The sequence below is a fragment of the Xenia sp. Carnegie-2017 genome, unplaced genomic scaffold, assembly GCF_021976095.1.
Source record: "Xenia sp. Carnegie-2017 unplaced genomic scaffold, XeniaSp_v1 HiC_scaffold_23, whole genome shotgun sequence".
NCBI lineage: Eukaryota > Metazoa > Cnidaria > Anthozoa > Malacalcyonacea > Xeniidae > Xenia > Xenia sp. Carnegie-2017.
In genome coordinates this window covers 14,406,139-14,550,317 of record NW_025813486.1, presented here as the reverse complement: position 1 = coordinate 14,550,317, position 144,179 = coordinate 14,406,139, and the positions used below count along the sequence as shown (strand labels likewise).

At 35.2% G+C, this 144,179-nt stretch overlaps 11 protein-coding genes, 3 long non-coding RNA genes and 1 pseudogene across 15 annotated transcripts; 8 read left to right on the top strand and 7 right to left on the bottom strand.

Annotated features, from left to right (window-relative positions):
* The first annotated feature begins 93 nt into the window (after positions 1-93).
* Positions 94-1,171, top strand: LOC124449200. Its single transcript, XM_047000143.1, has 3 exons — positions 94-209; positions 281-572; positions 1,145-1,171. Exons 1-3 carry the CDS (start codon positions 94-96, stop codon positions 1,169-1,171), a joined length of 435 nt encoding a protein of 144 aa, XP_046856099.1.
* A 230-nt stretch (positions 1,172-1,401) lies between these two features.
* Positions 1,402-2,871, top strand: LOC124449782. The gene is made up of 3 exons (XR_006949594.1): positions 1,402-2,129; positions 2,501-2,528; positions 2,767-2,871. It is a non-coding gene; the product is annotated as an uncharacterized LOC124449782 (long non-coding RNA).
* A 4,222-nt stretch (positions 2,872-7,093) lies between these two features.
* Positions 7,094-9,861, top strand: LOC124449527 (G2/M phase-specific E3 ubiquitin-protein ligase-like). Of its 2 annotated transcripts, XM_047000471.1 has the most exons (5): positions 7,094-7,910; positions 8,142-8,374; positions 8,509-8,642; positions 8,733-9,007; positions 9,216-9,861. In XM_047000471.1, exons 2-5 carry the CDS (start codon positions 8,144-8,146, stop codon positions 9,458-9,460), a joined length of 885 nt encoding a protein of 294 aa, XP_046856427.1. In that variant the 5' UTR covers positions 7,094-7,910; positions 8,142-8,143; the 3' UTR covers positions 9,461-9,861. The 2 variants fall into 2 exon arrangements, with proteins under 2 accessions (XP_046856427.1, XP_046856426.1); XM_047000470.1 differs by lacking the exon at positions 7,094-7,910 and having other exon boundaries at positions 8,076-8,374.
* On the bottom strand, positions 9,699-11,082 carry LOC124449199. The gene is made up of 3 exons (XM_047000142.1): positions 11,068-11,082; positions 10,594-10,873; positions 9,699-10,509 (listed from the first exon to the last, which is right to left on the bottom strand). Exons 1-3 carry the CDS (start codon positions 11,080-11,082, stop codon positions 9,743-9,745), a joined length of 1,062 nt encoding a protein of 353 aa, XP_046856098.1. The 3' UTR covers positions 9,699-9,742.
* Positions 11,083-21,110: 10,028 nt separating this feature from the next.
* On the top strand, positions 21,111-25,965 carry LOC124449198 (uncharacterized protein K02A2.6-like). The gene is made up of 4 exons (XM_047000141.1): positions 21,111-21,640; positions 21,706-22,036; positions 22,129-23,830; positions 25,700-25,965. The coding sequence occupies exons 1-4, from the start codon at positions 21,111-21,113 to the stop codon at positions 25,963-25,965; spliced, it is 2,829 nt and encodes a 942-aa protein (XP_046856097.1).
* Positions 25,966-27,845: 1,880 nt separating this feature from the next.
* Positions 27,846-28,826, top strand: LOC124448351. The gene is made up of 5 exons (XM_046999362.1): positions 27,846-28,057; positions 28,258-28,296; positions 28,366-28,440; positions 28,510-28,581; positions 28,664-28,826. Exons 1-5 carry the CDS (start codon positions 27,922-27,924, stop codon positions 28,801-28,803), a joined length of 462 nt encoding a protein of 153 aa, XP_046855318.1. The 5' UTR covers positions 27,846-27,921; the 3' UTR covers positions 28,804-28,826.
* Positions 28,827-54,574: 25,748 nt separating this feature from the next.
* LOC124449197 (G2/M phase-specific E3 ubiquitin-protein ligase-like) lies at positions 54,575-56,295 on the bottom strand. The gene is made up of 5 exons (XM_047000140.1): positions 56,121-56,295; positions 55,766-55,986; positions 55,444-55,641; positions 55,001-55,190; positions 54,575-54,879 (listed from the first exon to the last, which is right to left on the bottom strand). The coding sequence occupies exons 1-5, from the start codon at positions 56,293-56,295 to the stop codon at positions 54,575-54,577; spliced, it is 1,089 nt and encodes a 362-aa protein (XP_046856096.1).
* Positions 56,296-74,899: 18,604 nt separating this feature from the next.
* Positions 74,900-75,385, bottom strand: LOC124449195 (annotated as a pseudogene).
* Positions 75,386-75,821: 436 nt separating this feature from the next.
* Positions 75,822-97,296, top strand: LOC124448415. The gene is made up of 4 exons (XR_006949052.1): positions 75,822-75,833; positions 79,662-79,666; positions 86,065-86,072; positions 97,228-97,296. It is a non-coding gene; the product is annotated as an uncharacterized LOC124448415 (long non-coding RNA).
* A 481-nt stretch (positions 97,297-97,777) lies between these two features.
* On the top strand, positions 97,778-100,581 carry LOC124449194 (uncharacterized protein K02A2.6-like). The gene is made up of 2 exons (XM_047000139.1): positions 97,778-98,992; positions 99,073-100,581. Exons 1-2 carry the CDS (start codon positions 97,778-97,780, stop codon positions 100,579-100,581), a joined length of 2,724 nt encoding a protein of 907 aa, XP_046856095.1.
* An 8,438-nt stretch (positions 100,582-109,019) lies between these two features.
* Positions 109,020-109,652, top strand: LOC124448416. Its single transcript, XR_006949053.1, has 2 exons — positions 109,020-109,177; positions 109,372-109,652. It is a non-coding gene; the product is annotated as an uncharacterized LOC124448416 (long non-coding RNA).
* Positions 109,653-109,877: 225 nt separating this feature from the next.
* Positions 109,878-110,580, bottom strand: LOC124449193. The gene is made up of 3 exons (XM_047000138.1): positions 110,444-110,580; positions 110,142-110,339; positions 109,878-110,011 (listed from the first exon to the last, which is right to left on the bottom strand). The coding sequence occupies exons 1-3, from the start codon at positions 110,517-110,519 to the stop codon at positions 109,878-109,880; spliced, it is 408 nt and encodes a 135-aa protein (XP_046856094.1). The 5' UTR covers positions 110,520-110,580.
* On the bottom strand, positions 110,574-112,302 carry LOC124448414. The gene is given in 6 exon segments (XM_046999432.1): positions 110,574-110,828; positions 110,945-111,193; positions 111,310-111,496; positions 111,582-111,776; positions 111,855-111,973; positions 111,976-112,302. Coding segments are annotated over 6 exon segments (1,158 nt in total). The 5' UTR covers positions 112,223-112,302; the 3' UTR covers positions 110,574-110,667.
* Positions 112,303-122,109: 9,807 nt separating this feature from the next.
* On the bottom strand, positions 122,110-123,466 carry LOC124449192 (protein ZBED8-like). The gene is made up of 2 exons (XM_047000137.1): positions 123,189-123,466; positions 122,110-122,959 (listed from the first exon to the last, which is right to left on the bottom strand). Exons 1-2 carry the CDS (start codon positions 123,464-123,466, stop codon positions 122,110-122,112), a joined length of 1,128 nt encoding a protein of 375 aa, XP_046856093.1.
* A 16,811-nt stretch (positions 123,467-140,277) lies between these two features.
* LOC124449190 lies at positions 140,278-141,162 on the bottom strand. Its single transcript, XM_047000136.1, has one exon. The coding sequence runs from the start codon at positions 141,160-141,162 to the stop codon at positions 140,278-140,280; it is 885 nt and encodes a 294-aa protein (XP_046856092.1).
* Between the last annotated feature and the right edge of the window lie 3,017 nt (positions 141,163-144,179).

Below are 144,179 nucleotides of genomic sequence, written 5' to 3'. Positions count from 1 at the left end.
AAAAAGACCCAGAAGTTGCAAAATGAATATCGAAGCGAAATCAGGGAAAATCGTAATACATCCGTGGTGACCAGCATTAATATAGACGATGAAATGCAGGGAAGTGCTGAAGAGCTTTTCGAAGGAGAATCATATATGGACTACTCCTCTTTCAAAGAGTCTAGTCAGAGTGAAGATTTAGATAAAGATACCACAAGTAATACAGTCAGGTATTTTATCTTATAAAGAATTAGATCTCTGTTGTATTTCATAATAATGAATTTTCTTAATCGTGTTACAGAATTGATGAAGGAGCAAGCTCGCATGAACAACCTATGTTCATGGTATTTTACATCTCATTGGTTAAGTTATTTGAAAAATTTTGCTTTAACTGCAAGGCTGAAAATCCAAAAGTGCACATTAAAAACATTGGTTCGATGGCCATTGTAGAGCAAAATTGTGGTAAATGTGTTGAAAAGAACTTTATGTGGAGAAGCCAACCTATGGTTTTGGGAAGATATCCAGCTGGAAACGTTATGACTAGTTTTGGTATATTGATGTCTGGTGTCAGTATAAGTCAGGCCATGCTCTCAGTAGTTGAAAAAAATTTGTTTTTATTGTTTACTCTTGTTTCAAACCATTAAACTGCATGTCAACTTATATAGTGCATCCATGTATCTCCTATTTGGTTTTCATCTAGGCATATTTCCTGACCATTCTAAACTCAGCAAAGAAGGTCAACAGTCTCTACAGTGCACAAGTTAAAAGACCTTTCCATCATCGCCCCTCTGATGGTATGTAAGTATGTAACCTGTTGTGTTACCACTTGGATATGCTTTCCGAATAAAGTGGTAAACACAAGCAGTTAAAGGCCGAGTATTCTCCCATCCCATAGACCCACAAAACCATCGCATCAACCATCTGTATGCCACAGCTCTCAAGTACCTGAAGTAAACAAAAAGGTTGGACTATTTATTGTTGATGAAAAAATGTTGATGACAACATTGTTTCTCATACAATTTACAATCTTACATATTTAATGATTGTGACGCTTTGCGGTGATAAGCACGTCCATTCCTATCTCTCAATAGTGGCCCAACGTTGGCATGCTGTGTTATGCATGATATTTTCTCAATGCTGCCATCGAATGTCATTTTCTGCAAAGCTGGTCCTATTTTACGGTGGCCCATAAGGGCCATCACTTAAAAAATCACAACACAAGTAAATGTAATCACAACACAAGTAAAATAATCACAACGCAAGTAAAATAATCACAACGCAAGTAAATAAAGTCACAACGCAAGTAAATAAAGTCACAACGCAAGTAAATAAAATCACAACACAAGTAAAATAATCACAACGCAAGTAAATAAAGTCACAACACAATTAAATATAGTCACAACACAAGTAAATATAATCACAACACAAGTAAATATAATCACAACGCAAGTAAAATATGAAATACTGGAAATTCTTTTTGTGAAGTGGAAACATTGTTGTGATATTTTGCAAAATGGCGCTTGTTTAAATTTGTTCCACGAAAAACCAGACTTATTATAAATTATATTCAATATATTGCTTGATGGATAGCAAAAAAAATGTTTTGTTCAAACTGTGGTATAGAAAGTGTGGAAAATGCGAATTACTGTTATAAATGTGGCAACTCCTTCGAACCGATGCGCGAAAAACTTGAAGAATCTGCAAACCAGACTGGAAAGTATGCCTTGCGCAACCTAGATCTAGCTTGCGCAATTTCGGGAGAAATGCGCGTCCTGACGCGCAGATTTTAAAAAATTTCTTGTTCGCCGCGCATTTGTGAAATTTGCCGCGCAGCGCGAGAAATTATTGCGCAATATCAGCACATGTGCGCTGCAGCGCTGTTGTTTCCGTTGAAAAAAATTGTTGCCTGTTGAATGTCAATCTTACAAGCTGTTTTGACAGGCAAGTTCCGTTAATTGGTTGGTAAGCCAATAAGCGTTTGATGACTAGAAATATGATATCTGAGCAGATTAACTACACATTCTTTGCTTTCGTTTTTCGAGCTTTCTCTTTTTAAGTGACTTCAAGGCAAACCATATCGATTCTTCGGTGTATTCTACGGTGATACGTGATATTTAATTAAACCAACTTGGGGTGTTCAAATTTGTAAGGTGAGTACACGTAATGGTTTAGTAAAATCAAAAGTACTGATACAAAATTACAAATGATAAAAATTCTGAAAGCATTAACGCTTCTAACACTAAACGCCCGGGAAACAAGTTATTATTTAACAGTTATGTTTTTGTGTAACCTAAAAGTAGTGGTACGAAAGGATTTCTTGTATTACAAACTACAAAGCATGTTTTAATACATTTAAGGCAAATAAAATTCACAATCCTTACATAAAACATATTGATAAATGAAGCAATTTATAATTAAAACCGGTTTGCTAACGAACTAACAGGGCTTAGCTCGCTATTGTTTGGTGATAAAGCGAGATTTTTGACAAACTTTTTATCTAATTGTTTATTTATTTTACTAGATGGCTGAGATTCAAGCAGTTAAATCAGGTAAATTCACGCGTTACAATAGCCGAAAATTTTCCTAACAACAATATACACAATATATATCAGCCATTGGTTGATTGCAGGAGCTGATTCGGTGATTCCTCGACAATATTCACTTCTCACTAAGAGTACCAAACCAACATTTGTGTGTTGCTAAAACTAGTGCTGCTTGCCTTTGATACCAAAAACGTTCATTACATTATCTTAACTTATGTTTTCATTGTTGTTGCCTAATTACTAGTTTGCGTTTCATGCAAGAAGGAATGTGGAAGCCATTTTTGCAAAGTTTGCAAAAAAACGTGCCACGCAATTCCGCCTTGCTCAACATCAGCAGGTGATGATGAAGCTTTTGGTGCCCAGGTCTTGTGTAGTGGCTGTGCAAAACTGAGACAGCAGCAGTGGCTAAAATAAGCAGCAAACACTGTCTAAGGAAGGTAACAGAACAATTATCTAGTGTTAGAATGTTAGTCGTGTGTAAGAGTGATCGTGTTTGCGTCACAAAGAAAAGTGGCATGACATTGTCAGTGGGTTTTATAAAAACAATAGTAAACAAACAAGATTGGCTATCGACACATTTGTAACCATAAAAATTGTGTGTTATAGAGTTTCAGTTTGCCAACATGTTTAAAAGGCATAGCAAGCAGCAGAAAACAGGACCAGAAGCAAAGCGAGCAAAGAGTGGACACGAGAAAACCCCAATGGGCTTTTGCTTACTTTGTTTTAGGCAAGGCAAACGCAAATTTTGGCTTGCTAGAGGGAACAAGTCCTCTCTAGCAAACCATTTAAAAACTCACAGCGACAAGGGCGAAAAGACCTTAGCAAATGACGCTATTAGAGAAGATTCCCCTCTTCCTAAATCTGCGCTACAGGCGTACAAAATGCTTAAATCGGCTAGGTAAATGAAAATCAAGTTCCCAATTCCCAAATTGAGAACTGCACTTACATTGTGTATGTTTTCTATGTTAATTGTATTTTCAGTACAAGCCAAGTGCAGCAAAAGTGTGGTGGCGACGGAATGGGAGAACGGATAGAAATTATGGAAGTCGATGAAAGGTAGCTAAATTGCTCATTCCCCTGCGTGAACCATAAAATAACCGAATATCACAAACTGCATACATGTTTTATAATACATTTCTTTTACATATACAGTGATAGCTTTTTAAAATTATGAATATTAAATTGTTTCAGAGAGCTTGGTAAGGATACGGCTGGACATGCAACTGACGAACTTTCGTGCAAAATCGTTTCTGGTGTCAGTGAATCTGAAAGTTGGGAGGAAACCGATGAAAAAGATGAGAGGTTTGTTAGTGAAATACGGCATTTTTCTTGCATTATAGTATCAGATTTTACGACATTTTGTCACGATATTTTGTGAAATTTATGCCATAGTGGTTGAAAGTGTTGACTTTTTAGTTCAAGGCTTCCAATAATTCACTTGTTCGGATAGGTAATTTCTACATTACAAATTTCTTAAGTCGTTTAATATTAACGATGAAATCATTAAGTATTTCAACGTCTTCTGTTGAATTTCTTAGTACATATACTTTTAACACAGTTTGCAAGAAAATTTTAATGTTGGCTTTTTAACACTTTCATTGTTACAGCGAAGAGATTGTGAGAGTTAATGCAGTAAGTAAGACGAGAAAGGCTGCCTCTATTTCAAACACCAGCCGTCTTAGCTATCAAAGCTCGCTTGGAAGTTTTCTTCCTTCAATTTTATCAAGTGAGCAAGGCGACCTGCCATTTGGTGTGGACGAACTTGCGGAAAAAATTGCTACTAAGGTGGCACAAAAGTTGAGTGGTAACCCTAAATCAGCCCAATCAACAAGTTCAACAACTACATACAATCCCACATCGAGTACCGCACTTCGATCTTCCAATTTGATTGAGCTTGTGGATGAAGTGGAAAATTTTGAAATACTAAAAGAAGAGAACAGCTGGGTGCTGCAGTGTCGAACGTGTGTCGAATTTTTAAACTCTTCCCGTGTTTCCTTTTCGTCATCTTTTAATCGACCTACTGGCAAAGCAGACGGATCTTTGGCATCTGGTTTACATATGTCAGATGCCTTGTATGAACAGCTAATTGCAGGCAAGTGTGAAAAATGGTACAGCCTAAAGCAAGCGTGTCATCGACATCAAGCGTGTCATGTCAGCGGTTTTTGAGCTCCAGCTATCTATCTTTAAAGAATCTTGCAGATAGTTTGGAAGTGTACATCGAGACTTTCAAGGACCACGACAATAGAGAAGAGATGGGTTACAAGTTATGTGGTCAAGACTTTGTCCATGATTTGCTTGGTGTACTCGATTTGTTGTGGCCCTTGGTCGTCCTGATGCTGCAAGCGCAGGCTGAGTGGTATCCTGGTTGGAAGTTGTGCTCTCATGTTCCTTTGGTAAAACGACAGATGCAACGTTACATCGAGGAAGTATCTAAAATTGATCCTGATGACTTTGTTTGCCCAAGATTAAGCCAGCGAGTTCATGAAATTCGAGATTACCGCTTTGGGCAAAGTGAGTTGGAAACTGGTTGGTTTGTCGTTAGAGAAGGCGACGGTAAAGTGCCAGTGGATTGGGTAGCAAGAGAAATGCAGGACAGTGTTCATGATCTAGAGAAGCTGGCTGCGGATGTCATTAGTCAGATTGATGTTCGCTACACCAATAGCTTTTCCGACCTCAACAGAATGCTATCAAAGTGTTTTGACTTTGGACGACTTTTCGTGGTTTATGCGGTTTTCGTTCGGAAGAAAAAAGTCCAGTAAACAACAGGGAGTTTTCTGAACTTGGAGCTAATGAGTTTAGACGATGTGTAAACTTTTCCTCACAGATGCCACATGTTTCTGAAAAGAACTTTGAGCTTTGTAGCGAGCTATCATCCACAGTGTTTTGGCGTCTAAAGAAAACACTCATTGCCGTTGTTTGGGGTGATATGCTACACACTCACTTCCCTATTTTTTTCAAGAAGATCTCTCTCGATGACGAAGGAATTTTTTCCTTGCAGGATGTGGTTTTCGAGGAAGGAGTCTTTGTGACTAGGTTCCAAGAAGGTACACCAAGGCAGTTCACCCTTTCTGAGGTCTTCGAAGTGACGCTCAACAATGGTAAAATGATTGACGTTCTTTTTAAAGAAGAGGCCGTTATTGAATCTTTATATAACGATTCCTCATTTTATTCAGCTGTCGGCCAAGAGTTTTGTCTCGTCTTTGACATATTTTATGCGAAATGCGGAACTGAGGCTGTTGCCGAATCTTTTTACCGGGTGGTGGATAAGCAAGAAATGGATGGTGGGCAAAGCATAAAAGTGCTAATGAATCGTGCTAAAGTTGATTGGAGTTTACCATCTGTACTTTAATGCGACGCAGCACTGAACGAAATGGCTAAACTTTACATCAATGGGGACAAGGAACGTGGTTTGTCCAGACATATGATTCCTGTTTTTAGAGACCGACGAGCATGGCAAAAACACGAAGGAGAGATGTCCAAGGTTTTGCAACGCATCATAACATCACGACCTAAGCTACCTTTCCTCTTGTAACCTTAGTCAAGCGTCAACCAGTATGCTTCGTGCAGTTATAATCAAAAAGTTTTCAATCGAAATCTGGCAGCAGATCATAATTGTTTATCAATTGAAAAAGCTCCCTTGCTTACCATCTGCCTGCTGATTATAAACAATTATTAACTGAAAACCTTTTTTGTCCACCATCTGCCTGCTGATTATAAACAATTATTAACTGAAAAACCTTCTACTCCACAATCTGGCTGCTGATTATACAAAAGATGGTTCCTGATTGATTTGTTTTTTTTTGACGACGTATTTGACGACGTCAGTAAATCAAATTTATTTGGTGCCTACCTTTTATCGTATCATACGCTGTGATGAAACGATGAAACAGATGAATGATAAACATACGTGGTACGTTGGTCGTATGACTCGTTACATAATACCTAAGGTAAAGTGGCATTTTTTTGTGATTACACATGACACATCCTCACGTTGTAAAAGGAGAGTTGCAAGCTCCAACTTAAGGTAAGCTACAGCTATACACATGTATCATCTTTTATGTTATGTTTCATAATTATTTGCAATTGCAAACTATCAAAAATGGAGTGTGATACAGAAAAAATAAAACTGGCATCTCGCGAATATTTTATGGCTTCGCAGCGCAAAGTCGAAAATCCGCCGCGCAAAATTTCTAAAAAAAATTGATCTAGCTTGCGCAGTTTGCATACTTTCCAGTCTGGTCTGCAAACACATGTTCTACGTCGAATTCTATAACTAGTGGGATCTCAGTATTATGTGCTAGCGGTACCCTTACTGGTACAACCCAGCCGCCTAAAACGTTAAGTTTTTACGATTTCAAGCGCCAGAAGGAAAGCGATAGGCGCAGCAGATTCGAGCCAAAGACCAAGAAACTCAAAGCAAATTCTGGTAAAGGAAAAGATAAGGAGCATGAAGTAAGCATAAATATTGGTTACATGAAGGTCGATAATGACGGAAATTTGAAAAGATGTCGGGGTAAAACTCTCCTGTAAAAGTTTTGCCAAGTGCGAAAAGAGAGAAATCTTAGAAAAGCAGTTAGAAAACATGCTAACCACGACAATAACATCCATGGCGAGTTGGAGCACGTCCTTTTGAATGTAAACGGGAAGGAAATCACAAATTTGCCGGGAACTGAAAAAGAGTTTGTGTTAAGCGAATACAGGGAAGATATAGGGAAGAATTATAATCGCTCAACACTTTTCATTGCACTAAAATCTGCATATATGTACACAGAGATTTCAAAATTAAAAAGAAGTTGTGATGATAGTGAACCAGAGACAATCGCAGATCTTTCTGATGAGATGTTTTTAGAAACTGATGATACAATTGGTATTGAACTCTCACCTTGTCCATCTTCAAGTCCATGTGAGCCATTAACTAGCTTGCATATTGCTACAAATCTCCCAATGAATACACCTCCCATATATAACTCCCCAAAGTGCAAGTAACTATGTATCACGTAGCAAGGAGCTCAAATGTGAGTGCCCAACATGTCAACAATACTTTTCAATAGATGAAATAGCAGAGCATGCAGATATATGTTGTGACATATGGGTGGGAGTACTTCAATCTCAAAACACGGATAGTGAAAAGAACATTCCCGAAAAAAATCCTGATGTGGTGATAAACCAAGATAACACTACAAATGTGAAAGATAAGTTATTGGATATTAAAGCTGTAACATTGTCACCAAAGGCAGTAAGATTAAATGTTCGTAGAAAACATATATATGGTGTGACTTCATTGAGTATAGATCAAGTGGTAAAGTGTCACCAACTGACAGTGTAAAGATAGTGTTTGTTGGAGAGTGTGCAATTGATGACAGGGGGCCAAAGAGAGAGTTTTTTCAGGTACTAATATTGTAAGACATTAGTACCTTAGACATTAGACATATGTTTCTGGGTTAATATGAGCACCCTGTTGATTTAAAATAAATATATTGTTCTGCTACACTTCAATTCCCTTTGCAGCTTATTTCCCATAGTTTGTCTATCTTGCATCAATCAATGTTGACAAGTTTGGTTTAAATATAGGATGGGGACAATTGAAAAAATATGATTAGATGTTAATTCTTTCATCAGAAATGTTGGAGCATATGGAAAGAAGACTGTTCTGTGATGGAAAACCTATTAATTCAACTGTCGCCATCATGAATGGAGATTTTCGTTTTGCTGGCGAGGTCATGGTGATGTCATTACTTCAAGGCGGACCAGCTCCATCTTTTATAAGTCCAGATGTTTACAAGTACATCACCAAACAGGCACTCACAACAGAAGGAATGCCCGACTCCAAGTACAAAGAAGCTGTTAAAAAGGTATGCTGCAACAAGATGGAGATTACCATATGCTTGATTATTACTCGTTGCTGTGGCATGATTTTGAAATAAGTCTATTTTTATTATATTCTCTGATGTCAGTAATGATTCCTGTACACTTCTCCTTTTCAAAGATAAAGCAAGCTTGTGACGATGAAATGTTGAGGGAGATACTTGTCAGCGATGATATGATTGAAATGCTATCAGAGGCTGGATACACTGGTGTACCACATAAAGAGACAGTGCATACTGTTTCCAAAATTGCTCGGTAAGTACATTTTGAAAGTTAATGGAGATTAAAAAAACTATTCTTGTGCTGCTGGTTTATAAAGTCTAAGATTTATTTCTATTTTTAAAGGTCAATTTGCGTAATGGGCCACTTTTCATCAGTTCTTCCTCAAATTATGCAAGTGGTTGAAGGCCTCAGCAGTTGTGGTCTTATAAATTATATGATAGAAAATCCAGAGTTGTGGAAGCCATTGTTCGATCCTTATAACGATTCGTTTAAACTTTCTGCTGATACTTTCCTCAATGAAATTATTCCAACATTCAGCAGTTCGCAGATTCACAAGGAAAAGGAGATTGACGTGTACAAGATATTTTGCGACTATGTGCAAACCCTAGATACTGAAGGTTAGTTTGAATATATATGTTGTAAATTGGGTGCCAAATTGTATTATTGTATTTACGATGGAATTTTTTGAAAGTATCAAATAACGCGTAAAATTTATTGAAGTCATGTTTTCTAATCTGAAGTTGTGGTATAAACACAAAAAATGGATACCTTGATTAGTTTGTTTATTCATTTTTCAGTCTTAAATGTTTAAAACGTTTTTAACAGGAGACGTATCCATATCAGCGTTTCTGAAGTGGTTATCGGGATGTAAGACTATTCCAGTTCTAGGTTTTCCAAAAAAATTTTCCGTAACGTTTGTACATGATTGCAAAGAAAATTGTAAATGTCGCCCCACAACATCAACATGCGATCTTCTGCTGAGAATTCCAGTTCATATAAGTAACATTAGCGAGATGGAGGAAATGATGACATCAGCACTTAATGACTTCGCTGGTTTTGGATGTATCTGAATCAATGTCCATACAATGGTAGCTTGGGAACATTTTATATTTATGTTGTCATTGAAATATTTTGTTTGTTCCGTTCTAATTTGCCAGTTTGAAAGAACGTTTCAAGGGACAAGTCTTTATTGAAATTTGACTTTTGGTGCAGAATTTATATCAATAAGAAAGATGCCTGATTTTGCTTGCATCGGTACGCTGCGCAATAAAAAAAAAATATAGAAAACATACAATCATCATGTATAGAAATACAAGAAACATCTATACCATGCAATATAATAGGCAGAAAATTCAGTTCTCAGAACTTGCAAATTCAATAAGTTTCAGATACAATTCAAATGCATCGGCTGCATTTGCTGGCAGATTAAGATCTTCTTTATCCAGTACGTAATTAAAATATTCTTTGTATATTTCTAATGTATCAAACTCCTCGTCGCCTATTGCGTGTTGCTCCATTTCATGAATTCGTTCATTTGCTACTGCACGCTTACATTCGGCAGCACCAAAATTCCCTGGGAGATAATACAGAACATCTGGAATACCTGCTACTGTACCGTAATTTCTTGTTGGACGAATGCGATGTGTGTTCCATTGCATTTTGACAGCTTCTAGCTCACATGATAGGACAGGAGAAAAACAAAACCATAGACACTCCATTTGCAGTGTATTCCCTATTTCTAACTGACCAGAAGAAACCATGTCTTTGAAAAAGTCCATCCACCATCCTGTTCTGGCTCGGCGAAAGTAAGACCACCAGCCCTCTATTCGCTGGTTAGCAGACGAAGTTCCATATTTATGGGCGTTGTGGCCAGCGAATAAGTCATTTCCATCCTTTCGAAAATAACACTGCATGGCCGCAAGTACTCCATTTTCCGTACCACAATCACTTCTAACAACAAGGGGGCAGCCTTCGATGTTTTTTACACAGTCCAAATAAAATCTGGCTGGAACTTCGGGTTTATTGTTTGATCGCACAACTTCTAGCCATAAAATTTTGCGGCTGTATCCGTCTATTGCTCCGTGGATAGGAAACCCGTACGGCTTTAATTTGTCATATCCTGCATAATACCACATCAGAAAATGTATGCTTTCATGCTTTTATGCTATAGAGAGTCGACTAAGTGCAGAAAAAGTACACTCACCATCGACATGCCAGCAAAAGTTTGGACCAAAACTTGTATACCTGCGTCTTGATAGCCTTCTTCGACGTCTTTGCTGAACACCTTCGGGATCGATTTCCTGAAGAACCTGTGCAACCACTTGACGAGGCACGTGAATGTGGTATTGTAAACGAAGAACATGCCATATTGATCTGTAGCCCAAAGACGCACCAGATCCATTTGAGATTTCGTTTTCAATGACTTCCCTTATTCTCAATTCGTCATTTTCGTTGACATTGGAGTTTCGTCTCAAGCCTGCAATCTACGTTTTAAAGTCCTTAAACTCATTTCTATGCCGTGATAGTTCGATAAGAAGTCTTTTATGATGCTATTTGAATAACCCAAATGAAAATATTGTGTTATTATCTCTCTTTCAGCCATCTTGTTTATGGCATATAGGAATATAATAGAATGGCTTATATCCGGTGATTTTTCTTGCGTTTCGACTACATTTACGTGTGTTGTGACCATATTTACTTGCGTTGTTTTTATTTTACTTGCGTTATGATTATTTTATCTGTGTTGCTACTTTATTAACTTGTGTTGTGATTATATTTACTTGCGTTGTGATTATTTTACTTGTGTTGTGATTATATTTACTTGTGTTGTGACTATATTTAATTGTGTTGTGACTTTATTTACTTGCGTTGTGATTATTTTACTTGTGTTGTGATTTTATTTACTTGCGTTGTGACTTTATTTACTTGCGTTGTGACTTTATTTACTTGCGTTGTGATTATTTTACTTGCGTTGTGATTATTTTACTTGTGTTGTGATTACATTTACTTGTGTTGTGACTTTTTTTAAGTGATGGCCCTTATGGGCCACCGTACTATTTCCTTACAGCATCTATACTCTAATGCGCCTTCTAACAAATCGGTATGACAGCATTGACAATTACACCTGAAACGTGGGAGCATTGTGGTTTATAAAGTAACTTTATGTATATTACAAACAGGAGAAAACAACAACTTACCATTCATCGAGTGGAATTACGCCATCACTTCGTTGTTCTAATGTCGTAGGGAGAATTCCATCGGGATCATCTGGAGTATGCACTTCATCACCATCTCCTGCGAGCGGTTCATCGTCATATGCGAAGTCGTTTTAATGCTCGACATAACCCAGCTCGAATCAGATACGCATTCAGACATCGAATTCGAATTATCTGAGCACTGATTTGAGGCCATACTTTTCGGAAAACTTGTTTTTTAATATTTTATTGAAAATACTGTCATTATTTGTTTTTAAAACAAGAAAAACGACAACAAAATCACTTCCTATATTATAATATTATATTGACGGAAACAGACGTGTTCAACTATCTGCGTCACAAGTATCAAAATGGCGTCGTAAAAAATTCGCAAATAGTACCCGACTTTGGAGGCAAAATTAAGGAACTTATATTCATCTGTTTAAGTCTAGCGACATGTCATAGTCTTCAAATAATCCAAATTTTCAATTAAGCTCATAAAAAAGGGGGGCTAAAATTCGTAATATAAGCACTTTAAGAAAAAATAAGTATTTTGTGTATAGCTGTGAATATAACATGTCACAAGCCAAGAAAAGACAGTTGCTGGATTACATGGCTACTAACTATGAGGACTCAAAGAAATGTTTTCTAATAATAAAAAAGTCCATTACTGTCATCTTTTACAAATATGTGTGACTTATGTCTGTACAAACACATTTCTTTCAAGCATTTTACTCAAAAAAACCGAAACGACCTTTCCTTTGTTACCTTCAATCTCTCAGATTTAAATTCTGTAAAAGCAAGGCCATTCAAATATTCAAATCCTTGCACGTAGAACACAATATGAATCAATTTGAGAAGAGTTCATTGTTTCGTTTGCCAAAGTCCATTATATATAATTGGCAAATGAAATAAAGCAGTATTTGCCGAGACTCATAATCATTTATCAACATCGCACTGTATTACACAGAAGATAAGGGTCGATTTTCTTGAGAAAAGTCCAAAGTATATGCTACAATTTAATCCGGTTACCATGTCACCGTGAATCGTTTATTAAATTTTCTTTTCGCATCATCAGCATCCGTAGAAACGACAATAGTTTGCCATATTTTAAGATTTTTACATAAGCCAAGAGATTTTTCTTGATTTTGAAGTCATTTTATAGTTCACTTGCCCACCATTACAAAGCATAAATTGATTAAACTTTCTGTCATTTAACGTAAACAACACTCCACGAAATTTCCTTGCAAGTTAACTACGCAGCTACTTAACTATCCGACAAACTACGTTATGTGCAACGCAGTTAAGTCGAGCAGTTAAGTTACTATAGTTAAGGAGTTAACTACGGTAGTTAGCGTTAACTATAATTAAAGTTAACTACATTTTTATACAACCGGCCCCAGCTCTTCAAAAGTATCATTGTACAAAAATGATTTTTCAAGAGATGTAGCACTCATTGCATATCTTTATTATTTCTACATTTAGGCCGTATTCTGTGGCATGGAAAGTCACTTTGAAAACGTTCGTTGCCCCAAAACAGGCAATATATTTCCATTGACAATTCAATAATTTAATGTCTTTCGCAATCACTAGCAGCTAAATTCTGACCTGTGAACTCTATAATAACTGAAAGGCTAACTAAGCCACCATCTTCGAAGCCTCACTTGAAGCCTGCATGATCGTAGCCATTGAAGGTACGAAGGTGAAATATATCACTTTGAAATTGCCCGATTTTTTTAACAAAACAGTTCTCTTTGAGCAAGCATAATGGCTAAAAACCTTAAAGAATGTTTGGACTTTAATATAAAACAAGATTGAAATGCATTTGTACATGTAAATGCTGTTTTTTACACGGATAAAAAGCGAACTTTGTTTTGGCACGTTAAAACATGCCTCCTAACTTTAATACAAAACAGACACCCCTTTGTTTTTATATTAAAAGGATATAAAATACACTTTTCTACCCTTATAACATTGTTTGAATCTTAAAAAATGAAGCTGTAAGGGCAAAAAATGTTTTTGGTAATTTTTGTGTTTCCAAGCAAAATTAGCTTGTCCCTGTCCTTTTTGAAGGTTCAGAGCTCAGACAAAATGAAAAACACATTGCAAAATATTCCAAAAAGTTGGCGAAAAAAATACATATGGAGTTTGTTTTTAAAAACTGTTATGCCATATTATTTTGCGATTATTAGTTGCATCATTAAAGAGACAATATTAAAAAAGGGTCAATGCCCACCAAAAAAAAACACAAAAGCACAAATGACACTCCACAATAATTACTTTTTATACACTTAAGCAAGCTTAATGAAGCTTTAGAGCAAAATCTTATAGCAATTCTTACAGCACATGTTTTCAACCACATATTTGCTATAAGCAATCCCACCTCTCTTTACCTTTAGTCAGAGAAATTTGATTTGCTGACAGCCGTCCACCTGGTTGAAGGACCAGAATATCAGCTTGATCAGCTCCGTGTTGAATTTAAGAATGTTTATACTCTTAAGCCTGAAATTGCACGTAGTAGTTTTGCCAACTTGCACCCCACACATGGCAAGCAATCACAATAGGGAAAGTTCTGTAAATGCAACGCTGAGGGACTTTTTTCCAACTGACCACTCCCCATTGAACCATTCGCCATTTAGGAATGCACCGTATCCCAAACTACCCGATGCATCTGTCGATAAACAAACGTCTGGAATTGGTACCTACCCCCGTAAATCAAGAAATGTACCCAATTCCACGTCTTCAAAATGGAGTGCCACCACGCAATATCCAACATGCAATCCTTATTCAATCCAATAAAATGCAATTTTTTATGATTCCAGCCTTTCAACAGATGCAATAAACGACGGAGAAATGTACGACCATGGAGGACAACTGCACACGCATGACTTAGCTTTGTTACCAATGACTGAAGGTCTTTTAGCCGGCAAGAGCTTTTGGAACTCCAGGCCTGGACCAATTGCATCAACTCCTCCAGATTCTCTGATTGCACTCAAGCAATCATTTAAACTGAATCCAACATGATTCCAAGAAACGTCAAGCAGGTAGACGGGCTGACACATTTTTCAGGGGCCAATGGAATGCCTAACACACGAGCTACTTTATCAATTGCTTTTAAATGTAATGCACAAATTTTGGATTCAGGTGGTCCCAGAGTAAAGTAATCATCAAGATAATGCAAAAGATCACCAACATCAAAATAATATCCTAAGCACCAATGAAATTAGTCTGCTAAACTGTCAAAAATAGCTGGAGTTGAGCGTAAACCGAACGGCAAAGTCAAATCAACATAATACTTTCTTTTCCAGAACATTCCTAAAAGGTAGCGATCTGAGGGGTGTATGGAAATAATGCGATTAGCGTGATATCCACTTTACCCATCAATGCACATCTGAGGATTTCAAAACGTAAGGATTTTTTTATCATATTCACTTGTCAAAATTTAAATTACTGAAATACAAAATTAAGAACAGGTAGAACAAATAGTCTATACATCATTGTATTCAATAATGTAGGAGATAATAGAAATTTAAAAACATTATTGTTTAATACAGGATTATCAAAAAATTTTATGGAATGTTTAATAGATGACATGAATGAGAATGATCATGGTTATATTGTTTTCAACAATCATATAAAAAGTAAACATAATGTAAGAATCAGAAAAGACATTTTTCCCGAATGAATTGACAACAATATATGATGTAAATATTTAATTTTATTTCTGAAATATACTTTTTATTAAATAAATGAAATTCTTTTCTTTACGAATAAATGACTTATATAAATAGAGAGTAAATTTTAAAATTTGGTATAACACGTCTATCGAAAACAAAAAAAAATTGCAACTTTCTTTGAATGTAACAATCTCAATTTTTTTAATGTTGGTGTAAATTTGATGTATTTAAAGACAAAGTAAATAAAATAAGAAATGAAAAAGTAGACGTACCATTTATTAATGAAAAAAACGAAGAGATATATCTTGACGAAAATTTTGTTATAAAAGTTTGGAACCACTTTCTTGATAATTCATTAATTCCTGAAGATCTAATCGAGGGTGATTTACGAAATAATGAAATTTGTATTTCATATAAAGAAGATTTTGTAGGAAAAGAAAAATGATTGTAAGTTTTTTTGAATGTAACAATTCCATTCCAATTTTTTAATGTTGCTGTGAGTTTGATATGTTTAAAGACATAGTAAATTAAATAGGGAAAAAATTAGAAGTACCATTTGTTAATGAAAAGGATGAAGAGATATTCATTGATGAAACTTTTTTCATGAAAGTTTGGAACCATTTCTCAACTATTCATTTTTTTCTGAAGTTCTAATCAAGCATGATAAACGAGTTGCTGAGTTTCGTGTCTCATATATAGACTTTGAAGAAGAAGAAAAAGAAAAGACATGTATAAGCATATGAAAAAGCATATTTTACTTTGGATCTAAACATGTTCTTAAATATGAAGGACATGGTTGATCCTAAATTCAATGATTATACCTACGATGAACATGAATATTCTCATTTAAAAAATATAATGAATTATATACTAATAGAGAATTTCTTGAAGAATTTTGGAAAATATGAGTCAAATATGAATACATAACCAAAAATATTGATAAATATCCTGATAGGATGTTTGCATATCATAGATAATTATTACTTCAATATATTTTTATAACTACAACATATTTGAGTATTTTTCTTTTCATTCTTATATTTTTGTTCATAAACTTTTTCAATTCTTGGAAAAAACATTTTAGATAAACTTAATTTTTTATCATTTTTGCAACAAAAACAAAACCAAACATCACAAGTAGTTGTACTATTATTTCATGTCTTTTATAAGAAAATATATCAAAATTTAATTTTTCATCACTTGCAATTTTTTTCATTTTTATTTTTATAATGTTCTGTAGTTAAACCAAAACTATCAAAAAAATATAAATTTTCCCTATTTTTCCACGCTGCTACCCAATGTTGACCTGGTTTATCACTAGTAGTTGTATTCCATATCCACCCACCTTCCCTAAAATTTATTTTCGGGTAATAATCAGCTGGAAAAACACCTTTGAATTTTTTTTATAATGTTATTATTATTTCCCAAATAAATTAAATTATCAGATGTTAAAAACGTTTCTAACATATAATTTATATCCATTTTTTATTTCACTTTCTCAATGATTTTCGTCGAGCAAATAAAGATGATGAACGATATGGGCTAGTACTTCAATTTAAGTACGATGTAGGAGTTGACAGTCTAGATGTACGTGTAGTTGATAATGATGGAGTAGATAATTTTGGGATTTGTGTGGTTAATGATAACAAGGGTGTACATAAAATAGGTGTGTATAAACCTCTCCTTCTATGACTACCAGTTGTGTTGCTTCCATTAGAATTTATATACATTTCATTAATTTTATTATTATTATATTATGAAATTGGCATTCCCTTTCTTTTTAACTCAGGTAAAATAGATCTTAATTCATGTTCTTTGATATTTAACGTTATATTAGATATTAAATCATTTACTAAATAAAAGTAGGTAAAATTCAATTTTTCCCCATTTATTTCTAAATCCTTTTTGTTTATACCATGATTAGGTATTTTAAATCCATAACTCCTTTGATTTCTAAATTCTCCGAAAAATATAAGCGTATGTGATGCAGTTATTGCTGTTTTAAATTAATATCAATTCCAAAATCACCTGTATTTTGACCCGATAAAACTTTAGTAAAACTAACTTGATTAGACGATAAATCAAACAAAATAATTCTACTTTCAGCCTTAAATGAGGGATAATATAAATTTATTTTTTTATTTTTTTATTTAAAATTTTCTTTAAATTTTAATATGCTTCTTTTCGTTTATAATACTCATATGTTACAGCACGATTGGTACGTGCACAACAATAAGTGAAATTTAATAATTTATATAAGTGACAATTTTCCTGATATGAAATTTAAATCTTGCTGTATCTTGAAAAACTATAAAAATTCTTGATGGTAGTCTGCCTGTGAATACATCAAAAGAGTTAATTGCTTTGGATTCAAAAGGAAGGGTTTTTGTAACAACTCTCGTATTATTTACAAAATATTGACACTCTATTTTTTTGTATAGTTTATTACTTATTGCTTTACTCAATTGATCATTTGGTTTAAACATTCTAGTTATAATCTTAAAATCACTAAGATGGATATCGTAATTTTGAGGATTATCAGCAGCTAAAAAACCACGAAACAATGTTTTTCTGTTCTTGCAAATTGAAATTTCAAATCACTAGCTGATGTAATCCAACTTGTTTTACCATAACCATTTATTAAAGTCGTAACAAGCTGATCTATAATTTTACAACTTTTATTATTTGTAAGCTTTACACATACATTTTCCCTTTTAAATCAGCTTCTTTATTCGTATTTATATTTCAAGCAATTTTATGTACAGTATTCAGTTTTTCAAATCCATCCAATATATTTAAGTTCACACTGGCTAAATTGTCATGTGATTTGTATGGTGTGCATAAAATACTTTTTAAATATAAAATCCTATCATATTGATTAGTAATATTATTTACTAAAACACCATTAATAAATAAATTTACATTACACAACATGGTAGTTAAAGGTCTTGGATAAATGTATATGTTCAAATTATTAAATATAGTGGAACCGGTCATTAATTTTGTTCTACCAGTCATATTGAAGTCACCAGTTCTCATTAAACCATATTCAGACATATTGACATTCAAATTTCTTTGCATATGCTTCATCAGGTTTGGGATTTAAATTAATAGGTCCAAATTTGAAAAATGTGAAATTTCGAGTAAATGGTTGAAACATATTTAAATTATTACTTACAACATGATCATTTTTATATCTTTTATTTTCACTAACAATCGCCATAATTTATTAGTGAGAAGTTTACACAAATAAAAAAATATAAATAAAATCATAAATTTTTTTTCACAACTTATAAATATATATTATTTACAAGAAATTAAATTCATTTCTACAAAAAAATTCATTAAATCATCATCTATTCTCCTTCTTTTTTCTTTGGAAATCTTTTTTATTTTATTTTTCTTTCTCTTTTACAACACATTCTGATAATTATTTTTTAATAAAAAATTAAGTGCAGTATCAGTTACACCCGTAGGTGGACAAATTCCATTTTTTCAGTGATAGATTAGATTTAAATTTTATATAATTCTAATATGGATTACAATATTTGATTCCATTTTCCTGTAATACAACTCCATACTCTTTATACAAATTGTTTTCACTTTCTTCATTGAAATTCATTATTTTCTTAAAATTTTAAGTGAAGAAGCATATCTAGTTCTTCGTTAGTAATGTAGTTATTACCTGAATCATCAACTCCAATTTAAATATTATATATTTTGAAAATAGAATCGAAGGAGCTTTTTCATATTTCATTATTCATATTGATTGTAAATTAAATTTAGATAATCCACCATTTAAATAAAAAAAGTTTTTTATCTAATAATAAAAAAATGAAATATTATTTGGTTTGCCATCGGAATTTCCAATACTGTTTGGTAAACAATTATGCACATTAGTTAGATCACCAAGTTCTGGGATTTTTTGTACATTTCCACTTGTAAAATGAGTAAAATTATCTGAAATATATTTTGTAAAATTCATCTGACCAATCAATCATTGGTACATCATTTAAATCAGCGGGTTTCAAACAATCTTCATTATCATCATCATCATCATCATCATCTTTAACACTTTCATCTATCATTTCCACTTATATCCACAACATGGGATGATTTTTGTATTTTTAAACTAATTTATTATCTATATTTATGAAAACAAAACTTCATACAAAATTTCGCTTTAATATTTTTTTGCAATCCTATTCAACACATTTTCCAATCTTTCACATGCTTGCAAATTCATTTGCAATTTATCTTTACAACAGATTCCATAGTTGTATAGAGAGTAAACAGATTTTGAAATAAAACATATTTTACAATAGCGATTAAAACTGCATACTTTATTTGAAAACGATTGCTTTTCCATTAGAAAGCTGTGTAAAACTGTTAACAAATCTCCAAAACTGTTTTTGTAAATGGTATACTCTTGAGCAGTTTCTTTTATCTTTTCTTTAAAAACTTATACTAATATGGTGTCTGAAAGTATATGATAGCAAATGATGCAAAGCATAAAACATAAGATGAATATATACCCTACAATTTTTTATTTTTACAAAAGAAATTTTCTTATTATTCCTATTCCATTTTTTTATATTAATAAATGGTGCTTTAAAGAAAGATAATTTTTACAATTATTCTATACATTTTTGTTCATTTATATTTATTTTATGGTTTTTAAGGTATGATTTATATTTTAAAATAAATTTGTAAATTTTTTTTGATGAGTAATTGTCAACTCGTTACTCTGATAAAAAGTCGACAATATAATTTTTAGAAAACGTTCTTTTAAAACTTTTTCATGAAGTTGAAACAAATACACTCTATTAAAATAACAATGAATTGTGTCACACCCATTCATCATCACCCTCATTGCCGATCAGTAAGTCACCACAACAAAAACAGTCCTTCTCAGGACTATACCAACCTGGATGATCTACATTTACAAACAAGTAACACTACTCCCGGGTTCAAACCATTTACTTCTTTAGACTTCCTTAAATCATTGATATTTTCTTCTAACATTGCTACCCTGGACTTTAAAATTTGAACTTTAATATTCGCTGTATCTGAATGTATTTCACTTTCTTTAATGAGAAAACAAACAGATAAGAATAAAAGACAAAAATAACAATCATACATTTTTCTTTTATTGTTCAGAATCATCAATATAAATACTCTTTACAAAAAAATTAAAATAATAAAAATAGTAACTAATGCACACACAATAAACTACAAATAGCATCAACATTAGCATACTTACCTTGATGGGTAGTAAGATGTATGCGTTGTTAAGATCAATTACAGCACCCAGAAGACCAAAAGAACTTACATATAACCAAATTGTAGAAACTTTAACACAACATCTTGAGCCAAAACCAATAGTTATTGCTGAACGATATAAGTTCCACAAGGCTGAGCAAGGACAAGAGGAATCGATTAGGGAATATGTTGCCAAATTGCAGAGATTAGCAGAAACATGTGAATTTGGGAGTTATCGAGACGAAGCAATTCGAGATCGATTTGTTTGTGGATTGCGAGATCGATCGATTCAACGTAAGCTACTAGGCGAAGTTGATTTGACTTTAAGTCTGCGGTAGAAAAAGCTTGTGCGGCTGAATTAACGGAGAGAGAAACATCAGCGTTACACAGAGAATTACTGAACCAAGTGCAAATAGCATCCCTCGAGTGTTTTCGCTGTGGTAAGAAAAATCATTCTCCCGATAAGTGTTATTTTCGGAAGTCCAAATGTCACGGTTGTCAAAATTATGGACATATATTAAAGAAGTGTCCCAGGAGAGATGGCAACAACATGAAGAATACAAAAAGTGAAAAGTCGAGAAGGGAAGATGCTAAGAAAAGAAAAAAAATCCAGCGAAATTCACAACGTTAAAACACATAGCAACGTTGACAGTGACAGCGAAAGCCAAGAAGAAGATATGAAAACATGGCCGGTGTTCACATTAACTGATTCGAGAAAGAAATGTAAAGAGATGGAAGTATTAGTCCTAATGGATGGAAAGTCAGTAAAGATGGAAGTGGACACGGGAGCTGTGGTATCAATTATGCCAGAAAATGTGTGGAGAAATGTGTTGTCTGCAAAATTCATACGCAAGTCCAACGTTAGACTGCAAAGTTATTCTGGGCATGAAGTTCCAGTGAGGGGAGAAGTAGACGTTTGCGTTGAACATGGAAAACAAAAAGCTAAGTTACCAATTGTAATAACTCAAAATAAAGGTCCTGTGTTGTTGGGACGAAATTGGCTGACAGTTTTAAAGCTTAACTGGAGTCAAATAAAACAAGTAGTGGCAAAACCTGTCAAAAATGTGGAGCAATTAATAATTCAATATGCGTCCTTATTTGACAATTCGTTGGGACAGTAAAAGGAGTTAAGGCACATTTATACATGAAACCAAACTCAAATCCAAAGTTTTTTAAACCTAGATCAGTCCCGTTTGCGCTGAAAGACAAGGTAAAGGAAGAAATCTACCGTTTAGAGAAACTTGGGGTCCTGGAAAAGGTAGAGTTTTCAGATTGGGCGACGCCAATCGTGCCAGTGTTGAAACCTGATGGTAGTGTACGGATTTGTGGCGATTATAAAGTGACCATTAACCAAAGTCTAGACATTCAAGAATATCCAATGCCGACAGCTGAAGAACTATTTCCAAAGCTACGAGGAGGCGAGAAATTTTCAAAGATAGATCTGTCGGCAGCATATCAGCAAGTTGTTTTGGACGAAGAATCACAACGTTATGTTACAATTAACACACATTTGGTTTGTATAGGTATACAAGACTGCCATTTGGAGTTGCAGCTAGCCCAGCTATTTTTCAAAGAACGATGGATATGGTTTTGAATGGTTTACAGGGAGTAGGAGGTATACTTGATGATTTGATAATTACGGGTAAAAATGATGAAGAACATTTGCGGAATCTTGAGAGAGCACTGAAACGTCTTCAAAATATGGGAATCAAATTGACGAAATCAAAGTGCGTTTTTTGGCAACCTTCAGTGGAATATTTCGCATTTGTCGTGGATCGACAAGGAATCCATCCATCGCCTCGTAAAGTTCAAGCTATAAGGGAGGTACCAACTCCGGAAAATCCAACAGAATTGAAGTCATTTCTGGGGCTAGTGAACTATTATCGTAAGTTTATTCCAAATATGGCAAAGTTGTTTAATCCTCTGAATTGTTTACTGTCACAAGAAGTTACTTGGAAATGGTCGGAAGAATGTCAGAAATCCTTTGAGACTTTAAAAGTCCTATTGGAAACGGCACCAGTATTAACACATTACGACCCCAAGAAACCCGTGAGATTAGCGACAGATGCCTCATCGTGTGGAATAGGTGCTGTTCTATCAAATGTATCGGACGAAGGAGAAGAACAACCAATAGCTTATGCCTCGAGAACACTTTCTTCTAGTGAGCAAAACTATTCTATGATCGAGAAAGAGGCCCTTGCAATTATTTTTGGATTGAAGAAGTTTCATCAGTATGTGTATGGAAGACGTTTTTCTTTAATCACAGATCATAAGCCGCTTACTATGATACTGGGACCTAAACGGGGTGTTCCTGTCTTGGCAGTCTCCCGCTTGCAGAGATGGGCGATTCAACTGGGTGCATATCAGTATGATATTGAATACCGAACTTCAAAGAACAATGCGAATGTTGATGCGTTGTCCCGGTTACCTAGGAAAAGTGTTGAAGAACCGGACGAATGGGAGGAAGAGGCAGCGGCAGTAAACAGCGTTCAACTGAAGCGGTCACCTGTTTCAGTAAGTATGATTAGAGAAGCTACGCAAAAAGACTCAGTATGGTCTCGTGTAGTATACTATCTGTTACATGGTCGGCCAGAAGGAAAGTTACCAGAGGAACTACAATATTTCTTTACAAAGCAAGACGAGTTTACTGTAGAAGAAGGATGCCTATTGAGAGGAACCCGAGTGGTAATTCCAACCAAATATCAAGGAGTGGTGTTGTCGGAGCTGCATATAAATCATCCAGGAATGGTGCGGATGAAATCTTTAGCACGTTTACATGTGTGGTGGTCAACATTAGACCAAGACATTGAACAGACGGTGAGAGATTGCACCAGTTGTCAATTTAATCGCTGTAAATCTCCACTTAAAGTAAATTATCCATGGATAATTTACTTTAATAAAAAAGTCAATCCAAAAGATATTTCCTGGATAATGTGTAATTATTGTGGGTTTGAGCAAGGATTTCAACAGCATTGTATCAAGTGTAAGAAAAAGTTGGCTGACTATTTTTGTGGCGAATGTAGGGTTTACGATAATTATTCGAAAGATCCTTATCATTGTGTAAAATGTGGTGTTTGTAGAACTAAATTACATAAATCATTTCATTGTGATACTTGTGGAATGTGCTTCGAAAAGGAAAAAGGAAAAAATCAATATCATATATGCAAAAAAGATAGTGTACATGATCAATGTATGATATGTTTTGAAGATACATTAACTGAATTTGGAATGTTAAAATGTGAACACAAAATACATCTTGATTGTTTGAGACAATTATTATTAAAAGGATTTTCTAATTGTCCGATAGGTAGAGCTGATTTAATAACACCAACTCCCATCCCATCAATTAAACGAGCATCTTTAAAATTGTGTCTGGTACAATCTGATATTATCCTCAATAAAATACAAAAACATGAATTTTTTTATTATATGAAGTATTATATGAAGTATTAGAAGTATTTACAAATTGATATATATATAAGCGAATTTTAAGACATTTTTCTAAAAAATACACCATTGTGTTGTTTAAATTAGTTTCCTGGATGAGTTCTTTTAATTGATCAAGTAATTTTTTTCTTTTCTCAAATAGATCAATTAAAAAATTTGCTTCTTCCTCATTTTTACATATGATATTTCCTTTTATAAGTGAAAAAATTGTCTATCAACACAATTTTGTTCGGTGTTTAAAGATAACATATTACAAGAGTATTCAGGATTTTTAGCGATTTCATTGTTGTATTCTTCAAGTTTTTTTTTCGGTTGGACGTCCTCTCTTTTTTTTATACTTTCAGTAGCATCCATTAATTGTCTTTTTTTTCCAAACCATTCATTAACATTATGAGGAGGACTTGTAAATACTAAATTGGGATGAGCAAATACTTGATCTTGATTCACAGTATTATTAGGTGTTGCAAATTCTTGATCTTGGTTCATTTGTTCAGGAGGAGGAGATGTATTTCCTTGATTTTGATTCACAGTATTATTATTATTAGGAGGAGTTGTAAATCCTTGATCTTGATTAAATTCAACGTCTTCAAGTTCTCTTAAAATAGTGTGCGGTGTGGGGATATTGTAATTTAAGAAAGAATATGTGCTTGGTGACATCATACTTGTAGTTGAGATTGGAGACATGATATTCATAAGAGTTGCATTTTTTTAGTAGGAGAATTTTTTGATGAATATACATTATTAATTATGGGTAAAGGAGATGATTTTGGAATATCATCATGATAAGTATTCAAACGAGTTTTACCATCATTTCCCTCTGTATCTTCATCCATTTGCTGTGGAGAATCTGGAGATGATGATGCACGATTTTGATTTTCGATGTCGTTTGTCTCAGAATTTGTCTCAGTATTTGTCTCAGTATTTGTCCAATTCGGTATTGGTTTTTGTAGTGAAACATATTCATTATTCTCTTGAAATTTATTTTCTTCTTGAAACTGATTTTCTTCTTGATTTTGCTTTTAAATTTTTTTATTTTTCTTTATAAACATATCAAAACGATCTTTGTTTCTTTTATCTTTCAAACAAAGTAAAAACTTTTCATAAGACACGTTTGATGCCATTTTTTCTTTATAATAAAGAAATTTTTAACGAGTATGATCTTATATACTACTCGAATTTGATATAAAAATTGTATTTCCTTTCATTTCATCTATTTATGGTATGATTACCCTATTGAACTTGCTATATACCGTTGGTTGTACTTGGTACAATCTGATACTATTTTTTGCTTAAATTTAGAATATAACCTTGACTTTTCACTTTGATTGACATTACTGAGTGTCTAGAAGTTACTAATTAGGATGCTTTGCATTTTTTTGACGTCAATGAAAAATTACTACATGTTTTTATTACTATATATGGCTAATATATGCATGATAACCTTGAACGCTCTATATTTGCATGCTTAAATTTATGTTTGGTTTTTAATACAAAATTTGCAAGAAATTTGTTTTTTTGCAGAAAAATCATTTGTTGCCCATATATAAGACTCGTTGTTTGAAATTGTATGCATTGAAGAACTAATGTGTCATATATTTGTTAAGTTTGTTTTATAAGATGGAATCATAAGGATCAACTGCAAACACATCAGACAATTAAAGTCCAAATACATCAGAAAATTCAAGTCCAAACACATTAAATTGGCTTGAAAGAAAATTTTATTATATAGCTGATGATGATGATGTAAACATCGAACTTAGCGAAAATTATAAAGAAATTCGCGAATTAACAAAACAAATACTTGACGTGCAGATTGAATTAGAAGAATTGAAAGAGAAGCTAACGCAAAATGAAGCAAAAACTAATGAATATTCAAAAGAAATTCAAGCTTTGAAAGATGAATTGAAAGAGAAGCAAGCGCGAAATGAAGCAAGTCATATTGAATATTTAAAAGATATTCAAGGTTTGCAAGATGAATGCAATTGTTTAAACTAAACAATTCGTTAACTGATTATGAAAAAATAAAATAAAATACTCAAGTAAAGTTCAAATTAGCACAAGCTAAGTTAGATGAAGAACTTCAAAATTGAAGTGAGTGTGATATCAAAAAACGATGATAGACAAAGTGAAATATAGTTCATATATAAAATTTAATAAAGTTAATCAAAAATTTTGTTTAAACGATTAATATGCAGTTGTTTTTCATCTTCGGATATATTAACATCTAAAAAAATAAATTCTAAATAATCTTTACATTTTCTAATTACATTTTCCTTTTTTCTTTTCTTTTCTTCTTTTTTTTTGTTTTTTCTTTAGTTCATTTAATTTCATGTTGTGTTCCAATTGTCTTTTTCTTGATTTGGTGGCTTCTTCAAAATTTAATTGTTTCTTTTTCAATAAAGTATATCATTTCATCGCAAACTTCTTTTGCTATGTGATTGTATATTTTATTATTTCTTTTATTCTTTTGTTGAACTTTTGCTTGATGTCTTCTGTATCGTAATATTCTTTCTCTTTGACATTTTCCCATTTTTTCTTTGTTTGCTTTCACCGTTTGTTTCTCACTGCTTTGGCGATAAATGTATGGTTGCAAGTGAAGTAGATGAAATAAATGCTTGAATTTTATAGATCAAATTTTTTGCGCAAATATAACCTTGTGACCCCACAAACATACTGTTTTTGCGTTTACTTGTTTCACATATGTTAAAACTTGCGATTTTTGTCATGACACAAACCGCATTGAGTATTCAATACGTTAAAGTAGTGAAAAAAAAAAATTTGCATCTAGATTTTATAATAAAACAAGTTTATATTTTTCGATTTTTTTGAAGTTAGTAGTATCAGATTCAGATTCTATCATCACCCATAAGATAATTGAAGATAATTGTTTAATACATGTGATGACAGCAAACGGATTTTGTTTGAGTTATTATTAGTGTTGTCTAAAATTTACACAATTCTGTTTTGAATTTATTTGGAAAAAAAAATTGTTTCTATATATTAAAACTTGCGTTTTCTTGTAACAACACAAACTGCATTGATTGTTAGTAGTTGAAGGTCAAGGTGTGTTTTGTAACTCGTGTATCACAATGACTTCGACGCCAAACAGGAAATTTCTCTACAATATAATAGATGATATGGTGGCTAAATGTGAATATCGCATCGATACACGCATGGAATTTATAGAAGACATATTAGAGTTGGCGCGCTCTGAATTAAAAAAACAAAATTACGATCAAGTTCAAATTCATCAATTTTTTCATGTGTGTAAAGTTGAAATCAAAGAAATCAAAGAATTACAAAAAGAACGCGAAAAACTGAAAAAGTTATACAGTAAGTAAAAAGTTTCTGTCTGAGGATGACTTTGAAATAAATCGAAAATTTACAGTTCTCGTCATGTTTTGATTCATATTTTGCAATCTCAAGATGTCTTGTTTCTTCGGAATTTCTTTTATATTATACTTCTTTAAATTGTCGGCTGGTCATGGTTTTTATACAGTAAATGTTAGAATTTTACTAAATATTAATACAAATCTTATATTTCGATTTTGTTGAAGATAATAGTTTAATAAATGTGATGACAGCGATGGAAGATAATCTTTTAATAAATGTGATGACAGCGATGGAAGATAATTTTTTAATAAATGTGATGACAGCAAACAGATTTTGTTTGAGATATTATTAGTATTCTCTCAAATTTACACAATTCTGTTTTGAATTTAGGTATGATTCTATGTATTAAAACTTCTGAATTTTGTCATAAGACAAACTGCTTTGATTATTAAATACATTCTCTCGGGCAGTCAGTCGGTACGACTAGGACTGTTTACGGTTTGGGCACAGAATAGATACATACAGAAGAGCCACTCATCGAAAAATCTGTCCCTTACTTGTAGTGCAGAATATCTTTACAAGAATTGTAAACTGTGTGCAGATCATTTTGAGGACTGCATGTTCACCAGCATGGAAAAGAAGAGATTAAATCCTCAGAGTAAGCCAACTCTATTCAAAATTCCAAATCCTCCACCCCAAATTGGGAAAAAACGAAGCGCAATTGAAAGAAAAGAAATTCAATATGTTCCATCAGGTAAATAAGTAATTTTTCACATTTTATTTTCCAATAGATTTCAAGTAAGTTTAAATAAAACAATGAAACACTATTTTTACAAAAAATGAGGAAAAGAATTCTTAAAAATTATACACATAATTCACTTGGCCAGCTACATAGAATGAAGTAGATAAAGAAACAGGGAGAACTGAATGATTACAAAAAAAATTTGATTACAGCAAAGAAATCTCAACATGAAGAAATAGCCAATGTTACAGGTTAGTTGGTGGCATGCAATAACATGTACATAAAGTTGTTGATACTGACTTAATTAAAACACTTTGAAGGAATAAGGGAAGAGCAACTTAGCAAAGAGTGCAACAATAAGCATGGTGAAAGTTTTAACATTGATGAGATGGAAGGTTGGAGAGTGCAACTTTTCCAGTTTTTATATGTGGCATCTAACCCTGTAGTTGCACATTTCTTTATAGAAGAAAATAAAACAATGGAAGGCAACCAAGTTTATGATGTTCCAACGAATCAATCAAACGAAAATGAAGAAGATAAAATGTAATGGTTTTGCAACAGCTAGATTACATTAAGATTTTTTAACAAAGTTTTTCAATGACCACAAATTTTCATTAGACAATCCACCTGAGTGTTCAAAACGAGATTTCAGTGGTCAAACAAACCAATCTCTCTCAAATAACACCCCTAGGAAGAGAAAACAAAAAACAAGAATTCAAACTAAGAAAAAAAATACGAAGGCTGAGCAGAAAGATTAAAAATCTGGTGAAAGAGGATATCGAATGCACATTAGAAGCTGCACTAAAAAACCTGCCTGAGCATCTAGCCAGCTTTATAAGGTTACAAATGAAGCTCCACTCAAAAAAGAAACATGGTCGAAGATACTCACCAGAATTACAATCATTAGCTGTCTCTTCATGCCATGCTAGTGGAAAAGCATACAGGATTCTATAAAAGCTTTTTATTCTGCCATCAATGACATCAATAAGATTTGTTTCAAGAATTCCTATGAAAACAGGCATACTTAAATTAAATGAAGATATGATCATCGCACTTTGCTGGACAATTTAAGCAATCGTCTCAGGAACCTGAAAAAATCAGGTGACTCAACGGGATTTGAACCCATGACCTCTGCGGTGCCGGTGCAGTGCTCTGACCAACTGAGCTATGAAGTTACAGTGGTGAGCAGGTCAATATTGTTGGGCTCATGTTTTCTCGTGAAAGGAATGTCGTATGAATGTTTTATGCAGTGCGGTGTTTGAAATTAAATGAAGATATGATCTTCGCAAATTAAATGAAGATATGATCTTCACCTGATTTTTTCAGGTTCCTGAGACGATTGCTTAAATTGTCCAGCAAAGTGCGAAGATCATATCTTCATTTAATTTCAAACACCACACAGCATAAAACATTCATACGACATTCCTTTCACAAGAAAACATGAGCCCAACAATATTGACCTGCTCACCACTGTGTCATTGGTCAGAGCACTGCACCGGCACCGCAGAGGTCATGGGTTCGAATCCCGTTGAGTCACCTGATTTTTTCAAGTTCCTGAGACGATTGCTTAAATTGTCCAGCAAAGTGCGAAGATCATATCTTCATTTAATTTCAAACACCGCACTGCATAAAACATTCATAAAACAGGCATACCACAAGCAACATTAAACCTATTAAAAGAGAAAGTGCTACGTATGAGTGAAATGGAAAAGACATGTACATTATGTGTTCATGAGCTATCTTTAAAGACCCACCTTTACTACAAAATTACAGATGACAACATAGTAGGTGTGGAAGACTTTGGTGGTGGGAGCAGAATAAACAAAGTTGCAACATCTGGTCTTGTGCTAATGTTAAGAAGTGTTTCTGGGGGGTGGAATTAACCATTGGGTTATGTACTTGTCAACGAGTCCTGTCCTGTTGATGTTTTGGAAGAAATAATCAAAAAAGTCATTAATAAATTGAAGGGAATTGGATTGAATGTCCTGGTCATTACATCAGACATGGAGTCCAACTTCTATAGCTTATCTCTTCGCCTAAATGTAAATTGTGACCAACCATGGTTTCTGCACAATAACAAAAAAGTTTGCCTCATGTTTGATCCACCACATCTAATAAAGTGCACAAGAAACAATTTGATAAACTACAATTTCCAATTTGGACAACATGTTGCCAGTTGGAAGGACATACAGAACTTCTATGTAAAAGACAAAATGCTATCCATCAGAACTGCTCCAAAGTTGAGAGATAAACACATCCATCCAACTAACTTCTAGAAAATGAAAGTCAAATATGCTACACAGATTTTTAGTCATACCATTGCAGCAGCTAATTGCACATATGTCAGCTTGGGAGGATTATCATCTTGTGCCAGTGGAACTGCAGAGTTTCTCTTGAAGTTTGATTCCCTCTTTGATTGTGTAAATAGCTCCAAGCTAAAAGCAATGAAAGAGTTGAGAAGACCAATCACAACAAAGAGTTCACACATCACATTTTTGCAAGAATCCTTACAATTTATTAAAAAACTAAGGTTTTCAATGGCAATGAGGATGTAACAGACAGGATAAAATCCCTAAAAGGTTGGTTGGTTGCAATTAGTGCAATTATAAACATCTGGAGTACATTGCAAACCGCCCACAACTTTACTTACCTACTTACCAGAAGGCTGAACACCGACCCACTTCAAAACTTTTTTGGAAGCATACGACAACAAGGGGGGAATTGCGACAACCTCAAACCAATACAGAGCATTTCGAAAGTTGTTCTTTAGTGCCCTTCTTACATCATCAAAAGGCAACTGTATGCCCTCTTGGTTCAATGCACAACAGCGAATATATCAAAGCCAAAACATGTAGACAACATGCCACAATCCCATCCAAGCATTCTTTAAATTGGACCAGCAGATTATAGAGAACAGAATGTGACTTCTAACATCATTCAAGATAATGCTGTAGCTTATGTTGCTGGCTACTTGCTGAAAAAATCATTCAAGATACACAGCTGTCATGAATGCAAGAGAATTTTGACATCAAATGATTTTGACAGTGATCAACAGCTTTTCTGCTATTTCAAAGCATATGATAGTAAGAATTTTGGTGAGTTGAATGTCCCATCTAGAAGATACCTGGAATACATAAAGACACTGGAAGATACTTTCGTCAATTGCTTTTCTGCTACAACAAAAAATTGAAGAATTTAATGCAGAGCAGGTTATTCACAGTCCAAGAAAAAACATAGACAAATAAACCGACCCTTACCTCTAGAACTTTGATGAACAGCCAGGACAGATGACATGTCGTCCGTAATCAAGTTCTACTTTGAATGTTTCTACAAACACTTATTTTTCAATTACGATATCGAATTGACTGATGAGACATAGAAAACTCGCTGCGATTTACTGTCTCTACTCGAAAAACGAAAAAAACTGCCAATGTGCCGAACTATTTTAGTTTTTGGTTAAAAACTTGTCCATAGCACTATAAATTACATTGCGATCTGGCTGCATTCATCTGGCTGGAAACATGGCCGCCGTGTAAAGTTCCCGGATTAACTTAACCGAAAACTGGGGACACGAACATCAAAGGTTCCGACATTGAGTGGCGCTTCTGTATGTATCTATTCTGTGGTTTGGGTTTGCTTTTGATGGCCGATCTCCAAGCCGCTCTGTTGTTGCGGCCGTCTCCCAGTTGTTAGGTGGGATCTGTCTCACTTTCATGTCTCGTTTTACGACGTCTTTGTATCTGAGTCTTCCTTGGTTTCTCTTCCCTTTGCATAGTTGTGAGAACAGCAGTTGTCTTGGGAGTCTTTCCTGATCCATCCTGTGTACATGCCCCAGCCAACGAAGGCTTCTTTCTATCAGAATATCTGCAATCGAGGGGATGTTAGCACGTTTCAGGATTTCAACATTCGTGATCTTGTCCTGCCATTTGATGCTCATGATATCTCTCAGCTGTCTCATCATAAAAGCATGTAGTTTCTTTACCTGAGTTCTGTAGATGGTCCAGGTTTCTGGTCCATAAAGGAGGGTTGACAACACCACAGCTCTGTAGACTTTGCATTTTATCCTGACTGTCACATGCCTATTGTTCCACAATCTTTCCTGGAGCTTGCCAAATGCTGTACTTGCCTTCCCAATCCTGGCCTTCAGCTCTTTCTCTATTTTTGAAGAGCTGGAAACAGTGCTTCCAAGATATGTGAAGTCCGTGGCTTGGACAAGCGGGATTTGATCGATGGTGATGACTTGTGGCTCAGGAGGTGGATTGTGAAGTTTGATCGCCTGATACAAGCACTCTGTTTTCTTGATGTTTATCTTAAGGCTGAACTGGGTAGCAGCCTTTGAGAATATGTCAACAAGCAACTGTATGTCCGATGCAGTGTGAGCCACCAGAGCACTGTTGTCCGCAAACAGCATCTCTCTAATGAGGTGTTTTGTTGTTCGTGATTTTGCCTTGAAGTGGGACACATTGAAGAGATCTGCAATTAGAAAAATTAATTGCAATATACTTCCACATGGGGCTTTGTCAGCTTCCATCTATAAGAGCATACTGGGAGAGAGCTACACGTTACCCACCAATTGCTGATGAGATATCCCGAAACCGATTTGAGAAGCTCCTTGCAATACTACATTTTATTAACAATGATGCAACTGATGACATGAAAAAGGATCGTGTTTGGAAATTACGACCTTGGCTTAGAGACTTAAGAAGCAACTTTCTCAAAGTTACTCCTGAAGAACACCAGTCAATTGATTAGGTAATGGTTGCGTTTAAAGGGCTGGACAAAAAGGCAGTGACATTGGTATCTACTTACTGTGGAGCAGAACTATTAGGTGTTGCAAAGAGATGGGAAAAGAAGGAGAAGCAATATGTGGAAATTCCCAAGCCAAAGCTTGTAGATGAGTACAATACGTTCATGGGGGGCATTGATGGACATGCTTTGCTCATTGTACAAGTATTCCATAAGATCAAGGCAATGGTATCTTTACCTTTAGGTTCATACCCTTACAGTGGCTATGGTCAATTCATGGCTTCTTTTCAGAAAAAATCAGAGAGGAAAGAAACAAATCAAACTTCGTGACTTCCAAGCAACAATTGCAGAGGGATTGATTAAGGTAGGAAAAGAAAGAAAAAGAAGATGATCTTCCAATGCCTCTACATCTCGAAAAAGACCAACCACTCAACCAAATGAAGAGATAAAGTTTGATAAAATAGATCATATGCCATCCTGGGATGACAGACATCATCAGAGATGTAAAATTTGCTCTGCCTTTCGCTCTCATGTTGTCTGTGGCAAATGCAATGTTTATCTCGGCTTCAATAAAGATAGAAATTGCTTTATGGAATACCATACAAATAAATAAAATCATAAAGATTTCTACATACTGACAGATTAAAGTATTGATTGATCAAATCTCTTGTTATATTCACAATTTTCATGCTTTTGTTAATGAATACTATGTAATTATTCTAGTTTTAAACTCTAGTTTTCTTTATTATACAAAGTAGCGCTTAATGCCCAATGTGACAAATTTGTCACAAATTTTTTTAAGAAAAATTTTTTTTTATAAATTTTTTAATTGAACTTGCTATTGCTTGTTATTTTAAGGAAAAAAACCAAAGAACAGATTTTTGCATTGAGTTTCTCCCTCCTTGGGCATTTAAGGGTTAAATATCCACTACCCTTTTGTTTGATTTTTTTTTATTGACCCTCTTATACAATAATTTTTCCTTTTTATTTTTCTTTTACACATTTTGTTTTTTTTGCTTCACCAGAAAAAAAATTATTCCCTTATTAATTTATTATTTAAATATTTTTTTAAGAAGCCTGCCGGTTACAGCTGGAACAATTCCCTTTATAGCCAATGCTGCTAACCCGCCAATTCCTCCCTTTTGAGTTTTTTCTATATTTTTTTTTTCTAATTATTTTATACATTTTATTTTTATTTTAAAAAAATAATAAATAAGTAAAATAAATAGTAAGCAAATTCAATAAATATATGCATGGAAAGCAATATCTGTTAATTTTTGCAGTAGTACAATTGTTATTGTTATAACATATATATAGATTTTTTGGAAAATCACATTTTAAATTTCTGAAATAATATCTTTTAAAATTAAAATTAAAAAAAACGGGAACAAGACAAAGAGGAGGAAGACGCCGAAAAGGAGGATTTATTAAGTTTTCTAAAATTCGCAATACACTTAAATTTGGATTTAAAAAGCATTAAGTAAAAAACATTTAAGCTGCCAGAGCTATAGCAAAAACCAGATTACTGGGTTCTAAAGCAAAAAATTTTGTAAATTCGCCCTTCGTGGATAAGAAGCATTTGAAATTGCAAATAATCAATTGGGTAAAGGTGCATTTAGAGGACAAATGTATGTAAGGGGTAAAAGAACAAGAGGTCAAAAAAGGGGATTACCATTTGGAACGTTAGCACCAATATTGGGATCAATCTTTTAATTGAAATCATTTTGTGTACTTAATTAAAAAAACATTTATGTAAAAAATATTTTATTCAATAAAAATATTATATATATACAAAATATTTCACTTTTTTACTTTTTTTTCAATATTCTTTACCATAATTAGTAAATATTTCTTGGTGTGGTTTAATGTTTTCTGATGATTTTAACAAATAATTAAATTTTTTCCCAAGTAAAAACGAGATGTTTTTAAAGCGTGAGCGTCGAGCATCACTTGCATATCTTTGTGCGCCATCAGTTGTTTCATTAGCATCAACACATTTTCCTTTATCGCAAATTGCATATTCTGCTAAACCATCATCATATTTTCTAATTACTTGAAAACAAGAAATCATGTTCATTTTCTTCATATTTATTTAAATCGAAAAGCACCTCTTCGTTTTTTTCTTCATTATACCATGGAGAATTTCTTAAATCATTGCACAATTGTTCATTCTTCAAAATATATCCAATAATCTGAATATATTTATGAATAGAAAAAGTCAACTTCTCATTACAGACAATCATATCTTTTAAAAAATCTTTCCTTTTTTTCAGGTATTTTTTCCCATTCTGAAAGGTATGCTTGTGCTCTTTTTAAATTTTGTTCCGTATTAATTCAATAGAGTTAAGATAAAAAGCAAAAAGAAACAGCCTTATATATAAAATAAAATGGGTAAAAATGAAATAGGTAAAATTTATGAATTTTTAACTGAATTTAATTGTAGTAAATGTATATATATATATATATTTTTTACCAAATAATTATAAATACATTAGTGAATTATTTTTTAATGAATTCATTATTAACCATATAGATCATATTGAATACATAAAAGATAACAGTTTCTCCGGATTTTAATTGATTTTTTATTGAGCTTTCGACTCGTTGCTTCGAGCCTTCATCAGAATGAAAAATATTTATTTACACGTGCTTTTAGCTTGGAGACGTTTAGAGCGTCAAATTGGATGAGTGGGTGGATTAATGTGATTGGATGGGGTAAATGCGTTGCCATGGGTTTTGGTGTGTTGTTAATATGATTGGTGTTAATAATATTAGAGTGTAGTGTTTTAGCTTTCGTGTTGTTTGTAGTTTTTTTGTCCTTTTTCTTTAGTTGTGAGTATATGATGGGTATGTCGATATGTCTGTTTATTGTGTCGTTGTCTTCACTGTACCAAGCTTCTTTAAATTCGCGTGCGTGTTTAGTCTGTGCGCGTCCGAGTACTTTAGTTTCTGTCCAGTCAAATGTGTGGTTGTTTCCGTGGGTATGTTCAGCCGGTAGTGAGTTCGGATCTCGTCGTTTTATGGCGTTTTTGTGTTCTGTGAGTCTTGTTTCAATTTTCTTAGATGTTTGTCCTATGTATTGTTTTGAACAGTCTTTACATGGTATCATGTAGATCGCGTCAGTTGTATCATGAATTGTTCTTTTGTCTTTATGTTTGGTGAAACATGATTTGAGTTTTTGTGTAGGTTTGTGGGCGACGTTAATATTAAATGGTCGAAGAAGTCTGGCAGTCATTTCTGATTGAAAAAAAAAAATAAAAAAAATTCAAAAAAGAATTTAAAAATGGAAAAAAGAAAAAAACACTATATTATTACAAAATTATATAAAGCCTGCAGTATAAAAGCTGAAATCAAAAATAAATATGTCATATGAACATCTATAAACTATACAACAAATTACATTATAAATATTGTTTTTCTTGTTCATCGTGTCGAAGTCATGAAATTAAGTTAATTTGTTTTGGTCATACGGCATTATCAAATGAAGATGCTATCAAGTATCATGCAGAATTTTGTTGTAAAGGAAATGAAGAATTAAAGAAAAAAGTTGAAGAAGAAATTAAATTTATCGAAGAAGAAAAAGAAAAAAGGGAAAAAAATAAAAGAATATACAAGAAAGAACTTAAAGAAATAAAAATTTAAAAAAACCTATTTAAAACCTCATGTAATTTTTTTTAAAAAAGAAAACACTTAAACAAATCAATATGTCATATAATCCCATCAGTAAACTATACAGCAAATTATTTTATATATATTGTTATCATTGCGGGTTATGTTATGATTACGAACATTATTTCGAGTTGAAAAATTTACCAGTACCAACTACAGCAGAGAGTATTGATTATCATGTAAATGTTTGCTGTAAAAACAAAGAATTAAAAAGAAAAATTGAAGAGGAAATTAAATTAATAAAAGAAGAAAAAAGGAAAAAAAATAAAAGGCTGTCAAAAACGAACTTAAAGAAATAAAAAAAAGAAAAACACAATATTATATGCTTTTTTATAAGAAATTTGATTTTTTGGAAAAAAATGGATGAAAATAAAAATTTTCTCGCAAATGAAAGATATAGAAAATTATTTTATAAATATTGTTTTTATTGTAAAAAATGTCAAAGACATCAAATGGAAGCTTTATATAATGCATCATTACCAGTAAATCCATCAAATTGTGTTTTTTATCATTCATATGTTTGCTGTAAAAAAGGAAGAATTAAAAAAAAATTAAGGAAGAAATTGATTTTATTGAAGAAAGAAAAAAAATACAGTAAGTTATGTTATTAACAAAAAACCCAATCAGAATGTATTCATTTTCATAGGACTTTATCATCACGACGGACTAGCCATTACCAAAGCAACACCAAAAGAAACAGAGAAAATCAAAAAAGAGATGGGAAAATTTTTTTTGCTCAATTATCTGGCTACTAAAATATCATTGTAAACCGAAGGCCGATGTCGAAATTGTAAATAACATTGCATGTTTGAAGCTTTCAGAAGAGTTGATACACAAAGAAAGATAGGCTTTACGGAAGAGCAAAGTCAAGATAGTATTGCAAAGCCAGTGATTTTGCTGGCCCTGCCTATTGTTCCTGGGATTCAAGGATTTCTCTTCATGTCATGGACCATTAAATTTAAGAAACTCAAGACTAATACGTACATGGTAACTTATACTACCTGCAAAGAATTTCACTCTTATATCACAATCACAACATGAAGACATTCAACTTTAAAATAAAATGAAAGAGGTAAGAGAAAATAAAGCATTCCTCAAAACTTCAACTGCTATTTTATATTCAAACAGATATAATTGTATTGGTTGCAACTTATCAAATGATTGCTTAAATAGAGAATTTTAAAGAGTTTCTTAGAACTTTGCTATAATTGTATTTGTCTTTAAAAGGTATTTGCATCATAGACTTGATTAGCTGCATGTTCTGCTAGTGTGTCACCAGGCATGTTAAATGATTTGATTTGTTGACTTGATTTGATCATAGAAGACAAAATTTTGAAGAAGATAGATGATTGCTCTTTCTGATTACTCCGGTTGATGAAACAACTGATGTTTACACTAAAAAGCAAATTTAGTATTATTTGCAGGAATAAGATGAGAAATGTCATAGAAAGGCAGCTTGAAAATGCAGCTGTCAGTCCATCATCTGTTTGTCCAACAAGCTCCTCTGAGGTTTCTATGCTTATTCAACTTACCTATTGCCAATGCTGATATAGCAGTTGCAGTTGCATTACAAGTTCCATATACAAATCCAAGCTGCATTTCAACGATACTTTACTTTTTATTTATGCAAACAATCATACTTAATTGCTCTTTGTTGGAAACATCAGTTGTCTTATCAACCTGAATATTTACTAAGGTGAATTATCCATCACTTTTAAAATTTGATTATCTTGCCAACACAACCAATCACTTACTTTTACATATCTCAAGTTTGCTCATGTTGTTCATTGTGCTCATAGCCTTAGTTTTGTATTGTGGCAAACTGCAGCCTCAATTTTACTTGTGACTATTTTCTTTGTCAATGTTTGTCCTTTCCACTTTTTTAGAAACAATACTCCAAAGAAAAGGCTTTCTTACTACCCACATAATTGATTTTTCTTATCCTGGTGATGCCAGATGATATTATAAAGCTTATATAATAAATGCTGCATAATATATGTTAGAAAGATTCATGTGTTTTTTTATTTATTTCATTATCTAAAATCTACCTATTAATCTAACTCCTGTTCACACAATAAACTTTCTTTTATTCATATTTTACATTATTGTTAGTTTGCCCTCCATATCATAAAAGTTACATAGTTTGTATTGTCATCATGCAGTCAAACAGAACATAATTTATTGTAATCTTAAAGAGTGAATTACTTCGTGTAGTACTATTTATCGTTAACGTAGATATTGAATATTGTCTTTAAAAAACATTTTTTCGTAGATTTCAAGGGTTACTTAAACATGTTGTTTTGGGGGTGGTAGATGGTCTAGATTTTAAAAATTTTCTCACTCGCCTCCATCCATGGTTGCGCGTTATGAGGTTGTAACAGAGATTGGTTATTTTGTCACGAATGTCTTCTTTTGTTTGGTCTGTTAAGTTGGCATACTTTAAAGCTGAATCCAGTCGGCAACATAGTCAAGTTTGTTCATGTCTTTAAAGTTTTAATTTAATCCTTTGTTTAGAATTTTGGTTTGCTGTTTGGTTAGTGGTTAGCTCGAGATGTTTGTGACAAATTGTTTGTGTTGGGATGGAGTTGCTTGTATGATCTTGGTTCTTGTAATTTTTGACGAAGTTTGTGATTAACAATTCCAGGGTAAAGCGGACACTTGTGTTAGTTCTGAACATTACATTTCTGAAGTTCTTTGAGCCATTGATTTTTTTATGTTCATTTAAGCTGAAAAAGATGCAAAACTTGGCAGATAACAAACTATGGAATGTTACCCCGAAATAGGAAGGATTGTTCATTTGAATGGAGGCATTTTTCCGCTCTTTAAGAAGGAATTTAGACTAGAGTTTGCAAATACTCTAGCGTCATGCACCTTTCCGGGAAATTTGACAACAACATTCATGAAACAATAATTATAATCACAGCTTGAACATTAAGGCTATAACGACCCTTACGATTGACGTAATCTGTTGAGTTTGTATTAGGCTGCCTAATTTCTATGTGGGTTCCATCAATTGCTCCAAAACATTGAGGGAAACTGTGAGCTCTGTGGAACTTTCTTACCAGACAATTTACTACTTCCTCTGTCCTTGGAAGTTTAATATAGTTTGGACCAAGATAAATTGTTATGGCTTTACACACTTCTCGGACGATTTTTAACACAGATTGCCGTGAAAGTCCAAAAGTGTTAGTTGTTTTCCACATACAACCCTTGTCGCTCAAATAATATGTGACTGCTACTTGCTTCACAACATCGACTGATTTCCACATTATAGTGTTTTTCCCTTCAATGTACGATCTTATGATCGCCAAAGACTTGAGCGATTCTTTGCTCATTCTAAAGTTCTCCCTCCATTTCTCTGGTACGACTATTTCACTGTCAAATTGTCCCACCAAGCACTTGTTTGTCCCGGCCTTGTCCAAAATCTTCATGGTCTAACTGGTTTTTTCTGCACTCGTTTTAACAATTTTGTGACCTCTTGTGACACGTAAAGCAACTTCATGATATTCATCCGCTTTCTTAAATATTGCCCATGAAAGTTTATCATTGCAACGTTCAAGTTAATGCATGCTATCAAATACTAAATTATTCCAAATAAAATAGCAATGCACTTGTGATCCGCCATTTTAAAAAGTACTCGTTTGACTAAATTCATGAGACTGGACTCCATTATTGAAGCCATTGTTTTCAAAAACCTCCGTTTTTGCACGTCCACACGTAAACACAAAAATGGCGTTTTCAAAAGTCTTCACTCTGGAGAGCGAATTCGAAAACCTCCTTTTATGGTCACGGAAAACGCCGTTTACGTTTGGACGCAAGGCCAAAACGGAGGAAAAAACCTCCGTTTTTAAAAATATCCTTATACATGTGGATGGGGCTTTAATCTGTTGCAAATTTGTCCTCGAGGTTTCAGGTTTATAACAGCACTCTACTTCAGAAAAGAGCGATTATATTGATGGGAGAATATTCCTGGACAAAGAGCACTCAATATCCTATAAATTAGAAGAGCGTAAGATAAAATAAAATAAAAGAAAATCGACAAGTTTTTGCTGTCGCTACTCGGAGTTTCACACCGTTGGGCGATCTTCAGGCAACTGACAGATTGTTTATTATTCACTGAATGTATAAAATTGATCAAATTGACCAAAACCCACGAAATAAACGTTCCGATCTGTTTAGTGCATGCCGTCATGTAACCTGACACCTTAAATCATTTGTATATATTCAGTGAATAATAAACAATCTGTCCCTTGCCTGAAGATTGCCCTACGGCATGAAACTCCTGGTAGCGACAGCAAAAACGTGTCGAATCTAATTTATTTTATTTTGTCTTACGCTTGTCTAATATATAAGATATGGATGGCTCTTTTATCAAGGAATATTCTCCCATTAATATATATGTATATATATTGTAGAGTCACCAGAGGGCTCAAACCTATAAAGTGAACTTTGCATATCGTGAACAGGCTGAACGTCTAATTATGAAGCTTTCCCCACACAATCCGAGAGCACTCAAACTTCGCACGCAAAGTGATCGTATTATACAAAGTGTACATACAATGTGCCCTACCAGCTATCACCATAGGGCAATGGTGACTCGTGCACTTGGGACACAGGATGTACGGTTACACATTGTATGGATTGTATTGTAGATTTACCAGAGTGCTCAAACCTATAAAGGTGAGCTTTGCATATCGCAAACACAGTGAACATCTCATTATGAAGCTCACCACACAATCCGAGAGTGCTTAAACTGAGCACGTACAGTGAGCGTAAGTAGTATAGGACATGGGGGTACGAGCCCAGTTTAGGACCTGTTTTGGACCTGTTTTGCAAAAATCTATCGTTTAAAAATTTGGAATCTATATGTTTTCAAAATATATAGATGCGTTTAAAATTTACAAGCAGTCTTTACAAATAAATGTTAACAAAGCATCTGTTCGGAGGAGCTCGGCAGCGCAAAATCACGAAGTGATTTGAGCAGGGGATGGAGCGACGAGAATCCTTAGCGACGGCGGGGATGATTTCACGAAGTGAAATCCGGAGCGTCCCCTTAGGGTCCGAAGGACAACAGACATTTAACATATGCTCTTTACAAAATTTGGGATCTATATGTTTTTGAAATATATAGATGCGTTTAAAATTTACAAGCTGTCTTTACAAATAAATGTTAACAAAGCATCTGTTCGGAGGGGCTCGGCAGCGCAGATCACGAAGTGATCGAGCAGGGGATGGAGCCCCGAGAATCCTTAGCGACGGCGGGGATGATTTCACGAAGTGAAATCCGGAGCGTCCCCTTAGGGTCCGAAGGACAACAGACATTTAACATATGCTCTTTACAAAATTTGGGATCTATATGTTTTTCAAAATATATAGATGCGTTTAAAATTTTACAAACTGCCTGCAGCAAACAGTTATTACAAAAGGTATATATGCGGTAAACCGTTTTGTATTAATTACTGCTTACAAAAGTTATGTGATATGTAGTCAAACCTGAGGATTATAATTATTCTTAAGTTTTAGCTTGATAGTTATCTTCAATAAATTTTTTTAATTTTTCGATTTCATCATTTACAAATTTTTTTGTTGCTAGAATATTATCTTCTATAGTAGCCCCCAAATTTGGTGAATAACCATTATATATCATAGATAATGTAGATTGATGTTGTGAATAAACTTGCATTTTGGTTAATCCATTAAATGTTTTAAGCCATTTTCTTGCCCATTCATTATAACCAAGTGAAGATTTAGATTTTTTTGGTTCAATAAAAATATAAATATTGTTTAAATCATCATCAACACAGTATACGTAATATAAATCTAGTATTACATTAACTATCTTTTTTTCATTATCATTTGTTATTTTAATGATAAATTTTTTGTTAATCTTATCTACCATAATATCTAATTTAATTGTTTTAGAGTTATCAGATGGATTTATTAATAAAAGTGTAAATTCAATAAATGTAATATTATTAAAAAGAATTCTGATAATATTTTGTTGGCTATTAACATTTGTGTTATAATTTAATTGATTACTATGATATACTACTTTACTATTTACTATATCATCTATTTCAGTCTTAGTATAATAGTTAAATTAGAAGTCAAAGCATACTTACCATCTGTTTCAGTCTTTGTATAATAGTTAAATTAGAATTTAAAGCATACTTACCATCAGCTTGTGTTTTAGTATAATAGTTAGTTAAATTAGAATTTAAAGCATACTTACCATCTGTTTCAGTCTTTGTATAATATTTATTTAAATTAGAAGTCAAAGCATACTTACCATCAGCTTGTGTTTTAGTATAATAGTTAGTTAAATTAGAATTTAAAGAATACTTACCATCTGTTTCAGTCTTTGTATAATATTTAAATTAAAACTTAAAGCATACTTACCATTTGTTTCATTCTTTGTATAATAGTTGGCTAATCTTGAAACAAAAACATATTTATTATCAGTTTGTGTTTTAGTATAATATTTATTTAAATTAGAAGTCAAAGCATATTTACCATCAGCTTGCGTTTTAGTATAGTAGTCATTAAATTTACCATCAGCTTGAGTTTTAGTATAGTAGTTATCTGATAGATGTGTTTTATCTACAGATCCTTGTATATTTACATTAATATCTGTTTTATCATGTCCATAAAATAAGCTCATTTATATTATTCCTCAGATTTTTTATCCGGTTTATTATTTTTATGTTCGTAAACATGTTTAACGGTTGTTACACCACCAGATAAAAACCCTAAAAAAGGTAAAAATGGTGATACTTTTTCTACTAAACTGTACACATCTCGTTTTAAAAGGTCGTCTGATTTAAGCTGTTTTGTTAATTCTTTGGAGTCTTCAATAGCATCAAACCCTTCTAATACATCTGAAAATTTTGATATAACTAAATCAGTTAAAAACTCATTTGCTTTTTGTAATCGTTTTTTCTCGTATTCAGTGTATAATTTATCAATAATTTTTTGACTAGCTTTTTTAATGTAAGCAACTGACTTGTCTAAATCACCATCTTCAGCTAGTTTAAGTAGTTGATCTCTTTTATTAAAACCCTCTTGCGGTTTATCTTGTATATTTTCATCACATACCGCGTCTTTGATAATATCATTTGTGGAATCAATCTCATTAATTATATCATCAATTGTTTCAGGCTCTTTACGCTTTGGCATATATATATATAACACATGTTTTATTGCGGAATAACTATTTTCCATTGGTATGGATATACAAGTTGGATTTCTAAATGTGCATACTTATTATTTTTCAATTTTTTGGTTATTCTATATCATCTTTCTCAACACCATAAAGATAATCATCAAATATGGTTTTCATATCATTGCGGTTTGTATTATAAAATGTAACTAAATAACTTATATTTTCGCGATAAGGTTTAGAAATACTAGTCAATTGCTGTGTAATCACAATAGTAGAAAGCCCAAAATGGCGAGCACTAAACCCTAATTTTATTAATTGCGATGTCCTATTTTTAATATCTAAGTAACTCGCACAGTCATCAAGTATAATAAGACTATTGGTGCCTTTATATACATCACTAACATATTTTAAAACAATATCTACCTGATCTTGGTCACATTCTACCTTAATTAAATCAGAATCGTTTAAATATTTCCAATCTTGATATGTTTTATTATATGATAGCGTTGGACATAATAAAATAATATAAATGGTTATTAAAGTTTTCTTCTAACATTTTGAGAAGGTAAAAAGATTTGCCACAATTAGTCATACCTAAAATAATCATATTAAAAGGTGTATTCATTATATATTACTGGTTATTTTAGTATTGAATACTTTGTAAATCATTATTAACAAATTGAACAAGAGCATCACTAAAAACATAGATGTAACAGTTTAAATCTTTTGTATATGCTCTCTTTTTAATCTCTAGTAAAACACCATTTTGAGTATTAATGATTGGTTTCCCGTTACCAACAATATTTTTTTCTTGAAAGGTGCGCAGATCGATAACCAATGCAAATTTATCCTTATAAAATTTTTCAACTGTCATGAAGCTATTTATTGGGATAGTTTTATCAAAAAATCGTCGTGCTTCTTCATAAAATAGTTTTTTATTCATACCTTGGGCGAAAATAACATTAGGCACCCCTTCGACAGTTATTTTAACTTCATCAATGTTTGGGTATATAAATTTCTCACTATTACTAACCGAATTTTCTGTGAATAGTAGTACAATGCCTTTCATACTTTTACGAGGCACATTGACATTAACATTTTGTAATGTACATGACTTATCCCATTTTTCCTTTTTTAAGAGGGTGACATGCTGATAAAATAGACTTATATGTTTGTAAATGATGATCGTCCAGGTTAATAAAGTCCTGAGAAGGACTGTTTTTGTTGTTGTTGACTGACGTTTCGACAACCTTAGCGGTAGTCATCTTCAGAGTCAAATGAGGAGTAAACGTCAGGTTAGCCGTATTTGTTGTCTGGTTCTTAAGTCATTGTATTGTGTGTGAAGGAAATGTGCAGGAAATGTGTATTGTCATTGTGGATTAGTGTGAAGTGAAATATTTTATTTTTAGTTGTGATGTGTGATTTAGGTGTGACGTTTTTAGTTGTAGTGTGTGGGTGTCAATTTTGTATTGTCATTGTGAATTAGTTAATACGGCTAACCTGATGTTTACTCCTCATTTGACTCTGAAGATGACTACCGCTAAGGTTGTCGAAACGTCAGTCAACAACAACAAAAACAGTCCTTCTCAGGACTTTATTAACCTGGACGATCATCATTTACAAACATATAACGATACTCCCGGGTTCAAACCATTTACTTTAAAATAGACTTACTCCTATAGAATATAAATTTGTCACCTCATCTGCAATTTCTTGATTTTCAATAGTTTCATATTCCAGCTGAATATTTTCTAATTCATAATCACCAATAGATTGACCGCTTTGAGGGATAAGGACTTGATCACTTGGTGGTAATGTTATTATGTATTGAAAGTTATTATTCATATTGAAAGGGCAATACAGACCATGGTCTTTAATAATATTATCAATATTAATTTTCTGCCTTGTACCATAAATATCATACATTAATTTGTCTGCTACTTTTTCTGAATCTCCACTTGTTGCAGCACTATCATCCTTAGAAATAAGTTTTCTTAGATTTTGGCTACATATACCATATTCAATAAGGCCTTGTCGATCCTTTTCGGCATCCACAAGTCTTTGTATATACTTATAACATCATGATTTTTACAGTCGTATAATGTCTCAGAAGCAACTTTAATCTGTAGTCTATTTTGTAAAATCTGACTGAGATTATTTAGAAAGTGACTTTTTGTATTACTGATTTTAAGATCAAACGATAGATTAACTGAACCAGGCACTAAGCAACTATTTGGTTTTAATTTTGGTATATTAACATAAACTTGTTCATTTGGTTTAACACTATTTGGATTAAAGGTTGTACTATAAAAAGTTCTATTTCCTTTAATTTTTGTCATAGTACTTCTTCTATAACCAGGTAAAACCTCTTCTTGTGATTTGTTCATATATATATTAAAACATATTTTATTTTTTTCTTTGTTTGTACTGGTCATATATAATAGCTACAATCATAATAGCTAAAACCCAAAGATTAGAAGCTAACCATGCTAAACCTTTAGCTCCCCAAGATATAGCCTGAGCGATAATATTCAATAATGGTCCTAATACTGGCCATAATTTTTTACCTAGATTTGATAAAGCCTAAATTTACTAGTAGCTTGAGCACCTTGTAGGATTGCTTTTCTTGCACCAATGATAATGGTTGTAATTACCCCAGCCACAGATATAACTAAAGCTGATAATCCTGGGATATTTTCCTTAACCCATTCTTTAAACCGCTGTAATCTAGTAATGTCTTCTTCTTGTTCCTCTCGTACATCCTCTTTCTCTAATTGTTCTGCTTCTTCTCTAATTATAATTTCTAATTCCTCGGCTCTTTCTTGCAAACGAGTGTATTTATCAATATTGTTGTTAATAAAATTTTCATTTTCTATTTCATCTATTCTAGCTAGAGTTTTGTTTCGCTCTTCAGCAAAGTGATTTATTTGTGCTTCTATGAATTGTGGTCGTGTTTTTTTATCAATAGTTTCAGAAGGAGCTATCACACCTATATGTTCTCTAAGTTCTTCATCAGTTATTTGGTTGAAATTATCTGTATATTGATTATTTAAATCAACCATAGGCATACTCTCTTCAGTTTTTATAAATTCATCATGCAAATTAATAATTCTTTTAGTTTCGTTTTTAAATTGTTTAACAGCTTCTTCAGCACTTTTAAGTTTATTATATTGTAGTACTCCATTACTATTACGTTTTAAAACAATTATACTATTACCTCGATTATTTTTTGCATTTAATGGTCTGTAAGTAATATGATTTGACTTAGTTTTACCTAAATTTAATCTAAAATTTATACCTTCAGAAGCTGCCATACCTTTTAGGTGATTAAATCTAAATTCTTTTTTATAATTTTTTTTAATAAAATATTCAACAGCAAAAGAAACTTCATTTCCAGGTCTAATAATATCTGTATAAACAGGAGTGGAAGTAGGAACATCAGGAAGAGTATTAGTTTTATTTGTCTGTCTTCTTATTGTCAAACCAGAATTATCATTAGTAAATGATGTTTCATCAATAAATCTAAAATTTGACCAATATTCATTTTCATTATCATCGTTATTATCTTCTTGCTTATTATCTTCTTACTTATTATCTTCTAATTCAATATAATCAAAACCTCCTTCAGCCATTATATAGATTACTCTATATTTTGTATTTCACTTTCAGGAATCCAACTGTTATGTTTATTATCATAACCTTACCATTTAACTAAAATCATCTTTTTATCTTTAACCTTCTTACGTTTTAATATCTTTTCAACTCTATAAACATCATCTTTCTTATTCACAACTGATAGTTCCTCTTCATAAAATTTACCAATTATAGGCTCTCCTTCTACATCTTCTATCTCATATAAATTTGGATCTCCTCTAATAACTTTAGTCACTTTAAACAGCTCTTCTGTAAAATTTGCTTCATAACCTTTCGTAAATATAGATTTATACTTTGATATTCTAACCATATCACCAATTTTAATATTAGGTAATGGTAAATCAGCAACTTGATGACCATATAATGTATTCCATACTCCATCTTCATTGTTTTTATTAACATCTTTTGGCTTCATCAAGATTGTACTGTGTTTTGTATTGTTATAATTATATACTAAATCATCCAATATATCAATCCATTTATATGTTCCTTTACTGTAAAAATATTTCCACATAGATGTTTTAAGCGTTCTGTTGAATCGTTCGACAATCGCAGCCTTTTTATTATTTTTAGTAGAGAAGTACTTAATTCCATGTTTCTCTAATAATGATTTTACACCTAAATTATAAAATTCTTTACCATCATCAAATTGCGCTAGTTTTGGGTAATCATTAAATCTATCTTTAAATTGACTTAATAGTTCTGCAACAGCTTTTGTCATATTATTTGTGTCTTTCCTATAAACAGGGATAGTAAATGCATATCTACTTAATATTTCAATAGCTGTTAATATCCAATAATAACCATTGTTTTTATACTTATAAGAACCCATATCAACTAAATCCATTTGTATTTGTTCACCAAGATAGTTTACCCTTGTTTGTCTGAATTTATGTCTCCTAATAATAGGTTTATATCTAGTGTATGTATCTTGAGATATTAACCATTCTTTAACCTGTTTTCTACTAACACTAACATCTATACCTTCTTCTAATGCTTTCTGATACAGCCGTTCTGCTGATTGATACCCTGTTTTTGGATCATAATAAATATCTCTTAAACTTTGCTCAATTTTAATGTCTTCATCCATTTAACTTACTCAAGATAACATTCCAGTAGAATACTACCTACATTAACAGGGTTACCATCTTGATCTAATATATTAAATATTAGCTCGTTAAAGGCTCCTTTTATAATTGTAACTTTAGATTCAATATCGTTGTATTCGTATACAGTACCAAATAACGACTGAATTGTTATTACTGGTAAAATTAAAGCTATATTACTTTTTTTTCCTTCAGGGTTATAATTATAACTTGAATTTACAATATTAGAAGAAATTTGCACACACTTTAATCCTCTGTTTATATCCACTTTAGAAACACCATTTTGTACGATACCTTTTTTCATAGTTTTTATGGTATCATTAAAACCTAACATTTTAATAAGAGTATCAGACATTACTAATACCTCGTCATTATTATTAGTTATTTTACAAGTTCCGTTGTTTTCTACCATCTCAAGCTTTACGTTAACAGACTCAAGAAACGTTTTAAGCATTTTAAAAGTCCAGTAACCAGCATTTATATTATATTTTATAGCGCCTATTGTAAAAGCTAAAGTATTATTTAATTTCACATTTTTATATTCCCAATACACATAAGCTTTTTTGATTTATAAATATGAATAGTTAGATGTTACTATACTTTCTTGTAAGTCAATTTTTGTACTATCTCCGTTTATATAAACAGCGAGCTTTTTCATATATAACATAGCTTATATTATATGTCAAACAAGCAAATAGAAGAAAATGCTATAAAATTAGGCGATGATGATTTAAAACATGTATCATATACAACATGGCCAAAAATATATTTAGAAACAACTAAAACGCCTTTGTTTACAAATCTTATATCAGCTGTTAATGGGGACGAAGGTCATAGTCGGGATTATTTCGATCCTATGTTACATCGTTGGACCTCAAAGTTTATTGTAAAACCTACATTTCAAAGGCCGGTAAATGTCGATATCTGTAACTTCAGATTGTATATCACAGAGAATGATTATTTTATGAGTAGTTTACCACCTATAACAGCCACGTGGACAAGTGAAATTAAAAGTAAAAAAGAACAGCCGACTGGTATAAGATACAATATTAAAAGTCATTTAAATTATAAAAAAGAAGCGTACTACGCTATGATTTGTGGGGCTTATGTTGCCAGTTTTTTATGTGGTATTGCGCTTAATCATTTAAATTTTAATAAAAGTAGAATTATACAAAGCCTTGTTAAATACCATTTGTATTATCAGATCCGAAAATTTATGAAGCATCCATCGTTATTAGACAAATATGACTTTACGGAATTGAAAAAGCATATACCTTATAAAGGTATTTTAAAATTCTCAACCACTAAAGACGGTGATGGAGAAACTGGTTGGGGATATTATGTTAATTTTCAATATTCAACTACTGATTATAGGAGCTCCATTGCATATAATTCTGAAGGGATTACACAAATCGGAAAAGTTCTTTTGCAACAGAGTATTGAAAGTTTTATTTATACAATTCTTGGATCCCAAGCAAATACAAGATGGTCAATAGTTAATCATGGAGCTAAGAGCATGCAAACTCAAAAAGTTTTTAGGAAATTAGTAGAGGATACTATAGTACAGAATGATACGACTGTATTGATATCTAACATGAGAAAGAGTATAAAAGACACGAATGTTGTTTTAAATATGGCAATCACACCAGGGATGATTATTATACCCAGCCGTATGATCATATTGGATAAAAAGATTGATGGGTATAATAATATTTTAACATTAGCGAATGAAACTATGAAATTCGGTTTTAACTCTAAAATAAATTATTATAGAGTTAAAAAGGAAGAACCAAAAAAAGTACATCAAGATAATACAACCTCACAACACCTAGATACTCTAGATGAAGTGCATAAAAAACCAGTAGTACATAAACATACAAAAATGATAGTAAATAATTCCCATCAAACAGATGATTACTTTACTCGGTATATCAACGCTATCATCATTCATATTAATTAAATACGTCTTATAATATAATATGAAAAAAGTTCTAGATTTTAATCATATTTCGAGTGAGTTGAGCCAAGAGGAATTTGAAAAGCTGAAAAAATTGTATTTATACTATCACAAGATGTATACCTGTTATAAATGGAAGTATAATAAATTAAAGAAAATTAGACTATCATTAAACATGGGAAGTATTTTTCTAGTCTCGACTGGTGCTATTGCTGGCAGTGTAACCGTAAACCTGATAGTTATAGCCACCTTGAGTGGTTTAGGGGCTTTAATTCAAGGTTATATTGTTAAAAGTAAAATTAATAATAACTTAGAAATGTGTAAATTTGCATATAATCATATGAAAAAATACTTATGACTATAAGATCTTATTTAAGAGGATTAGCTTATGATGAATTGATATTTCTATCAGACATAAAAGTTATCGATGATGTTATAATTGACTTTTGTACTACTATAGATGGTATGGTGAGTAAATATAACAAAAAATATAATGATCTGTAAGTTATCTGTTAGTTATCTATAAGATTATCTTTGAGTTATCTATAAGATTATCTGTGAGTTATTTGTGAGTTATCTATAAGTTATCTGTGAGTTATCTGTGAACAAAATCTACAGTATTATATAACATGTCTGAAAAAAACCCAAAGATAACTACTGTTAAGAAAGAGAAAGATCCATTTAGGGTTGAAGCTGGGAAACGCCTTGCTTCTATATCGATAGCTTCTAAAGAAAAAAAGATGCGAGATAGGATTGAATTAGAAAATAAAAAGAAAATTGAGGATGATAGCTGGAATATTAATTACGGATTCTTATTTGGAGCAGTTGGAGTGATAACCGCTATTGCTAGCCTCTATTATGCACGGAAAGATGATAAGAGGCAGGAAAAATTAACAAACGATAAAGCGAGAGAAGAAACAACTAGTGAAAAACATGTTTTGATACAAAAAAATAAAAAATATAATTTAGACTCATTCGAATAAAATATTTCCTATTATATATGAGTAACACTATGACTAAGAAACAATTTATGAATGAAGCTTTTGATGCAGTGCTTGTGACAACAACTGCTGTAGGTCTTTCTATGACGTCTAAAAAACTACTAGGCCAAAAATTAACAGATACTGATAATATTAAAGATTTTACAAAACTAGCTATTGCTATTACAGCATCAACAATGCTAGTTAAATATGCTCAAGACAAAAAATGGATTCCTGAAAATCCAGTTAAATCTGTATAAATATATATGACAAGTGTTATTACTAGTGGATTATCAACATCTATAGGAGCAGTTGTTAATGGGTTAGGTTTTTCCCTAGCAGGCTGGCTATTTCATAAACTTGATAAAAACGGTTACGCCGAGGAAATGAAACGCAACAACAAGGCTCTAGAGGACTTATCTAAGGCTAAAGAGGCGTTCTATGAAAATGAAGTCAAGCAGCATGATAAAATTCAACAGCTAAGACAAGAACTTCAATATGCTGATAATGATATAGAACTTACGAACAAAGCTTTAGATATGCTTAGAAAAGTAAAAACAATACATTACAACGGATTAACATTTCATAGAGAACCAAAATTAAATGATTTTTACAAAGAATCTAAGAATATGAAAAATTATCAATCTATTACAATGCTATGGCTTGGTATTATATCGGGATATTTATTATATAAAACTACTTAAAGATATAATATTATATTATATGTATGGTAATGAATTAATTCATAAAGAGTTAGAAGAGTTTTTTGGTTACGTAAATTGTTGCTTTTGTGATAAAAAGATATGTGATAGTTATATTGATAGTTCTGTTAAGATATACTTATGTTGCGAAAATCAAGAAATTATTTCAGATAATAATAAAATGAATGTTTGTATACACTGTGGTTCTGTTCACTCATATAAGATAGTTAATGAATGGATACCAGAGATTTGGAAGTGTCAACGATCAGTTCATTCAAGGAAAAAATGGTTTTATAATAAAATTAGATTGTGTGTAACTTTTGAATATGTTGAGAAATTGACAAATGATTTTATAAAGGTTGTCAGTACTATGATTAAACATAATTTAATTAATAAAAAAAATGTTAGTATGTATAATTATTATATAATACGTTTAGCTAGTAGGAGGGGTATACCATTAAAACAATCTGTTAGAGATATGAAAAATTGTAAGACAAAGAGGATTTTTGATGATAGATTATTTGGTGAAATTTATAAAATCCTCGAGTGGGATAAAGATATCAACTGTAATTATTATAACAATTGGGTTCAGTTGAAGAAATAAAACATTTACTATTATATATATAGTCAGTGTACTATAGTGTATTCTGTTACTTTTGTTATTAATTTAACCAAAAATATCGTTTGTTTCTGGTTATTTATTTATATATTATAGAACCTATAGTATGTTATATATGAACCTTAAAGATCTACTAAAAAAGATTAGAGATTTTATTCTATGTTGTAAAAAAACTAGTTATAATATAGAAGTTGTTTTGAAGAATTTTGAAAAAACATTGTATAAACCAAAAGATAATTTAAACGCACCTTAAAGACACTTAAAAAAATAATATATATAGTAATTCTTTATAATGGTGAAAGTTATAAAAAACAAAGATGTATATAAATTTGAAGGAAATGAAATTAGTTTAGATTCATTAAATAATTTAATGCAAACACAAATTTGATCACAATGCAAAAACAAAGTTACCGCAACCCAGAATTTTGCACTGTACTGTGGGCGGCAATATGTCGAATATTTAATAGAGTGGGACAGTGTATATTAGATTTCTTTCGAAAATATCTGCGTTGGTTTGTAATGTTTTGCTGAATTTCACCAGGAATGTATTGTCCATTTTGCGGTCAAAATATTCAGGTCACATTCCAATATTGCCCATTTTGTGGAAATCACTTACAAGGCTTTCGAAACGCGGAGGAACAAATCCCTGGAGGAGACGATACGTGTGACGAACTAATCGCGCATTATTTCAGAGAAGGCTTTGCATACAAGAAGATTATGCAATTCCTTGGCAAGTTTCAGGTCATTAACATCTCCTTACGAACACTTAATACCAAGCTAAGATCTCTTGGTCTTCGTCGAAGGAACAAGGAGTATGATTTAAGTCTAATTCAACAACGAATACAGCACGAGCTTGATGGACCAGGTTCTTCAGCTGGTTATCGCTCTGTGTGGCATACCTTGCAACGGGAAGGTTACCAAGTGCCCAGGGAAACGATCAGGGTTTTTGTTAATGAGTTGGATCCTGATGGCGTGAGGGAAATGCAGGGCAAAACCCTTAGGTGAAGAACTTACCACAACCCAGGTCCCAATTATGCTTGGCATGTTGATGGCTATGACAAACTTAAGCCATATGGCTTCCCAGTGCATGGATGCATAGATGGATATAGCCGAAAAGTTTTATGGCTTAAAGTATGCAAAACAAATAACAATCCTGCTGTTACAAGTCAACACTTCCTGGATGCTGTTAAGAGGTATGGTGGATGCCCACATTGTTGAGAACAGACAATGGGACTGAAAATGTCATAATGGCAGCAATGCAAGCTTATTTTAGAACTAGTGGGGATGATGAGATGGCAGGTATCAATGCTCATCGGTATGGTTCCTCTCAGTCAAACCAGCGGATTGAATCTTGGTGGGCATTTCTACGAAAAATCGCCGAACTGGTGGATGAATTGTTTTAAAGATATGATTGAGACAGGGCATTTAAATACATCAAGTGATCTAGACAAGGAATGTTTGTGGTATTGCTTTGCCAATTTATTACAAGAAGATCTAACAAGCATCAAGCGTAATTGGAACTCCCACTACATCCGTAAGTCAAGGTTTGACACAGTTGCTGGAAGACCAGATGAACTTTACTTTCTCCCTGAATGCAATGGTGCACAAAATTATGCAAAGCAAGTGACTGATGCTCAATTTCAAGATATGTCTCAATATTGTCATGAGTACATGGAAGAAAATGTTATTCAAGAATATTATTGCACCATTGGAAATGAACTTGGTATGTCTCAACCAACACATTGGAGAAGAGCATTGAAATGTACCATATCTTACGTGGAATTGCCCAAAGCTGAATTTAATTTTGAAAAAAAATTTTGAATTAAATTTTTTTAATTTTTTTTTTTTGGCACACCATTTGTAAATAATGTCTGTAACATAACTCTGCAAAAGTTTAACTAAATCCCAAAACAAGGGACACATTGTTATTCTTCCTCACAATTTACTAAATATTCCTCCATTCATTAAAGCTGTCAGCAAGCAATGGGCCAGGCTACAATCTAGTGTCTTCTTGTTCACATACAAATGCAATGAGTTGGAACAGGTCTGAGCTGATGGTATCATCTTGCCATCATCATGAACAAATGTGATTGTTGGTTTAGGTACAAAGCCAATAGTAGGTACGTTGGTTGCACCAGTTGCAAATAGAAGAATATGCTTAGGAGTTGCTTCAGAAGCAAAGCGCTCTTCTTCTGTCAACTCGATTCCTTCATCATGTAAGTTTCCCAGCAAACTTCCATCTATTAAATAGTAATATGTAATATATATCATATGACACAGAAATATACAGAAAAGACACTTATTAAATCTGCCATTGCAAAGCAGATGCTTCGATCTGGGACAGATCACATTGTCACTCACCTTCCATGGACTTGATGAAGGCGATAAATTTAGCCATTATTATTTCTTGTGGTTCTCTACGATGGTGACCAATTGGAGAAAAATTAGGTTTCATGATTTTTATCAGCTTGCTGCCATCCATCTTTTCCTCTGGATTGTACTGGAATAAATAGTTTGCCATTCCTTTATTAGCACGGACCAGTTGCAAAACCTTTGAATAGGAAAGGCATTTTACTTATAGTATATAGAAATCAATAATTAATACTATTGCAATATTCAGTGCTAATATCTGCTGTGTATATTATTCAATGTATTAACCAATAATACATGACTAGCATTAGTTTCTCTGTTTTGCTTTGTTTTACATAATACCCCAAAGTGCTACTACTATAACACTATTATGGAGGCAGGCAAATAAAATAAAATTAAACTAAACTTTGAATTAAATATACGACACCACATACATCATAATAATTGAGGCCTTCAATGAGCTGATCAAGCATTGGTTTGCATTTTATGATGATGAAGTATTTGGTGACCTCCTCAATGAACATCAGCTTATCTTTAATTAGGAGGGTTTGGGACAATCCATCAATGTCATATCTCCACTCACTCTCAGCCAAAAAAGAATCAACACCCCCTTGATCCTTTGCAGCTTTCAGCTATAGTAATAATGAAAACAATTGTTGCCAAAATTGTTTAAAAAAAAATTAAGTTTCAAAGAATTTAAGTGTCAATAAAAATTGGCAAATTGGTTTCTGCCATGTGATGTCGAACATTTGATACCTTTAAAAGAGAATCTCTAATGTTCTTGTCAGGTAGCTCGTCTATATCTGGTGTACAGCTGCCAAACCCTGCCTCAATATATTGGCAAACAGATTTGCTAAATATTCGTGGCAATTCTCCACCTTGCACAACAAGTGTAGCCAACATGTGTCCAACAGCCAAAAATGTTCCTTGATTCAAGGCTCCAACATTGCAGCGAATTACACAACCTGTTGGCATGCCTACAGAAAATTTATATTTAGCCAATAAAAATAAAGTGGCACACTCTACAACCAGGCTACAGACTGCAATGAAATAAAAACTTGAAATTTAGTACACAACATTTCCAAGTCAAGAACTTTAATTCATAACTTACTACACATTATTCCACTGTCTCGTGCAATAGCTCCAAGAAGTAGATGGAAGAATTCTCTTCTTGGGACACCTTGATCTACGGCATCTTCCTCCTCTTCAAATGTAGCAAATGATACTTTCAAAATGCCAGCAGAACTAAGGAAGCCTTTCCTTCTAAAATATGCGCAGTTTGCCATATGCTTAATCGGCTAACAACAATGTTTCGAGGGTCTCCTTGAATTTTGTTTGCTGCATGCTTTAACTGCATTCAAGAAACCATCACTTGTGAGAATTTCAGGGTCAGTGATAGCATCACCAACTGCATCTTCCACATCGACATGCATAGACAAGCTATTACATATGGCCTGTTGCACAGCAGCATTCTCATCAACTCCAACTGGTCTAATAACAAAAGATTTCATAGATTTAATACAACCAACAGTGATTGCTTTATACACAATAAAGTAGTAAAAACTTAGTCATATTACATGTTACACTTACAAAAAGTCCGTCAAAGCATAGGATGTTGCAGCAGCTTCCCCGGACCCATTTCCACTGGATTCTGGAGATACTGCCAAATTTCCATTACAATTTTCTGGCACTTCTTGTAATTCACTATTAAGGTCCGAATCGTCGTTTTCGGTAAGTAGATCAGTGATGAGTACATCATTCGCTCTCACTTTCTGTTTTGGTGCTACAGGGCAAAGGTACAAATTTATTCTTGAGTACGCTTTCCCAAGTTCTTCTTTGTACCTGCCCATCACGATTTCTTCGTCCACACCTAGGAATTGTTCGTGCCAATTGACCATCTAATACAAAATAAAGCAAATTCCGAAGAGGGACATCTCGTTTTCTTGATATTCAAGATATTACAAGAGTTTGAAACAAAATAATGTGTAATATTTCGTCTTTATTCCAAAGACATCATCAGACTTATGTGCGAGATGTCCCTCTTCGGAATTTGCTTTATTTTGCATTATTTGAAATTGTCTGCTTGTCCTGGTTATTGACCATCTGGGTAAACAAGTACGTAACCTCTATCAGGGCAAAATGTTCTATCATAGTTAGCCCATTTGGTCAAAGATCTTTTAAGAACTTGATCATACACCATGTCCGGTGTCACCTTCACAGGAAATGTTTTACCAAAAACCCGTCTTGGCGTATATGAATCATCGTGGTCGTATTCCATTAAACCTACTGTTATAAAAACATCAGTATTTTTTCGTGATGTTGCAGAGCGTGACTTTTTCCTCTTGGGCTCAAAATGCGACCGTCGTTCAGCCTCCTTGTTCTTCATGAAAGTAGACAAACTTGTACAAGATGAAGACGTGTTCGACGAAGTGGAGGAGTTCCCAGTCGAGTGAGTCACACAAGGTGATTTAACAGAGCTGCCTTGAAGGCTCAGAGCAGCCCAAACCAACGCAGATATACACACTGTCCCACTCTATTAAATATTCGACATATTGCCACCCACAGTACAGTGCAAAATTCTGGGTTGCGGTAACTTTGTTTTTGCATTGCGATCAAATTTGTTTTTGCATTGCGATCAAATTTGTTTTGCATTGCGATCAAATTTGTTTTGCATTGAACAAAATCATTTTGCATTCAGCACATTATTTTTGTATCAAATATATTGTTTTTGAATTTAAGGGAATGTTTGTGCATTGACAAATTAATTTGTGAATTGCAGATACGGGCCACCGTACATTGACCTCTCATTCGGTAAAGTTCTTTGAAGTAAAATTTTATATTATCTACCAATGTTAGATATTGACTGCCTCTTGCAATTGGGTCGTACAAATAAATGCAACATTCAACAGTGTTGATTATTGCCATACACCAGTGACTACCTTTTCCAACATTTATAGGAATTGCAATCACGTCGTAAAGATGAAACAAAACACCTCGGTAGTGCCTCCTTAACATTTCATGAAAGCGCTCTTTATTATTCGGCTGGCGTACGGATCGAAGTTTTGTCATGAATTGTGTCGTGAATGCAAAACTACGCAATCCAAACTTCTCCGTGTTTTTTGTTAGCAATAGAAGGTAGCAATTTATAACCTCATCATTGAGCCATCCAGGGTTGGAAAGAACATATGTATCGTTTGAAAAACCCTTTTCCAAAGGTTCAAGAGTTTTGATATCTTTTCCCAGAAGATTGTATCCGTGTGTTTTAAATGAAGCAACACGTTCATTTCTTACATTTAGATCACAAAGTGAGTGAAATACCTTGCACATTTTCTTATATTTTTGTGCAATTGACGGAGGCAAACTATCGACCTTTGATTGGACATCTCTACTATTCGTTTGTGCGGTTTGCGCACTTGTGCTATGAACAGAGCCTACAAAATTTGGTGAGCTTGTACTTCGGGGTATGTCCTCATCGTCACTATCATCGCTGAGTTGGGTTGACGACTGTCGTTCGTTTCCATAACCTTTGTCACTAAAATTTTCAGCGGAGTAAAAGGTAGTGTATGCATAAGTTGACACTTTTTGCTTCCACTTTTGTGATATATCAGAGACGAATGTATCGTCGACCTCATAAACTCTTCCATCTTTGAATATTACAGCTGTGTAATGGCCAACATCAATATCTGAGCCGTAATGTAATGCACATGAGGATAATTGATAAGTGGCCGATGCACCATCATTCTGCAATGTTAATTTTAATGGTAGTGGAACTCTCTGACAACTCTTCGTAACTCCTGATCCCTTTGAAACAAATCTTTTGAAACCAAGGCATAAAATTTTAGGCAGTGTTTTGAGTTCACCTATGCGAATATGACTCGTCCTCACACTGTATGTGCTACAGTCTGTAAATACAGAATCGATGAAACTCTCTTCGATTTTTCTTTTAAGGTTTTGTTGGCATTGTCAACGGAAGCAAAAAGCGTCGTGAAGGTTTCCTCATCATGCAACCGAGTTTTTCCACAGACATCACAAATTTTTCTATATTTGTACGTTCCTCTAAAGGAACCTGCGTCACAATATTCATGCAAAACTATAAAACTCGTGAATATCGTGTTGTTGGCCACTCATAACCAAAATACTTATTAAAATGTCGTGCAGCTGTTGTGGATACAAAGGTTTGTCATTCGTGTTTTTAATATTCGCAAGGTTTTATTCAGTACTTTCGCTACAGTTGGATTACATTTTGTCGTTGTTTCGGGTATTCAACTTTTAATGCATGCAAACATTGCAGAAGACTGTTCAACCAGCAATCGTTACCCTTATTGATTAAACCTCTTGTTAATTCTTTTCTTAGCAAAACACGTGCATCTTGTGCGACGCACCAATGGATTTGCTGGATTTCGTACGCTCGCTGTCTTTACTTTGTTTGTTTTTCGTCAACATACTTGTATCCTTGAAGCGGAACTTGTCCTCTGCCGACATATCTAGCCATAATTTAGCTGCCTCTTTCGTTAAAAACGCGTTAGGGCAATTTTAGAAGCTCTCTTTCTTACTACCTTTATGAAAAATTTAAGAATGATGACGGTGGACGTCTACTCTGTGTACATTTATTGATTTCTGAGTTTCGCTTAACGGAATTGCCGGTGACTGCTGGAATTGTCCAACTTTAGCATTAGTTTTTGGTGTCGATGGAGTCTTTTTCCCCCATGTTTCACTGACTTGTGAATAATCATCAACTTCATCATCTGAAGTGTCATCTGAACTTACGATAGTATTGCTTTCGCTTCTTTTTGTATTTTCTTTTATATCGATTTCTTGTGCAGATGTTTTGTCCGATGTTTGCGTCTGAAAATTTTTCGAAGAATTTATTGGACGTCTTTGTTTTCTGGTAGGTTTATTAGCAGTTAGTCTATCCGAGAAATCTGTCATTCGTCGCCTAATTCTGTCATAATTTTCCAAACAAATGCATCAGGACGCAGTCTTCTTTGTTTGGAAAATCTTCTTGTTTTAAGTTTCGCATGACACCTTCCACATAGCCCTCTGTTTTTGAGTTTTCTGATTTAAATGAAAGGTACGGATAGTCGTGTAATGTTTCGTAAACTGGATCGTTCTCCTCTATGTATCGGTCTAATGAACCTAAAAGTACACCAGACCACAAAGGCATCTCACAAAGATAAGATTCTATGAATGCAAAAAATTCTGGTGCGTAGCATCTATTATTTGCCTTGCTATGTTTTGCATCTTCCATCGCTCTTTCTTTGACATTTCGTAGCAAGCTATCGTAATGATTTTTGAATGGATTTTGACTTGTATTTCTGTCTGTTTCAGTAAGATCGGCATCATCATCGCCTGCATTTGAAAAGACTCCATGCACTTCAACATGTTCAAGGATTTGTTCTCGTTCCTCCATTGCATGGATCAATTTCCATAAGGTGCTGAACGCGTTTTGGACTTCATCATTTTGAGTCTTATGAAGCAGGCAAATTGCAACAGGTAGAAGAATATGATCAAATTCTTCTTGGGTTCTAGAGTTTACCAACAGCGACACACAATACATGTTAAAGCGATACCACACCTCGTTTGTCGTACTGACTTTGATACGCATAATTGATTTCAAACGCCTATGAATTATGTTCATGAAATGACTGCAGCCAACATGTAAAACCATAAATGCAAAATCTTCGTTTGATGCCATCCTCTGCACAATCCTGAATGCTCGAAGTAAAACTGAGCAAGGGTTTCTCCGTTGAACTCTTTCAGAGCAGCCAATATCAACGCCTTTGAGTAATCTGTATTTAACTGACGAGGTATTCGAACGTTTCCTTTGAAAACGTTTGCCTCATCTCGACGAAACCTCTCAATAAAGGAACGTATGCTGGGAGCACTGTGATCATTTGTTATCATTTCGGCAATCGGCACTGATGGATTTCCTTTCTTTGGGTGTCGAACAATAATTGCATAATAAAGTACTCTTTTGCCCATGAAATCTTGCACAATCGTTCCGGTTGCGTCCATGTATGCAATATCTTTCATGCATAAGTAATGCCAAAGACGCACCTGATCTTCATTCCACATATATACTTAAAGTGGACAAAATGAAATTGCTTGAACAAATCCTTCAATCTGTTTGGGAGACATCTCGCGCTGTTTTTCTCGCTGAATTAAATCATCCATAGCCATCTTCAAAGAAGTCATGACGTCTTTGTCCAGCTGAGTTTGTTGTCTTCCTTCACTGGCTATTTTTCTCACAGTCTCTGGAATTTTACCACATTCATTTCTATTTCCAGCTGCCTTTGCATTTACCGATAATCCCTCTTTTATTTCTTGGTACACTTTTGAAGGTTGGCCAGGTCCTTTGTGAAATTGATTTGCCAGTTGCTTACGTTTGTCACTCTTTATGAACCTAGACTGGCGCTCTCCAGCAGCGTGTTTCACAGATCCGTCATAAGTTACAGTAACTTTCTTGGGAAGAAAGTCTTTGCGAAAGATTTGCAATACAAACTTGCAGGAACAATCTGCAAAGATGCAGTGACCTGTAGCATTAAACACAATCGGCGTATTGCTTTTCCTCGAATTTTCCTTAGCGATGAAATGCCTTTCGAATTGGAAGGTGCAGTAGGCGTTGGATTTTTTCATGTGATCCATCATGATATCCGTCCATGGGCACCGAAGAGTGTTTGGTTTTTCTGTGGTAGGTCTGATCCTTGACCACTCTGCTTCACTCAAAAAAAATGTTGCAGACCTACAAACATCGGCTATAAAGAATGTATTTGGTCGTGGCACATATGGGCAGTCCATCATTCTCTGGAAAGTTTCGTGCTCATCGGAGCAATAGTTTGATGTGTTGCAATTATTGTTTGGGGTAATATTAGCATATGTTTTGCCAACGTTCTTTTCCTTGGAAGACATCTCATACGATTCAACATCACTGAATGGTGAAGATGTTGCATTAGCACAGGCATTATCCAAATTATCCTCATCTTCTGATATTTTCATCGGCTTCCATCTCTCGCTAGAATCACTTTCAAAAGTAGAAGGTCTTTTATCAACATTGCCAAGTTTTGCAAAAAATGCTGAGGGAGATGATACTTTTTCATCATTACAATCATCGCGCCATTTGCTTGAGAAGTCAGTCAGTTGTACTTTTTCCTCTTCCTTATAATCATAGGAATGACATTTTTGAAATTCGTCAGAGTGATAAATGACTTTCTCAATCGAGGGACTACTTTCCATGCTGTAAGATACACGATCTGAAATACATATGTTTTCATCTTTTTCATCACTGCACGGTGAAGAAGGATGTAAAAGTACATTACATTCTCTGTTATCGACCACGTCTTCCATTTCTCCATGTGACTCCAGGACACCCTCCTCGTGAATATCATTTGTGCCAAAAACGTGCATTGGATCATTGTCATCAGTTTCTTTGTTTGAAAGTGACAGCAGTTCTTGTGGACGGTATTTATTGCGAGATTTTTTGCTAGCACAAATAGGACAGATATAAGATTTGCCGTCTATACAATTACTGTATTTTTTGAGTTGTTTCTTTGTTTTAAAATGAGGTAAACCAACGCATTCTGGATGATAAAACTCCAGACAACCTTCTTTCTTTTCATCGCACAAAATATAGATTCCAACATCTTCTTTTTGACAGAGACACCATAATTTTTGGTTGTTCCTTTCTGGAGTATGGGCTTTCGGTATGCATCTTCTACGTTTTATGCATTTGTTTTCTTTATTGGATTGTGCTAAGGTTTTGACCACATTGTTGGTGTGTCTGCTTGAAACTTCTTTTTTTGAATCTTGTTTAATGGAAGATGCATCTCCATGTTCACTTTCTTTAGTGTAATGAATATCTCCAGTTAAATGCTTCTGGGTAGTGACCATGTCGAATTCCTCGCTAGCCTCATCACTGTCAGTCGCTGATTGGCCAAAATCATAATGGTCGTTTCCTGTGCATTCACCACTATGAGTGTTAAATGGTCGGGACTCTAAAAATGGCAAAAACTCGCGACCCGACGACGGGTGATGCGCATTATCATTATATTTATTGTCATGGCTAGCTAACAGATCTTCAGCATTTGATAACTAAAAAATGCAAACAAGTGTAGTATATTAAATTGAGTGCATCAGAAGAAACATTGATTTAATTTGAAGTATGGTCTGGATTAGAACAAAGCAAATAGTACCATCATTATTAATACTGCAATAAACTATTTCAAGATATTAATAATTAAATATGCTGTAAATAAAAAAAGGCGATATTAATGATTACAACAATATTGAAATATTTACAATTCAACCATTACGTTATGTCTAAAGATCTAAAAAATCAAAAAATTTATATAAAGATTTATATTTGGGCACCTAAAATGGTTAGAATATTCTCTGAACACATGAGCAACCGATTTTAACTTGCTTGAACCTTACATTTGTAGACTCAAGTTTCACCTGCCACCGCCACCCCCCTCCTCACATTACAGCAAGGATATGCAACATCTATTCGACGTAAATATTCTCTTTTATTTTAAAGGCTATAAGCATGCGTCCTATTTATACAGAATGTGAGACTTCTAAGATTACGCGTTTTCAAATCCCTGTCACATGCTACAAAAAAGGTGTGAGGTTCCTAATGACCTTCCCTCCTCCCCACCATACCCCAACAGGAATGCTGGAAGCCGCCAAGAAGAACAAAGAAAGAAATAGTTAACGCAGTTGATAAATGTGCTACAATACAATGTCTCCATAATCAATGTTCACTGACGTTACGCTCAAAAGATGAATTGACTAAAATTGATTGGACATAAATAGCCAAATATGTAAATAATATGCCAAAAAACAACGTTTCTTGGACATTTAGACATTTCAGATTAAAAATGAAGTTAAAGAAGAATACGACTGCCGTCAGTCCCAGATTTATGGAAATGCATTACCCAAATCAAAACTATTTGCATAAATCATTCCCGATAGAGTGTACATTATCAATGTATTTACTTGCATATAGCCACTTAAATACCTTAATTAAAAATTGAATTATTACATAATTTAGTGCAAGTGAGGCATATATTGCCTATGGTATGGATACACGCAAATTTTTATGGAGCTAATCCCTCAAAAATAGTGTAATAGCCTTAAAAACAAAGTTAAGCGATGCACACATGTGGGTCCAATAACTATCTAAACTATTCTGCATTTACAAGACGCCCTTCATTACATTGCATGTCACGTGACTGTGCTTATTGAGAAAGGTGAAGTCCAAAAGATCGTGCATCGAAAACCATTTTTGCTGTGAATACTTTATCCTCAAAAACTCTTTTAAAACAATTTTCTGAACTGTACATATTCCACCCAACCGATAATTCAAAATGCTTGTAACTTTTGCGTTTGACATAAATAGGTTAGCGATATTTTCGACGATGTAACTTTTATTTCGTCTTTAAGTGAGGATTAACGCTTCATATAATGCAACTATATATCGATGAACTATGCAAGGTCTTTGTTGTACTGATAACATCACGAAGTACAAAATGCTATAAATTTTCGATCACAATGCACTGAGCGAGCGACGTATCAAATACAGCAAAAATACAACAATCTTAATAACTCAAATGACAAATTGCATTTTAATTTAAGTTCGTAGAAAATTTTGGGCTTGCTTTCACTTTGAATGATTCTCAAGCACAAACATCGGTTATCAATCAGCGCATGCGCAGAAGATATCACAAATATTCAAACGGTCATTACGTTTTGAAAAATAATTAATTCGTAATCTTTACACAAACAACCAATCAGAAAGTTTAAGATAATTTTCAAACCGCCCAAAATTCATAAACCGTTTACTGTCAAACGAATGATCAATACATGAAATTAAATATCCTTTGAGTACCTCTAATCGCCCATGCTCGATTGCAGATCGCATGCCATTCCGGTTATCGTGCCAGCGAAGATATAGGTTTTTCCGTGCAAGCAATTTGTTTCTAATCCCAAGTTCAACTAGAATTTTACCCCAGAAGCTATTTGACTTTCTGTAAGAGTCGATTTGGTCGCCAGACACATTTGACATAGCTGCAACAATTGCATTCACGTCAAACGTGTATTTCGATCGACGACCAGCAGTGCGCTGAAAAGCACAAACAAATGCAGTGAATGATAAAAGACACGAACGACCGTAAGACAAGAAGAAGCGATAGCGTACCTTCATCATTAAACGTTACACGAAAACGAGAAGAGCACAAAAGATTTAAATATAATCCTGAATTAACTTTTCTCGCAAAAGTAAAAATTGCTTCGATAATACAGGAAAACCGTTGACATCAACCATTCAACGGTCAGTCAAGAAAGACGCAAACACAGGATACGACAAAGGTTTTAAACCGTGAAATTCTTAAAATGACGTTTGCATAAATTAGCATAAACTCAACAATTCGACGAAATAAATAAGACACATATGTTCTAATTATATTGCAACAAATTATATAGCACAAAAGTGTTGTTCTTTTCATAAGACGTAGATTCTCTCCTCGAACTTGTGCCAAGATAATCAGAACATCTTTCCAATCTTCAGAATCACATCTTTAAAATGGTACCCAATGAAAAATGATTGCAGCGTGTTTACCACTACTTCAAAATTAGACATAAGTACATCTCATTTAAATAACGCACAAATTAATTAAACCAAAAAAGAAAACTATTTCATAAGCTGTAGAACCGCTTCACTAATTTGGACCAAGATAATAAAACCATATTTGTAATCCTCAGAACAAGATCTTTAAGACGATACTAAACACAAGTAAATTGTAGCGTGTTAACTTCATAAAAATTAGATATATATAAACATGTCAGTTAAGTACCGCGAATATTAATTAACGCAAAAATGCTCTACCTTTCCAAAGCTGTAGATTCGCTCCTGGAATTTGGGCCACGATAATAAAGACATATTTAAAATCCTTGGAACACGTTCTTTTAGATGATACTAAACACAAGTATATTGTAGCGTGTTAACTTCATAAAAATTAGATATATATAAACATGTCAGTTAAGTACCGCGAATATTAATTAACGCAAAAAGTCTCCACATTTCTCAAGCTGTAGAATTGCTCCACGAATTTGGGCCAGAATAATAAAACCATATTTGTAATCCTCAGAGCAAGATCTTTAATCTGATACCAAATACGAGTATATTGCAGCGTGTTAACTAGTTCAAAACCCGGCATATTTAGACGTTAGTGAAATAATGCAATTGAGTTTCCACAAGTTTTTAAGATGCTATTTTTGTTGCACTAAGAAAGTCCTTCAAATTTTGGTTTCAATGTCATTAGTGATGATGGTTGATGATCCAACTTTCTCCCACTCATTGGGAGAATTTAAAATCAATTTCAGAGTGGACTAACCCAGGGATCAAGACAGCAGGAATGCTATCTTTCTTGAGACATGATTTTACGACTTTAAAGGTAATGAGAACAAACAGTTCAGTAACTTTTACTCTCCACAAGAAGAAAAGATTAATGAATCACATGAAATACCAATGGAAGAATTTGCTCTAGAAGAAAATGACGAAATTGAAAACACAGTTGAAGCAGATCAGCATCTTAAACTAGTGACAGCAGCATATGAAGAAAATTTTCTTAAAGAAGCTCAAACCCTTCCCAGAAGAAGAATGTCTAGACCTCCCAACAGATTTCATGAAGAAAATTACTTCTCACAAAGCTTGACTGCTGACATCAACGAACCATGTAACATTCAAGAAGCTTGGAATGGTGTAAACAGCAACTATTGGCGAACAGCAACCGATTTAGAGTATCAATAATTATTAGATAACCAGACATGGGAACTTGTTCCTCCTCCTGAAGTGAAGAATATAGTAGGATGTCATTGGGTATTAAAAGTAAAACGAAAGGAGAATGGATCTGTGGAAAGATACAAAGCAAGATTAGTGGCCAAAGGTTACTCTCAATCTGAAGGTACTGACTATGAAAAAGTTTTTTCACCAGTAGTTCGTTTTGCATCAATTAGATTATAGTTGAGTGTGGCGAACATACACAACTAGGAAATTCACCAAACTGACCTTAAGACTTCCTTTTTGCAAAGGTAAGCTAGAAGACGAAATTTACATGAAACAGCCAGAAGGTTATGTTAATCAAGAGAAGAAGAATTATGTATGTTTGTATGGTTAAACCATATATGGTTAAACCATATATGGTTTAAAACAGGCTGCACGGTGCTGGAATTCTGAAATTGACAAGTTTCTATTATCGAATGAATATTGAAAAAGTAATGCAGATTCGTGTGTCTACATAAAGTCCATTAAACGAAAAAATGGTAGAATCAACTTTGTCATATTGGCCTTGTATGTGGATGACACGATGTTGGTGAAGTAGGTTACATTCTGGGGATGTCAATAAAGTGCAATCGTCAAGGTAAAACACTTAGTATAAGTCAGTCACAGTATTTGCTTGGAGTACTAAAGAACTTTGGAATGGATAAATCAAAACCAGTATCAACACCACTAGATACATCAAAGAAGTTTGTATCATTATCTGATAATGAGAAGCCAGTAGATGTTCAGAAGTATCAAATGGCAATAGGTTGCCTAACATATGCAACTATTGCAACTCGTCCAGACTTAGCTGTTGCCATCACAACTTTATCTAAATATGTGTCCAGACCAGGTAAAGATCATTGGCAAGCAGTTAAAACAGTGTTTCGTTATATCAAAGGAGCGATGGACTATGGTCTTTTCTTTACTGCAAATTGAAAAGATTTTGATTTGTGTAATTTTTCAGAAACCGATTGGGGTGGTGATGTGGAGACAAGACGTTCTAATAAGGGTATGTTTATCATATTCAAAACAGCACGATAAGCTGGTGCAGTAAAAGACAGACATCTGTATCAAGATCTACAACTGAAGCCAAATATATTGCTTTGAGTTCAGCTTCACAAGAGTCCATCTGGCTAAGAAGACTACTGAATGATATTGAATTGTTGAAACCTGTCCCTACAACTATTTACGAAGATAATCAAGGTGCCATTCAATTGTGCAAGAATCCTAAATTTCATAATCGCACAAAACACATTGACATATCCTATCACTTCATTAAAGAGCAAGATAATGAGAACACAATACGCGTAACGTATTGTCCTACAGAATCAATGATTGCTGACATTATAACCACACAATTAAGCAATCCTACATATGAACGTTTTAGAGATCTCCTTGGTGTAAAACAAATTTAACTTGATAAGTAATTTAGTTGATCGTTAAGTTGGAGTGTTAAAAGGAAATGACATCATATATTGTATAACTCTCAACTAGATTATTAATCATGTGACCAATGTACTTATTATTGTTCTGCCTTATAAAAGAGCACATGATTCTGTCTGTTTGGTAAAACCTCTAGATCTAACACAGAAAAACGAGAGGCTTGGGACTTGGTTAGTGTATAATTTGTTCGTCAATTTTAAAAGGAGTTGGATATCATATTTTATATACTTTGTGTGTTTTTCATTTTTAGGGAATGGCATTTCATCGTCAATTCGAAGGTTTGAAGTCAAATCAAGCACCTGGTAGCATTGGTATGTATGAAGCTCTAGACTTTTTTTTTGAAAAATCGTTTGGTAGAGTATAAGTTCTAAGTGCATAATAGACATGTGTGACAATGCATGAATTAAGCAGTCATCAATATTGTATTGATCTATGTTACATGTTTGTAAATGTAAATCGTCCAGGTTGATATAGTCCTGAGAAGGACTGTTTTTGTTGTTTTTTACTGACGTTTCGACAACCTTAGTGGTAGTCATCTTCAGAGTCAAATGAGGAGTAAACATCAAGTTAGCTGTATTTGTTATCTGGTTCTTACGTCATTGTATTGCATGTACAGGAAATGGGTGGGTGTCAATTGTGTATTGTCATTGTGAATTAGAGTGAAGTGTAATTTTTTTAGTTGTTATGTGTGATTTAGGTGTGATGTTTTTAGTTGTAATGTGAGGGTGTCAATTTTCTATTGACATTGTGAATTAGTGTGATGTGTAATGTTTTTATCAAAAAACTGAGCACTATACAAATACCCTACAACTATGTACTAGTGTCTTTTGATGTGAAATCACTGTTCACCAGTATTCCACTTAATCTGGCACTTCCTTGTACAAAAACCCTAATTACAAACACTATGGACGTACTGCCATTACTGAGAGAAGACATTATGGAGGTACTGGAGCTCTGCCTTACCTCGACGTCCAGTACAAAGGTACTCACTACAAACAATTACATGGAACAGCAATGGGCTCACCCTTTGTAGTTGCTGAAATTGTAATGCATTCTATAGAGGAATGGGCGCTCACGACTTACAAACATGCACCATCTTTTTGGTTCTGCTATGTAGATGACACAATCAGAGCACTACATGCAGATGAGATTCATGACTTTCACACTCACATCAACCAACAGAACGGCCACTAACAATTTACCAAGGATGTCAAAGAAAACGGAACTCTTCCTTTTCTCCACTGTTTAGTAAAACATGACAAACAAAAACTACGAACAACAGTTTATCACAAACCAACACACACTGACCAACTACCAGACCATTCATCTTACCAGGGGCGAAACTAGCACCTTTTTAATGGGGGGGCTGGTGATGAAATTGCTATGCAAGGACACAAGATGTTCTGCAGATCATATGGAACAGTACTTATTCAATAATAAATATTGGGCTGATTGAACAGATTTTTCACTATATAATTTTGTAATACATGTTCTCTTCTTAAGGCAGAACGCACTTTAGCATATTATTTAATCTTTAATGGCAGTTTTGCATCTTTGCAGTTGCCCAATTTTTTAAAATACCATTTAAGTCAACATTGTCCATAAGATCTTTTTCACATGCAAGAACGATTAAATCATTTAATCGCGTATCTTTCATTGTGGATCTCAGGCAGTTTTTGACAACTTAAGCATGCTGAAACACCTTTCATCTTTTGCACAGACACTGGAGCGGTCAGCAATAGTTGACATGCCTTGCACACCGTTGGAAAGACTATTTTGTATTTGAAAGCAAAAAACGCAATGTCTTGAAGGATTTGGGTTCTGATTTAAGTTGTGATGACTCAATATCATTGAAAATTTCCAACTCAAACAGCACTATTTCTGCATCAACATCTTTTACTGCCAGTAGAAAAAGACCACACATTTCATTAACTGTTTCAGCCTTGGGCCTTTTTAGCGGCAGCTGAAAGCATTCATTAAGAGGTTTTATCTGGTCGATGCAAACTTTAATGTTATCGGTATTCTCTATAATAAGTGAGTCTAGAACCAAGTACATTTCCTTTCGGTAGAAATATATAAATGATATTTCTGTTTTTATTTCGGAATGCTCAACAATTCGTTTTGGTGGCTTTCTTGATCGATGATGACGAGTGTATTCTGCCATTACGTTTATTCCAACTTTGGTTCCAGTTGCAACCATTGCCTGTATCCCAGAGTCTAATCCGTTCTCGTTACTTCGAATTTGTCTAAGGTTTTCTACTGTAGCAACAATCAGGTTAAGGGCATCTACTATATTTAGCTACTCCTGTAGTTGTTTGGTTAGGATTTTGGGTTTTGTCATTATGATTCGCATGACCATAAGAGCAGAAAGAAAGTTGAAACTAAGAAATTTCTTTTTTATTCCATCGCCTTTAGCTTTTATTTTTGATTCTACATCGCGGGCTTTAATAACTTTCACAATAGCATTTGGTATTACCTCAACTTCTCCAGACAGCATCAATGGACTCCGAATTGCAAATCCATCTCATCTTTGACAAGTTTCAAAACTTTAAATTGTTTTCAACATCTTTGCAACTTTCTTCTATAATTTTATTTCTTTTTGTGCTTTTGCTAAAAAACACATATATGTCTTCTAGAGTTTTGTACATTGATGTAATTATTGAGCTATGTTTGTAACAATGCTCGTTGATTGTTTTAGACCAATGTCCCTGGCAAGGGATGTAAAGAACTTGTTGTTTTAAAATTTCTTGCAACACTTTTTGAGCAACTTTTAGTCGTCTAGACATTGATGTTGTGAAATCGTATGTTTGAAATGCAAACATATCTATATCGATTTCATTTTCATTAAAGATTTTATGACATCTTTAGCCTTTCCAGCAGCAGTTTTGTCAAGGGTCTCTTTCATTTCAACCAGTCTCTTGCATGGGATGCCCATCTGGTCGACATATCTTACAACAACAATAAGCTTGTCTTGATTCGATGTATCAAGTGTTTTGTCTGCAGACACAGAAAATATACCAGCTGACTTAATTTCAACCCTCACAGATTGAGCCGGCAAATGAAGCATCTCATTTTGTGCCTCTGAGCTTGTATATGTTGTACTTTATGGCTTGTATATGTTGTACTTTATGGCCCGAGGCGCTGATTGTCCAGCCACAGCTTGAGAACAGGACAATGTCTTGAGAGAAGATTTACAGTCTGAATGAAATTTCCATCCTTGTCATCGCCACCTCCTCTGAATGCCAATGACTGCCTTGCCAGAGTGCGAGCCACATCAAGAATTCAGAGAAATTTCTTATCATCATTACTCCTTTTATTTTTCTAATTGATGGGCTGTATAAAACACCTTGTTTCATCACCACAAATTATTTCAACATTTTTAGCATGAATTTTCTCAACCGTGAGTTCAACTTTTTCTCTTTTCTCCCAAGCTTTGACTGACTTTATTAAACGAAGCACGTGCTCTTGGAATTGGTGGCTCCAAGCTTTACTGGCAACACCAGAAATTTTTTGAGCAATGTAAAAGGTTTTTCGGTATTTTTCTAGCATTTTTCTCATTGGATCTTTTTCCTGTATGATAATTGACTCAACATCTGCGAAATCATCAACGGTTTCTTTTTCACTAAATAGTTCAATGATTCAAGATACTCGTAGCTCACGCTGTACTAATTCTAGTGTTAAAAATGTAGCAATACTAATTCTAGTGTTAAAAATGTTAGTAACCGCAATGTTGACGAAATTTCAAGCACTAAAAGTAATCTATCTTGTAATAATTCTGATGGACTTTGTTGGGAATGGCGATTTTAAACAGCTACAAAAATTTATTTGTTTATGTCTAAAGGAGGTGACACAAAGCAGTTTAGTAATGATGAAATCTTGTTAAAATGGTATGGACCAAATAAAAAAAAGCTGGCTTTTTAAAGGGTGAAGGCTTAAATTTGGAAAGTATTTTTGACCAATACACATCGAAAACAGAACAACCAGAAGCGGCAAACATTGACAAACACGTGCACGCTTATATACATGGAGAAACTACAAAACTTCGTGATGAAAAATGCTTTAATTGCGTTAAAAATGAAAATGAAATAAGCATTTTGAAAGAAAATAAACACTATGAACAATCAAATTATCAAACTCGTGGAAAATCAGAGCACCGTAAAAGATTTGTCTACAACAAATACTAAAAAAACAGATGTATTATTGGCGGTAAACAAGATGGCGGAAAGTTTAGACTTGAAAAAAGCAGAGATTGATGAACTCTCACGAGATAATTCCGAAATGAAATTAATTCTGGAAATAAAGTGAAATATATCGTTGATTTACAAGAGCAAATTTCTAAACTGTTAGCTGCAAATGAAAAGTTCATGCTAGAGAACAAGCGGTTGAAGGGCGAAAACAAGCAGCGAAAGACTGATATTCGGATTTTAAGAGAGAACTTGGACGAGCAAGTAAGACAACAACAATTTTTAGTTGACTGTTTCAAGAACAATGATTATATGTTCAGATTTTACTTCATGATTATAAAACACTTAAAGCATGGTTTGATTCATAATATAAAACAAATTCCGAAGAAGCAAAGGAAGTAAATATCACACTATTTAATTTCTATTGCTTATTTCCGTTCACTTATTTCATGCGTTGTAAATATATATGTGTATGTATGGTTTTAAATATCATTCTGTCTGAGGATGACTTTGAAATAAAGTCGTAATTTTACAGTTTACTTCTCGTCTTGATTTATATTTTGCAATCTCAAGATGTCTTGCTTCTTCGGAATTTGTTTTATATTATACTTCTTCAAATTGTCGGCTGGTCATGGTTTATGGTTTGATTCATTTGGCCCAAGTGTGAAAAGTTTAGTGTATTATGGTTCCAGCAGATTCCTCAAGATTAACATCAGCAGATGTTTTGAAACGTGGACCTAAAAGATCTCTGTCTCTGGAACATGAATTTTTCTAGTTTTGGGCCATTGGCGTACAGGTGTTTTGGAAGAAGATTTAGCTTCTAGAGCAGGTTCGTCTCAGTCACAAATCTCAAGAGTCTTCATTACATGAATTGATTTCCTACACTCAAAGTTATGGTGCTATCCAATTTGGCCATTCAGGGAATCTGTCAACAAAACAATGCCAAATTCATTCAAAGAAACGTACCCTGCAAGCCAAGTCATTGATTGTACAGAGATATTTATTGAGACACCAAGTTCTTTTACAAGTCAAAGTGTTACATATTTTAACTATGAACACCATAACACTGCCAAAGGACAGATTGGCATATATCCTGCAGGAGCTGTAACTTTTGTCTCTGCTTTGTATGCAGGAAGATCAAGTGCTAAACAAGTAAATGTTGATCATGGTATATTAAATCTTTTGGAAGATGGGACTCTATAATGGCAGCTAGAGGATTTCACATTAAAAATGATTTACCTGGTGGTGTATCAACAAATATTCCTCCTTTTTTGTATGCAAAGGAGCACCTCCCTTTTTAAGAGGAAACCAAAACCTGAAGAGTTGCTTCTGTCAGAATTCATGTGGAAAAGGCCATTGCCAGATTTAAAATTTTCGGAGTATTAAGTATGGTATTTCCTATATCAATGTATGCAGATTTGAACAAAATTTGGGTAGTATGCTACTACCTGTCAAAGTTTTTACCAACACTGATTGTAAATAATTAAGTCTCTTTATAATTATTAAATATACCATGATGAAGAAAGTAGTTTTCATGACCACAAAACTCTTCTGTTCTGTTTTTTATACATTATATATGCACAAGTAAATATTACAATGTTAGGTAAATCTTATTCACAAACAGGAAGATTGAAAGAAAAAAAAAGAAGTTAACTCAGGAAGCATTTTTGTCTCCCACAAATTTAAATCTTTTTAAATATGCTCTATATGTAAATCCAATCCACAAAGTCAATCCAATGTAGATTTAGTATATTCATCACACCATGACACTGGTAGTAAGAATTTGATTTTCCTGAGCTTTTATGCTACTTTCAGTTTGTTTTAGACAGAAACTTTGGCTTTTCTCTACAGCTTCATTTATAGTAAAATCTTTTACAGAGAAAGGACACTTTACTTCAAGACAGTCAACAGGTATGCCTTCTTTTAGTACAACTCCATTGGGACTGCAACCAACTCATGGCCATTTTGGGGTAATGACAAAACCACAGTGTCTTCCATCAATGCTGGTATTTGTACTCCGGATTTCACTTTTATAACTTCGGATGGCAATATCCTCATTATCTATACCCCATTTCATAGCTGCGCGAATTTTCATATTTTAACTAAAATGTTGTTTGGTTATTGCTTGAACTAACAGAGTTGATTGCATGGACTTTCTTCAATTAATTATTTTTCCAAAAACTGATGCAGTCACTCTCTTAGCACGTTCAAGGTACCAGATAGATCTTAGCTTTGCTCCATTGTTTTCATGCATATGTTTATAGCATAAGATACGGTCACACCAACCTTTTTTATCACCAGTTCTACCTGTTCCTGGCTGTAATTTAATGGAGCATCAAAATCACTTGGGACATTCTTGAAGATTAAATTAATCAGCTGAGCTTCAGATAATTTCAAATTTGAGCTATTAGAAGTCTCACAATCTGTCTTTCTCCTTTGTTGCAATCAAATGAAAGATGTCTCAAACAGTGTACAAGGTTTACAATCATTTGAATCTACAGCCTAACAAAATAACAAGGCCCGATTAATTAATTTGAATGCTTTTGTTGTATTTCTGATTTCATCTTCTGTAATATTCTCCGCAAATGGTAAAACAGCACAACATTCCCCTCTTGTCCCTCGTACAGAATGTTACTTGTTTGCATTGTTCACCTCAGCTTTTTCAAAGAAAAGGTCTTCAAACTTTACTGCTTTGTCAAGGGTCTTTGAGCAAGCAGATGGCACACTCCACTTCTGAGGAAGCTGAGTGCAGGTAAGGTCAGCAGGAATATTTTTTAGTTTGAGGTTTGCAAAGTCTAATAATGTATATGAACGAGCAGCTACATGTTTGCAGCATCCTCCTTGACCTGCTTTGCAAAAACATTTAGCATATTCAACTTCACCAGTTAGTTGATCTAAATGAACATAAACAGTGTAGCTTATGCTCTTCATGGAGGCAGTAAGGCAAGTCTTGACCAAAAATAACACCTTCGAGGCTTTACATTTGGTTTGAACATTGTGTTTCTCACATATCCTTCTCTCCACGATCAATAACCCTTCTTTATGTTTCAGTGAGCTTTTGGGGCGATTTTATCAGGCATAGTTTGGCTGTTTTTTATAAGCTTGTTTTCTAGTTTCTCGTGAGTGAACACTGAGTTGCCATGTTGAAATGTTTTGATCTGCGTGACTACTCACACAAGAATGCAGTGCGCTCCTCAACCACTCTAACATCATTATGCATATTGTCTATAAAACTAAAAATGGTATTAACTTGTTGAAATTGCTTATAGAGATCATGTTTAAGTTTGTTAATGTGTAAGGCTTCTTTAATTTTGAGGGTGAAAGAATAGTTGGCAGTGTCAATAATTGTGAAACAGTTGTTGGTGTATTGTGATTTACAGTTATGTGAGGTGAGGTGTTTAAGATGTGTGACTTTTTATCAACGAAAATGTGCTCCTTCATTCTGCCTTGCATTGTTTTGTGAGTATAGTGACTATTACAAGGCATTTCCCACTGTAGTTATTCTCTTCTGCAAATATAATACTTTTCCTCTCCCTCTTAAGTAAATCTAGAAGTTCACACAAGCAAATACAAACAAGCAGATTGAATTGAATTCACCAAATTCAGCATTCTAGTTCGTTGCACAAATAACAACAATAAATTGTAAAATTCGGCAGTACATATGAGTAGAAGTTTCCAATCCTAATACTGGAGTTGCCCTAGTACGAATGCGAAATACTTTTCCGCATACTGCTCTTGCATAGGAAAAGTTTTCGAGTGTGCAACGCGCAGCCCACGCGATCAAGCTAATATAAACATAATATGTACACTTATTTTTGTTATTTGTTGTGTACATGTGTCGGGCATTACTAAAATAAAAATAAAGGCAAAAGAAACAATTGGTGTGTAGCGCTTAACTTTGCTGAACAAGAAACGACAAGAAAGAAAAGTTCAGCGAGACTTACTAGTTAAAAGTGGGAATTTTAAAACACCAGTGAATAGAAAATGACAGTTGATGTATTGCTCCAGTAGGAATAGCCCCTGCATTTCACAAAAAATTCAGTTTCAAGTATTTTGACATATATGTCGTTTTAGAGATCTCTTTTGCTCCTAAAAGATTCATAATGTAAATACCTTCTCAAACATGTTCCATCTGAGTTGAACTTTCCCAGACAATATGCGTAATCTTGGAAAAACATGAAATTTGTAACACAATTCCAAATGTTTTGACCAGTAATGACGCCACCTTGTTTATACTCTATATCGTGTCAATCGCCCATGGGGTACCTAAGCAATTTGTCTACTACATCTACGTGCACCATTTAGCTACCATGACGTAGTAATATGAATGCAGCTCAGTGTTACTGGATAATGAAACAAACTTTCTGCTAAAAATGTTGACACATAAAAACACCATATATTAACTTAACAATGCCATCATAATCAAAATGAGACTCACAAGTAGCCAGTCTAAGAAGGCTTTAAACTATATTTCTCAATTATCAATGTACATCTGTTGTCTATATTGTCAGCATTAAAGTATTTAATTAATTTAAAGCATTTTGAAACTATAAACATCCAATGTGATATATCTCTTACATTTAGCTTTAATTGAGTGTAAGTCATAATGTGACAAAATATTGAATATTCCAATTTATGACTGATGCACTTGCATCAGTGCCAAGACCCATGGTCATCTATGGCCACTTCAAAGTCTAAGGAAATCATTTTCCAGTAGAAAATGGCAAGACCACGCAACATCCCAAATATGAAGTGATACAAACACCGTACCAATCAACTAAAGACATACACAGCATTACCAAGGAACCAAAACAGGCTACTTTTATAAATCTAATAAGTTCTAGCTCTGAAAATGAAGAATGCACTTTTGATGATAATTATTCAAATTGTGTTAGTTATTTAGTTATGTTAATTAAGTATGCATGCATCATGGTCTTAGGCTCTTATAGCTTAGCATTCTTGTATTCTATATATTTTTACAACAAAATCATTAGGTTATGGGCCCAGGTGCCCTGTAATATTTAGAATACTTCTCTTTTCAATGTGTTTTTCATAAGTTAAACGTGAGTTAAAATCAAATTAGCGACATGGCAGAGATTATGAAGATAGAACACTTTAGCGGGAATAACTACTATGAAAGTACAATATTAAGTTGGTTCTAGTGGAACATAGTTTATGGGGATCATCATAGGAACTGAAACTCCTTTGGCTGAAAGAGCAACTGTGCAAACTAAAAATGCCTTTGAACTCCGATCGGATAAGGTTTATTTAAATTATAGCATTGAGTTTCAATAAGAGCCTACAAGTTCATATCTCCACAACAGTTGAACCTCTAGTTGCTTGAGAAACTCTGCAAAGGCAATTTGAAATCGTAACAATAACACAGATTGTGAGATTGAATTGAAAAGTGTATGCAGCAACCTTGAAACAAGGGATTGACATTATGGATCATTTCACATACATGACGACACGTGCAGAGCAGTTGAGAGAACTTAAAAAAATATCTGAACAAAAATTTGCTCCTGTGGTGTTCAGGAGCGTACCAGAGTCATATGAAAGTTCATATCAAGCTTAAATGCTAGGAAAATAGATGAACGTAACTGGGAAAGTGTCAAACGTTTCCTGATTGAAGAATACATGAAACGAAAAAAGAAAGGAATGAAGTTGAGTCAAGATGCAAGAAGTCAAGAAGCACTATTTTCAAAGAGAGAAAGTCTCCCAGGAAGTGGAAGCTTTCGATATGGCAGAGGTCTTGGAGGACATTATACCAATGGAACAGCCAACACAATCAACAAACACAAAGTAAGGGTCCAAAATGCTTCAAGTGTCAGAAAGTTGGACATATTGCCAGAAACTGTCCACTTAATCATCGGAATCATCAATTAAACATGGCGAAATTTACATCAACAAATGACAATGATGATGTAGCCTTAAATTTTAAGTCAACTAATGTTAAAAGGAGCGATGAGTGGTATTTTGATAGCGGTGCAACAGAGCACATGACATTCCAACAAGATTTACTGATTGATTATATCGAATTTAAGAAAGTATTTAAGATGTATCCAGCAATTTAAGCTGGATTATCACCCACAAGGATGAAGATAGCAACTTGTACTAATTTGTGTCGCAGCTTAGTAAGCATGTGCCAAGTCATAAGCGATGGCTGACAGATAAATAGATGAACTTCTGCCACGCCAACTATTAAATCCCCAGTCACAGAATGAGTTCATCCTTGCTTGAGACAGAATTATAAGTAAAACAAGATAAAACAAATTCCGAAAACGGACATCTTGTTTTCTTGATATTCAAGATAATACAAGGGTTTTAAAACAAAAGATGGTGTAAAATTTCGTCTTTATTCCAAAAACATCTTCAGACTAATGACAGAATTAAGAGGAACCATTGTACAAGAAGTTAAGAGAGCGGGTCATTTTCAGTGATGGCAGATACAACACCAGACAAGGTGCACATAAATAAAATATCTGTTCTTAGATGCGTCAACAAAACCGGAAAGCCAAGTGAAAGACATCTTGATATGAGAGACTGATGATAAGACTGGTTTTGGGCAAGTGCAAGATATTTTATCTGCAATAGAGCAACGTGTACTAAATACTGAGGAATAATGTTTCAGTCGTACGATTTTGCAGCAGCCATGTATAGTCAATTTAATTATCACTCAACAGAAACTATCTGAGATTCTTGATTGGGATGTTCCATATTTATCAAGTCAGGCTCATTTCTGCAATACTGTCATAAAACATTGTTTTGAAGCAAGTGTTATTGTTCGGGAAATATTTGATATACTGCGAGGGCTTTTTGTATTTTTCACTTCCATCACAAAGTAATTTCAACCACTAAAAGAAGAAGTAGATAAGGTCGAAAACTGCCAAATGCTTAGAAACCTATCCAAAACGCAATGCAGTACAAGAGTTGAGACGATTCAAGCTGTGTGGACATCATTTGAAGGGGTTTTGGATGTCCTACAAAAATCAATAATTCCAATAAGACTGACAAACAAACATTTTTGTATTTTCATCTGTCCATGGAAATGGAATTGGAAAATCATCATAATCATCATCGTTGGAAATAAGTTATGATTTGATTGTGCTACTGACAACGAGACAAATTCTCCTTAATTATTATAATTTTTGTTAACCAATCGGCTTAGCAAAATCTTGAGTGATGTTTTGTTGTGAATGGGTTGAAGATATAGTCTGAGTGAGCAATATATGTATGACATAAACATTGCAAGAGAATAAATTTTGTTATTTATCAGGCTTGAGTTGTTGCATCCATTCCACATAATCAAAGGAATATTGCCTAGGCAATGGGCAAGATTCACAAAACGTGGCTCCTCTGACAGGATCAGTGAAATAGTTCGATCAAGAACAAGAATTTGTATTGAAGCAGGTCGAAGCAGGAAGCTGCTGAATTATCTTGCCTTCGCAACGATGGGACAAATTTAATTCTTGCAAGCCCAAATTTCAATTGAAAACGAACGCTGATATTTTACAGATATCGGAATCATGTTGATGTCAAATTGATTAACACAACTTGTTTTATCCATGACAGATGTTTGACTTTAGTAAAACGTCACAAAATGCCTTAAATATTCGAAAATCCTTGTATGTAAACGTTATCTGCCATACATTTCTATAGTAATTTGTACTTCTTGTGGTACCCGGAAGTACATTTTGCATATATAATTAGGCTTCACTTTTGCTACCTATAGAAGCTATATCCAGTCTATGATTAGATCAGTGGGTATAAGAAGCGACTTGGTTTGTACAGATCCCAACTGGGATGAATGTAATTATATTAAGATAATAGAAGCCTTAACCTTGTGGACTAGGCGAAATCCTACATGTGATGGAGAAAAGAAAGAAAATCGAAATCAGCTCTGCGAAAATGTATTCAACACCAAATTGGGTCAGTGTAAATGTGTCTATTGTGATGCAACAGATCACAAATCAACAGACTGCTCAAAGGTAACAGATATCAAAGAAAGAAAACAACTATTGGCAAAAAAACGTGGCTGTTTCAACTGCACTGGAGAAGGGCTTAGACCTGCAGATTGTACCAGTAAAATAACATGTCAACTGATAACCACATTTGCTTCTATGTACATTTTACATGGTTTTGGAGTTCTGTGGCTTATGAGTCAGTTATTATCATTGTCAGCGGTCTTCTGTCTTGGCAGCCACCATGTTTATTAATTAGGTTATGTTTATCGTTGATTAAAGCCTAACTTCATGTCAATGCGTAGTTAATCCTTCACTACAATTTAATCAACGATAATTTCAAGAGGAAATGGATAAAGTCATACGGACAGAGCAGCTAGAAACCGATCCAAACAGTGGAATAGCGGCAAAAGAATGGCTTCATTGGAAACGTACGTTTGAAAACTTCATGGCCGTTTTGCCGAAAGAAGGTTTGGATAAACTTGCAGTATTATCCAATTTCGTCTCCCCAAGCATCTTTCAACACATAGAAGATTGTGAAGATTATAAGACATTGATTGAAACACTTCAGAATCTCTTTATCAAACCGAAAAACGAAGTTTTTGCTCGCCATCTTTTAGCTACTAGGAAACAAGCTCCAACAGAAACACTACACGAATATTTACAAGCCCTGAAGGCACTAAGCAAAGATTGTAACTTCAAGAACATCACAGCAGTACAATATTGTGAAGAGAGCATTAGAGATGCATTTATTGCTGGGTTACAGTCAAATGTTATACGCCAAAGACTTTTGGAAAACAAAACACTCGACTCAAAAACTATGTTAGATCAGGCTAGATCTCTTGAGTTAGCCATGAAGAGTTCTGAGTTGTATTCAACTCCAAATACACTCATCAATGCTGCTGTTCCTGCTGAGTCTTAAAGGTCTGGAGAGGGCCAAGAGAATACTCTTGCTGCTGCAGTCGAAACAACTTCCAGCTGCTATTTCTGTGGCAACAACAGGCACCCACAATCTAAATGTCCTGCAAAGGAAGCTATAGGTGCAAAGTGTCAGAAAAAGGTCACTATGCCAAGGTTTGTCAGAGTAAAGCTACTTTAAAGGTATCAGCATCCATACACTCCCCTATTTAGCCACCACTTCATGTCCTGGGTCTCTATCAAAGTCAACAGCAAATGTCAGCTTAGGAAGATTGAGAGTAAAGGTATTGTTTGACAGTGGCAGCACTGAGAGTTTTGTACACCCAAATCTAGTTGAAAGGGCTGGGCTGACTGTGCAACCAGCTAGTGGAACTGTTTCCATGGCTTCCACTGTCTTGTCAGGAAATGATACAGGTACTTGTACGACTAACCTTGAATACCAGGACCAGAAATAGACCAACCTTTGCTTTTCAGTCCTTCCTGGACTGTGCGCCGATCTCATACTCGGCCTGGACTTCCAGTTACAGCATGAGAGCATTACATTTCAGTATGGGGGCAGCCAACCGCCACTGTCTGTCTGTGGTTTTGGTACCCTCAACATGGACACTGCTGAGCCATTTGCTAACCTAACTGAGAACTGTCGTCCAATTGCAAGCAAATCTCGTCGCTACAGTGAGGATGATTTAAAGTTCATTGATAGAGGTTGAAAGGCTGCTAAAAGAAGGGATCATAGAACCAAGCAACTCCCCTTGGAGAGCAAAAGTCGTTGTGACCAAGGATGATAATCACAAAAAGAGAGTTGCTATCGACTACTCCCAAACTATTAATGGCTTCACTCAACTAGACGCCTTCCCGCTACCAAGGATAAATGACTTGGTAAATGACATTGCACAGTATCGAGTCTTCAGCACAATTGATCTACAAAGTGCATACCATCAGGTTCCCCTCAAAGAGGAAGATAAGCAATACACAGCCTTTGAAGCACGCAACAATCTCTATCAGTTTACACGCCTCCCATTTGGTGTGACAAATGGGGTTGCATGTTTTCAACGTGAGATGGTAAAATTTGTTGAACAGAACAAACTCAATGCAGTATTTCCATACTTGGATAACATCACTAACTGCGGTAAAGACCAACAAGAGCATAATGCAAACTTAAGCAATTTCTTGCTGCAGCAAAGAGGAAGAACATCTGTTACAACGACTCAGAGTGTCTTCTCAACTCAGAAACTGGCTATTCTTGGATATGTAATTGAAGAAGGCGTTATTCGTCCAGATCCAGAAAGGCTAAGCTCTCTGCACAACCTACCAGAGCCTCTGATTCTAAGTCACTCAACAGGTGCCTTGGTCTGTTCTTTTACTACTCTCAGTGGATTCCAGAGTTCTCCAACCGCATTAAGCCACTCTGGAATCCACTCTGGAAACCAATGTCAAATATACGCTGAATCTAAGCCTCGATATCACAAGCCGGAGGAAGTCCTACTTATTAAAGCGACTCAACCCTTCAAAAGAATCAATATTGATTTCAAGGGTCCATTGCCAAGCAACAACGGAAACAAGTTTTTCCTGAACATAGTTGATGAATACTCCAAGTTCCCTGGACGATCTTCGGGTGCATCGATTCCTACTTGGATGACAGAACCAGGTGCTGTACTCCTCAAGCGTCATGTTTGCACAAATAAAACTGATCTGTTAGTCGACGAGGTGGAGCTACTCCAGGCAAACCCTCACTATGCCTTTGTACGTTATCCTGATGGTAGGGAGACCAACTGTGTCAAAGAAGAATCTTGCACCCAAACCTCCATCTACAACTGAATTTCAAATTCAGCCTCACGATCATGTGCCAGAAACCACAGTTGTAAATTCTCCTGCGCAACATGAAGTACCAACAGCTACCAATCAAGCTAAGCATACCTACTACATCTGAACACACCCCTGTGGGGTGCTCTGAGCGAATCAGGCACCCAGTTGAAAGACTTAATCTTTAAAGGACAGGGTGAATGTCGTGATAACGTAGTTGCCAAGGTGTTGCACAACAATGCAGTTGAATCAGCCATAGATTTAATTGCTGTTTCTTGTCCTTTAGTGTTTTAATTCATGGCTTCTACCATTGCCTGCTGAAGATTAAGTTGCTTTCTGGAATGTTGTAGTAAAATACCCTGTCTCTTTTTGAGTAAGGCATTTTTGTCGCTTGTTATCCACAAAATGTTTTGGCTATTTACACAATGCTTTCCTTTTTTCACCAACAAGACGACCTTTGCATTCACCCTCATCAGAGTCAGTTTCCTCACCTGACAATCTAGTTAACATGTCTTTATCATCATTGATGTTAAAACTATCATCAATGACAGCACCATCATCTATAACATGTGTTTCTATTCCAAAATCAAGAGGCTTAGTCTCATCTGATCCACCCCATAACTCATGACAGTCACGCCAAAATTTTGCAATGAGCTGCCCAGCTCCTTATCTTAGCCCATCTTTGAAATCTTTACCATATGACTGTTTTAAAGATTTATATTTGTTTGCAATCCTTCTATAACCGATTCTTATCATGTCTTTATCCTTTTTTACAATACCTTAGTGCACTGCGAGAACAATATAATATGAGTCATAGCAGGGGCGGATCCAGGCTGGTGCAACTGATGCGAGTGCATCAGTCATAAAATTGAATAGTTAATCTTTCACAACATATTATAACTTACAATCAATACGAGCAAAATGCAAGAAATATATCAGATTGGAACGTTTATAGTTTCTAAATTCTTTAAATACCTTAACACTGACAATATATTGACAACAAATGTACATTGATGATTGAGAAATATTGTTAAAAACCTTCGTCCATTGTTTACATGTGAGTATCATTTTGATTACAGCCGCATTATTAAAAAATGCGTCGCTAAATATGGCGTTTTTATGTGTCGAAATTTTTAGCGAAAATTTGTTTCATCATCCAGCTACACTGAGCTGAATTTGTATTACTACGTCACGGTGGCTAGATGGTGAATCACTACGTCACGGTGGGGGAAAAGTGCACCAGTTGGTGCAACAGTCCCGAGTCTCTTTGGCCGAGTGAACCACCTAAACATCACGAATTTCATTGTTTTTTAGCCTACGTCACGGTGGGAAATCGCTGCTGACTGTTGCACTTAAGCCCACGAACACCAAAATTTCATTCTGACTGGTGCACTTGAGCCAGCGTTATAAATCTTCAAACCTTCAAAATTATAATTACATGACTATGGCATTTGGCTTATTTATATCTTGAAGTCACCATGGCTGAAAGTAGGCATATATATGATTTTGGCTCATTGATTCAAGAGAGTAAAACCAGCGAGATTTCTTCTGTAAGAAAGGATTATGAAGCAAGTCTCTGCTGCCATTCCGACTAAAACAGACCTGTTTCGAAAAGGAAAGCTGGCGAGTGATCTTAACGCAGAGTTGATTAGCCCTAACCATATGGGAGATAATTGGCGGGCTTTAAAGTAAGTAGCTTGAAGTGCTTACTATGCTTGACATTGTAATGCATAGCTATAGGTCTATACTTGTATTTATGTAATGCTTATGGCTTACTCTCTTTAATGTTAGGAATATGATGGGAAGGGGCACATGGGGTGTTTATTCCCTGTTGAATTTATTTAAATTTCGAAGCATCCTGACCTGCATTAGCCTATTAAATCGAAATTTACTGTATTCTATTTTACAATGTCAATTTTCAAACTCCATGTCCAATATTGTTGGCTCAATGGAATTTAGCCAGTAGTATAATGCAATGCTTTGGATTTATGCCATAACTAGTGTGCACATAATTATGCATGTTGTTGTGCCAAGTTTATAAAGTGTCATGTAACATAAGATCACAAAACATTTTATTCACAACTATATGTTTGAATTTGGGTAATCCTGCATATTTATACTAGAGATTTCTTCGGATTAAAGTCACTGGTAGAAGTCTCTACGTACTTCCTGGAGAAATCTCCACTCTAATTCTGCTCACATGGATATTGTGATTTCAAAGTTACTTAATATACATAAAAAAATAAGAGCTAATTATTTAATATTAAATTACTTCAGGATATTTTATAGATATATAAATATTCCATGTAATATGTTGTAATATGTGCTCAATGTGACAGACAGAGAGGGAAAATTTTTCATACATTTTGCTTGTTTATAAATACTAGCTTTCTGAGCTATGCAATGTGTTCAATGTAAGAGCTATGCTGGATCAAGCATGTTATTCATTAGAGTTTTTCATTTTCAAATTGCATGCCTAATATTGTCAATTCCCTGAAATTTAGCAAAGAAAACTGTAATTACATATTATTTCAGCCACAAGAATTCCTTATTATTTCTTCCACAACTAGCTTGATAATGACTTTCATATGAAGTTGGAATATTGCTTTGAATCTTCTCTGTTGCTGTTATAACTGGAATCTTGAGTTTACAAGATGATGTTTTTTTGAGTGTATGCTCTCATTTAGCTATTAGGTACGTACTTATACTCCCCTTGAAAGCTGGTGTCATGAATTTGGTTGGGAAAGTATAGCACTGGCATTACCATGCTTAGATTCAATTATCTAAAAAAATATTTATGGATTGTTAAAGGTAACCCAAAAAATTACACTTTAAGCTTGATGAATGTTCCCCTAAAAGGCTTTTCTTTATCAACATAGAGTCAATAGTTATTTCATTCAATAGACTTTCTAATTTTTATTGCTTGTGTAGAACTAGAGGTGATGGTAACTGCGTGAACATTTCTTTGCTATATCTACGTATTTTTTTCTGCTGTTGAAGGAGTGATATTATCAATGAAAGAAGAAGAATAACATTTATCATTACTTGTTGCTTGCTTTTGGTACGATGATTACATTGTGAACATTTCTTTGCTATATCTACGTATCTTTTTCTGCTGTTGAAGGAGTGGTATTATCAATGAAAGAAGAAGAATAACATTTATCATTACTTGTTGCCTGCTCTTGGTACGATGATTACATCGTGAACATTTCTTTGCTATATCTACGTATTGTTTTTTGCTGTTGTTGGACGAGTGGTATCAAGTGTGATTAATGGTCAAAAACTTGTGCTTCATTTGTGAGATATAAAAGGTTTATTTGCGTTTCACGACAAAAATATGTCAAGCTTCTACCTTTTCAAAATCACTCGTGGATTGGAATGATACCTTCCTGATTGTAAGTTTTGGGGAAGGTATGAAACTTGATAAATCTGATAGTGTTAATGAAAATGTTTAAAGGTTAGTGGAATTTTAGATTTTATATCATTGAAATTTGCGAAAAGTTTACAAACTAAGTAAAGCCAAGTTTTTTTAAATTCTGTTGTCAAAACGCAGGAAATCGCATTTCCGACGGTCTAAAATATAAAATTTTCCGGGGGCATCCTCCCAGACCCCCCTACAGAGCTAGCGCCTTTGGCGCTCGCAGTGGTGCATCAGTCACGAAAATTGCTGGATCTGCCCCTGAGTCATAGGCATTGAGTTCTATAAGACCTGGAGGAGAAATGACAACCAAATTACTATAAATTATTAGCGCGTGGCTGCGTGGTCAAAAACAGGCGGAATTTGGTTGTCAAAGTCAGCGGAAAGACGCGGGGCTCATAAAATAAAATTTTTTTCGCCCACCAGGATTTGACAACCACAATTGCGATTATATAAAATATCAATGCCAAGCACAAAAACTTTTAGAAATTTTACTTGCTGCAAACTTGTTTGGTATACGGAGGCTGAAGTAATGCCAAAAAAGGAAAGATTTCATGACACCAGTGAGCAACGTAAGATTGTTTACCATTTAAAGTGGTCAGTGTTTTGTTTTAAGTCATACATGATTCAAGTATGCAGCTGGTTTCTCCAAAAAAATATCTACCAATGTCACTAAATGAGATAGAAACCAAGAGTGAAAGAGTTAAGAAAAGGTTGCTAGGACCAGTGAGTGACCGCAATCACATAATGGAAATTACTGTCAATCAACATGAGTAAAAACTTTGGTATGATGTTAGATATCCTTGTATTACAGCATCAAACGTCAAAAGATGCTTAATAAAACCAACAACAAGTCCTACCAAAGCTATGTCTTATGTTCTTAACTACCATACACCAATTCAAACCAAAACAATGAAGGATGGAATTGAATCAGAAGCTGGCATACTTAAAAAATATGAAGTAATTTCTGTGTGTCATTTTGTTGTTTCTAATGGCATTTGGGTTTACATTGATGAAATTTGTTTTGATGAAGTGTTTTGGAATAAGATTCTTCCTAGACTATGGCAATTTTATTACACCCATGTTTTTCCAGAACTTGTATTTCAAAATATATAATTAATTGTGAAAGGTGGGGCAAAATTGTTCAATTCCCAGCCCAATTGTAATATAAAAGTTGTATTAAATATATTAATTTGTAAGTATGATCATAAATGTTCAAATTTTGTAATTTTATCTTCCTATACGTAGAGTTCTATTTACAATAACACAGACCACAACATTTCATTTTGTCCAAATCTGATACAACTGCTTGAAAAATAATTACATTATTAAAGGCAGCAGGAAATTTGATATACAAACTACTACAATCCATATGTCTGAGGCTATATTCGCAAGAGAAACGGGCATTGAGCGATCAAATATATGCCAGTTTTTTAATCTTTCCATGCACCTTTCTACATGAATTCGTAAACATGCTATTTTCTTGTTATGTTTGCTTTCTTCTACAGTAAATTGAGATTTTCCTTTGAGAAAATGAGGTATAACAAGTGATGACAACTTCTCCTAGTTCATCTTGTATTAAAAACCCTTTATTAGCCATAACAGCATCACCATAATTTAATTTTTCAAGATAACCAGATCTTTTTATTATTTCAGGATCACTAATTGAACCTGAGAAAAGGTCACTGGCAAATGACACAACACCATTTGGTGTAATTTCGACCAAAGCTTTCATTGTGGAGTAAGAATTGTAGCTTGAATAGCAGGCTGCCTTATTGTCCAGGCTGGAGGGTGATTCCATTGTAATTTCAGTGCAGTCAATTATTGACACAACCTCAGGACATAGTTGCTGGAATTGCAAAGGCATAACTGACTGAATGAGTTGTTTGCTAGGCCATTGAATACATAATGGCTCAAGCTCTTGTCTCATGAACCTTATCCAACTTTGCACAATGACAGAAACAGTGGAAAAGCAACCCTAAAACGATGAGCAAAATCTTTTTCTAGTAATCCAAGTCAAAGCCTTAACAGTACCATAGTGAATTCCTGCCACTTTGTTAACTTTTGTTGACGGCCAATTGCTTGCCCAGAATTTGATGTATTGCTGTTTGTTTGTAAAGCTCCAAAATGAATTTTGTGGGTTTTGTCTTTCAATAGGTCAAAGCACATTAGGACATGGCTATAGGTAGGAAAGCCAGTATAAAAAGCAATGTTGTCATTGGACATTTTATAATTATCAAGGTCAAATTGAGGCTCGTTGTTTAATTTAAATGTGAGCACCCGCACTTTATCTTTCAATTGTTTCACTTCATTTTCTAAGACAGATATATTCCTGTTCTTTTGACAAGTCTTTGCCCCTCTGGACTTCAACTTTCCAATCTCTTCACGTAGAGATGAAACATATCTCCTGTTTTGTTGGAATACTTTCCCAGCATTCTGTATGCACAAAAACTGCAGACTTTTAGGATTTGTAATACACGGGTTTCTGTGACTTTCATCATTTTTTTTGCCAATTTCAACAACATTACAATTGGAGTGATGGCAATCACTATCTTCTGTGTATCTTTGCTTTCGTTCATAAAAATATATATCGTTTTTTACAATATCCCTTCTTGCAGCAACTTTCTTCGTCCATGGAAACAGTGATGGCAACTGGTTTGTAAAAGATCTTGCTCTTCCAGGAAAATGTGCACCGCAAATTTTCGTACTAGCAGACAGCAACGTTAAGGTGTCATTCTTGATCAAGATGTGGTACTGTTTCCGAATATTGTGATTGATTGGAATTTGATGAAACGACTGGGAAGGAGAATAACTGCAATTTTTACAACCCTGTTATTACAACAAGGTACGCAACAATTCCACTTTCCCATATTAAAAAGAGGTTTGTTTTATAATTACAGCTATATTTAATTGCCTTACACGATTATTTATGTGTACTGTTTTTGCTTACGAGCTAGTAAAGCAAAGCGTCCCCTCAAATATACCACAATGCAACGTGCGTTGTCAACTAGGCACTAGTCTTCGCAGTGTAATTATCATTTCCGAAACGGCGAATAGGGATGATATTTTTAACTTCCATGAAGTTGTTAATGTTTGGAGGCAAAAAGGAACAGATAATATGATAGGCCGTATTCTATGGTGGATTATTGTTCAGGTTGAGATGCAGAAATTCATGACTAAGTAAAAACAACATAGATGTACTGATATGTACTCACTTAATATGAATCTGCCTGTTTACACCCCGAAAACTTGCAATCAAGAGAGCTAGAGCCATCAAAAATTCGACATTTATTTTCTATATCCACCATATTGTTTTGTGTGAAATTCGCTAAATTTGCTGGCTCATATTAAAAAATCGGTGCTACATAATCATTAAGGATCAATCTATCTAAGTTAATTTGTAATGATATGTTTAGCTATTAATCTTCCATAGCTGCTTGATGGACAAAAAGACTAAAAAATGGAAAAACAATTCTTGAAATTGAATTGCGAAGGAGTCCTTCATCTTTGGTGTATATGATATAACGATAATAAATTGGCACATGAGATTGCGTACTCAGAAACCCCTGGTCGCCATCTAGCTCCTGCTGTACACACTGCTGAGCAGTGCATTCTTAATAGAACATTTCATTGAAATCGTTTATGAAGTTGTCATGTGTATCTTCAGCATCATCGTAATCACTATCATCACACTGCTCCGGCTCTTTTATTGGGCCGTTATCTTCAGAGGCGTAGTTACTGCAGTCAGAACAATGTCAGTACATTGCAAGTCAGACTTCACGCACGAGCATCGAAGATTCTTGCAACCAGCTTTACACTTGCATGTTACGCACTCAATAAGTGTATCTGGAGCAGAAGGTCCAGTTATTCAAAGAATCTCTAACCGAACATTTTTAATGTGCCATCCATGCCTCACAGGAGGTTGAACATTAATGTGCGATTGCAGACAATTCTTCCTGATGGCTGCTTGGTACTTGGCTCTCTTAATGTGCAAAAGAAGGCTATCTGCATTCTGGGGAAGGCATTTGTCAGAATACTTGCCTTGAACTCTTATCACCATAATGAAGACATACACATTTAAAGAAAGTGCTACTTGCTCAGGAAGATCAGATGTCGAACAAAGTACTTTAAATGTTTCGTTAAGCTCAGGTTATCATGAAGTACCTTCCAAGGTTTCCCTTGTCCTTTTCCCGTAAAGGCAATCGTAGGATTGCAGCCTATGCCGAAAAAAGAAATTATACCAATTGTAGATTATTTTTAGCGAATGAGGCTTTTTACTTTTCATTTTATGGTGATGAAGCCTTGTTTTTTTCAACTATGCAAAGAAAAAATTACAAGGTTTTGTGGCTGTTTGTAGTGATACTAATTTCGAATGAACTGGCTGCGATGTGACATCTTCCTCACTTATCTCTGATTCATCTTCGGTAGCATCAGTCTTGTCATTATTGCTAAGAAACCTTCCTGCCATATCACCTTTACACAGGTCTTCAGCATACATTATTTCCTTCTTATTGCGGATTTTCGGAGTAAAGAATACAAGCTGGGGAAACCTGTCTAGAAAACGTTCCTTCAATCGAGAAGTCCTATAGCTTGAAACATCGGCATTCTCGAATCATCTAACTGTTTTGACAAACTTGTCTTTAAGAACATTCATGTAATAGATTCCATGATTTTCTGTGATTGCTTTCTTGATAAATTTGCAAAAATCTGCGAATGACTCTTCATATAAGCATTTGCGACCAGAACTACTTTCATTTGACTTTTTTGCACAGGTAGTATTATAAAGAAATGAGGTGTAGCTTTTTTAGCATTTACTATGACATTTTATTTCCAGAGCATTACATTCCTTGTCTAATATGTGGACCAGAATTCTTCGGTCCTCTTTCCTTGTTTCAGTTTCACGTAGTTTTCCGCCATCTTTCGTTTCTGTGGTAACTAGTTTGTCTAGAACTCGCTTTCTAGTTCCCTGAAAAAAAAATTGTAATTGAACATTCCTCAACATCAGTAAGACAACAAAAAAAATCTTATCGTAGGTAGATTAAGTACAGAACATTACGCTGTTACAAAACAGGTATTGGAATACCTATAAAATACTGGTTTATTTGTTACATTATTTTCCGATTGAGTGACAAAGGACTTTTCTTGCTTGCATATTATAAATATTGGTGGCAAAACTGCTTTATTTCTGACCGGAGGTTTAGAACTGTCATGACAAAACGAAGATGATCGTTGCAGTTTCGTGTGAGGCTCATTTACATCTGTCGACTTATTTTCTTGTATATAGTTTTCATTGACAGTGGCTGCTGAAGCTTCAAACTTTTTCCAGCCCGTCTAATCAGGCCGACATTGGTGAACTTTGCATAGCAATTTCTATGGTACTTTAAGTCTTCACGATACTCAGCCAAAGGACTTTTTAAAGACTGAATTTTTTCATCAAATTTTTGTTCTTTACAGCGATGCCTCTCTGCTCACCATTGTATAGCAACCAAAGCTCGTGACAATGTAAAACTTTTTTCAAAGATGTCTCAGTAAAATCAGTCAATGGCCCATTTTCACCTTTAAAATGGATTACAAATATAGCAATTTTTGCTATATTTTCAGCAGTTTCACAAATAAAACAAGATGGCGACAGGTAAAACTTTAAACAAATACTATGAAACTTTGGAGTACTGAAACACCAAAGATTGCAATTTCAAGAGATGCAAACACTTTAAATCATATTCAGTAAAAATAAGTAGTTTTCTGTGATTTTTATTTAGTCATGAATTTCGGCATTTAGAAATCATTTTTTTGCACATTTTCTTGATACAGAATATGGCCTATGAGTACAAATTGGGCCTCCTAAAATCTCAGCATATTCCTTGTAGATAAAATTTTGAATCGCATCCTGAGCATTTGCTTTTGATCTATTATGAGATTTCAATTTATTTAATGTCTGCCATGGTGTTGCTACATCAGGAAACTGTTCACTTTCATTTTCATCATTAGATAAGATGAATGAAGTAAATTCCTGCATAGGCTCAAGAAAGCATTGTTGATGGCATTAGCTAATATATTTTAGGATGATTAAGAGGATATTCATATTTTTTTGAGCATATAGATATAATGATGTAAAGTCAATATATTTTATCTTTTCATTTTTTATCACTTCATAATATAAACATAAAAGTGATGTTCTACCACCATATGTGTCAGGAGGATATAATGGTAGCAAATTAAAAAATTCCTATTTCTTACTTTTTATTTCACTAATATTTTTGTCTTTTAAATATTCCCATTCCCACATTTCAATTACATTAAAATGATTATCAATTAATTGTTTTGTGAATTGGTTTGTTATCTTAAAAAGTACATTTTTCCTTTTTGGGGGGTATTATAACCATCACTATTAAAGCATTCAGTACAACCATAAAAAAACAAACATGAAATTGATATACCGTATTGTTTTGTGCATAATATTGTCAATATATCACCCTAAAATTTTTCTTTCTCCATTAATTGTGACCAGGGATATACTGGCGGAAAGCAAATTCTTATTATAAATATCAAAGCCCAGCAAAGTCCTTTTAAAAGAGCCATTTAATGCATAAAAAGAAATATTTACTTAGAAGCATAACATTTTGTCTTGACTCTCAAGACATCATCAGACAGTATTAAATTACAAGTATAGAGGGATATATGTATAATAGCTATTCACATAATATTAAGTTACATGGTGGGATGAAAACGTGATAGTAAATATGGGATAAGATGGTATGATGTGGGATATATAGAAACACGAAAGAAAGAAAGAGCAAACTAACACAAACAATCATCGAGTATACTGACATGAGGAAGGACAAAATTAGATTAAAGCAACTGAAGGACAATGGAGGAGAGAGAGGGATGCTGCCCGTCGAATCGACGATGGCTGTCTGCAAGTGTCCATCTATTCATGGACTTTTGATTGCAGACTGCATGCACAGTGAGAAGAGCATGGTTGTGCAGGCCATGTTCTATTGGCTTGGCGAAGCGGTTCCATCTTCAGTGGCACAAATGATCGTGACGACTGTGAAACTACGGGGTTGCAGGGAGAGGCCGTCGACACAGTTAATTCGTGAGCGCCCTTTGCTGGTTTTTTTCCCGTTACGCCGAACACCATTTACCCATGGCTGGGGACTATTTAATCCATAGCTGGACAAACCTCGTCAGGCAGCAGGGCGTGTCCACACGTCGGTGGGCCTGGCCTGTCGTGACTGCGGGGGGTTTGTCGTGACTGCGGAGGTTTCTGTCATGGTTATCTCAGCCTTTGGGCAGTCAAACCCTAACCGCAAGGCAGCGGGTTCCAGTTAACTTAAGGGCGCCGGAAACTCGCCCCTCACCAGAGCACCGTTAGCCAAACACAGGCTGCACCACGAGTAGGTGGGGTTGACTTGACTGACAGAAGCTTTATTATCGTCGGTGGGCCTGGCCTGTCGTGACTGTGGGAGGTTTGTCCTCCGGAGGTTTCTGTCAAGGTTCTGACCCTTAGCCTTTGGGCAGTCAAACCCTAACCGCAAGGCAGCGGGTTCCAGTTAATTTAAGCGCGCCGGAAACTCGCCCCTCGCCAGAGCCCCGTTAGCCGAACACAGGCTGCACCACGAGTAGGTGGGGTTGACTTGACTGACAGAAGCTTTATTATCGCTTGGACATTTGCTGCACTTTTTATGCGCGTCCTTATCAGTCCTTACAACCTAGATAGAAGGAAACTCCATTTATGTAGTATAGACTATTTTTGGACATGATACAATATGTAACATAAAAATATCATCCTGCAATGATGTATATATATATTCGCTTACTGCAAATGCATAGAGCACCCTCGGATTGTGTGGAGACTCTCATAAGAAGTTCACTGCTTTCGCGTAATGCAAAGCTCACCTTCATAGGTTCGAGCCATCTGTTGACTCTACAATACAATCCATACAATGTGTTACCATACATCCTGTGTCTCAAGTGCTGGAGTCACCATTTTAGTATGGTGATAGCCGGGAGGGCACATTGTAATACACCTTAACGTCTTTCAGACCTGGGTGACCACAACTAATATCCCTTGCACAAGGGAAAAGCTAATCGATCGTTTGAAACTGGTTTTACAGGATAATTTTGAGACCACAATGGATCAAATTTCACTTTGTGCTTTGCAGAGCCATCGTACTTTTTACTAGCTTTGCTTGTACTGCATTCTTGTCTTGACTCTGAACCTGAATCTGCATAATCTTCGATGGAACTTATTAGAGAATTTCTATCATCATGGCCTCGTTTTGCGGCAGCCATTTTGTGTTACATAATTATACTAAAAAACGAAAATCAATGTCATGCCCAGTTCCCGGCGCACTGCGGCTACAATATGTTATGCTTTGAATGCTATTCATCGAGTATTTCTTTCCATGCGATGAATAAAAATGAAAAAAAACTGGAGATTTATTATCTTTGTCAGGAGGTCGGGGGAAATGCAGCAAAAGCGGGAGTCTCCCGGCGAAACCAGGAGAATTGGCAGGTCTGGGCTTATAAACAATATTAGGTTGTAAGCTGTCAAAATGTAAAGATATAACTTGCTTCAATTGTAACTAGAAAGAATCAATATTTTCAATGCAACGACTCTTGGATATTCAAACAATGATAATTTCGATTGCAGGCAAGAAAGATTTAAATTTTATGAATTTATTAACTCACTCACTCGGAATTTGCGATGTATGTTGCGAAAAATTGCTAAAGGAGAAATAATATGCACGTTTTGCTTGTATCTTCTACTTAATGGTTAAATTGTTCTCATGATTATTTCTGCCCATCTTCTTAACCGAATAATCTCGAGTTATTAACTTTATTTGCAGTTCACATGCAGCACTTCACATGTTTACTATAATCAGGTCAAATCCGACGACTTTACTAATATCATGTATTCCTGGAGAGAACGATTTAGAAACCAGGTCAGCATACAAGGCGGTGAAACAATTCAGATCAATTAGAAATTGACTCACTATTGACTGTATTAAATTTGTGTCTCATTGAAACCCAAATAAACAGATTGCATTTATCGAGCATGCATCCAGTGAGTCAAAAAGTCTGCAAATGATTGTTTTGTGTCTTGAATGGCAAAAAGATTAATACGCTTTTCTCTTTTACAAACACCAATGTTGGAATGTTAGTAAGAAGATATATGGCTGAATAAAGCTCATAAAATTAATGAAATTTTTCGAAATACAGTGAAAATTTTAGTGTCATATTATGTGAAAGGTTAGCTAGCTAATTGGTGCTAAATTTTTTAATATAGGAGCTTTCAGAAACACAGGAAATCGCGTTTACGAGCTTTTAAAATTCAAAGTTTTCCTGGGGAGCATGCCCTCGTATCCCTTGCAGGCTCGCGCCTTCGTTGGCAATGAAATGTTTGGCAATGTGATGATTTTTACTGTTTTGTTGCTGTTCTTGTTACTTTAGTCGGTTTGTTTTTTGTTTGGTATCCTGTTTGTTGCATTTTGTTTTCTTGGCACCTTCAATGTTACAATGGGTGTTGATTCTGTTAAAAAGTGTTTGTATGCAGCTTCTTTTGCATTGTGAGGGATAATTACTGTTGAAATCGAGTATTTGGTCTGTGTGGGTAGTTTTGTGGTATACTTGTGTGTGTAGTGTACCGTCATCTGTTCTGGTCAGAAGAGTAAGTTGTTTGTCATGTTTTTCGTCTTTAGTAAAGATTATGTTCTTTGTGGTATTGTTTATGGTGTGTAAGATTTGTTCTGTTTTCTCTTTCTCGACTATGGCAAAGATGTTGTCAACATATCTTTTCCATAGTCTGATGTTTGTGTTGTTTGTGAATTATTTCGAGATGTTGCATGACGACTTGTGCAAGGAAAGTGAATAGTGGTGACTCTATTGGTGTGCCTAAAAATTGTCTGTAGTATGTGTTTTGGAAGGAGAATTCAGTGGAGATGCAGAGGTTGAGTAAGTCTAGGATGTCATTTTTGTCTAGTTGTGTTGTAGCTTGCCAAGTTTTGCCGTTTGTGAGTAGTTCATTTGTAATTTGTTTGGCTATATCTGGTGGTATAGATGTGAAGAGTGATGTAACGTCATAGGAAATCATAGTTTTGTCTGGTTGTAGTTCAATTGTGTCAATGATGGCAAACGTGGTGGCATTTTTGATGGTGTGTGGTTAATTTTTAATTAATAGATAGAAAATAATATAAAGATAGTTTTGATAGTTCATACATGGGTGATGCTGAAAGAGATGCGATAGGTCAAAGTGGGTGGTATTCGTTGTCGATTTTTGGTAGTCTAGAATTTGGTAGTCTAGAATTATGGAAGTCAGATTCTTCCATAATTGTTTTCAGTTAGTTTCTTTTTCTCTTTCATTTGTTTCAATTACTGGTTGATGCGGTTGGTGGTGATTTTGCTGGGGTCTGCGTGGAGAGGTTTGTAGGTGGTGGTGTCTTGTAGAACGATTGGTTTGGTTTCACCAAACATAAAGACAAAACAACAATTTATGATACAACTGACGCCATCTACATGATACCATGTAAAGACTGTTTAAAGCAATACATAGGACAAACATCAAAGAAAATCGAAACAGGACTCACAGAACACAAAAACGCCATAAAACAATGACTGGACAGAAACGAAAGTACTCAGATGCGCACTAACAAAACAATCACATGAATTCAAAGAAGCTTGGTACGGTGAAGACAATGACACAATAAACAGACATATTGACATACCTGTCATATATTCTCAACTAAAGAAAGTGGTGAACATCTCCATTTGAAACTGCTGTGCTTATTGTGAGCTTATTTGTAAAAAGTAGTAAATGCTACAGCCATATTCAATGTTCATGCCTACACTATGTAGTTTACATATTTATCAGATTTATGGAATAGATGGAAACAACAATTCGAGCTTTATCTGGTAGCTACAGAATCACACGAGAAAACAGAAGAGATCAAGACGTCAATTTTACTAACATGTATCGGGAAGCACGGCATAGAGATCTACAATACATTTACGTTCTCTGACGAGGCAGACAAATTGAAATTGAAACCAGTATTGGAGAAGTTTGAAGCATATTGCAAGCCGAGAAAAAATATCACTTTACTTCGACACAATTTCCTTACGCACAAGCAACATGATGGGGTGACATTTGATGCCTTTGTCACCGAGCTAAAAAGACGAAGTGCACAATGTGAACTTGGCGACCTTAGAGAATCACTCATCAGAGACATGATAGTAATCGGGGTCTCAGACAACCCGCTTAGAGAGCGACTGTTAAGGACGGAGACTTTGACTCTAGAAAACGCAATAAATATTGGTCAGGCATCAGAAGCAACAAAGCAACAAGCAATGACATTAAGCAGACCACACGCCGGAAACCAGAACAATGTCGACGAACTACGCACGAAATCTAACAATACAAGGCGCCCACGACAACAGAGCACATCTACTTCAGCATCTTCGCAAGCTCGCAGCAATTGTAAATACTGTGGCGACATTCACCAACGAGGAAAATGTCCTGCATATGGGAAAACATGCTCAAAGTGTCATAAATTGAATCACTTTGCCTCTGTTTACTTATCTACGTCCCGCAGCGTACATTATACCACGGAAGGTCATGAAGGTCACGATTACGAGATCGCAAGCGATGCCAATAACATTTTCATAGGAACTCTCTCAACGGAAGTGACAGACAACTCCGTCAATACGGCTAATATTACGAAAGATGGAAATCGTGACTGGATTATCTCTCTGCGATCAAATGAAAGTGTCACGCGGTTCAAAATTGACATTGGAGCTCAGGCTAACGTCATACCAATGGCAACAATTGAGAAACTAGCAACTAGACCGCATATTGAGAAAACTAATACAACGTTGACAGCATATAACGGAATGAACATTCCAGTGGTTGGAAAATGCACGCTGGACATTCAACATAACAATCAAACACACGCAATACCGTTTGTTGTTGCAAACACTACTTCACCGCCACTAATTGGGTTACAAACCAGCATCGACCTCAATCTTATAAAGCGAGTTTGGACCATAAATGCTAAAACACCAAACTTCATACAAGAGTACAAAGATGTTTTTGGAGAACTTGGATGCCTAAAGGGTGAACATCACATTAGCATTGACCCCAATGTAACGCCAGTAGTTCATCCACCTCGAAAGATTCCATTATCACTTATGGAACATCTCAAAGCTGAGCTAGAACGCATGTGCAAGCTTGATGTCATAGAGAAAGTTGACGAACCAACCGATTGGGTCAGCTCCATGGTAGTTGTAGAAAAGGACAATGGCCAGTTACGTATTTGTCTTGACCTTAAAGATTTGAACACTGCCATAAAACGTCATCATTATCCTATGCCTACAGTGGACGAAGTCCTATCCAAACTAGGCGGCTGTAACTATCCATATTTACAAAGCTTGACGCATCCAGCGGTTACTGGCAAGTTAAAGTCGACGAAGCCAGCTCGAAACTACTTGCATTTAACACGCCCTTTGGACGATATTGTTTTAAGCGCCTAGCGTTCGGGATTCACAGTGCCGCTGAAGTGTTTCAGAAGAAAGTTGCTGAAATCATTGATGGTGTACCGAATGCGGCAAACGACCAAGATGACATCATAGTCTTTGGTAGGAACAAAGAGCAGCACGACAAAGCACTAAAGGACATACTCGACAGAGTAAGAGAGTCTGGACTTAAACTGAATGAAAAGAAATGCCGCTTCGGGGTTTCCGAGACAACCTTAGGACATGTAATCACTGCAGCAGGCATTAAGCCAGATCCTAGAAAAATAGAAGCAATAATCAACATGCCCACGCCTAGCAACAAAGTCGAAATTCAACGTTTTCTCGGTATGGTGACGTACCTCGGAAAGTTTTTACCGCGCCTATCTGATGAGACAGCGCCGCTAAGACAACTACTTGAAAAAGACGTCGTCTGGCATTTCGAAACGAAACACCGTCAAGCCATAGAAAATCGAAAACACCTCGTCACCAGCAGTCCAGTGTTAACCTACTTTAATCCAAAACATGCAATAAGGATCACAGCTGACGCCTCTAAATCAGGTCTTGGTGCAGTACTCGAGCAATTAGAAGAGAACACCTGGAAGCCCGTCGCATATGCTAGTAGAGCAATGACCCAAAGTGAGCAAAACTACGCACAGATAGAAAAAGAGACATTGGCAATTGTGTTTGCATGCGAGCGCTTCCACGAATACACCTACGGCAGACCAATCACGGTACGTTCAGACCACAAGCCACTCAAAGCAATCTTTTCAAAACCACTATGCAGGGCTCCTCCGCGCTTGCAAAGACTACTGCTCAGGCTCCAGCGATATGAGCTAAGTATTGACTACACACCAGGAACGGACATTCCCGTTGCAGATGCTCTTAGCAGAGCATACCTGGAAAGTAAACCCACACCAGAGATATCGGAGGAAGACATGAACTGTCATGTGCACTCAGCTCTGCACAACCTGCCAGTATCAGATTCCAAGCTACTAGAATTTAAACTAGAGACAGCTAAGGATCCTACTCTTCAAGAGCTGAAAAACATAGTTGTCAATGGTCTTCCATCCAACAAACAACGCATCCCTGATGCTGTCAAGCCATACCTGACATTCATCGATGAAATATCAGAAGTTGAAGGAATCCTCCTTAGAACAAACCGCATCATAGTACCCTCCTCAATGAGATGTGAGATGAAAGCAAGAATTCACGAGGGGCACTTAGTAATTGAACGATGCAAAACAAGAGCAAGAGAAGTGATCTTTTGGCCAGGGATGGCTACAGAAATATCTGAGATGATTTCCCGCTGTGAAACATGCCTAGAATCAAGAAAACGACAGCAACGCGAACCACTTATGCCACTACCACCTGCTCATCATGCCTGGAGCAGAGTAGCATGTGACTTATTCTACATGAACGGCAAGGACTATTTACTAATTGTCGACTACCATACTAGTTTTCCAGAAGTAAGTCTACTTTCAGAAACTACCTCTGCTGGAATAATAAAGCACACAAAGTAAATATTTGCAAGACACGGTATACCAGACACAGTCGTCACAGACAATGGACCACAATTCGCTTCGAAGGAATACCGAGACTTCGCCAAGAAATGGGAATTTCAACACGTCACCTCAAGTCCTGTTCATCTGAGGTCCAATGGCAAAGTCGAGCGCACAGTACAAACAGTCAAGACCCTCTTGAAAAAGCCATTAAGTCTGGTGATGACCCATACCTAGCCCTACTTAACTTCAGAGCCTGCACAAGCCCTGACGGTACTCCAGCTCCAGCAGCCATGTTAATGAATAGGAAACTAAAGACTCGCCTACCCTCAATAGAGACCCAAGAAATCTCCAAGAAATCTATAATACAGAAACAGTACTACGATAAGCATACAAAAACTCTCCCTGAGATTTCAGATGGTTCAAATGTTCGTCTTCATGATGGCAAAGGCTGGAGAATAAAAGGACAGGTGATCCGGAAGGCAGAGACACCAAGGTCATATATCGTTCAAACTGACACCGGAGGCCAATTGCGAAGAAACAGGCATGATATATTAGTCACTCCTGAACCAGCTGAGAATTCCCAACCAGAAGAAGTTGAAGAGCCTCATGTGCACCATAGTGAGCCTGAAGACACAAGAACAACAGAGGACGAACATTCTACTCCACCCAGCTACGCTTATGTGACCCGCTATGGCAGGACTGTGAAACCACCAACTAGATTCGGCCAAGATACCTAAGTTACTTATAGAACATTGTCACTTAGCTAATCCAACATATAGATTACAATCTTGTTACAGTTAAGTGTTAGATTAATCTCAGAAGGGAAGATGTCATTTACTTGTAGTTCACAAGTATGATTAAAACCTAAACATGAAACTGCCTTTATACAATACTCCCACTCAGTTTGATGTTTAACCAAAAACAAAATACAACCAAGTGAACAAAACATGAAACAGGAATAACACATTTCAAAATCTAGTCCTATGCCGGTCAGACTAAGCTAACCCTAACATGTCTCTAAGTGAAACGAATCGCTCTCGGGGCAGAGATTTCGTGAGAATGTCTGCTATATTTTCTTCGGATTGGCAATATTGAGTAGCGATGTCACCTTTTTCGATAGCTTCACGTGTGTAATGATACTTAATATCTACATGCTTTGTACGCTTGCTTGTTTTACCGTTGTTTGCTATCGCGAGAGCAGATTGATTGTCAACATGAATGGTGGCGGCTATCGATGGTGGGGCTCCAATATCTGACAGTAATTGACGTAACCATACACACTCCACCACACCATCGAAGAGAGCTATATATTCGGACTCGGCAGTTGATAAGGCTATGATTGACTGACGCTTACTACACCAGCTCACCGGTCCACCAGCGTGTATGAACACTGCTCCAGACTTCGAGTGACGGTCGGCACTACTGGCGTAATCAGCATCTGTATATCCATATAGGGATTTTCCTTGTTTTCGATATACGAGACCTAAATCCTGGGTACCTTTGAGGTAGCGAAGAACCCTCCTGGCGGCCGTCAGGTGAGTCTGAGATGGGTAGGAGTTGAACTTTGATAAAACTCCCACTGTCTCCGCTATATCAGGACGAGTAGACACTGCAGCGTATAGGAGACTTCCTATGATAGACTGATAGAGCTTAGCGTCGACTGGCTTGCTACCATCATTCTCTTCTAACTTGACATCACATGCTGCAGGGTGGATACAGGATTACAGTTTTCCATGTCGAATCTTTTCAGTAGTTGTCGGATATACGGTGTCTGGCTGAGGTGTAAGGAGGAGTTGTCTTCTCTCTTTACGACTATACCTATGCAGTGGTGTAGCTCACCGAGATCTGTCATTTTGAAGCGAGCTGAGAGAGCAGACTTTACCTCAGTCATCTGTGTGTCTGTATCAGACATAATACAAATGTCGTCCACGTACACTGCGATCATCATCTTAGAGTTATCCTTCCATCGCACGTAAACACAGCTATCTGCAGTAGATCGAGTAAACCCTAAAGATTTTAGGAACTCATCTAGCACAGTGTTCCAACATTTCGGCGATTGCTTTAGTCCGTATAGCGAACGATTTAGCTTGCAGACTAAGTGTTCCTTACCTGAAACTACAAACCCCTCTGGTTGTGTCATATAAATCTGTTCGTCATCAGGGAGTGTGCCATTTAGGAAGGCTGTTTGCACATCCATCTGGTGTATGAGCATTTCACGTTCCACAGCATCAGCCAGTAGCACACGTAATGAAGAGCGTGAACTACTGGTGAGTATGTGTCGTCGTAATCTATACCAGCTTGTTGTGCGTATCCTTTGGCGACAAGCCGAGCTTTGAACTTATCTACAGTACCATCAGGTGAGTATTTTGCTTTAAACAACCACTTCGAACCTATAGCAGTACGATCAGACGGTAGCGACACTAACTCCCAGGTTTTGTTCTCGATAAGTGATTTATACTCACTTTCAGCAGCAGTCATCCATTTGTCACGATTCACACTCTCCTGCGCCTCTGAGAAAGACAGTGGCTCTATGATATCAGTGGCTGAGCAGGCAACGTGACCCATACCAGTGTGATCATCAATACCGAAGCGGATGATGGGTTGAGTAGAACGAGATGGACGTGCGGAGGTAGGTGGGGACGACTCATCAGTGTTGTTTACATGTAGGTCTACTTCTAAAGTCTCAGAGCGAGCTTCCTCAGGTTTGACAGTAGACTTGGGCATACCTAGCTTAGTTTCGTCGAATACTACATCACGGCGCACCTCTATCTTCTTAGTCAGCGGATTGTAGAGTCGATACGCTTTGGATCTGAGGCTATATCCCACGAATATCATCTTGTCTGCTTTCTCATCCAGCTTTCGTCGCAGCTGATCTGGAACGTGAGCGAACGCTAGACATCCGAAGATTCTTACGTGTCCGAGGTCAGGCCTTTTATTGTTCCATTACTCATAAGGAGTTATGACCTCTCTGTGAGCTCGCGTGGGAAGACGATTTCTCAGATACACAGAGGTGGCTACTGCTTCAGCCCAAAACGTTTTGGGAAGACCGGATTTCGCGATGAGTGAACGTGCTGCCTCACAGATAGTACGATTATAACGTTCGGCACAGCCGTTCTGCTGCGGGGAGTATCGTGCAGTCAGCTGATGCTGAATACCTCGTGAAGTCAGGTAACTCTCAAACTCGTGAGATACATACTCGCCTCCGCCGTCAGTTCTCAACGTACCTATAGTCTGACCGGTAGCATTTGTAACCATAGACTCATACTCTTTGAAGACCTGAAACACACTGGATTTATCATGCAAAAAATAAACATGAGCATATCGAGAGAAATCATCAATGAATGACACTATGTATTTACTACCACCTATAGATTCTGTTTGCATAGGGCCACACACGTCTGAATGGACTAACTCGAGCACCCTGGTTGATTTGATCATGTTATCAGTATAAAATGGTTGACGAGTCATCTTGCCTTTTACACAGGCTTCACACACACCAATGTTACCTGATAGATCACAGCCATTGTTACACCACTGAGTCATGTTTTTGATACTGTTGATATTAGCATGTGCGAGATGTTGGTGCCACAGAACTGTATTAGACGCACACCTAGCAGAATGATCATCGGTTCTAACATCGAGGTAGTAAAGTTTATCTCTCATGGTGCCAGATGCACACACCATCTTTCTACGATTTTTGACCCAGCATCGAGAATGTCCAAATTGGATTACGTAGCCATTCTGAGTGGCGGCTTTTACTGAGAACAGATTTCCACTTAGTTCGGGGATATGTAACACATTGTACAGAGTAGCATATATGGATTTATTTCGACTCTCCCAGACCTGAAGTTTCACACTACCTTTCCCCCTCACTTGTATCTTGGAACCATCGGCTATCATAACATACTCGGGTGATTCTGGTGCAGTAGGCGTGTAGTCACAGAAAGCATCTCGTTCTTTGGCCATATGACTAGTAGCTCCACTGTCGATTAGCCAGAGTTGAGGTTCGGCGTTACCCTTGGACACCGCAAATGCCGAGGTCTGTCAGAGTTATTTTGATAGCCACGGTCACGCCCTCTACGTCCTCTACCACCACGAGATCCGCGACTTCCCCTACCACTACTGCTCTTTCTGGGACAGACATTCTGATAGTGGTCCAAAGAACCACATATATAGCATCCTCTATTTTGCTGATCAGCTCTGCTATTGGCCGACAGCAGGGCAGTGTCAGAATTGGCTTGAGATCTGCCACTACCAGATACGCCAGCCGAAGCCAGAGATCTTTGTTCTCTCTTCTGTTCCTCATTAAGTAATGTCTGAGTCACAAACTCAAGCGATATATCGTCACCTCGTGCCTCTAGAGCGGTTACGACAGTTGAGTAGCTATCGGGGAGGCTACCGAGCAGAGTGACGACCTGATCCTCTTCGCTTATATTAGCTTTGATCGCTGCGAGTTTGTCTGTTATGGCTTTCATATGTCGGAGATGTTCCTGCATAGACGTACCTTCCTTCATAACAGTTCTAAAGTATTGTTTCTTGAGAAACAGTTTGTTGGCAAGAGTATCACGCTCAAAATGAGCACTCAACCTGTCCCATGCTGCTTGGGCATTAGCACATTCAGTGATCAAATAGATGAGATTGTTGCTTACTGATAAGACTATGTGGGAGAAAGCTTTGCTATGATTCTTTTTATAAGCGGTCTTGTCTGCTTCACTGGCCTCACTGCTCAGAGTAATGGATCCATCTACATATCCAAACAAGTCCTTTGCTATGAGAAGGTGTTTGAGTTTGAATTTCCAAGTTGAGTAATTGTCTGTAGTGAGCTTATCCACACTCCAGCTTTTATCATCCATGATCACTGATGTTTATTTTCTTAGTTGGAATGGGTGTCTGGGCCCATAACCTGTTGTTTATTTAAGATTGATGTGGATTAGGATGCTTATTTATTTAACACAATATATCTCTTGGCAAGAGAGAGAATCAACTAACAAAAAAATAAACAAAGCGGAACGCAATGCATTGTAGGATACAGGAAGTGAAACACACAGAAAACTGTATACATGAGTAGACAACTCACAAGTATGATTAAAACCTAAACATGAAACTGCCTTTATACAATAGTAATACAGATAGGGCTTTTACGTATAAATGGAAAGTTTTAATATGTATGTAATTAAGTTTCTTTTTTCAGAACAGCTATGTCAGCAATATATTATATTGTAAACTTTTGCATAATAACATAATTTTTCGTGAGAACAAATATGTATTGATTGCAAACATAATTTTTTTCCTTTTTGGGACAATGTAAAATGAAAGAAGTTCAAATTTTCTGTTTTGTTGTCTTAGAATGACCACAAACCACCCAAGCTCTTGCATTTTTTGTGACACATAATAAATTTGTGTTAAACTATGTATTTCAATAAGCATGTTTCCCTCTCCTTTGATTATCTTATCCTTGCATTCTTATTCAGAATTTCTTCTTTTTGTTGTCCTTCCATTCTTCTTATCGTCTTATCCTTCTATTACTTACACTAATTCATAAGTATTACACTTTTATTCAAAATGAGTTTTCTCTCCACCCTTTCCCCCCCTTAAAATCTCATATCCTAAAGAGACCCATACTTGTGCTTGAAAAAGCTTCAACGAACTAGATAAAAATTATGGTAGCATATGATATGTAATACCAAAACTGTTTGTTAATGTCCTTTTTCAATTAACAATTCATGCAACAGGGAAAGAAGAGCAGTAAGAAGAACGGAAAGCAGAACAGAAAGAACAAGAAGTGTCTTCAGGAATTTACATAAAAAGAGCGACAAAAACACACTTAAATAAATGTGTGTATGACAAAAAACATGCATATGCTGCTTCTGCGGCAAGCTTAAATTAAAGATCAGCCGTCATTTTCAAATACACCACAAGGACAAAAAAGAAGTGAAAAGGGCTCTTTCATTTCCAGAGAATTCAACAGAAAGAGAGAATATCCTTGCAGAACTGCGAGGCCACAGTGATTTCCATCACAATCAATTCGTTAACACAACATGAGAGGGTAAAACAATTGTGGTGACACCAGGCCAAATTGATATTTCAACTGCAGAGTTGTATACACCATGTTTAAAATGTCTGGCATATACAATAAAGAAAGACCTTTGGAAGCATGATCGATAAGGCACCTGCCAAAAGTGCAAGAGAAGGCTACTGAAATTTCCAACATGTTTCAGTTGCAAGAGCTGCAATAGCTTTATCAAGATCAGGAATACTGGGATTTGAAGCAAAAATATTTGTAAATTCGGCTTTAATGGATAAAGCATTCGAAATTGCCAATAATTAATTGGGTAAAGGTGCATTTAGAGGACAAATTTATGTAAGGGGTAAAAGAACAGGTCAAAAGGGAGGAATTATAGGATTGTTACCATTATTAGGGAAAATGTTTTAAGTCATTAAAAAAAACATTGTTTATGTAAAAAATATTTTATTCAATAAAAATATTATTTAAACATAGTCATAAACAATTTGGTTTTATGAAATTTATTAAGAGTGACGTTTCATCTTTACTCAAAACATCTTCAGACTAATTAGGAAGTTAACAAGAATAGAGATATATATAGAGCTATTTACATAGTTTGAGGTATAAGATTACTGTGAATGTGTAAGTGTGATGTGATGTTTGGGTGAGGTGTTGCGAGTAGAAAAGCTTAAGAGGGATGGAGCTGCCTTGGGTGTTAAGTGAAGGTTTAAGTTTGGAGATGAGGAGGCTTTCGTGGATCATGAGGTGGAATGTGTCGGAGCAGGATGAGATGATTTTAAAATTGTCTGGCGAAGCAGGGTGGTTGGAGGAGTTATGAGAAAGAATACTTGACATTAATGGGTTAGTATAGCGTTTTCCAGTCAAAGGAGAGATCCCCAAGTGTTCCGAGATTCTGGTGTGTAAATGGCGTGGGGTTTAACCCACATACGACGCGGAACAGCATTGACACGTGTATAAATAAACAACACTAGATCTTAGAGACTTGGGAATTTTATACTTAACTGGAAAAAATGAAGAGACTCATGTGGGGTACGAAAGATGAATCTGACATTAAGATGAGGGAAAGCAGCGTTGTAGAGACGATTGATTTGTGTGCCGATTTGTAACGAGTGACAGCTGGTAAATGGGAGACAGAAATACACTATTTTGTTAGGGGCACTAAGGACAGCTGGTTTCTGTTGGAATTGGGTAGCTCAACAGTTAGAACGGCATACTAGTATCCCGAAGGTGCGAGTTCAAATCTCGTCCAAGTCACATGTTTTTCATGTGCATATAAAACTGTGTTAGGATTAATATATTATATATGTGGTCTCACTGTAGAAAAAAGTTTTCTGGATGAGTTATCAATCATTTTAAATATCTTGTTTCTTGAACGAAAGCTTGCAGATGGAATGTATTTGGTTTGTTTATTCAGAGTTTTTACAGTCAGAACTTACGGTAAAGCAAGAATTGAACACACATTGCATATGGCATTCCAGAGACAACTTGATTTTGGGTGTACCTGATGAACGTTTTTTCTGCCTAAAAGCACTGGACATAGGAACTGTCCAATCACTGCTTCTGATAACGATGTTTGTGGTATATTGAACCAGAGATACGTATACACAGAATCAGAATTGGCATTGGATGAAAATTATATAGAATTGAAGGATTACTTAAAGTGCCCCTGTCAAAAAAATGAAACTCAAACATATGAATCTTTGTAATATGTACATAATGAAAATGGAAATCAGAATTAAATTCAAACGATTTTGCCGAGTTATTGCGGTATGAATTGCAAAATTTTCAAATTTTAACGGCAAAAGTTTTTTAAAATCGCGAAGTCGGAAACCTGGTAACTAATACGTCACAGTAGGAACCGGTTCGCATCTCAGCTTGTTTACAAATAGTAAAAATTATTGTACAAAGGTCGATATTTACAATCAAAACTCGCTCAATTTTTCTAATAATGTCCTCATCGAACTCAGACACGGAAAGTACTAGCTACCAAACAGACGACTCTGATTGGAATTATTATCCCGGGATATTCGATATAAAAGACAAGTGAAGCGTCCGCTACTAAAGACGACAAAGCACAGATGACAACGCAGACGTTGGCCCATACAGCAATGAACCAGTTGCTGATGAAGAATGGCTTTCTAACTACCGTGGAAGAAAACAAAAATATGATGACCGTTTGAAAGAACTTCAACGTAGACTTGACGGCGAAGAGAAATATGACCAATGGTAATTATTTGATGGTTTTGTAATATAATTCATCGGGATTTCTTTTAAATGAAATTTACAGTACAGAGCTTCTTTATTAAGTTTTGAAAATAACGTTTTAAGGTGTAAATGTGGCAATTGTCGAGTTGAGCTTCTTCACAATGTTAAAGAGTGTCAGTGTTGCACGGAAATAGAAGAGTGCGAATAAGCACTGAATAGCGAACTCGTTTTGCAAGAGCTCAACACTGAGAATCCTCAGACTTGCATTGTCAACCATCCTGGTTTTCATAGCCTGTGCTTAGACAAGTGGTCACTTCGTCTAGCAGCTGCAAAGTTACGTACTAAGAAAAAGCAGGAGTATCGTCAAACAAGCACAGAAGATAAGTAAGTGCATTATTACTTTGAGAGAAAGACAATGTGTCATTTATGTTTCTGTTCTCGTTTCTGTTCATATTCTTAACTCTAAAAATATTAAGATACAATCATACACTACAATTCAAAAAGAGTTATATATAAACTAAAATACCACCTGTTTTTTGGCCACTTCAATGTATTAAAATTGCATTTTTAATTTGTAGATTTTTTCGAAATACGTCTTATAGAAGTTTTATGTGGTTAGTTTTTGGACATATGGGAAATAAAAGGTATCCCTTACCGGCATGTGCATATGACAAAATAAGACGGCAGTTCCAACCAGCTGACAATGTCGATTTTGTAGGATTTGTGGAAGAGGAAATCTCTTGAAAATTTTCAACTGTTGTATTTAGGGTTTGTGGGATTAACTTCAAATTATAACAAAAACTATATTTATATGTAATATGATTGTTTGATTATGTAATATGATTGTTTGATCTTGTTATAATCTCGTTTGTTCTAACTCTGTTGTCACTCTGTTGCATCTAATCTGACTCTCTTGTTTTTGGGACAGTCCTTTATTTTGCTATGTCCTGCCATTAAATTTCTGCAGACAGAACACCTTGGTTTTGCTCTGTTGGCAGATGATTTGCCACCCTTTGCTGCCTTTTCTTGAGTAAGGACTACTGAAACTAAAATTTCATTATACGATAAGTCAATCAAGAAGATATTAATCCAAATGACAGTCCTTTATTTTGCTATGTCCTGCCATTAAATTTCTGCAGACAGAACACCTTGGTTTTGCTCTGTTGGCAGATGATTTGCCACCCTTTGCTGCCTTTTCTTGAGTAAGGACTACTGAAACTAAAATTTCATTATACGATAAGTCAATCAAGAAGATATTAATCCAAATGACGAAAGAGTTTGGTGTTACATACACATTGAAGAAAAAAGAAGGATAAGATTAACTTAATTTTAGATTATTATTATGCACCTGGTGTTGTTGGAGGCATATCTTCAACAACAATGGTTTTTCTGGCATTTCTCTTCATCACAGCTATTTCTCTTCTCTCTTTTTCAAGCATGGTGTTCATGGGAGCAGGTGCCATCTTATTCAGCTGTTCATAAGCTATCTTAAGACTGCCATTTTGAGATGCTCTCACATATGTCTGGTAGATCTCATCAACATAATCTAACATTATAATGTCATATTTATTGAAATCATTGCAAGAAGAAATTCACTCTTGCTAGAAAAATTTGAACATTTGACATTCATGCCACTATAACATTACTTACCAAAGTTTTGTTTTTCTTTTATATCTCGAACTGTGGCTTCACCCCCTTTAAACTTTGGATATGATATCTTGATCATTGGTGTGCCATCTTTATTTAATTTTGTTTTGCGGGACAAATTTGCATTAAAGTGAATAGCAGTTAGGATGTGCCTAATATGAGGTAGATGTGTCTTAGAAAATTAGCAAACCACTGACAATCAACATTTGTTGTTTTGACATAATAACCTACCTGCAATATATACCAGAAAATGAATATGCATTCATCTTTGGTGAGAACTGGTTTATGGTTGAGTGGAATCCTTCCAAACAACTAGTTTGCTCCAAAGGAGAAGCTTGCTTAAAGCCCTTTACAAAGGACTGGCTTAGCTTTATGTAAGCTGGAGAATCTAAGTGAATGTAAAAAATAAGCTTTCTCTAAAGTAATAGTGCAGGGGTTTTTTGGAACAAAATGGACAGGTTAATTTAGATGAAGCTGTAAACAATGAAATCAACCAACACATACCAAGAAGAATCCACTTTCTTGGAGTCAGTTCACCATGAGCACATTTATCATACAATGGATCATCTAATCCATCATTCTTGTCAATGACATGACTCAGGAATGACTTGAATTTTGCAAGTATAACCATACCATTTCCTGAATGTGTTGATGTAGCACTCCAATAAAAATGATTAATGCACGGCTTTACCCATTCGGCCAGTTCTTCACAATCTGCCTCTTTTGCAAGTTTGTTCAATACCTTGTGTAACTCTTGTAATAAAAGTATGTGAAAACTGTTTAATACTTTGGGTTGATTCTGTCGATATGCTATATGTGTATTGGATACTGATAGAAACTTGATTTGCATTCATTTAACAACAACTTACTTTTTTTCAAGTGCCATAGGTCAAAATAGTGGGTAATTCTTGGTTGTTTCTCTCTCATGTATTTAGCAATGGTTTGATGCCTGTCTGACACCATTGTGGAAATGTTCAGACCATCATCCAACAAAAAATTCAAACACCTCTGAAAACCTTCGAATTCCATTCCTGTGCTGCTTCCAACCTCATTTCTCTACAATTAAGGAAGAGACACAATCAGCATAACTTTTGAATGACAGTCACATTGCTTGAGGTTGAATTTTAAAATTTGTTTATACCTGGATCAAACTAAAATTGATTATTTCAGCTGAAGTACAACAAAATATGGTATAAGCACCATATTTTGCACTATGACCCATGCTGTCATGTCGTGCGTCACCAGAAATGGTAATTGATTCCAGAGCCTGTAATCTATCAAGAATCTTTCTTTGATAGTCTTTCCAGTGAAGAAAGATTGTCGGAAGCACCATTTTCTTAAGTAAGAATAAGAAATACTATCAAATTCTTCGAACAAAGAACGGTCCAAGTATTTTTAATGCAAAAGAACGTACCACTTGGTGTCTATAGAAAGACTCATTAGATATTGTAGCAAGCCCCATGTGTCGAAACATGTTGATCACTTTGGTGGAAGATCCTCCAGAAACAAGTATGGCAAAACTTAAAAGGAAGCTGCATTTACTTTTGTGTTTGGCAAAAGTGGCTGACTTTTCCAGATGTTATTCCTTTTATCGCACGCGGGGTTTCCACAGGTTGTTTTGACAACAACTAGTGTACCATCTGTTACCATTTCTACGAGCGGGTTATCTGCCTTGCAAACATGGCAAAATTTAAACAGTAACATCAACTGGGATTGGAAAACAATGTATTTTTCTTCCTTCCATATGTTTTCTCTAGGATTCCTAAACGAAGATAGAGTCATACGGGTGCCATCAAGACATAGAATGATTCACAATTAGATAGCATTTACAAACAAGTCAAATATTTTACCTTCTGCATTCATCTTCTAATTCATCAAATTCCGATCTTCCCAATTCAGCCTCGTCTTCGAAATATTATACGGGTTTCCCCTGTAGTGAAAACACGAAACGTGTGCAGTACTTATGTGCCAAACACGATACCTTTAGAACGTTTGGCTTTCACTAATTCATCGTATTTTGCTTTCAGAGCTACATATTTGTTCCATGTTTTCCTTTTCTCTTTCAGTAGGTACGCACAACCAACACAACCAACACAACCATCTGTCTGAGTCAAAGCGCTGTTTGTCTAAAAGAAAAAGTCTTTCTTAAAATGTATGCATAATGTCAGTAGGGGTCAAAATATGTTTTGACAGAAAAGCTCACGAATGGCAAGTCAAATTGTAAGATCGCTCTCATAGGCGTACGGGCACATATTTTTAGGGGGAGCTGGTAGTAAACTGTAGTAAGTATCTTGCCAGAATATCATGTAAATGCTTGCCCGAATACACAGAAGGTTGCAGTGCTCGCTCTATACTTAGTGGCGAAGCTGGTTGAGATAACAAGGTCATGCTCATACGCTAGTGCACAGCACGAGGCGCCACCATGGTTGGCGCCGAGAAAAATTTTGAAAATTAAATGCCTTAAACTCCCGGAAAACGCTTTTTTTGGTTTTTATTTACGAAGCTATAACATGGAACGTCACGCCACGTACAACCGTTTAAATTTATTTTTCAAATATCCTTCAGTCTTGGACTGTTTCGCCCTATGTCAGGGCTCATCAGCATGCCTAGGAAACACACAACACATCCACTCTGGAAGTATAAAAATGTGATTCTGACATAGACAGCCCTCATTAGAGCCTTTTTAATGAGCAGTCTGGTTTTAAGGCGCCAGATTCTCGCCTCACACCTCAGTTGAAAAGAGGAATTTGGTTAGAAATGGGAGACCATCTGGGACATTTTTTAAAGAATGAAAATGCTCAATTCTCATCTTATCCCGGTCTTTTTCCAACCCTTTAAAACCATTTCACAATTTTTCCAGAAAAGTTTAACCTTTATCGAGCACATTTTTTAAGCGCAGTTTATTTGGTTTAGTGATTATTGCTGATCTGCTTCAGAGGAGACAAATGGTTGTATCAAGTGCAATAACTAATTATCAAAAACATACATTTTCAAAGATTTGTTTTTGGTTTGCTTAAAGCGGCATTAGAGAGTGAAAAATGAGCCATGCAGACTCATTTGTATGAAAAATTCAGTCTGCGAGGTTTTTTAATAAACTTATCCAGCATGGCTGGATGTAATTGCTTTTGATCGTCTTTTGCTTTTAAAATATCTTTATGAATTGAAATTCTGCATAATGAGCCAAGGCGTTCATCTCCCATTGAATTCCTTAAAAAAGTTTTCACCCTATTTAAACATGAAAACGATCTTTCAGCTGAAGCACTAGAAATGGCAATAACAGCGTTAAGTTTCAATAATTTAACAAATTCGGGTATACACTGGTGAATACCAATGTGATAAATGTATTTCAATAATTCCATGGAGTTATCTTTTAAAAAATCTTTATCTTGGTACACAAAAAAAAGTTGACTTCGAAGCCTAGGTATATTAAAGAGAGGACCATATTTTGCTGATAGTTGATGAATTTTTTCATTAGGAATTGCTGTTTTCCACTGCACAAAAAGTTTAGGATTGACTAAGTCAAGAAATGAAAAGCTCTCTGCATCCGTGAATCTTTCCTTAAGCACATTTGTTACACAATCAATGACTTTGTAATAGAGCTGTTTAAAATTTATATTTATCTCAGATTTTCGAGATGGAGGACCAGTTTTACGTTCAGTTGCAGAATAACAAATTTCAAAAGCTGTTTCATTGCGGAGGGAAATTAGAAAATTACCAAATTCTTCAATTTTTCTCATGCCAAATGCATAATCAGTAGACCTATTTTGTAGAATATCATATAAAATGGCTGATCTCTCCAAGATTTGGTAGTAAAGTAGTAAAAGGAAACAAAAAAGAAATGATTCAAGGTAGTGGAGGAGGCCATCAGTACGTGTACTTGTTTCATCAGTCCATTTCCAAGGATTTTCACTGATCTCTGTAAAAGCTTTTACTAGTGTATCATAATTATTAAAAATAGTAGACACAGCTCGAGATTTGAAATACCACCTAGTTTCCCCTGGAGCAGGTATATCAACCCCATGAGATTTCAAATGGGATTTTCTTTCAGGACTGGAATTTGTAAAGGTGGAAAATGCAGAAACATTAGCAAAAAATATTTTCACCTCTTTAATTTTCAAAGCAGATTGACATAAAACCAAATTAAGCCTATGTGCTGCACAATGAAAAAAATAAGCATAGGGGTACACCTGTCTTAAAATTGCCTGTAAACCATTTAGATGACCACTCATCGCAGATGCCCCATCATAAGTCTGCATCACTAATTTAGGTATTACAGCCTCTCCATATCTCTCTAAGATGCCTTTAACTATATCACTAATACCTTGTGCACTTCGGTCGGTACTAACATTTCTAAATTTTAAAAATCTTTCCACAATTTCACTCCCTTTATCTAGTCGAATAATGGCACTGAGTTGTGCTTTTGCTGTAACATCAGTTGTTTTATCAACTTGAATGCTAAAAAACTGACATTCTTTCATTTCATCATCAATCTCATCCTGAATGACTGAGTCAATACACTCAATTAACCCTGGAGGGCCCAAAATTTGCTTACGTGAGAAAAAAATTTTTTATCAGTCAAGAACACTTACTATGGGCCGGTTAAACATAACAGAGGTCTTCTTTAAGAATTTCGTGCAATCCGAACAAATTGGGCAAATGGGTCATATGTGACCCATTGGGCCTTCGTGGGTGTTAAGTAATACAATACACTAACAACAAAATAATGACTGTTTATTAAAATTGTAACCGTTTATAAAAAAAAGAACTATGATAAAACTGTATGTGTCTGGTAAAATATATAAATGGGTAATTTAAAAAAGATTTGAACATGGCAAAAACTATTTTACATGATATACCTTATAACAATTTCGGCGTTCATTGAAACATAGTGGAATGTTGCATTTTTCACAGTATGTATCCGTTTTTATCGTTTTGCATACAGCACATCTACGTCTTTTTTTCCCCTTATATGGCCAATGTGCAACTTGGTCATATCGTACGTCCTGACATGGTTCTACTCTTACCACCTTTGGGGTACACTTCTCCTCAGATGGTCTACCACGTTTTTTGCTGGTTCCAACGTCCGTCAAACCTTGTGCAACCATTGCCTGGAATTCACGGAGCTTCAGCACGTCACTCCCTGTCACTTTCAACAGCTCACAATCGCGCTGGTAAATGAGCCATGCGTTTATCATACCAAGAGTGATGAAATGCCAAAACAGAATCATGTACCATCTGCGTGATCTGAGTGACAACTTGCACTTGGAAATATGACAATCTAACATGTCTACGCCGCCCATATAATTGTTATACTCTTTGATCACATAAGGTCGGTTCACTGGAATGTATGCTTTAGTACTTTTATCCCAACGACGAGCTTGGTCAATTGGTTCAGCGCCAGCATAGTTGGATAACATGGTGACTGCCCTGGTATCAAGCCACCTGAGGCAGACGATATTTCTGGTGGATTCAACTCTAACATCGTAGGAGCCTCTGCCATTTCGACTGAGATCTTTTTCTGGTAAAAGCTTGGATTTCAGAGCTTTGCCCAAACAGTTTTGCCTCACTGTTCCAGCGTATAAAAATCCATCTGCTGAAAGCTTCTCAATCAGCTTGATAGAGGTGAAAAGTTGTCAGCATATATTTTATACTGAGCATGTTTTTCTAGAGTTTCGCACAATTTCAAAACAGCTGAGCCACCAACACCATATTCACTCTTTTCTCCCCTCAACTCTTCCTTGGTAGACTTCAAAGTCATGTAGCAAGCCACTCGGTGAGCACCTACACCAAACCTTGAATCCCCAGGGATGGGGTTTGCCTTTACATACTGACTAATGTTGCCAAACTTGCCTTTTATGGAATCATCATTTCATCAATTGACTGATGCTGAATTGAATGACTTGAAGGCATTGCATGCGAAACATTTCCAAGAATGGTTAAACTTTCCAAAGCTTGTTTTTCTTCTCGTCATCAGTAACAATTTCATTATCCACAAAATGAATTGTACCCAAAAGCAGCTTGAACCTGTTCCTGCTCATAATATCAGCAACTGCTGGGTATCTAGTTCCATTTTCCCAATACATTTTGTAAGATGGCATTTCAGCAAGACCCATTTGACCCAGCTGAAACCCCAGTAAAAACTCCACCTTCATCCACTTTCTCTGTACCTTGCAGTCTACCTTGCAAACGACAGTCAAAAGCAGAATCCAATTTTCCAAAGCATTTTAGTAATTCTCTATAATTACCCTGGTTAAGACTAGCCCTGCTCTCATCATGTGCTCTAAATGCTAATTCCTGTTTGGCAAGATATAAAACTGCCTCCCCAATATTTTTTAGCATCTCTCTGTTTTGCCTTACCTCCTCATTGTGCCTCTCTACTGCTTCTCGCTGAGCTCTCGAAAACAAAACATCAACACTCTCTCTTGAATCAAATAACCTCCACTGTTTGTATGCCTCCATGTGAGATTTTGTTTTCTTGTGTTTTATGCTGTCATTACTAAAACTATGCATGTTATGATAGCCTGTTGAAGCCCATGGAGACTTTCTAGGGGAAGAATGAAACAAAAGACATGGCCAGCAAAACAATCTATTCTTCCTCACACTACCACACAGCCAGTCCTTGTTCGAATACCAACTTTCTTGAAAGCTCCTATCATTCGTCTTTAGTGGAAGCTTCCGTATCGGCCTTGACATGCGAGCTATTTGTTTCTGCTCACTAATATTTCGTGAGGAAAACGATCTCTCTACCAGCTCTGCTACTATATCCTGACCATCAAAGGGGGAAAAATAAATTGTCGATTGATTTTGCTCAATTCCTTCCTTGACCGAAATAAACAATCGAAGTAATTATATGATCGTATAATAGCGTATCGTCAAAACAATCAAACTCCTGCGATGAGTTCATGGCATGACTTCCGCATGACTTTTGGCGGAAGTAGCCTAATTTGGCCAATCAAAGAAGCGTATTTTCGAAGGAAGTCATGCTCTCAAGTGGAAAGCAGGAGTTTCAAACGTCATCAACAAGCAACGCATCCAGCGCTCAGGTGGCTAAGGTTTTCCCTAATTGCGGCTTTTTTGCGTAACACAACGCGTAGTCCAAAAACTCAAGCGCATTTCTAAAAATTATATTGTTGACTTTTTATCAAAGAATAACGAATTGACAATTACTGATCAAAAAAAGTTTATAACTTTATTTTAAAATATAAATTATATCTCAGAGACTATCTCATTGAGTTTATCTTCATTAACAGTTTTATCCTCATTATAACATTCTGAAGGAATACCACAATTTTCTTGTTTCATTTTCATAAAGTTATTTACAAATTCCCCAAAAATTTTACCCTTATTTTTATAATGATAAATTTCATATATTTTAATTATTCTTATACCCACATTCAATACCTTTATTTATTTCAACACTAGTCCACGTACTGTGTGGTAAAAGTGTAGTAGGGGGTAATATACAACATTTAATTAACCCAAACACACTAGCGACATCAATATTTAAACATTCTTCCTCTAAATGTATTTCAGGATGATTTAGAGGATATTTATACTTTTTTTGAACATATGGATATAATGACGTAAATTCAATATATTTAACCTTTTCATTTTCCTTCACTTCCTAATATAAACATGAAGGTGATGTTCTACCACCATACAATGCATCACGTGGATGCAACGGTAACACATTAAAAAATTCCTCTTTCCTATTTTGTATTTCCCTAATATTTTTATCTTTTAAATATTTACATTCCCACATTTCGACTACATTATAATTATTTTCAATTAATTATTTTGATAAGTGTTTTGTTTGCATACTTAAAAAATACATTTTTTCTTTATTTAATGTATTATAATCATCATTATTAAAACATTTATTACAACCATGGAAGAAACATCTGTGAAATTGATATACAGTATTGTTTTCTTCACAATAACCATCAACAAATCTACCTAAAATTTTTCTTTCTCCATTAATGGATAGTTTGTATTCTAAAGTGTAATCCATTTCATCTAATTCTGATTTAACTGCACTTAACCCACATAATGCTATTAAACTTTGCATGGTATTACCCCTGTACCCAAATGATGGAATTTGTGCAATTTTATCATCTTGTAAATAATTACTTTCAAATATTTTTAGTATTAAACCAGTAATTGTTATGCATGTTGTATCGTAAAAAGGTAAAATATTTGTAATGTTGTAGATTATATTTAAAAATTTTATACATCCAAGTCTTAGTATATTAACATCATTACTACAATAATAATAAATTGCATCTCGAAATATATATTCTTTTTCACATTGTTCGTCATACCATGTGTTAAAATCATTTGTTTCACTTTCTGAAATATCAAAGTATTTTTTATCAATCATATTTCCCCTATATGTCAGATCAAAAAATTTGTATGGATGATATCCTTTTACAATATTATCAATTTCGAGTGATTCTGGAAACTTTGCTAATTTTATGGACAAAAATGAATAACTATCAATAATTTGCAGATTAATTTCATTTATTTTTAAAGATAAAATTTTATTTCCATTCATAACAGTTTCCAGAATTAAATTTTTTTCTGTCAATAAGTATTTTAATAAAAATATTTTGTCAAATCTAGCACCATTATGTGCAATCCAAACAGAATTTTTTTGTTCTAACATAAACAGTACTAATCGTGATGTTACATCATCATTATTACAATCAAAGACAAATTGACGATAACCACAAAAGTCAACGGGATCAATTGATAAATCAGTAATATAATCCATATCGGGTAAAAAGTACTCAAAATTTTTATTAAAAGGAATTTTCTTGCATTTCGGACATACTTTTTGAAAAACACAATAGAATGGTATCATTAAATTATTTTCATCTCTTTTTGTTTCAAAATCAAAGAAAAATAATGTTGGTGTAGACTTATACTTATTAAATTCTAAGGGTTTGATATGGAATTTATGCTGTTTATCCCAATATTTTCTACAATGAGCACAATATATTTTTTGACAATCATGAAAAACAACCTTATTTTTTTTAACAAAGAAAAATTTTGGAACAATTTTATTGCATGTGAAGCAAAAAACAAAATGTGTAAAAGAAAAAGGAAAAGGAAAAATTCTTGTATAAGAGGATCAATAAAAAAATTAAACAAAAGGGTAGTGGATATTTAAAGACAATGATGAATGAAAATAGAAAAAATAGAAAATTTGTATTTAATTAATTCCATTATAAGTTGAAAAAAATAAATCATATCTATCAAGGGCATTTTTTTTAAAATAAATAAAATATCGTTACAAGTTGAAGTATGAAAATTAGGATCTCTATCAAAGCTTAAGCCCAATTGTTCAAATGTTAAATAACTAAGTGTTGTTAATGCAAAATTAGGTTTTCCTAATTGTTTACATTTTATAACTAGTAAAGTTATAAAATCATGAAACAATATGTTACAATATTTACATGATAATTAATGTCGTGCATAATGCATATAAATTTCATTTTCGATTAAAAAATTATAAATTACATCTTTATTTACATTATTTCAATTGTATTGAAAATTTTTTTACAAGATATATAAATTTTTACATCACTAACATATTCAAAAAATATCTGTATAACCCATTACACTCTAAACCTAAATGAAAAATATCTTTTTTTACAATCTGAGAATCATGCAAATAAATGTTGATATAATCATATAAAATTTTATTTGTTTTATCTACATTAAAATAATGATACCTGCAACAAAAATTTTCATTAAATAATATTTTTTATGTTGCATATAAACTTTGGGTAGCCAATAAGTTGAAATTAAATAAAGATGCTCAGTGTTTTCATTCTCCCAACAATATATTATCCCTACTGTTCCATACAAAAATTCAATAAAATCTACATTTTTGAAGATGATATTTAATTTTTTATAGTTTGAAAAAGATTTAAAATAAATTGAATGTTTTAAATCTTCTACAGTTGGCTTAATTTTCAACACTTTCATTTTCGATGGAGGTTTTTTCATTTTTAATAAATAACTGCCTACAAAATGCAACGGGTATAAAAAAGGATGTCCAGGATATTCCCTCAATAAAATGCCAAATACTTGAATAGATAAACAATCCATATCGTTGAACTATAAAAAAATTTATAATAAAATAACTCGTTAATTCTTTGGAGGTTATGTAATGGGAAAAATCCACAAAAATAGTATCAATTTAACCAATTTTTTTGTCACTATGTTGTCTGCAAAAATATAATAATAAAAATAGAAAATAAAAAGCCATTTCAAAATGAAACAATTGATTTTTAATAGCATATTTATTTATATACATCGTATAGTTAGAGTTAATATCAACTCAGGGTTTATATTGATTATTTGCAGTCTGAACAGCAGCATACATATCAATATTTAACATTGTAGTTTATATAGGATTTTCCAAATAAATGCAGCAAAACAGATTTTATAAACCATGCTTAAGTGAATCAATTTTATCACGAAGTAAATGCGATAATTAAGAAAGAATAAAAGTAAAGTTTTATTTAATATGAAAAGTAATTTTTGAACTTCAAACATCAGTCGCGTGATGGATTTGACATACGCTAGATCCGCCCCTTTTCTTACTAGGATTATAGAGTCATTGGAAGCAGCCAATTAGATACTTCCTTACAGACAAAGCTTACGCAAGTGTGCAAGCACAGCTAATAAACATTGCACTGGTGAAAGCAAGTGCTGCTGGTCTGAAAATATGGTGTGCAAAATCAGATAGAACGACTAACATCTGGGCTTTCAAGAAACTTGGATGTAGTTTTGGCAACACCTATAATTCTATTGAAACAAAGTTTCAACATCCTGTGACTGGTGGCGATGTCTTTGTTGTATTAGATGCATGCCATATGCTGAAACTTGCAATTTGTTCCAGTGATGGAGATCAAATATAATGACAATTCTTCCATGTTCTTAATTTAATGCAAGAGCAGGAGGGTCTAAAACTTGGTAACAAATTATCGAATAAAAACATGCAGATTAAGAAAGGCAAATTAATGTGAGTTCGGCAGCTCAAACACTCAGTGCCTCAGTTGCAGATGCCATTGATTTAATGAACTTAATGGCATGTGCAACTGTCCAAAAACAGCCAGAGTTCCAAAAAAGAGAAGCTAATGTTACATTTTTCAAAAACATTGATAGACTTTTTGACTTACTTAATTTAAGGAATCCCCATGGCAAATGTTTTAAGAAACCACTAACATTGTCAAATATGAGTGGATGCCAATCAATTCTCAAGTTGTGTTAAATCACACAAAGGAGTATCTGTAATATGTGCACATAATTAGCAGTATAAGCTTCCGTTATGTTATATATGATTGACATTCACTTAGGCATAACTTGACTATTAGCACATGTAGAGCACAAACGTGTAAGCTGAGAGAATAAACGTAGACCAGGGGTTCTTAACCTTTTGTTGGTCACGGACCCCCAAAACATTCTAATGAAAGCTTTGGACCCCTTTAGAAGAAACACATCGCAATTGTCAAAATTAGCTTTTAATTAACTTAGTAATATAGTCAAGAAATTTGCAGACCAAACAGAAGCAAATTAATAATTCAACGAATAATAATGAATAATAAATCAATTACCGAGTCAATTAAGTTATACAACAATTACAAAACCATAAAGAATCAAAAAATACAGTGCAGTAACCAATAAGTAGAACGCAAATAACTTTTTAAATCAATGCGAAGGTTGCTCCTGCTTATCTTCAACAAGAACACGAAATTGTGGGATGGTTTTGCCAGGGCCACACGCATGTTATCCTTAGCATCCAACCGATTTCGTTGTTTCGTTTTGATAGCAAGAAGAGCAGAAAACCCTGCCTCACAGAGGTAGGTAGTAGCAAAAGGAATAAGAGCAACCATGGCTCTCTTCACTAGGCGAGGATACGCTTGTGCCAAGGAACACCAGAATTCTGCAAGGTTCTTTGAATTGAATTCGCTCCTTAGCATTTGCATTGTCCTGAACTCAATGAGGTCATCTTTGGCAAGATCGTCATCACCAATAGAATTTAGATCTGCAAGAAATGGGTTGCGAATCCACAATTCAAAATTCGGATCATGTGAGCAATAACTTTCAAAAGATTGCTGCAATCTGTCTAAATTTTCGCACATATTTCCACGTAGAGAGGAAAGCAGGGCTTCAGTATTATCGATTCGAGTTTGAGAGATCACTTCCTCCAGCATTGGGAAGTTGGCAAAGTTGTCTGTCTCAAGTCTTCTTTTCCACAAAGGAAGCTTTGCTTGAAAAGCCTGCAGTCTTTCTGTAACGTCCATAATCGTTACATCTGGTCCTTGAAATGACAGATTTACTTCATTCAAATGACCGAAAATATCTGCCAAGTAAGCTAAGCCATAAAGAAACTCCTTTCTGTCAAATTGCACTGATAGAGGATTTTGTTTTCTCGTAAGAAGAATGAAACTTCCTTTCTCAGTTCCATCAAACGCTTCAAAACTTGACCTCTCGAAAGCCAGCGAACTTCAGTGTGGTACAAAAGTACTTCATGTTGTGCACCCATTTCTTGGCAAAGTCTTTTGAATATACGATTGTTTAAAGCTCGAGCTCTGACAAAGTTGACGATCTTTACAGAAACAGACAAAATTTCTTTTAAAGCTGGTGATAGAGTTTTGATGCCAATGCATGTCGATGTAGAAAGCAATGAGTCACAATGATGTGAGGAGCTTCTTTCTTTACCAATGAAGCAAACCCTGAGGTTTTTCCAAGCATTGCGCGCTCGTCGGTACACAAACTACCAATATTTCTCTTCCAATTGAAGTCTTGTTTGGCAAAGAAATTGTTCACCATCTCTAATACGTCTGCAGCCTTTGTAGTTTCTGAGAGAGGCTCGCAAAATAGGAATTCTTCTTTAATTGCATCAGCGTGCATATAACGAACATATACAAGAAGCTGGGCACACTGAGAGACATCTGTGCTTTCATCCAGTTGCATGCTAAATGGAAATGGTGATGCTTTAAGTTCCTCCATTACTTGTTTCAGAATATTATTAGAAATGTCAATAATTCTGGAGCTGATGGTATCGTTTGACAAATCACCAAGTGAAAACAAGTCGTTATGGTAGACGAATCAACCCAAATCCAATTTACAAGACTTGAAATATAAACGTGTTATCTATAGCACCTAACACTTAAACTTAAACTCTTTTCAATTAAAGAAAAGAGGGATGTAATATAGGAAATAATAACTCAGACAGTCTCTAGCTCAATTATAAAGTTGGAAGAATGCTTCGTGGAAATTCAGTAAGAGCATCAGCTAATGCATATTGTCAGGTTTTTGATGATACTGTTATCATTCCTGTCTTTTTATCAAGAAAGCATGCATCTCCATTAAACCAAGATCCACACTGCCAAGAACACAACAAAATCCAGGAAACAGCTAAAGAAAGTGAAATGCTTTGCAATATTCTAAAATCCAACCCATATTCAGAGTTCATCCAAAATATTTTGGAATTAATGAATGGCTTTATTGCGGCAAAGTTAATAAAGTCAAATGTCCCTTCTGTATTTCCAACTTAAGTGGAACAGTATATTCTTTTAACTCCATCAGAACATGATTATTCTGTACAACCAGTGAATGAGTCCAAACCATCACTTCTTCATGATCTAAATAACAAAACTTTAAAAACATTATCAAAATTTGTAGTTGATGTGGTTAAATATGCCGAGCACATATTTAAGTTATATGTAGAAAGCTGAATCTCTGGTCAAGTCAGCAACAAGAGAAATCTCAAAACAAAGATGCTAGTAGAATTATGTAATCACTTTAGTCAGATTGTTACAAATTTTCTTTCTCCTCAATATGAAGACTGAACATTTTTTCCCGATGAAGAAGATCATTGATTATGGTTGTTAAAATGTGTGGCTGATGAATATAGGACAATAAGATACATACATATGGAAAAAGGTACACTGAAATGGTTGTTAATTTCAGGGAAGGGGCGGATCCAGCTTCTGGGCTGACCATGGCCCTGTGCCGTAGCGAGCGCCTTTGGCGCGAGCCAACGCTAGGGGGGTCTGGAGGCATGCTCCCCCAGAAAATTTTGAAATCTAGACTCTCAGTAAAGCGAATTCCGGCATTTTTAATGTAGAATATAACAATATTTTAGTTATAATCTCATCTAAAAAAAATTCTAATATCGTCATTTTTTTAATTCTGTTCGGAAGCAAGAATAAAAATTTTACTTACCTTGTGGTGTCTGATGTAAAATCAATGCAGTTTCCCTACCTTTCTGTAATCACAGGATTGTTGTCGCAGGAGTGAGAGAAAGATGAAGCATGTTATTTTTGCAGTGAATAATCAAAAGACAGTTCACTACAAAAAAATAATTTCCCATCTTTGTTGCCCCATCAAATGGTCTTTTTCGAAAAGCAGCAAGGATGCCTTTTGTAACAGCCATAAAGATGGCAAGACTAATAAAAGCAATGTTCAAAGGTGGTCTTCTTCCAACAACAGCAAAGATGTTTATCCAACAATCGTAAAGATTGCAAGATTAATAAAAGCAATGTTCAAAGGCGGTCTTCTTCCAACAGCAGCAAAGATGTTTATCCAATAATCGTAAAGTTGGCAAGATTAAGAAAAGCAATGTCCAAAGGTGATCTTCCAACAGCGACAAAGATGTTTATCCAACAACCGTAAAGATGGCAAGATTAATAAAAGCAATGTTCAAAGGTGGTCCTCTAAAAACAAAGTAACAAATAATTTTTGGTGGATGGGATTTTTTGATCCACCAAATAAGAAGGTGGGATCGCAGCACAAAGAAAGATATGGACATAGTCAATTGCACTCCCATCAACAAAATCTCTTGGATATATTGTACAATTGAACATTTTAGCCAACGAATCCCAATTTCTTTTCACTTCAGCATCATTAGTAATTTGGTAGTATGACTGAATAGCACACTGGATTACTGTGGACAAAGCAAACATACACATCAAGGATGAAAAGGTGTAATTATTTGCTGTTTCCACTGCTTGTAAAACTGCTGCAATTTCATTCGCATTTTCTAAAGAGGTTAGAGCTGCATCAGGTATACACATGGCAAAGGCATTTTTAAGTGAAGTGAACGCACCATTTTTATGCTGGGACTCGATGAGAGGATGGGTAGAATAGTATTTTGCATTCTCAAACATTTCAACACTAGTTAGGAATCTCAAGTAAATAGTCTCATTCTCAACTAATGCAATAGAACATGAATTGAACAGACAATTCCCATTGGCTGAAGTACTAAAAGAAAAATTAGTATTTAAGTATCAATGACTGCTTTTTATACCAAGTTATACCTGGAAACAAATCTGCTAGACTGACTCTGACATTAGAATAAATAAGGGTAACCAATACTGTTAAAGATAGACTAATAATATTGAAATTGAGAAAGTTATTATTTCTTTGTGTTAATTTGGTAACATCATGATAAAGTCAAAGTCACAGGCAGGTAGTCTAAGATTTGGAACTAGTCTAGGCATGTCGAACAGGATTCAGAGAACTTATTGATTCCATCTACTATAGCATCAATATTCTATATAACCCGCGAAAGAAAGTAACAGTTATTCAAAATGATATGTTAGTTTCTTTAACCAGGGGATAACATAAAATGCCAGGAATACAAGGATAATACATTATTGATTGGGTTGAATTTTAAAAAGGACTAGCTTTGACTAATATTGAAGTAAAACATTTTTTTTAACAGACAGTAACAATTAAATTTATTTAGGCCGTACATTAGACAGACTGAGTATGCAAAATAATGACAGCTTTAGACATATATTTTACATGATACACTAAATATGAATAGCTGAAAATTAACGGATTGATCATATATTTCAGGCCAAGATGTCAAACGTTAATAAAAATATAAATTAATACCCCAATACATGTAAATTCTTACCTAACAGAGACATTGGGTCCGGATCTTTCAATTTGGCTTTCAGGGAACTGCAGTTTTGAAAATGAACAAGTTCGTAGCATAATATCGCCAGTAGAATTTATATGACGATTATTGATTATTTTACCACAATGTTGTCTCAAGTTAGACAATTCACCAGAAATAATTTCGCAAGCGTTCTCTTGCTGAAAGATTTGGACGAGCTTTTCAAGAACATCGATCTTTTTAGAAGTTTCCATTGATCCCAATGGTTGAGTAGAACTAGAAGTAGCGTTTTTTGAAGTCGACAAGTATCGAGCTATTGCATATGACTTGTATTTATTGCGCAATCAAAATACATTCACCGTGGGTCACCGTGGCGCGCATGACCAAAACGTTCCCTGTGATTGGCTTGCAACGCTGCACCGTGGCTAAAGGTTACTATATTTAGCAACTATTGTGAAATTTTTTGAATGCTGACCGTGGCATTTCATTCTGAGATTGCAGGTTCGAATTTACGAACATATTCCACATATTCCGAGCATATGCTTGTCTTAATGCGGAATCAGCAAAAACTCCAGCATCTCCAGCTCTTCCAGCAGCACCAACATCGACATAGACAAATCTGTAATTTGCATCAACCATAGCCAGCAAGATAACACTGAAAAAGTGCTTATAATTAAAAAATTCAGAACCAGTGTCTGCTGGCTGTTGAATTGCAATATGCTTCCCATCAATAGCTCCGAAACAACATGGATAATTCCATCTGCTCTCAAATTCCCTTGCAATTTGAAGCCAGTCTTTGGTAGTTCTTGGGATCTAAAAAATGATGATTTTTATTTTAAAAATTGCAGGAATCCGTTGGCACTCCTCAAGACACAAGTTTTACCCAAGATGATGATGATGATTACAACAATGATTTTAATATTAATGAAAGTGAAAATGAAATGGAACATCATGAAGTGGCTGGTGCAGCAGCAAGGTCTACGAGTCAGCCTATACAAAGGCCAACTACTTCAAGGAAGAGACAGGCTGAAGAAGAATTTCATTTGATTAAAAGTTTGTCAAGTTCAATAGCCAAGAAGAGAGAACGCAGAAAAGAAAATAATGGTGGCAACATGTTGGATGCTTTTGGAGTCTATGTGGCAAAGGCACTTTCGGAATTAGATCCTAGAACTAGTCACCTTGCACAAAATAAAATAAATGGTATAATTTTTCAAGCACAGGCTGGTCTGTTGGCACCAACTCAAGAAATACCACCACAAATGCATCGTGCACAATCACAAAGAAATTATTTCAATCCAAATATAAGCATTGGTATGCCATCAAGTTCAACACCACCACTGTATGATGAAAAGAACGCATCATACAGAGAAGATCATATGCATATGTCAGGTGCCTGGCAAAATTGATACATTCACATTTGCACATTTTTGTAGTTATGGCTTTGTTTTGCATGTGTTTGGGTAAAATAAAGGATGTAGAAAAGTATGTTTTATAAGTGAATAGATTAAATAACCTTCAAATAATTCTCCTTCATTACTGCATACAAGGCATTACATGTTTCTTCCACAATACCAGATATTGTTCTTTCACCTATCCGATATTGAAAAGAAAGACTTCTGAATGTTTCCCCTAAACAAGATACAGACCATCATTTAATATATATGGTTTCTAATACCTTTACTTTGAACGACTCACTGCTATTTTTAATGTCTTTTCTTACCTGTAGCCAAAAAGCGTAATGTTACCGACAATCGCTCCCTTGCCTGAAGCGATTTTCGTAGTTTTGTGTCGTTTTTCTGAATTAGTGGCGACACCATACTCAATATTTCCTGGAATGAAATCCTATCTAAACGATGATACTGTCGGAATTTCTCTGGGTCCTCACAATTCAACTCATGCACTATTGTAGCCAATGCTCCTAGTGTTTCACGGCGTGAAATCCATGATTTGGTCCATGTCTTTCTGCAAGACGCTCTCGAACGTCTTCGTCTTCGGCGCGTTAACATAAGCAGCAGCAAAATTCCTTCCTTGTCTGATGAACTCGAGTCCCTGGCATCCGCCATCTTGCAATGGATGAATGTAAAAAAGTTGCTGAACGCATGTGCATTTTCTTCACGTGTTGAGATAATAGCTCAGCACGCGCAGACACTTGGAGCCAATGTTCACTCGTTCACCATTTTATTCAACATGTTGAATATTTGGCGCCGATGGCGCGCGAGGCGAATATTGCTCAAAACTTTACCGCACACTTGAGGAAATGGCGTGCGCCAACAGTCACGAGTAACTCTCAGCTCAGCCGATGGCGCTAGTGTGCGCCAGGCTGACATTGTTGACATGTCTCACGTCCTAACTCAGAGGCAAGAAATTACGAGTAGTACAAATGTTTGTAACCAGTAGTAGTTATCTAAATTTATCGTTAATTTATATTTATACACAATTAGTATTATCATTGAAAAATTTGTACAGTATGCAAACATGAAATGTTATTTTTTACTGGCAAGATATTTCATGAATACGATATTGCCAAATGCAACATTAATACTGTAATATTTATTAAGAGTTTATATTAAAAGAACAAAGTAGTCACATTTGCTAAACTGACCAGGTCATTTTTTTGGGTTCGTCATTTATCGTCAAATATCATTTATTGAGAAAGATACAAATTTATTTCTCAGTTGATAATTGAATTATGCAAATTTATTATTTATTACACTGTACTACTTTTTGAAAACCTGTCAGAAAAACATGGGCATTTTTGAAAGGCTGTGTCAGCGATCTACATTCTATTTTTGACTAAGACTTTTCTTAGGAAAGAAAAATCGTTACTTTATGAACGGCAGGCAGCTTGTTTATTCATTTATTGTTAAAAGGAAAAAAAACAAACACATTACTGATTTTGCAAAAAATGCCTGATTCATGTGCAGCATACAACTGTATGAACAGGAGAGGAAAACAAGTGATGGAAACAGTATTTACGACATAGCACAAAAATACGAAGGAAAGGTTTCCTTATTAGAACTGCGGAAGTTTGAAAAGCTTCAAACCAAACAAAGGAAAGCAGAACTAGATGTTATGTTTCTCAAAGATTGTCTCTCACTCGGCATTTATACAAAGTTTCTCTGCTTTCCGCTACCAAATGTCAACAACCAAGATAGCTTTGCAATACGCAAACGATTATTACGCAGCGCAATTAAAAAGCGAACAAAGGAACAACGGAAGTTATCGAATGAAGTAACGAAAATATCAGAAAGTTAAAGAATAATCTATCCTCTCTCGACTGGAATATTTTAAACAAAGCTCTGGAAAAAAACATAACCAAATACCTGCAAAAGACAATTACCACACATCAGAAAAAACTAAGTAATCTCACGAGGAACAGAACTCTACCATTCACACCCAACGAGACGATAACCAATCTATCATCACACCAATTAAAAGACGAAGAACTAGAACTCCTGAAAAATGGCCTCGGGTTCATCATTAAACCACTACGACTCAACTCAACATTCAAAAAAACAACTGTTAAGGAAGCTTCTAAAGACTCGATTAACAACAAAGCTTATAATGATATCTTCCCCAGAGGTTCTCAACCCTCATGCTTCTATGGCTTACCGAAACTTCACAAGAAACGAGAACCGGTTAATCGCCTTCACTACGACCGATGGTTTCATCATTAACTCATACAATTATAATTTAGCTAAGTATCTTAGTTGTCTACTAACAACACTCATACCAGATGACCACTCCACTAAAGATTCTTTCACTTTCCTCTACGACTTCTCATCTTTCAACTCATCAACTTCTTGTCCACAAATTCTTCATCTCCTACGACGTTGAAAGCCTATTTACTAACATACCACTTACTGAAACCATCAACCTAGCAATTGACCTAATATTCTGAGTGAATACTGAACCTGGACAGTGTTGCGATGGGCTCTCCCTTAGCACCCATACTTGCTAACATTTTCATGGGCTCACATGAATGAAACTGGCTAAACAACTACGACACTAAACCACTATTTACCGCAGATACGATATTTTTTGTGTTTTTACCAACGAAACTGAGGCCATGAGGCCATAATTACATTAACACACAGCATGCAAACATTAGATTTTCATTTGAAACTGAACAACAAGATCAACTGCCATTTCTTGACATTTTATTAACAAAATGCCATGACAGCTGTACAACATCTACATATCACAAACCAACATTCACACAGGACTTCTGACAAACTATTTTAGTTTCACACCACTTTCATACAAAACCGGACTTATACACACACTAATCGACAGAGCATACAAACTTAACAATATGAACAATGGCTTTCAACAAGACTTGAAACACATCACATCCACTCTTTTACGAAACTCTTTCCCACTACACTTTATTAACAGAACCGTAAAACGATATCTGTGTTCATATTACGATATATTTCAGCAGAGAAAACTCTTTGAACATAAAAGTAAGTTTTTATTACGATAAAAGAAAAACACAAAGAACGCCGTGCGAACGTACACATGCGCCCACGATGTAAACTTAAACATAGTTAATACTTCATAACAACGTAGTTAAGAATGTTGAGTGTAATTTACAACACTCCCACTCACTCAATATGTCATAATGTTTATACAAGTCCCAGTTTGCATCGCAGATATTCAAATTGTTCTCTTGGTAATGGTTTCGTAAAAATATCTGCCACCATTTTCTTGGTTGGACAGTACTTTATTTCGAGTGTTCCATCTTGAACTTTGTCGCGCACGAAATGGTGTTTAATATCAATGTGCTTTGTCCGCTTATGTAGCACTGTATTCTTTGAGATAGCGATTGTAACTTGATTATCTTCATGTATGGTTGTAGCCGCAGAACAATCTATTTGTAGGTCTTTCATCAGTTGTCGCAGCCATACTAATTCTTGGGTTGCATAACATAACGCAATGTACTCCGATTCCGACGTTGAAAGAGCCACTGTTGTTTGTTTCTTGCTTGCCCAACTGATTGCACCACCTGACTTTATAAACACATTTCCGGAAGTTGACCATCGATCATCTGCATCAGAGTATCCCTCTAAATCGATACTGGTTTTTCGGTACTGCAGGCTTAGTTTACAAGTTCCTTTCAAGTAACGAAAGATGCGTTTCACAGCTGTAAGATGTGCTTCGTTCGGTGCTGTGTTGAATTTAGCTAATATTGTTACTGCTTGAGCTATATCTGGACGGGTAGCAATTGCCGCGTATATCAAACTTCCTACCATTGACTGATAATGAGAGGCATCGACTGATTTGCTGTGTCCATCTTCTTTAACAAGTTTGATGCTTACATCCATTGGCGTAGACACTGTCTTGCAGTCTTGTAATTTATACTTTTTCAGAATCTTGTTGATGTATTGCTCTTGATTAATTTGTAACACACCGTTCTTTGTAGTAATACTAACTCCTAGGCAGTAGTGGAGTATGCCCATATCTTTCATCTTGAATAGGTTTGCCAAATTGGCCTTTAGATCATTCATCTCTTCTTCAGTTTCAGTCAAAAGTATGAGGTCATCAACGTGAACAGTGATAATCGCCTGCTTATCTTTGAGAAAACGAATAAATACGCAAGGGTCTGCTTCACTCTGAACAAATCCTAATGATAACATAAACTCTCTGAAAACCTTATTCCAGCAACGTGGACTTTGCTTTAGACCATAAAGCGATTTTTTGAGACGACACACTAGCTTTTCTTTTCCTGGTTTTACGTAGCCTTCGAGTTGTTGCATGTATATTTCCTCTTCCAATGTTCCATTGAGGAATGCCGTTACTACATCCATTTGATGGATCAACATACCTCGAGTACACCAAAAGCCAGAAGAGTGTGAATTGACGAAAAACGAACCACTGGAGAGAATGTCTCTTCATAGTCAATTCCATATTTTTGCAGAAAACCCTTAGCCACCAGACGACCTTTAAATCTCTCTATCGTATTTAACTTTAAAGACCCACTTGCAACTGATAGGCTTACGACCAACTGGTAATTCGACTAATTCCCAGGTCTCATTCTCTAGTAAAGACTGGTATTCTGCATCTGCAGCAGCTTTCCATTCCGTTGCATATTCACTATTAAGAGCATCTTATGGCACGCCAAACATAACAAAAGTGTATCGAGAATTCCAACCACTAGTCGAGAATCATAAGTGACATATGAGAAAAACAAGCATGTGTTGAGAAAATCAACCATATGTCGAGATTTCTGACTGGCAAACTGGACAGCGGTTGCGAAACATATATTACAAATACTTCGTGTCATCCATATAACATAACATGGTCTTCAGTAAACAATGGCTGAAGAAAATGGCGTTCCAAATAATATTGTAGAAAATATTCTTACAAGACTGGACGAACTCTCTTCGCGCATTTCTCCCCAAGAAACTGGTGAAAGAGAGGTCAGGCGTCTTTTTACTGGAAGAAGAACTTCTTCTTCAACATCACAAGCATCGTCTTCCAGGCTTGCAGCCGGGAGACAAAATTCAACCTATCCAAATAACAGAAATTTTGTACGGAGGCACAATTTTCAAGGACAACGTCCTTCAAATGTTGGTCGCAGGAAAGCTAAGGAACCTAAAGTCAAAGCGATCGATAACAGGACCTTCATGCGTGACTTGGTACTGCTTGACAGACCTTCCACTGTTGTTGTCCCACGTCAGGGAGTGCGTCTGTATTTAATGGAGAAAGGGCATGTGATATCAGGATGTAGATTCACTAGAGGAATGAATGCAGCACAAGTAGAGATCACCATAATGGAGGCGTTTGATGGAAAGGTTCCTCCAGGTGTTGATATCGAAATACTGATGTCCGTGCATACATCTTTGGTTGCTCCAACTTTGGCACCTGGGCAACATGGCATTGATGGGGCATTACTGCAGTGGCTGTTTCAAAACAAACCAATTTATATTCGTCCAAGTGAACAAATAATTGTGTCTGCACCTGGACTAAAGTCTATATCACAGGTGGGAAATTTGTCTTTATCCTATTGCTGAAAAATGCTATTGTTAGTCACCATATTCCATGATTGATTGACTCTTTTATAAACTTAATATCCAGTAGTCCATTTTGATGCAATAACACGTAATAGCAGTGACATTCTGAAACTTTTAGATATTTCAGAAGGAAAACAATCAATTTAATGAGGAAAGTCATATTGATTTAGGTACTATATTAAGTTTATTGTCATATCATATTTATGGTTTGCACATTCTTCCAAGTAAGAGAAAATGACTTTCTTTTTCTAGAAATAGAAGATGAAATGTCTTCAGATATTTTATGGGCAGAGGATGGTACAGTGACACCATCAGTGGCACATGGTAAAACATTTGATAAATCCTGTATTGTGCTCTAATAAAATTGTACTGTTGCTTTTACTCGTACACAAAAATCATTATTAGATACATATCTTGCTTTATTTTTGTCAATTGGAACATCTGCTCCATACTTTACTTTATGTACCCATTTTCCTGGTAAGACTAGCATATTCTCTGATTCGTTCACTATTGACCATGTGCTATTCTCCATTAGTGAGTCATAGCCAACAGGTAGAGTGGAGGACTAGTATCCCAAATGTGCAAGTTCATATCTCATCCAAGTCACGTGTTTTTTATGTGCATATAAAAACAGTGTTAGGATTTATATTACGTATGTTCAGTGTAAGATATGTCTATATTTTATTCTGTCATTTGATTCCATTTTACTATCGTGAAATGAATTAAAAAGCTTTCTGTAAAACTAAAGTTTTTGATTGCAAATGAAGCTACATTGTTCATACACCCTTGACAATGGAAAAGGCAAAAAGGTTGGCAAATGTTGAAACTGCAGATATTGACTCGAATGAAACAAACCTGGGAGGAAGAGACAATATTTCAGAAACTGGTTGGACTAAAGTTGCCTTTGCAGAGACCTCTCCAAAAGACTCGGCCAATACTTTCAGCAATACAAGCTCATTTTATAACTGGGAAAGGCTTCGACAAAGTCTTCACCAGGCAACTCTTGAAGAAAATTGTTTGAAGGATGGACAGTTGTGTCTTGTTTTTGCTGCTGATATGGCTACAGTTTGTTGTACTTATTGTGGACCATGACAGTTCTTTTGCTCAAAATGTTCTAATAAAATCTGTGAAAACAGAAATCAATTCCATGTCATGGAAAAGTGAACTGTAGGTTAAAGTATTTTGAAAATCTTCAAACTAAAAATATGTGTATCAATTCCAAAATGCTTTCATATTTGCTGAAACACTGAAACACATGTTAATATCTGCTCATTGCACAAAGACATTTGGATAATGTTGAATTAGATTTTGTTTTCTAAGTAATTCCAACCACATCTTTTCACTTTTGCTGAGTGATCTTTTTATCTTAAACGTATGTGATGAGCAAATTAATTTCCTTTGCTACTACAATAATGCATTAAATTAAATTATGTTTTTTAAATGTACTTTGTTGTTGATGATTTTTTTTTAAGGAAATCAGCACTGAAGAAACATTTTATTACAGAGACACTGTTTCAGTTTAAACGAGTAATGAGAATGCTAACAGTGTTAAAGTGTTTAGAAAAATGTGGTAGAAATATAAAGTATGCCAGTTTTTGGCATATATAACCATGGTCGTAAAAACGTTTTATTACAGAGACACTGTTAGTTTAAGTTTAAACGAGTGATGAGAATGCTAACAGTGTTATAGTGTTTAGAAGAATGTGGTAGAAATATAAAGTATGCCAGTTTTCGGCATATATAACCATGGTCGTAAAAACGTTTTATTAGAGAAACATTGTTAGTTTGAGTTTAAATGATTGATGAGAATGCTAACAGTGTTAAAGTGTTGAGAAAAATATGGTAGAAATATAAAGTATGCAAAGCACCGTTATACGCGGTGCTTTGACCATTATACGCGGTGCTTTGACCATTATACGCGGTGCTTTGACCGTTATACGCGGTGCTTTGACCATTATATTCGGTGAGCCGCTATTGCTGGTCAGCGGTGACGCATCAGTTTATAAATCCTTCATTTTATTTTTTTCATAATTTCAAAATGGAGTCCAAAATGTCATTTATTTTGCAAAAGTTGCGACTGGATCACTTTGAGGAGCGATTTACTTCAGAGAAAATAATGCCGGACTTAGTTTGTAAGCTTTCTCTCAATGATTTCAAAGAGTTAGGGATCCAAAACCATCCCGACATTATGTCAATACGAGTAGAGTGTTTGAAATGTGGATTGAGCGAACCACCAACTAGAACACGGAATGAATACGGAGCACAAAATAAAGCAAATTCCGAAGAGGGACATCTCGTTTTCTTGATATTCAAGATATTACAAGAGTTTGAAACAAAATAATGTGTAATATTTCGTCTTTATTCCAAAGACATCATCAGACTTATGGTTTACAATGCAGGCTGCGAAACTTTTATATATTTACAAGCGGAAATGGCAGTTATGTAATTAGAGAACTATAAGACTAAAATATACTAACATTAAAATAGAGATAGTTTCTTACAAGCTTTAAGACCACTATTAAGTTGTGGCATATCGCATCAAAGCTTCTAAGATGAGAAGTTGATTAGGATTATTATTTTTACAGTGATATAATATTTTGGTATTACTAGGAATCAAGTTACAAGGATTGAGTGTGTGAGATCGAGGTCGGAATCAGCGTCAGGAAGTGAGAAAGGTGTGAGATGTAGTTGGCGTCTGGACAAATGAGTAAATGTTGTGAGATGGCACTAGAATTATTGTAATTAGTAGCATGTTGGGTTAGTCTTGTGTGTAGGTTTCAGTTTGCCAATGTATGTATGACCACAGCCTGGACATTTAAATTCATATATAACATTGACTTTAGAGAGTTCGAATTTTGTCCTTTTGGGACAGAAAATTGATGTCTTTTGTTTCATATATAACTATAGGTTTGATGGGAATTTTAAGCTACGGCGAATTTTACGAAGAAGATTGAAAACCAAACGTTCACCCTGTTTGCCTAGATATGGTATTCTAATGAAAATTTTACGAAGGTCATTCTCAGTATTTTGTTTAGAGGGTTATTTTTAGCTATGATTTTGGTTTTGAGTTTGTGAATCAAGAATTTCCGGACTGTAAGAGGAAACCATTCCATGACATAAAAGACTGGAGTGTTTGAATTTGTTTTTGAATAATGTTTGGTTAGAGCAAATCTTAAATCGCGAAAAATAGGGAATTGATCCAAGTAGTTTTGGTTGAAAGGTTCGAAACTTGAAAATGTGTATATTGGCCAATATGACATTTTTCAAGACATCGATATATTCAACTGCAAAACTACTTGGATCAATTCCTATTTTTCGCATTTAAGATTTGCTCTAACCAAACATTATTCAAAAACAAATTCAAACACTCCAGTCTTTTATGTCATGGAATGGTTTCTTACAGTCCGAAATTCTTGATTCACAAACTCAAAACCAAAATCATAGCTAAAAATAACCCTCTAAACAAAATACTGAGAATGACCTTCGTAAAATTTTCATTAGAATACCATATCTAGGCAAACAGGGTGAACGTTTGGTTTTCAATCTTCTTCGTAAAATAGCTTAAAAATTCCCATCAAACCTATAGTTATATATGAAACAAAAGACATCAATTTTCTGTCCCAAAAGGACAAAATTCGAACTCTCTAAAGCCAATGTTATATATGAATTTAAATGTCCAGGCTGTGGTCATACATACATTGGCAAAACTGAACGAAACCTACACACAAGACTAACCCAACATGCTACTAATTACAATAATTCTAGTGCCATCTCACAACATTTACTCATTTGTCCAGACGCCAACTACATCTCACACCTTTTCTCACTTCCTGACGCTGATTCCGACCTCGATCTCACACACGTGCCACTCAATCCTTGTAACTTGATTCCTAGTAATACCAAAATATTATATCACTGTAAAATAATAATCCTAATCAACTTCTCATCTTAGAAGCTTTTGATAAAACGATATGCCACAACTTAATAGTGGTCTTAAAGCTTGTAAGAAACTATCTCTATTTTAATGTTAGTATATTTTAGTCTTATAGTTCTCTAATTACATAACTGCCATTTCCGCTTGTAAATATATAAAAGTTTTGCAGCCTGCATTGTAAACCATAAGTCTGATGATGTCTTTGGAATAAAGACGAAATATTACACATTATTTTGTTTCAAACTCTTGTAATATCTTGAATATCAAGAAAACGAGATGTCCCTCTTCGGAATTTGCTTTATTTTGTATTATTTGAAATTGTCTGCTTGTCCTGGTTAATACGAAGCACTACAGTTTAATATACCTAAGCTTCTCCTTGAAGGCTATTTGGAACAAGATTTCACGATAGCAGAAATTGCAAAACTACTTTCAGTTTCTGAGAGCACATTATACCGGCGAATGAGAAAATTTGGCCTCTGTAAGAATGAATTCTCTGTTATTATGGACGAGGATTTGGATGAACAAATTGCTAAGATCGGCCAAGAGTTTCCCCATTGCGGCGAGAGCATGGTAAAGCAGATCCTTATTGGAAAGGGTATTAAAGTACAGCGGTGGCGTTTACGTGATAGCATACATAGGATTGACGAGGAGGGCGTTGCTCAAAGAAAAAGGGGAAGGCTGCAAAGAAGGGTCTATCACGTCCACGGGCCAAACCACCTATGGCACATAGACTCAAACCACAAACTTATTCGTTGGAATATGATAATTATTGGAGGGATTGATGGTTTTAGTCACTTACCTGTCATGCTAAAATGTTCAGACAACAATAAAGCAAATACTGTCTTGACCTGCTTTTGTCATGCTGTACAGGAATATGGCTTGCCTAGCAGAATTAGGATAGACAAGGGTCTTGAAAATGCTGGGATTGCACAATACATGATTGAGAAGAGAGGGACTGGTCGGGCAAGTGTTATTGCAGGGAAGAGCACACACAACCAGCGAATTGAAAGATTATGGAGGGATGTCTATGATGGTGTGCTCAGTTATTTCTATCAACTTTTTTATTTCTTGGAAGGAGAACGTGGGCTTGATCCATTAATTGAATCACATTTGGCAGCTTTGCATTATGTTTATTTGCCTTTTGTGAATGTAAAGCTAGACACTTGGAGAATGGCTTGGGCTCATCATCGCATGCGAACAACTAGAGCAACCCCTGTACAAATGTGGCTTGCAGGTCAATTTCAAAATCCAGTGGGCTCAAGAAATTACGTAGACAGAATAGGAAGTAATGGTGATCTTGAAGATGAAGACGAGGAGCAAATACAAGGAGGAGGAGCAAATACAAGGAGAACGACCAATTGTATTACCTTTGCTATCTTCATTGCCTGCAGCTTGTCTACAGGAACTGAACGGGACTTCTTCAAACTGGACTTTGTTAAACCATGGCATTCACGATTATCTGGCAGCATTAGATATCATCAAAAGGCATGTTTGAAATTTCATTAATTATATGTGTTACAAATGGAATTTTAAACAAACAATAGTTAAACAAACTAATGTACTTTATAATGTATTATTAGTTAAATTACACAAACAAACTACCCTTGCTCATGAGTTCACTTTTTTAAGATAATAAGTGTCACATGCTTTCTCTTGTCACTTTACAGTTTTTCATGTGTAGGCAATATCAGACTGCAGACCAGCAATCAAAAGCTTGTTAAAATATGTTACATAAAACAAAGAACACATCAAATGGTTTTAATGAAAAATTCCACTGCATTGTTTACATGGTTTTACATATTTCCAAAGAAGGCATTTGCAAATGCATAGTCATATAATGAGAAAAGTCTATCAGGCGTAGGTAGAGGAATTAAGGTTGTGGCATGTGGAAGATTAAGTGCACAGATACATGTATTAGCTGTTGGAACAAACTTGCCATCTTCTTGTGCAGGAACAAATGTTATGCTTGGTGGTATAGTAAAACCCAGGGGTGGCTCCTCATCTGCACATGTCACAAACATCAATATGTGCTGCAATGTGATATCTCCCCGTCTTCCACCTAAAGTTGAAATGTCACACAAACCTAAATTTCTTCTATCTCAATTGAATATCACAATTATATAAGTATCAATATGTAATTGTGAGGTAATTTAAAAACCATCAAAAGTGACTACCTCTCTTTACTTACTTGCTACTTGTCTTATATATTTCATGAACTCTGAATATATTTGATTTTCAAAAGTTCTTTTATTTGAGCCTTGATCACTAAAATTTGCTCGTAGCAAGCTTGTCAACTTCCTGATCGTCAAAGTTTCAGTATGACATGGTTGAAGAAGACTCAAAAATTCTTTTAGTTTAAAGCCAAGCTAAAAATTTTAACAAAAGTAAAACTTGCCAAAATAGAAAAAATTTGTGTTCTTGAAAAAAAACACAAGATAACTGCATGTCTTTGCTTATTTTATCTACAGAAGATGAAATAATCTCTGAAATAATTGTGCTCATATAATTAGTATTGCAAACATTCTTACTTGAAAGATGCCAACTTTCTTCAAACCTCCTCGTAGCTCTGTGATGCATGGTTCTGATGTTTGCTCAGAAAAGAATATTGTGCCACATAAATCACCAATGAAAGTTGGTATTTTACCATTTTGAATAATACTCAATCCTTAAGTGAACAAAAGTAATGGACAGGTCATTTTTAAGAATGTTTTGCAATAAAAATTTTCCTACTAATTCTTTAGATAATTATTTTCTTGTGAAAGTAATGAAACGTGCATCACCTAATACTATGCCAACTCCAACATATTGCTCACTCAGCAAATTGCGTAGTCCATTATCAAAGAATTTCTCCTAAATTTCTTTTAACACCAGTCAAAAAAATTCCTTCCTTGGTCCACCCTGGTCTACAGCAACCTAATTGAAATATGCATTATTGTACTGTATCTCACAAATAATCAATGTCTCAAATGCAAACAAGACATACTTCCCCATAAAATTCAACTTGCAATGTTTTCCGATAATCTGTTACGCACAATATTTCATCCAAGGCTGTCTTCAAAACATTGCCACGGTCAATCATTATAAAGTTGGTATCCCCTTCATTCACTTCATCTAAAGCTTGAACTTCTAAATCTCTGCCAGTTACCATCTTCTTTTGGAAACAGCGCAATATTTCAACAGCACTCAATACATTATATTGTTCACAATAGGCTACTGTATCATTGACAATGTCGTCGACAATCTTATCCATGTGAGAGATCTCTGACTCTTTTACTGTGAGGTCGATGACCTCACTAGACATTTGTAAGGTGGTTGGTACACTTGCTATTGTCTCTGTTTCGGTATGTGACAAAGATGCTTCAGATGATGCAGGAAGTGACATTAAGGAGTTGCTAGAGGATGGTGCTTGACCAGATATAACAAATTCTCGACTTTCCTCCTGAGCAAACTGACCAGGTTCAGCGTCTTGGCCATCTTCATCACTAGTGTCCAGTCCTTCCATACATGACCATAAATGGCTCCGAAGCCGACGAGCAAGAATCTCCTGGTTGCACATTTTGCATCGCTCCTTAACTTCAGATTGGCTTTGCTGGACCAATGGCTCTTTGGACAAAGACATTTGAATTGGTCGTAAATATATCTTACCTTGACCACCACCCAAATTTGCACGAAGGTCCTTTGCACCCCATGAGCAATCGAGCACGGCCAAATCACGACATTTGGGGGCACAACGCATCATTTCAAAGCCACCACATGTCTTAAGTTGAGGAAAACCTAAATGACTTCCATTGTCGTCCAGGGAATTTGATGTTAATTTACTGACAACATTTTCTTCATCATCTTCCATATCGAGTTTTATCTTTTTTACTCCTAACCCAGCCTTAAAAAGGATCTCCTTGTCCAGCGACGATGGTGCTTTGCGAGCGAGATGCTCAGCCAAGCAGACAAAAGTCGGTGTCCATGGATGGTCTTCGATAATGAACGCTTACGAATATTCCCAGTCGCGTTTCTAGATGCAGCAGGTGTGCTATTGCGACTATTAGACCTTCGTTGGTTAAAAAGCGATAGTCGCTCTTGAAGGATGTCGTTTGTTCGGCTTGTGGAAGGTTCGGTTTCATCTAATTTCTTTTTACACGCATCACGAATGCGAATTCGCTCTCCAATTGTGGTAACTCCGAGACGAGACAATTCTGAATCGGACGCAGCCAGAACAGCTGGTGGCTCCATGCTTTGTTCGTGGAAACGACTTACTAAATTTCCCATTTGCAATGACTGCAATATTTCCTCCATTTTTCGCTTAAATAATTATTTTCCAGTGATGTTTAGCAACGTGTTTAGGATACGACTTTATCAGAATATCAGTCTTTATATGAAAATTGCAATTTGTGAACTGAAACGCTGACCAACAATAGCGGCTCACCAAATATAATGGCCAAAGCACCGCGTATAATGGTCAAAGCACCGCGTATAATGGCCAAAGCACCGCGTATAATGGTCAAAGCACCGCGTATAATGGTCAAAGCACCGCGTATAATGGTCAAAGCACCGCGTATAATGGTCAAAGCACAGCGTATAATGGTCAAAGCGTATAATGGTCAAAGCGCGTATAATGGTCAAAGCACCGCGTATAATGGTCAAAGCACCGCGTATAATGGTCAAAGCACCGCGTATAATGGTCAAAGCACCGCGTATAACGGTCAAAGCACCGCGTATAATGGTCAAAGCACCGCGTATGATGGTCAAAGCACCGCGTATAACGGTCAAAGCACCGCGTATAATGCTTAAAGCACCGCGTATAATTCTTAAAGCACCGCGTATAATGGTCAAAGCACCCATTGAAATAAATTTGCACGACCTAAGACAGCTATGCCTTTCCATATTGAAGTGTTTTGAAGAATGTGGTAGAAATATAAAGTATGCCAGTTTTCGGCATATACAGTTGTATAACCATGGTTGTAAAAACGTTTTAATTTAGAGCAATGCAAGCTTGAGAGTATTGTAGGAATGGGAATGCTTAATATGACAATGCACAACTCACGGTGTTTTTTTACCTCGTATCTGAAAGTGTTTACGAAATGTACATGTGTTTGTACTGCAGGTATATAAATGGCACAAGTTATGCAAAAAGTTGTGGAAAATCAGTTTAGTAAATGACATATGCCGGAAACGGGCATATTTAATATATGAATCTTGTTTTAGCCACTTATTTATTGACCTTCATGTGAGTAGCTTATTGTTAATATCTTTGTAATTTGTGAAATTAGGAATACTACTATAACTTTGAAAAATACAATGAAGACAAATTCGCAGGGAGAGACACGTGTGAAAAAGAGTCTGAGACCGGTACATAATATAATCTCTTTCCTGTTATGTTGATAAATATTTCAATAATAATGATTTGTTCTTTTTGGCATAAAGTTTATGTCACATAATAATTCGTTTAGAGGAAAGAGTTAATCAGCAAAAATGAAAGTTTGAATGCATACAAAATGAGAAAGCGTCTGGTAAAGCACGTAAGTTTTCTTTTGTATTTTGTATTTTGTATTTTTTATAATTTTTTATGTAATTTCATGATTTTAGATTGATCAAGTGTCCCAGACTAATCAAATCGGTCATCTTGTTTTATAATATTTGAATGGGCACGGAAATATTCGAACAGCAGGTTATTGATTCTTGAGTTCAGTACTTGAACATATATATGTATAACTGTATTGAAATAAACCCATTCTGTGTTGTAGGAAGTCCTGGATTGCGCGAAGATGTGTTGGACGTTGCCAGTCATACAGTATGCAAATATATTGAAAATGATTTGGGGTCATTTTATTGTTTACTCAAAAAAACATCAAAATAAGTAAGGCAAAAGTATTCAACACATTATGTTATCATAATGTTGTTAACATATTACTATAGTTTTTTGTTGCAAACATCTCATCATGGTTCATTTCCATATTAATATGACAATATTTGACCAATCACCAGCATCCCCGTCGTTATTTTGAAGTCAGTATGGCCGGTGATACCTCTGTAACCATTCGTGAACTCAGTTTCCCTTAGTGTTTACTATTTAGCCATGGTTAAAGCAAAGGAATTGTGTAACGACATGCGTGAACGTATCGTAGAACTGTACCAAAAAGGGAATGGGTACAGGAAGATATCACAGGCTTTAAATGTGAATGTAAACACAGTGGGATGCATCATCAGAAAGTGGAGGAAGTGTGACTCTAATTTAAATGGTCCCAGAACAGGCCATCCAAGAAAGATTACTGGTTCAAGTGAAAGGTTGGTCATTTAAAAAGTGAAACAGAACCCATTTGTAACCCGTTCAGAGATACAAGAGCAGTTAAAAGGTGCTGAAGTAAATGTTAGCAAAGATACCATCAGTCGTACTATTTATTGAGCCGGTATTCACTCCAGGTCCCCCAGAAAAACTCCTCTTCTGAAGAAGAAACATGTTGTTGACCGATTGAAGTTTGCCGACGAATATCTAGTGAAGCCAGATATGTATTGGGACAATGTTGTATGGTAAGATGAGACAAAAATAGAACTTTTTGGTCATAATGGTGCTAACAAGGTTTGGAGAAAAAGTGGAGAATCTCATGCTCCAAAAAACACTATCCCAACAGTTAAATTCGGTGGGGGTAGTATAATGATTTGGGCTTGTTTTTGTTCGAATGGAGTCGGAGAGTTGAAGATCATAGAAGGAAGTATGAATGCCCTTATGTATGGAGACATTTTGACGGAAAAACTTAAGAAATCCGTTGATTCCTTCCAGTTTGAAAGTGGTTTTGTGTTTCAACAAGACAATGACCCAAAGCACACCTCAAAGCTAATGAAAAAATGGTTTACGGATAACAAAATTGATGT

Bases quoted from the DNA above. Each gene is read 5' to 3' on its own strand.
- LOC124449200 (XM_047000143.1), top strand. From the start codon at position 94: ATGCAGGGAAGTGCTGAAGAGCTTTTCGAAGGAGAATCATATATGGAC. The intron at 210-280 runs GTATTTTATCTT...ATCGTGTTACAG, and splicing joins ACCACAAGTAATACAGTCAG to AATTGATGAAGGAGCAAGCT. The intron at 573-1,144 runs GTAGTTGAAAAA...TTTTCTGCAAAG, and splicing joins TAAGTCAGGCCATGCTCTCA to CTGGTCCTATTTTACGGTGG.
- LOC124449527 (XM_047000470.1), top strand. From the start codon at position 8,123: ATGTTAATTCTTTCATCAGAAATGTTGGAGCATATGGAAAGAAGACTG. The intron at 8,375-8,508 runs GTATGCTGCAAC...TCCTTTTCAAAG, and splicing joins ACAAAGAAGCTGTTAAAAAG to ATAAAGCAAGCTTGTGACGA. The intron at 8,643-8,732 runs GTAAGTACATTT...CTATTTTTAAAG, and splicing joins ACTGTTTCCAAAATTGCTCG to GTCAATTTGCGTAATGGGCC.
- LOC124449199 (XM_047000142.1), bottom strand. The intron at 10,510-10,593 runs GTGAGTGTACTT...GGTATTATGCAG, and splicing joins CTTTTGCTGGCATGTCGATG to GATATGACAAATTAAAGCCG.
- LOC124449198 (XM_047000141.1), top strand. From the start codon at position 21,111: ATGCTAAGAAAAGAAAAAAAATCCAGCGAAATTCACAACGTTAAAACA. The intron at 22,037-22,128 runs GTTTGTATAGGT...AATGGTTTACAG, and splicing joins TTACAATTAACACACATTTG to GGAGTAGGAGGTATACTTGA. The intron at 23,831-25,699 runs GTAGAGCTGATT...TTTATTATATAG, and splicing joins ATTTTCTAATTGTCCGATAG to CTGATGATGATGATGTAAAC.
- LOC124448351 (XM_046999362.1), top strand. From the start codon at position 27,922: ATGTTCACCAGCATGGAAAAGAAGAGATTAAATCCTCAGAGTAAGCCA. The intron at 28,058-28,257 runs GTAAATAAGTAA...ATTTGATTACAG, and splicing joins AATTCAATATGTTCCATCAG to CAAAGAAATCTCAACATGAA. The intron at 28,441-28,509 runs GTTGGAGAGTGC...ATTTCTTTATAG, and splicing joins TAACATTGATGAGATGGAAG to AAGAAAATAAAACAATGGAA.
- LOC124449197 (XM_047000140.1), bottom strand. From the start codon at position 56,295: ATGGCAAACTGCGCATATTTTAGAAGGAAAGGCTTCCTTAGTTCTGCT. The intron at 55,642-55,765 runs GTATCAAATGTT...TTATTACTATAG, and splicing joins TTAGAGATTCTCTTTTAAAG to CTGAAAGCTGCAAAGGATCA. The intron at 54,880-55,000 runs GTGAGTGACAAT...ACTATTTAATAG, and splicing joins CTTCATCAAGTCCATGGAAG to ATGGAAGTTTGCTGGGAAAC.
- LOC124449194 (XM_047000139.1), top strand. From the start codon at position 97,778: ATGATAGTAATCGGGGTCTCAGACAACCCGCTTAGAGAGCGACTGTTA. The intron at 98,993-99,072 runs GTTACTGGCAAG...TATTGTTTTAAG, and splicing joins AAAGCTTGACGCATCCAGCG to CGCCTAGCGTTCGGGATTCA.
- LOC124449193 (XM_047000138.1), bottom strand. From the start codon at position 110,519: ATGATCAAGATATCATATCCAAAGTTTAAAGGGGGTGAAGCCACAGTT. The intron at 110,340-110,443 runs GTAAGTAATGTT...TTATAATGTTAG, and splicing joins AAAAGAAAAACAAAACTTTG to ATTATGTTGATGAGATCTAC. The intron at 110,012-110,141 runs GTGCATAATAAT...ATGAAATTTTAG, and splicing joins TATGCCTCCAACAACACCAG to TTTCAGTAGTCCTTACTCAA.
- LOC124449192 (XM_047000137.1), bottom strand. From the start codon at position 123,466: ATGGAGGAACTTAAAGCATCACCATTTCCATTTAGCATGCAACTGGAT. The intron at 122,960-123,188 runs GTTTGCTTCATT...ACCACACTGAAG, and splicing joins ATGCTTGGAAAAACCTCAGG to TTCGCTGGCTTTCGAGAGGT.
- LOC124449190 (XM_047000136.1), bottom strand. From the start codon at position 141,162: ATGGAAGATGATGAAGAAAATGTTGTCAGTAAATTAACATCAAATTCC.